Below are 111950 nucleotides of genomic sequence, written 5' to 3' on the forward strand. Positions count from 1 at the left end.
TTAAGATTAGCAATGGTTTATTCTAGTGGTTCCGAAAGAGGGTTTCCAGACCAGTAGCTTTTGCAGCTTCTGGGAACTTGTTGGCTCCCTATCAGGTTTAATGAATTGTTAACTCTGGAGGTGAGGCGCCATCATCTGTGTTCCAACCAACTGTCTAAATGATTCTGATGCATGCTGAAGTTGGAGAATTACTCCATATAGAACAGTGCAAGTGGAAGGAAAGAAGTGGTTGAATAAGAATATCTTTTGTAGGGCACCTAGGAGGCTCAGTGGTTGAGCATCTGCCTTATGTTCAGGTTGTGATCCCAGGGTCCTGGGATCAAGTCCTGTATCGGGCTCCTCACAGGGAGCCTGCTTCTCGCTCTTCCTGTGTCTCTGTGCCTCTCATGAATAAATAAGTTTTTTTTAACTTATTTAACAATTTAATTAACTTTTTAATTTAACAATCTTAAAAAGAAAAAACAAATCTCTTTTGTATCTTGCAAGGGGAAGATTGACCATGTTTGCATATTTATTTCTACAGAGAGAGGATGCTTCTCTTCCCAAGTGCTCTTAAGGACAATTGCTGGGGTCTCCATTCTACTGCTAAGTGTCTGTTTTATCACCAGATGTCTTGGTAAGTTCTAAAGGGCAAGTTTAATCTCCCTGGTGAATATTAGGAGTAAAATCTTTCTTGTTGCCTGGGGGTTCTTTTCTCCCCTAAAGGATATTTCTGTTCCACTTTCTTCCCTATTTCTCTGGAGATTATTGCTCAACTAGAATCCCAAATAGCACAGAATGGTTACCCCATCTCAGCAACCTCTGACACATTTCTCATGATAGACATTTTTTTTCATCTCTTTGGTGGCCGTGAGTCTTCTCCTTTGTATTCCCTCCTATCATTAGGGTAAACTTCTCTATGGGATCCTAGCCAGAGACATGACAAAATCACTTTCTGAAAGAAAGGGAGGAAGGGTAGGCATAAGACAAGAGTGAAAATGTATTTGTTTTCTCTGGGTTTTGGGACCACAGATTGAGTACGTTTGTCTTCATAAATCAGGAAAACCATAAAATGTGAATTCCCTCAGGATGCCTCAGTGGCTCAGTGGTTGAGCATCTGCCTTCAGCTCAGAGTGTGATCCTGGAGTCCCGGGATCAAGTCCCACATCAGGCTCCTGCATGGAGCCTGCTTCTCCCTCTGCTTGTGTCTCTGCCTCTCTCTCTGTGTCTCTCATGAATGAATAAATAGAATCTTTTTTTTTTTCTGTGAATTCCTTCTTCTTTCTTGGAGTAAGTAAATCTCAGTGCCTCTCCATGTAGAAGGACAAAGAGTGGAAAAAAAGAAGGGAAAAAAAGAAAGAAGGAAAGGAAAAGAAAAAAAATCATGATTATTGATACTTTTGTTTTAAATACAAAAATGATCAAATTTATTTTTTTTCAAGAGGAATGAACATTAACTCTGCCCCTTTCCTTACAGTGACATATCATAACTTTCAACTCTGTGACGAGAATAAGTTCCAGCTACATGAGGCTTTCATGGACTTCTCCTGCTCCAATGACGGATTGGGTATAATAGTCCTCAAATTTGAACATCAACATTTATATATCAACACTTTTTTTTTTTGGCTTCTAGATTGATTTGAGGATGAGTAAAGTAGTTGGAGGATGTCCTGTTTTTCAAAAACAAAATGTAAAATCTTGCCTGTACTATATGAGAATGCCGAGGAATTGGTGGTAAGAAGTTCAAGGAGATTTGGGGGATATGATAGAAAACTTTTAGAATAAATTTGAGGTATGTCTGAACAGAAAATCTAGAAGTGGAAGATATTATCTTCAGAAATGCACTTTCTTTTCACTCCTCACTTGCTTCCAATGAGGTGAAGGAGAAAAAAATATATATAGAATAGGGAATTTGGAAATCTCAAAAATATACTCCCAACGTTCCTATATATATAGTCTTGTTCCAAGGCTTAGAAGAATGCTACATGGCGCTCCTCTGGGCTAGGACACTCATGGAAACTTCTCTCCTAGGTTCAGTCAAGAATTGCTGTCCGTCAGACTGGGTACATTTTCAATCTAGCTGCTACCTCTTTTCTACTAATACTATGTCCTGGACATCGAGTTTTAAAAACTGCTCCAACATGGGAGCTCATCTGGTTGTTATCAACACACAGGAGGAGCAGGTAGTTGGAGTGCATTGACTCCTCTGGTGTCAGTGTAACCTTCTTCATAGGATCTATTCCTTTCTTCGTACATGTATATAGTGTTTAGCCCGCAATTACTATTTGTTAAATGAATGTATTAAAATGTGTGCTGTTCCTACTATTTCTGTAAGTAGATACCTACTCTATTTTCATTATTAGAAGAGCTTTTTTTTAAAAAAAAAAAAGGCATTTCTGTGTTTAGCTTCTTTCTCAGTAAGATGGGGAAAAAAGGGCTGGCAGTTCATTTTATTTTTTATTTTTCTAAAAGATTTATTTATTTATTTATTTATTTATTTATTTATTTATTTATTTATTTATTTATGATAGACACAGTAAGAGAGAAAGAGAGGCAGAGACACAGGCAGAGGGAGAAGCAGGCTCCATGCAGGGAGCCCGATGCGGGACTCGATCCCCGGACTCCAGGATCGTGCCCTGGGCCAAAGGCAGGCGCCAAACCGCCGAGCCTCCCGGGATCCCCTGGCAGTTCATTTTAGAATGGCTATTACGTTGATGAACATATCATATGATTATGTCAGATATGTCAAGGATATGTCTACTATCTTTAAGCTGCGATTAATAATGTTTATGATGGGGATCCCTGGGTGGCGCAGCGGTTTGGCGCCTGCCTTTGACCCAGGGCGCGATCCTGGAGACCCGGGATCGAATCCCACATCAGGCTCCCGGTGCATGGAGCCTGCTTCTCCCTCTGCCTGTGTCTCTGCCTCTCTCTCTGTGTGACTATCATAAATAAATAAATAAAAAAAAATAAAAAAAATAATGTTTATGATGTATATATACAGTAAATTTTGCTACAAATAACAGTAGATAAACTTTGAATGAGATATTGAGAACCTCCTTCTCTGTTAAAGATGTATGTTATGTATATTTTTACCACCATAAAAAAAATTAGGAGAGAATTCTCCATGATCTTACTATTTGTTTCAGAGCCACTTATCTATCATCTGTAGTCTGGGTCCTGCTTTATCACTTTTAATAACAATTACCTTCAACATTTGTTCAAAATTGAAACAATTGATCTTTTTTTTTTTTTTTTTTAATGTGTTGCTTCCATAGGAATTCCTTTTCTTTGCGAAACCTAAGAGGAAAGAGTTTTATATTGGACTGACAGACCAGGTGAAAGAGGGTCAATGGCAATGGGTAGATGGCACACCTTTCACAGAATCTCTGAGGTAATTTCCTTCTCGCAGAAGAATTTTAACGCTGTCTTAAATCTCGAAGTTAGACCATTGTTTAGGGGAGTTCTCAGAACCTCCTTCTGTTCCATGAGATATTTTCAGGTCAACTCTTGGTGATATTACATGCAAGAAGATAGATGAAGAAAGCGTAAGGATCTAGTGCTCCCACTTTCTGAGACTATTTGAATAAAGGGAAAATAATAGATGAAAATAAGGAGAGGGTTAGAATTAAAGACTAATTCACTGGAAATGCAGCAGAGAGAAAGAGTGTAGTTCAGAGTCTTATGCCCCAAACTAGTAAATGAGACAAAAATAGTGATTTGAGAAAGCAGATTTATGGAGTGAAAGCATGGAAGCCCCTTGCAATAATGTCTCTTTTCTCTTTAATAATGACCTTACATCATTAGAGCACAACACTTTGGAGTTTTCAGTTTTTATCTCATTCATTATTTCATTTTTTAAAAATATTTATTTACTTATTTATTCATGATAGACATAGAGACAGAGAGAGAGAGAGAGAGAGGCAGAGACACAGGAGGAGGGAGAAGCAGGCGCCATGCCGGGAGCCTGACGTGGGATTTGATCCCAGGACTCCAGGATCGCGCCCTGGGCCAAAGGCAGGCGCTAAACCACTGAGCCACCCAGGGATCCCCTCATTATTTCATTTTTACCTAAATTACACCATTCTGAGATACACTGACATTATCAATCTTCACTTAGCATTTGAGGAAATGAAAGGTCAAGATGGTTAAGGTCAGTCCTAAGAGAATAGTCCAGTTGGATGGAGACTTTAGAAAGTTGCTTCACAACAGCCCTGGAGCACCACTGAAGTATGTACCAAAGTTAACACCAACTTGATGTGTAATAAAGGGAACCAAATGTTAAGATGTGATATTGAGTGCGAAGGAAACAACCATCAGAATATCAGTAACTTCTCATTATGAGCCTACATTCATGAGGGAGCATGACAAAATAGAAAGTCAGGAAGATCCAGTTCAGCTTCGCTACTCATAAACTCTATTGACTTAGACAAATGGTTCAGCTTTTCCGGGACTCCTTTTACTCATCATTAAAATGGAGATTATAATGCCTAAATAACAAAACTGTTGTGAAGTTACACAGAACAAATGTAATTTGTCTAGCACATTAGGTCACTTGGATTCTTGTAGCTGGGATTTTAAATCTCCTGCATTACTCTCTTTTAGCTTCTGGGATGTAGGGGAGCCCAATAATATAGTTACAGTGGAGGACTGTGCCACCATTCGAGACTCTTCAAATCCAAGGAAAAACTGGAATGATGTTCCCTGTTTCTTCAACATGTTTCGGATTTGTGAAATGCCAGAAATAAATGTTTCAAGCAACAAAAAAAATTCTCTAAGAACAGAAAGCACAACTTAAATGCATAAATACAGAGGAAAAAGAGCATGAATATAACTCCAGCATGAGAGAAGTATGTGCTGCATGTGCTGCACTTAATGAGGACTTCATAGGGACTTCATAAGGACTGTGTTGCTTTTGATATAAAATAAGTAGTTTTAAATGTTATAATTTGTGATACTGATTGACATGCATTTTTCTTCATATTAGTCTCAGGACTTCTCAAAACTAACCAAGCAAATCTCTAACAAATACTGGGAAAAGAAAAGAATGCTCCTTTTGGCAGGATTTGCTTCATTCATTTTTACTCCTGCCCAAGCATGTACCCTCAACTATGTTTTCCTGTACAGTGAGTAAGGCTCCTTCAAGTCATGAAACTTACTCCTGCTTACATGTGGACTTCTAGCTAAAGACCTTTACTGCGCCTCGCTAGGAGCAGGCCATGCTAAGCTTCAGCTCCAAACAGACTATTACTCAGTCTGTTCAACCCAGCACCTCCCTTTTCTCTTTATTCTCTTCCACTGAATACTGAATCTCACCTGAATTTGTGGCTATTCCTCAGCTAGGGCCAGGGTCCAACAGTCAAATTGTTCTAAGAGAACATTCAGCTTGACAATTTCCTACCTCAAGCCTATTCACTTCTTGCATATTTTTTTTTCAATACTGATAAGGTTACTCAAGAATATTTCAGGAACATAGCACCTTTAATAACCATGTTTCATGTTTCTTGCACACAGCTTGACAAAGAGACCCTCAAAATTCATACATCATTAATTCATGCACATTAATATAAAATATATTTTTCCTTACAAATGTTTATTTATTAAGGTATTAAGTGACCTTATGTGGTTTTGAAACCAAAATGCCTTTAAACCAAAAGTCATTCAACCTAAAAGTAATCCAGTATATGTATCTTCTACTTTCTAATTCCCTTTTTTCAAATTATAAACATCAATGAGGACACACTGAAAGACCTATGGAAATACTTTTGTTCACCATTGTTTCTCTGTAGGGTATAATTTGATATTTTAAATTTTATTTCAATACTGAAAGATATATGCAAGTATCAGTACACATTATTTCACCATATATTTATAATTTATTATACAATTAACTTTGTCTTCAAGTTCAGTGAGAAAAGAAACAATCAGAGTTTCGTGCTTAAAGTTATTTATCTGGAAAATTCTGAGGGGTAGATCATCAGGTTGAAACTACTTTAAAATATAATATTTTACAATAGGGCCTACAAAAATACTTAGATACCAGAAAAGCCAGAAGTTACAAAATATAAAAGAGTAAGTAATTATCTGTATTCCAAGACAATATTCCCAAAGTAAACTATTGTTAAAATATAAATATTACCATTTGGGCCTCTGAATATTTTAAAGAAAAATCATTCTAATACATTTGGTAAAAATGATACATACTTATTATCAAAAATTTTTACAGATATGTTATACATATGTAAATATTATTCACAGCTGAATCTTGTACTGTATCATGATTATATTATATACTTCCTTAAAAACATTTTGCTTAGGGTGGGATCTGGAATGGAATCTTTTCTCTATGGAATCTTTTCTCTTAATGTATTCAAGAGGGTAATGTGACCTTGGCATCCTTTATTAAAAAACTGATTTTTGGTGCTGAAAAAAAAACATTTTGCTTTTTGTATAGCTAATATTGGCAGTATTTGTTATTTATCCAGTTTTCTATGTACTGATTAATAATGCATCCCTTAACTATGCAGAATTGTACATCACCTCCTAATGTATTCAAATACAGTTTATCAGTCCCATATTTTCATAAGGAAAAGAAATCCTCTTGGAACTGTCTTCTTTTTCTGATCTGAACTAGGATTGTTCTCATGGTTTGTTTCACAGCCATTATTTTATTGATTTTTATTATATAATGGAAATATTTTTGCCACTTAAAGATTATTTCAGATTAGGATATACCAATATAATGAAATACTATTTGCTTATATGGAACAGGGTATAAAATATTTTCCAAACGGTATTTTTAAGTAAAAAATGCCAGATGTTTACCAAAAAAAAAAAATCCAATTAAAAATGGGCAGAAGACATGAATAGACATTTCCCCAAAGAAAGAAGACATCCAGGTGGCCAACAGACACATGAAAATATGCTCAAAATTGCTCATCATCAGGGGAATAAAAATCAAAAAAACAATGAGATACCACTTCACACCTGTCAGGAGGCTAAACTCAAAAACAAAAGAAACAAGTGTTGGCAAGGATGTGGAGAAAAAGGAACCCTTTTGCACTGTTGGTGGGAGCACAAACCGGTGCAGCCACTGTGGAAAACAGTATGGTGGTTCCTCAAAAAATTAAAAATAGAACTACTCTATGATCTAGTAATCACACTCCTGGGTATTTACTCAAAGAATACAAAAACACTAATTCAAAGGTATATATGCATGCCTATGTTTATTGCAGCATTATCTACATAGCCTAACTACAGAAGTACCCAAGTTCTAATGGTACAGATACATTCTGCCCAGGTCTAATTATCCAGTGATAAATGGATAGTGAAGATGTGTCATATATACAACAGAATATAATTCATCCATAAAAAGGAAATCTTGCCATTTGCACAAGTGGATGGAGCTAGACAGTATTATGCTAAGCAAAATGAGTCAGACAGAGAAAGATAAATACCATATGACCTCACTCATATGTGGGATTTAAGAAACAAAACAAATGAACAAAGGAAAAGAAAGAGAGAGAGAAACAAACCAAGAAACAGACTCTTAACTATAGAGAACAAACTGATGGTTACCAGAGGGGAGGTGGTAGGGAAAAGGGGAAAGAAGGGATGGGGATCAAAGAGTATACTTACCATGATGAAAAAAACAAACAAAAACCTCTCAGATTTATGGGAGAAAAAAAATGGCAAGATGTTTAAGATGATGTAGATAATGTTTCCATCAGTGTAAAAATAGTAGGTTATATACATACATACATTTATCTAACACATATTTAAACATATATGGAAATACATATAAGAAACTGATAATCAGGGGTGTCTGGGTGGCTCTGTGGTTGAACGTCTGCCTTTAGCTCAGGTTGTGATCCCAACGTCCTGGGATAGAGTCCTGCATCAGGCTCCCCGCAGGGGGATCCTGCTTCTCCCTCTGCCTATGTCTTTGCCTCTCTGTGTGTGTCTCTCATGAATAAATAAATAAAATCTTTAAAAAAAAAAAAAAAGAAAAGAAACTGATAATCATAGTTTCTCTGAAGAGGCATTTAAGAGACTGGAATTCAGGGTGGAAGATTTAACTTATACTTTTATTTATATTTTTTCCTGTTTGCCTTTTTAACACATCTTTCTTTTTCAAAGACAAAACCAGTATTTAAATTTTGTAAGTGTTTCAAACTTCTAGGACTACCACAACGTCCTAATAAATTTTGCATTTATTTTTATGAAATTACTATCAGCTGTCTTAAAGAAATTATGAAGAATAAGAGAAGTGCTGTGAGACTTGGAAACATTGACAGGGGCTGAGGGTAGAAACAGGGAGGCCAGTCAGAAGTCCACTGTAATAACCCAGGTAAGACAGATGGTCTGTGCTGGTCACCATGAAGGTAATGAAAAATAATCAGACTGCAAGACATAGATTAGGGGGAGCCTGAGTGGCTCATTTCGCTGAGCATTAGACTCTTGATTTCAGTTCAGGTCATGACTTCGGGATTGTGAGATTGAGCCTCACAATCCCATGTCAGGACTTGTGCTTGGTGGGAAATCTGCTTAAGTTTCTCTCTCTCTCCTTCTGCTCCTCCTCTCTTTCTCTCTCTCAAATAAGTAAATATTAAAAAAAAATTTAGTGAGTTTGTCGTATTTGGAGCAAAAAAAAAAAAGGCATACCACTACCAGTTGGAATACCTCATGTTTGAATCTTAAAAGCTAAGAATCTGAGTAGAGGAAAACAAAGACTAAGAGATTGCATCATTGGAGCCACTCTGTTCAATATGTAATTGATGCACACCTGTTGAAAAGTAAATGCTCTGATATAGTACCAAGAAAGCAAAGTTAATGAAAACAAATTCTCATAGTAATGATGAGTCCTGCCACCATACCACACAAAAACACATTATCTTGAATGAATAGAACAAAAATAAATAAGGCTACCCCAACTGAAAATGTTCTACTCTCCCAGCATGTTTTCTCTGTTCTAATGGTACAGGTACATTCTGTCTGAATCTAATTGGTTCTTCTTTTCTGTCCCCATCACAAGGAATCTTTTGGAAGCTTTTAGTTGAATGCTGTTCCAGGTAACTTACAAATCCTTCTTGTCTCAAAGTTACAAGGAAAATCATTCAAGGCCCATTTGTCTTGAGCATTAACAAGGACAACACAATTTTCTTTCTGATTGTTGGGTTCATCCTCATGCCGAAATCTGAAATGAAAAAAAAAACAACAACAACAACATATATATGTGTGTGTGTGTGTGTGTGTGTGTGTGTGTGTGTGAGGGTCAGGGGACATGCAGAGAAAATCCCTCTGGTGAAAACTTTAGAGCGCACTGTCTGATAGAAGTATTGTAGTATATTAGTATAACGGTTAACACATGGTGTTCTATTCTGAGTAAGCATTTCTACATCAGTATACTCCAGAATACTGAAGTATTCTTCAGTATGTTTATCGAATGAAACATGAATCATTTGGGTAGCCCAAATGATTTCTGCTTACTATTTTCTCACCTTTACCCCCAGCTCTTCACCCAGTCAATATACTCACAAAATATCTGGTTTAAATGGTGTTTTGTCCACCGACGACCACAGGCCTTTATGGTTCTCATCTATAAGTCCCAGGAAATATGAAAACTGTCTATCCAAAAATTGAATAATAAAGTTCTGCATAAAAATAGAAATTTTTATAAGTATATTTGCATTTGTTATTTAATAACTGTTATGTTAAGAAAAGAGGGAAAAGATCTAGATTACCAGCTAAGCACAAAAGCACTGTCTTCAGTCAGATCTGCTTTCAAACCCTGCCTCTCCCATATATTGTGTAATGTTAGTAAGTGCTCTAATCTCACCAAACCCAAGACTTCTCATCTTCAAAAGGGACCACTCTACTACTTCACAGAGTTTCTGTGAAGAGTTAGTGAGATCAGACTTGCAAATCCCTTAGCACAGTGCTTAATAGGATCCAAATTTTTAAACTTTCATTTTTAAAATTGCCTTCTTTAATTGCTTGTGTATTAAATTAAGTTCCATTTTATTCAAAGAGTCAGTGAGCCTATAGGTTGCAAAGCCATTGGAACAGAATCCTCCAGGAAACCCCCCAAACTTAGGAAAGGGTAGACTATGAGCTCTTGTTCATATATGGATGTATATTAGATGAGGAAATACATTTGTTTTTAAAGAACTGAATTAAACTTAAGAATTTTTTAAAATTTAGAATTACAACCATACGACTGAATTATTTTTCCTATGCTTTCTCCTGAGAAGCTATTTCAGTCCTGATTAAACCATTCATTTATTCACTTACTTACCAAACATTTTATCAAGACCTATCCAGTGTGCTTAGCACTGTGCAGGACTTTGGAGATGCAAAGATTAGAAAAGCAGGGCCCCACCCTCTACCAAGTGAATGGGGCAGAGAACAGATAAGCTCAGTGCTATTATCACACAATGCACAAAGTACACGGAAGCATCTCCAAATTAGAACAGGGAGGATGGAGAAGGGAAGGTGGTCAGGATATTTTTCTGGAGGAAATGACACAAAAATCAAATCTGGAAAGACCAGACGTTGGCCAGATGAAGAAAAAGGAGAGAGGAAGATAAAAGAGATGAAGCAAAGGCATAGACATAGAGCAGAGAAATTCCTTTTTCTCTGCAAAGAGATTCAAATGAACAGAGAGACAGATGGGAGCCTCCTAACATACCAGCTCAGCTTCTGTGCTGATGGTAGCCAAGTGAGCCCCCATACTCGTGCAGTTCCTTTCACTCTCAGCCCAGGTCTTGTTGTCATTAAGAGGAAGATAGCAGTTGGACTGGAAGGCTCTCCAGCCAAAAGGACAGCAACTGCCCCTGCTCCCTGGTGAGAAATTAAAACAAAAATCACTTACAAAGGAGCATTTCATCTGTAACAGATTGCATAGCTATGCTGTTAACTATACAGTTAATATTTTGGGGATTCACAAAATCATTCGTTCCCCCTCTTTCAAAAATCCTGAAAATTACATTTCTAAATGTTTTTTGAACAAAAGTTTCTGAATCATATAGTGACTATAAGAAAATTACAAGATATTCTCTTAGAAGACATCATCATTTTTCAATGTCCCTACATCTATTTACTTCATATATGAAGTGTTTCTAAAACAAAGTCTTTTGCAGGAAATTTTATCTAAAGGGGGTAAAGAACCTATAGAACTCTCAAGGGTTTCCTCATCCTCCCAAATGAGGTTTTACAAATTCCCGCATAATGAAAGAGATAAAGTCACTTCAGCAAAGCTCTCTATTCTAGCAGGAAACAGTCATTAAGATACACCTGAATCAAAAGAAAATGGAATTAAATTAGTATTAGTATTATGTTTTGGATTTCTGGAAATGGACCTTAGACGTGTAGTTATATTCTCCAGTTATACAACTGATTACAGTCATGAGAAATCTATTCCTATTTATTGACATTCCCTCTTGCACCAGATACTCATCTTATAATTTAATCTCTCTTGGTTTACTACTGATAACTTTATTTATTTTTTTTAAGATTTTATTTATTTATTCATGAGAGACAGAGACAGAGAGAGTGAGAGAGAGAGAGAGAGAGAGAGAGAGAGAGGCAGAGACACAGGCAGAGGGAGAAGCAGGCTCCATGCAGGGAGCCCGATGTGGGACTCGATCCCAGGTCTCTAGGATCAGGCCCTGGGCTGAAGGCGGTGCTAAACAGCTGAGCCACCAGTGCTGCTCAGTACTGATAACTTTAAATCCAGATCATGAACCTGAATGGAAATGGAAGAAAGAAATAAATTCTCCTGTGCCCTTTGCTATCTGTACCTTTCAATTTTGATATCTCTCTGGTACATATCAGCTTCGTGTGGTACTCTGGTAACTTGAACACTCCCATGCCTTTACTGCAGCGTAGAAAGTTGTGATGAGTCACTGTCAAAAGGGAAAAGAGTTAGCTTTTTTGGTTTTGTTTTGTTGTTGTTGTTGCTTTAGTTTTCTTTTCCTCTATAATCATTTAATTAGGGAAATGGGAGTTGGTCACTCTGATCTTTCTCTTCTCCTGAGTTAAGGTAACTATCCCCTATTCTTACTTCCCAGGTCCTTTGTTCCAGCTCCAGGTGAATAGGTTGAAAAGAATTGTTGAAATTTAATATTTTTAGTATCATATTATCCATGTTGTGCTTTATGGTAGTAGTTCTGCAAACCTTCATGTGTATATGCTTTTAAGCATATTTTTCTATCAGAATATGTGTTAGAGTGGAGATTTTTAGTGAACACCAGGATAGTTCTGCCAAGTTTTACGAGCTATATACATTTATTGGTCTTTTAAGTATTTTTACTTTGAGGGGTGCCTGGTTGGCTCACTTGGTTGAGCATCTGACTTGATTTTGGCTCAGATCATGGTCTCAGGGTTGTGTGATCCAGCCCCACATTGGGCTCTGTGCTGGGCATGGAGCCTGTTTAAGTTTCTCTCTCTCTCTCTCCCCCCCTCCACCCTCTACCTCTCCCCACTCATACACACTCTCTCCCTTAAAAATTATAAATAAATAAATATTTTTACTTTGAAATATAACTGAGTGCAAAGAAGTGAAAAACACAAATGTACAGTTTATCAAATTATTGAAAAGTGACCACTTCAGGTAACAACAACCCAGCTTAAGAAACACAGTATTGCCAACATCCCCAGATGGCCTTCACATTCCAAATACAACCCACTTCCTCTCTCTTAAAGATAACTATGCCATGGCTTTTAAAGTAATCATTTGTGCTTTGCTTCACAATTTTACCACTTAATAACATATCCCTAAACCATACAGATCACATTTGACTACTTTTGAACTTTAAATAAATAAAATCATAAAATATGTACTCTTTTGGTTCTGCTTTTGCTCAGTGTAATTTCTGAAATTTATCTATATTGTTACACACAACTATAATCCATTCATTTTTATTGCTATAAAGTGATCTGCTGTCTTAATGAATTAAAATATATTTATATATTCTTCTGGTAGACATTTGCATTGCTCCCAGTGTTTGACTATTATGAATTATGCCACTTTTGAACATTTTGACCATGCATCCTAGAGCACAGAAGTATGCATCTCTGTAGGATACATGCCTAGGAGTGGAATTGCTGGTTGTAGGATATATATATTGCCAACTATGATAGCGACAAAGTTTTCTTTCTTTTTTTTTAATTGGAGTTCAATTTGCCAACATATAGCATATCACCCAGTGTGGCAAAGTTTTCCAAGCTGGTTGTACTGCTCTATGCTCCCATCGGCGGCAACTCATCAGAGGTCCAGTTGCTCCACACCATCATCAATATTTCACAGTGCCAGACTTTTTAATTGTTGCCATCCTAGTATTGTGCAGTGGTATCTCATTGTGAGTTGAATTTTCATTTCCCTGAAACCTAATGAGGTTGACATTTTTGTATGTGTTTATTAAACATTTCCAATTTCTTTTCTATAGTACCTGTTCAAAATTTTGCCTACTTTCCTGCTGTATTGTCAGGAGTTTTTCCTATTGATTTAAAAGTATTGTTTATATATACTGTACACTAATTTTTAATCATTACATGCATTACAAACACCTCCTGTGGCTGTTTTCCTTCTTGATATTTCTGTTGCACAGTATTCTTACTTTATTTTCTCCATTGGATAGCACGAGTAAGAAATCATTCTCTGCCTTGAGGATAAATATATTCTCCATTTATCTTCTAAAAAGCTCTACTGATTTGCTTTTCACATTTTGGCCAATAATCCACTTCGGGTTGGTTTTGTACATAACACAAGACAGGAGACCAATTTCACTTTTTGAATAAGGACACTCAATGGTCCTCTAGCACATGAACTGAACAAAATTGTCCTTTCGCGATAACTGCAGTATCCCCTTCTGTTTTATATAAAGAGTTCATACATGCAGGATCTGTAACTAAGCTCTCTATTCCTCTCCTCTGGTCTATTTATCTGTACTTGCACCTATACAATATCACCATAATTATAATAACTTTATACAAGGTCTTGCTATTAGAAAGAACAAATCTTTCTCAATTGTTCTTCTTTTCAAAACCAGACTACAGTCCATCTGAAAGCTGGGTTGTTGCTGGTTACTGTTTACTGATAAGATGCAGCCCTTTATAATCTCAGTCAAAAATGGAGCATGATTTACTACAGTCACCAACCTTTGTATGTATAGAAAAGAGTTTGACTCCCATTTTTCATTCTCTGACACAAGACAGCACCATCAAAGGTTAAAAATGTAGCTCTGGATTTTAAAGTCAAGACCCTAAAAAGCAGTATGGATTGAAATATTGGGAGAAAATCAAAATAACAAAAGGCTTAGAGAAACTTTTTGAAAGTTGTTTAGGGAAATAATTCACAGAGTTTCATTTCTGTTAATAACTTACCCAAACAATTTGCAATAAAACAAGCACTGAGAAGTGAGATGAAAAAAACAGCAGTGGCCCAAGGGATCAGCTGCAGATGCTGGCCTCCTACTAGGATAAAAGGAAAGATAAATAAATATATTGTCTTCTCAGCCACAAGAACTCGGGAAAATATTCTACTGAAGAGCAAGCTAAATATGAAATCATAATACTTTAGATCTAGAGGAGAGCTTAAAGATTTCCTCCTGAATAAATCAATTTTAGAGCTTACTGATAAAAACATACATACATACATAAAAATATAAACAATTTTTTAGAATGGAAAGTCTTTATAAGACAGAAAACCTGAAAATCATAAAAAATTGATAATTTGGGTCCATAAAATTAAAACATCTATATAACACAAAAAATGTTGAAACACAAGGGACATATGAAAGAAAAATTTGTCACAATATTAATGTCTAGACTGTATAGAGAATTTCAAAAATCAGTTTGAAAACTGAGCAAAAATCTGCTGAAAATTTAATTTGCTAAAATTATAAACACTCATTAAAAAGTATGCTCAAAGGAATGTAAACTACAATATTATGGTATAATTTTTCACATATGAGATTTTTAAAAGAAAATAGAAAATACACAGCGTCAGCAAGACTGAGGAGAGATAAACTCTTCTGGTGAGGAAATACATGCTTATGCTAAACTATAAATTAGAAAGCCGTTAGATCAAGTTAGCAGCACTTACCAACTTTTTTTTAAAGATTTTATTTATTCATGAGAGACACAGAGAGAGAGGCAGAGACACAGGCAGAGGGAGAAGCAGGCTCCATGCAGGGAGCCCAATGTGGGACTCCATCCCAGGTCTCCAGGATGACACCTGGGCCAAAGGCAGGCGCTCAACCACTGAGCCACCCAGACATCCCGAGCACTTATCAATTTTTAAATGAATTACATTTGCCACAACAATTTCAATTATAGAGCTCTATCATTTAGAAATAAATGAACTGAAAAAAATTAAAATAAATAAAATAAAAAAGAAATAAATGAACTGGATGTCTGGGTGGCTCAGTTAGTTAAGTATCTGCCTGAATCTCAGGTCATGATCTCAGGGTCCTGGGATGGAGCCCCACATCAAAAGTCAAAAGGTGGGCTCCCTGCTGAGCAGGAAGTCTGCTTTTCACTCTCCCTCTGCCTCCCTCTCTCCCACTCGCTCATGTGAGCTCTCTATGTCTCTTAAATAAATAAATAATAATAATAAATAAATAATAAATAAATAAATAAAATCTTTTTTTTTTTAAATCTTTTTTAAAAAAAGAAATAACTGAACTTATTTATATGGAAGGATATTCAATGTAGCACTTTTGGAAGTAGAAAAATGCACCAGAAACCAATACTTGCATGTGCATTATTAATAGTAAATATTCTGAATTATGATGAATTTCTATGATGGAATTCTTCACAGTGATTAAAATAATCCTATATATTTGTGTGTATTGACAGAAAAAGTCTTCATGACATTTTATATTGTTACATAAAAATTGTATGTCAGGGCAGCCTGCATGGCTCAGTGGTTTAGCGCCGCCCTCAGTCCAGGGCATGATCCTGGAGTCCCAGGATCGAGTCCCACGTCAGACTCCCTGCATGGAGCCTGCTTCTCCCTCTGCCTGTAAAATCTTTAAAAAAAAGTGTATTTCAGGACCAGTGTACAATGTGGCTCCATTGAAGGCTGCCATGGTGGAGTGATGAGGTGAAGCAAAAATATTAATTTAAAAATTATGTATTTCACATTTTTCCTATTTCCCAAAAATATGGCTTAATATTCTTGTAATACAAATATATTGTGTCCTTTAAGTACAGCTTAAAATGGGATAAAGTCAGAGCCTCAGGTAAACTGAGCCTTATTCAGTGTATTTTGTATATCTTCCTTCTTCCTCTTGCCTTTAAAAGAATCTTCCTAAATTACTCTCTTTCTCCCCATCTTTTTTTTTCTGTATAATTTATCTTCTTTCTTGGCTGAATTTATGTTTCACAAAGAAGTTTCTCTTACCCAACATATTTGAATCTATGAGCTTCCTCTTCACCAAAGTCTTTGACATTTCCTTTAACTCTTCCTCCTCATCATCTTCAATCTTCACAACTATTAACTACTAACAATTCGTATTTTTAAATCTTAGTTGTAATGATATTTGTCTCCTTAAAACTGAGAGGAGAGGGATCCCTGGGTGGCGCAGCGGTTTAGCGCCTGCCTTTGGCCCAGGGCGCGATCCTGGAGACCCAGGATCGAATCCCACGTCGTGCTCCCGGTGCATGGAGCCTGCTTCTCCCTCTGCCTATGTCTCTGCCTCTCTCTCTCTTTCTCTGTGTGACTATCATAAAAATAAATAAATAAATAAATAAATAAATAAAAATAAATAAAATAAAACTGAGAGGAGAGAATGTACTCACGTTTATTTTGAGGTTCTGCTTGCCCCATCATGGGTTAACTCTCTTGATGTCCTGCGGTTGGGAGAACTAGAGCTTCTCTTACTTCTTCCCCAAGTGCGTATTTCTGTGGGTAAAGGAGTAAACCCTCAGAAATACTTGAGACTGAACACTAATGTTACTTATTCTGGTAAGATCAGAAAGTTCCCTAAATAAAAGACAAGTCAAAAGAAGAAGTCTTTTCAAAGACAGGTTTCCCTTGATCACTCTGGGAGACAGCAAAGGCAAAAGGAAATTGGGAAAGCAACACCCAAAAACAGCCAGTAGAAATTTCCACTAAGTATGTTGAGATCACTAGATGAGTGTGTAATGTGACATTTCTCAATGTGTTTTCACTCATTCAAACAAAAAGTTTAGCAATACCCTAAGAGAATAATCATTATGCCTAATGAAAATTTAATAAGCATTCCTTCATCTCTCTTTTTTCATTTATGGATGTTATATTTTCAAAGGTAATTACAGGCTGGAGGTAAATTCTGCCTTAAAAAGTACTCTGAAAAAAAGTTCTCTGAGCTGAGTAAGTTGTGTGCAAGATACCAAAAGACAATGTGAGCATCGAGCTGAAGCTTTTATTTTTTTTTTTTTGAGCTGAAGCTTTTAATGTACACAGTGTACATATATTGTATGGAAAGACACAGGAACTTTTGTTTTGGAATTGAGAAGAGGATGGTGGAGCTATTGATTAAATCCCCAAATCCTCCTACAGGAGAGAAAAATAAGCCTGTTAAGGCAAAGGCAAATGAAATGCAACATTCTGTGATAAAGACAGCCTAATCAGGGTCCCTGACTTCTTCTACAGTACTGTCCTAGACTGAATGTTTGTGTTCCCATCCATGCTGGCATCATGATCTCAAATGTTCCAGCCTCTAGAACTGTGAGAAATAAATGCCTGTTTTTTTTTTTTAATTTTTATTTATTTATGATAGTCACAGAGAGAGAGAGAGAGGCAGAGACACAGGCGGAGGGAGAAGCAGGCTCCATGCACCGGGAGCCCGATGTGGGATTCGATCCCGGGTCTCCAGGATTGCACCCTGGGCCAAAGGCAGGCGCCAAACCGCTGCGTCACCCAGGGATACCCCTAAATGCCTGTTTTTTAAGCCACCAATCTATGGTATTTTGTTAGAGCAGCCTGAGATCACAAAAACAAGTATCTAGCATCTTAGAGAGTCTTCCTAAATTTCATCTTCAGAATATGGCCCTTTTCCTGCATTCTTCCTTAAGCTACAATATTACTTTAAGTATACCTACATATATATATTTAGTGAACCTGAATAACGTACTACTTTGCTATGTTAAGCTGGAAATAGGAGGAAGTAAAACTACATCTTTGAGGGGATCCCTGGGTGGCGCAGCAGTTTGGCGCCTGCCTTTGGCCTAGGGCGCGATCCTGGAGACCCGGGGATCGAATCCCACATCGGGCTCCCGGTGCATGGAGCCTGCTTCTCCCTCTGCCTATGTCTCTGCCTCTCTCTCTCTCTGTGACTATCACAAATAAATAAAATTAAAAAAAAAAAAAAACTACATCTTTGACAACACATATATTTTTCAACACCGTCACAACCCAAAGCATTTCCACAGCAACAACAGTATTTACCCACACACTCTCATAAACAACCCTAGAAACTAGATCTTTGTCTAAAGTAATATGTGTTGGGACACCTGGGTGGCTCAGTGGTTGAGCATCTGCCTTCGGCTCAGGTCATGATCCTGGGGTCCTGGAATCGAGTCCTGCATCAGGCTCCCCACAGGGAGCCTGCTTCTCCCTCTGCCTATGTCTCTGTCTGTCTGTCTGTCTGTCTCTCTCTCTCTGTGTGTGTTGCGTCTCTTATGAATAAATAAATAAAATCTTAAAAAAAATAAAGTAATATGTGTTTGTGGCACCTGAGTGGCTCAGTGGTTGAGCATATGCCTCTGGCTCAGGGCATGATCCCAGGGTCCTGGAATTGAGTCCTGCATCAGGCTCCCTACAGGGAGCCTGTTTCTCCCCTCTGCCTATGTATGCCCCTCTCTCATGAATAAATAAATAAAAATCTCTTTAAAAAAATAAAGTAATATGTGTTCTTTATTAAAAGAATCTAGGGTCCTAGAGGATATATAAATCCCACCTAGAACAAGAAAAAATAAACTACAGCTGGCATATTTTGTGTCCCCAGAAAACAAACACTATTTCAAACACATGAGAGACACTCTGCTCTAGAAAGTTTCCTGAGCCAAATGAAACGCTGTGTCCAGATATAGTTAAGATCACAAAAAGACAGGGGTGCCCACGTGGATCAGTTGGTAAAGCAAGTGTCCGACTCTTAATTTCAGCTCAGGTCATGACCTCAGGTTGTGGGATAGAGCCCTGCATTGGGCTCTGCACCCAGCAGGGAGCCTGCTTGAGATTCTCTCTCCCTCTGCCTCCGAGCTCTCTCTCTAAAATAAATGAATATATATATTTTAAATAGCTATAGCATCAACAACTTCTAAATGGATGGAGACACAATAAAAATGAAAATGGTGACATCAAAAATGTAAAAAGAGGGAGAGTAAAAGATGGAGTTTTGGCATGGAAGCAAAGTTAAATTGCTATCAACATAAAATAGACTGTTATATCTACAAGATATTTTATGTAAACCTCATTGGAATCACAAAGTAAAAATCTAAAATATAAACTAAGATAAAGAGAAAGGAATCAAAGCATACCACTACAGAAAATCATTTATTGCAAAGGAAAGCATAAAGAAAGGAAGGAAAAAAAATGGAACCATGAAACACAGAAAACAATAAGATGGCATTAACAAGTCCTTGCCTATCAATAATTACTCTCATTGTTAATGAATTGAGTTCTCTAATCAAAGGCACAGAGTGGCTGGATGGTTAAAAAAACAAGACCTAACTATATGCTGAGTACAAGAGATTCACCTCAGCTCCAAACATATACAGAGATTCAAAATAAAGAGATAGCAAAAGATACTCTATGCAAGCAAAAACAAAAAAGTATCCATCCTAATATAAGACAATATAAACTTTAAGCCCAAAATGGTAACAAGAGACAAAGATAGTTACTATATAATGGCAAAAGATCAATACATCAAGAAGATAAAACAAATATACATACATGCATACAACATCAGAGCATCTATAATATTTCAAGAAAGTATAAAGAGACCCAAAGAGAGAAATAGGAAACAACACAATAATAGTAGGGTTCTCAATTGCTCACTTTCAACAAGATCACTGAGACAGAAAATCAATAAAAAAACAATTTACTTGAAAATAACTTTAGACCAAATGAACCCAAGAGACAAATCTAGAACATTCCATCCAATAGCAGTAGAATATACAAGTAGAATATACATTCTTCTCAAGTGCAAATGGAATACTTTCTTCCAAACATTTAAAGAATTAATGGAAATCCTCAAACTTTTCCAAAAAATTGAAAAGAAGGAAACACTCCCAAATTCATTTTATGAGGATAGCATTACTCTGATACAATAGCCAGATAAAGATACTACAAGAAAAGAGAACTATAGACCATTATCCCGGATAAATATAGATACAAAAAAACTCAACAAAATATAGCAAACCAAATTCAACCGCACATTAAAAAAAATCATCATTATTAAATAGGAATAATACCTGGGATATAAGGATGGTTCAACAAATGTAAATCAATAAATGTAATGCACCATATTAATAGGATAAAAGATAAAAATCATATGATCATCTCAATAGACGCAGAAAAAGCATTTGACAAACTACAACATTCTTTTATGATAAAAATGCTCAAAAATTAAGTATAGAAGGAATATACTTCAACACAATAAAGGTCATATATGACAAAACCACAGCTAACATCATAATCAATGGTGAACAGGTGAAAGTTTTTTCTCTAAGTTCAGAAATAAGACAAAGGTACCCACTCTTCCCACTCTTATTCAACACAACATTAGAAATCTTAGCCAGAGCAATCAGGGAAAACAAATCAAAGGTATCCAAAGAAAAGGAACAAGTAAAATTGCTTTCATTTATATTTGATCCCATATATAAAACAATCCTAAGAATCCCAACGAAAAACTTCTAGAATTAATTAACATATTCGATAAAGTTGTAAGATACACAATTATCTTACAGAAAATAATTGTGTTTCTATAGACCACCAACAAAACATCTGAAAAAGAAATAAAGAAAACAATTCCATTCACAATAGCATCAAAAACACTAAAATAATTAGGAATAAATCTAACCAAGGAAGTAAAATAACTGCACAGAAAACTACAAGACTTGGATGAAAAAAATTAAGGAAGACACAAACAAATGGAAAGATACCCTATTTTCATGGATCAGGAGAATTAATATTGTTAAAATGTCTACACACATTTTATACATATAAATCATCTATAGATTCAATGCAATCCTTATCAAAATCCCAATGACATTTTTCACAAAAATAAAAAAATTATACTAAAATTTGTATGGCACAACAAAAGACTCTAAATAGCCAAAGCAACCTTGAGAAAAAAAGAACAAAACTGGAAAATAACACTTCCTGATTTCAAATTATACTACAAAGCTAAGTAATGAAAACTGTGGCACTGGCATTAAAATAGACACATAGATCGATGGAGTCAGACTGGAAGCCCAGAAACTCCTGCACCTATGGTCAACAAATATTTGACAAGGAAGCCAAGAATAGTCAATGGAGATAGAACCATCCCTTCAAAATAGTGTTAGGAAAAGTGGATAGCCACAAGTATAAGAATGTGGTTCTTACACTTATCTTACACCACTTATAAAAATGAACTGAAAATGGAGTAAAGACTTTAAGAATATCTGAAACTATAAGACTCCCAGAAAAAAAAACATAGGGATAAAATTCGTTGACATTGGTGTCAGCAATGATTTCCTGGATATGAGAGCAAAAAACACAAGCAGCAAAAGCAAAGGATGAATAAGTAGGATGACCTCCAATTTAAAAGCTTTCTGCTTTTTTAAAAAGCCTTTTTTTCAGATATTCAAAAACATTTATTAATAAAATGAAAAGGTAACTTACAAAATGGAGGAAAACATTTACAAAACACATATCTAATACAGCATTAACATCTAAAAAATATAAAGAACTTGGGACGCCTGGGTGGCTCAGCAGTTTTGCACCTGCCTTCGGCCAAGGGCATGATCCTGAAGTCTCAGGATGGAGTCCGCATCAGGCTCCCTGCATGGAGCCTGCCTCTCTCTTTCTCTCTCTCTGTGTCTCTAATGAATAAATAAAATAAAATAGATAGATAGATAGATAGATAGATAGATAGATACATAGATAGATAGAACTAATACAATTCAATAGCAAAAACCCCTAACAGTCCAATTTAAAAACAGGCAGAGGAACTGAATCATCTCCAAAGAAGACATACCGATTGCCGGAAGGCACATGAAAAGGTGCTCGACATCACTAATCATCAGGGAAATGCAAATCAAAAGCACAGTGGAAAAAAAAAAGCACAATGACATACCACCTCACACCTGTTAAAATTAAGGTTATATAAAGAAGACAAGAGATAACGACTGTTGACAAGGATCCGGAGAAAAGGGAACCCTAGAGCACTGCTGGTAAGAATGTAAATTGGTACAGCTACTATGGAAAAGTGTGGAAGTTCCTCAAAAAATTATAAATAAACCTACCAATGATCCAGTAATACCACTTATGTTTTCATATCTAAAGAAACTGAAATTAGAATATTGTAGGGATATCTATAGCATTACTCAGAACACCCAAGATATGGAAACAACCTAAGTGTCCATCAACAGATGAATGGATAAGGAAGATACGGTATAAATATGCAATGGAATATTATTCAAACATGAGAAGGAAGGAAATCCTGCCATTTGCAACCATTTGGATGGACATTGAGGACATTATGCTAAGTGAGTTAAGTCAGGTAGAAAAAGATAAGTACTATATGATATTACTTATGTATGGAATCAAAAACTGACAAACTGAGGAACAGAGAGTAGAATGGTAGTCACCAAGGGTTGGTGAGTGGGGGAAATGGGGAGATACTGGTCAAAGGTACAAACTTCCAGTTATGAGATTAACAGTCTAATGTACAACATGTTAAGTATAGCTAAAAATATTATATATACTTGAATGTTACTTAAAAAATAGATTTTAAACATTTGCCACACAAAAGAAATGGCAAATATGTGACAGGATGCAGGTGGTAGCTAATACTACAGTGGTAATCATCTTGCTATTTGTAAATGCATCAAATTGTATACCTTAAAATTACACAATGTTCTATGTCAACTATATCTCAATAACACTGAAGGGAAAATTTTGCATCCTTACAACAGAATATATTTGGCAATAAAAAGGAATAAAATACTGCTACATGCTACAATATGGATGAATCTTAACAACATTATGCTAAGTGAAAGCCAACCACAAAAGACCACATATTGTGTGATTCCATTTATATGAAGTGTCCGGATTGGGAAAATTCATAAATACAAAAAGTAGATTAGTGATTGCCTAGGGCAGGGCACGGTGGTATAGATTTTGGAGTAATGACTAAGCAGTGTGAAGTGTCTTCTTGGGTAATGATATGTTCTAACATTGATTGTGATGAAAGTTGCATAAATCTGTGAATATGCAAAAAAGCCACTGATCTATATACTTTAAATGACTGAGTTATATGGAATGTAAATTATATCTCAATAAAGCTCTAAAGAAAAAAGATTTACTCTACATCTGAATGTCTACCAACTCATGAACAAATAAATAAAATGTGCTGTATTTATAAATGAAATATTACTTAGCAATAAAAAAGTATAAAATATTGACATATAAACAACCTCAGAAACACCATGCTAAGATAAAAAGTCAGACACAAAAAAAAAAAAAAAAAAAAAAAAAAAAAAAAAAAAAGTCAGACACAAAAAATACATATTGTTAATTTTTAAAAATGAAATATCTACAAAAGGTAAATCCATAGATTATATAGTGAGGAAATTAGTGGTTGCCAGGGACCAGGAGTGGGAATGAGGAGTAACTGTAAATAGGCACAAGAAATCTTTTTGGTGGGCAGCCTGGGTGGCTCAGCAGTTTAGCGCTGCCTTCAGCCCAGGGCGTGAGCCTGGAGACCCGGGATTGAGTCCCACATCGGGCTCCCTGCATGAAGCCTGCTTCTCCCTCTGCCTGTGTCTCTGCCTCTCTCTCTGTGTGTGTCTCTCATGAATAAATAAATAAAATCTTTAAAAAAAAACCTTATGGAGTGATGAAAAAGTTCTATATCTGTATTGTGGAAATGGTTTTACAACTCTACAAATTTTCTAAAAACCACTGAATTATAAACTTAAAACATCTTATGGTATATAAAGTATACCACAATAAAGCTGTCTTATAATAATAATAATAACAATAACAACTTTAAATGGAATAGACTAAATTATCCAACCAAAAGACATAGGAGTGGCTAAATGGATAAAACAAAATTACATGCGGCCTCTAAGAGACTCCAGCTCTAAGGACACCCCCAGTCTGAAAGTAAAGAGATGAAAAGAGATACTCCATGCAAATGGAAATGAAAAGAGAGTAGGTTGTAGCTATTCTTAGACAAAATAGTTTCTAAGACAAAGACTATAATAAGAAATAGCAAAAGTCAAAATAAAATGAATAAAGGAGTCAATTCAACAAGATGATATAACATTTGTAAATATATATGCAACCAACACAGGCTCACCTAAATATATAAAGCAAATATTAACAGACCTGAAGGGAGAAATAGGCAGCAGTACAGTAATACTTGGAGACCTCAGTGCCCCACTTTCAACAATGGATTGAGGGATCCCTGGGTGGCGCAGCGGTTTGGCGCCTGCCTTTGGCCCAGGGCGCGATCCTGGAGATCCGGGATCGAATCCCACGTCGGGCTCCCGGTGCATGGAGCCTGTCTGCCTCTCTCTCTCTCTGTGACTATCATAAATAAATTTTAAAAAAAATTAAAAAAAAAACAATGGATTGATTACCCAGGCAGAAAATCAATAAGGAAACATTGAACTTAAATGACACATGGACCTAACACACATGTACAGAACATTCCATCCAAGAGCAGCATAATATACATTTTTCCCAAGTGTACAGGGAACATTCTCTAGGAGAAATCACGTTAGGCTGGCTACAAAACAAGTCTTAATAAGACTGAAATCATATTAAGCATCTTTTCTGGCTACAATGGCATAAATCTAGAAATAAATTGCAAGAAAAAACCTGAAATTCACAAATATATAAGGTTAAACAACATGTTATACATACGTATTATTCTTTGAGCTACTCTATGTATTTTGATTGGGGAATGTAGTTCTTTTCTTTTAAAGAAATTGTTATTATTTGATTGTGGCATACTTCACATACCATAAAATAATGCTTTAACCAATGGATCAAGAGGAAATTAAAAAAAGAACTCAAACTAAAAATTAAAATGTCTTGAAACAAGTGAAAATGGAAATATAACAAAAAAAACTCTTGGGATGTGCAAAAGCAGTTTTAATAGGGAAGTTCACAGCAATAAATATCTACATGATAAAAGATATTATTTCTTGGAAGTAAAAACAAGAACAAGAAAAGGACAAACATCCTTTTAAAAATTGATATGAAGGGGCACCTAGGTGGCTCAGTCAGTTGAATGTCCAGCTCTTGGTTTTGGCTCAGGTCATGATCTAAGGATTGTGAGATTGTCTCACATCAGGCTCTGCACTAAGCAGGAAGTTTGTTTGGGATTTTCTCTCTCCCTCTCCTTCTTTCTCTTCCACTGCTCACACTCAAATAAATAAATAAATAAATAAAATCTTTTTTTTTTTTTAATGATATGAAAATCAAATCAAGCGACTAAGTTCATTAGGATGTTGGTCAGACAACCCTTCCAAATAAGCAAACCAATGTGTGGCAACCAGGCCCAGAAATGGAGATGAGTCTATGGAATGCAAGCCAGAGAAGTTTGTTAGAGTGAGGGATCCAGGATAATCTGTTATTCAGAATGTCACCGTGCATTATTGCAAAGCCTGTTAGTTGAGAAAATTCTGAGCTGCACATTCTTTTGGGTTGTACAATCTCTTCCATACTATGGGTTTCAGTTTTTGCCATTTTCACTATAATGGCTTTAGTCAGACTGTCCCACATTATCTCACAGATGAATTATTACTCTAAAGTGAAAGAAACATTTCAACTCCAAATCTTGTGTCAAAACTTAGCAAAGAAATAGTTGTTTGCACTCAAAGTGTCTGGACTCAGTCTGATGATGAAACCTGAAAAAGAGAAATAGGAAATACATAACAGGGAAATTCCTAATGAAGAAACCAGGGCCAGGAAGGTAATGGAAATAAAAACGAATCAGTTGATTAGTTGCAAATATTTGGAAAGTATCTACTATGTGCTAAGCTCTTTGTAGTTTGTGGGAATACAACAGGGAACATTGTCTTTCACCAGTTCCACAGTGTACCTATTATGTACCAGGGACTTTTCTAGGCATTGGGGAAAAGGCCATGGGCAAAATAGGTCCAAATTGTCCATCCTCCTAATGCTGACACTGTATTATGGTAAAACAGATTTTCAACAAATGCTTATATATTTAATGAATACTGCCCAGAAAGAATTACCGGGTAATAATGAAGAAAAATGGGAGCACATGGAATCCCTGGGTGGTGCAGAGGTTTGGCGCATGCCTTTGGCCCAGGGCCGGATCCTGGAGACCCGGGATCAAATCCCACGTCGGGCTCCCGGTTCTTGGAGCCTGCTTCTCCCTCTGCCTATGTCTCTGCCTCTCTCTCTCTGTGTGTGTGTGTGTGTGTGTGACTATCATAAAAAAAAAAAATAGGAGCACATAACTCAGAATGGGGCTGAAATAGGGATGTAGAGGAAGGAAAGAAGGCACCCTGGAGGAAGGGATGATGTAGAAGTTTGAATAGGACTTGTCTGTCCCACCACATCCCACAAGTGCTGGGAGATTTAAAGACAATATGAGATTGCATAGTTAGTAAATAACCCACTAATTAGATGAAACAGGATCTCATTCAAATGTGACAGAGACTCAGTATTTTTCAAGATATTTCTCTCATTCTTTGTCCTAAAATAATACAAGAAGTGAATACATAAAAATGACAAACTAATGCTCACAGACTCAAAGTATTTTTAAAAGATTGAGCATCGAGAAAGGACCCTAAACTCTTCCAGAGAGAAAAAAAATGCAGATTTACTCAAAAGAAATACATAAAGTTGATCTTTGACTTCTTACCATTATAACTGGGTATTAGGAATAATGTAATTACACCTTCATAGGTCACTGGGCCTACGTTTTCTCACCTCAGGGAAGGTATTTGGCACAGGGACAAAAAGAAAAAAATCCTGATGATATCTCTTTTTCCCCTTTGTTTTTCAGAAGATGGTGATACTTAGAGTGATTCATCTAAAAGGCAAATAAAGAGATAGAAGAGGAGATTTCCAAAGACTTAGATGTGAACACAAGTTGTCACATTCCAGTAACCCTAAGGACTTGTACTCTGCATCTTGACAGAGATACCCAAAGTGGATAGACCTCAGAGAAGAAAAACTGTTTAGTTCACTGAGAGAAAAAACTGTTTAGTTCACTGAGAGAAACTGAACTGTTGTCACAGAAAATCTGATGCCATCCACTACCCAGATCCCAGACAGATTCAAACAATGGGACAAGCTGTGGTGACCCCATTGCACTGCCAATTAAGAGTCCCTCTCTCTTTTACTGGACAACACATAAGCTTCCTGGATCCTTCTGCAATAGCAGTGAGGGAAAAGGAGCTCCAAGATGACTGAGACTGAGTTTCCTACCAGGCTGGCATACCAGAATCTCAGAATCAGATTTATTTGTACTTAAAACTGTGAAATTATTCATACATTTAAGTTTGTAGACAAAGAGTTATGACCACAACAACAAAGAAAAAGGCACAATGTACAAGAAACAGTAGGTCTAACCAGGAGAGCCAGGAAGGGAAGTCCTTGAATGGCCACTGTGAATAGCAATGGGTCCACTATGGAGCAGTAGGAGGAGGGCTCTGGAAACACCAGATTAAAGCTGAATGCCATGTAAGAGGCACACTAATTGGAAGGGTTGAAAAATAAGAGCATAAGAGAAACAGGATATCTAATAAAAGGCAATTAACAATACTAGGGGGGGAAAGCTGTATGAGAAAGTAGAGTCCAATTAGGAAGCAAATTAAAATGTAGCTCGAGTTAAAATAACTTATAGAATCTAAGCAAGTAGAATCCATTTGACCTGGGTGAAAGGCTCAATCTCCTCTAAATAAATCAGAATTAAGACATAGGACCCATACATTATCTTAGCATTCGTCATGATTTACAAAATGTAAATGAAGGCATCTTAATACTCTGTTTTGATGAAGATAGCCATTATAAACAAGGGAGTAAAACAAATTTGGCTTTTTTTACAGTCTTCAGTTATGACAGTTCAAAAACCACAGGCTTTTCATGTTAATGAAGAAGATGAACTATATCCACAGTTTCCAAAGCAGGAAATACCTCAGGGATTTCTCAAACAATAAAGTATTTTGGGCACCTGGGTGGCTCAGTTGTTGAGCCACTGACTTTGGCCTGATTCCTGGGTCCTGGGATCCAGTCCTGCATCAGGCTCCCCACACAGTCTACTTCTCCCTCTGCCAGTGTCTCTGCCTCTGTGTGTGTGTGTCTCATGAATAAACAAAATCTTAAAAAAAAAATTTAAAAAGAGCCTACTGTCGGAGCATGCACGGTCCCAGCTGCCCCCAACATACTTCAGCACGATCCACATTGTGGCAGTGCCTGGAATACCGATGCATGCCAGAAGGAGACTCATGTGGCTGTATCTCAAATGTTGGGAACTGATTGTTGCACAGAAGTGTAAGAGAGCGGAGAAAGCCACGCTAGAGAAGCTTCTCTAGAGAGCAAGAGTGAAGTCCATCTGCAGCGATGCTGTGGCATGGACCTTTGCCTCTTTCCTTCTGCGACGTGCACAGGCAGCCACCTTTCAGCACAGCGTTCTGCTCCGACCACCCTCTGAGCAGGACAGGGTTTTCTTCCTTGACCCTCTTCAGGTACTAAGGATGCAATTTCCAGGGAGGATTTTTTTTTTTAAGCTGTATATTTTATTAGGCAGAACAATATAACCTCATAGCTGTAAGGAAAGATTGTTTTTAAGAAAGTCCACTACAGTATTGATCCTCGCTGTAAGTAGTTTTCTATTTTTATCACTCCCTAAATAAATTCCGGTTTTTTCCTCAAATTACTTTTCTCTCTCCTAGAATTATATTTAGAAGTTGACAGGTAATGGATAAAACTGCCTAGAGATAATAACAGAAAATAACAATATTATTGAGGTTTCGTGCTGGTGTGAGGGTCTCTCTCACCACAGGGGAAGGATGTGTTTTTTGTATCCAGTTGATACCTTGGTATGTGTTTGGGATTTGACTTGTGTCTGTACCTAGTAAGCACATATTATTTATTAGCAATGATATATTAAAAAAAAAAAAGTTTGCCATTTTTTTTTTTTAAATTTTTATTTATTTATGATAGTCACAGAGAGACAGAGAGAGAGGCAGAGACATAGGCAGAGGGAGAAGCAGGCTCCATGCACCGGGAGCCCGATGTGGGATTCGATCCCGGGTCTCCAGGATCACGCCCTGGGCCAAAGGCAGGCGCCAAACCGCTCCGCCACCCAGGGATCCCAAGTTTGCCATTTTAAAAGCAAAAGAAAAAACCATAAAATATTTGTATCCATAAAATATTTATTTTAAAAAACTTCCATAAAATATTTATCCATAAAATATTTATTTTAAAAAACTTCTTCCAGCTGATCAATGACCATCATTAACATAAAATATTTATTTTAAAAAACTTCTTCCAGCTTATCAATGACCATCGTTAACACTCTGACTGTGGTCTTGAAATGCTATTTTCCACTAAGAGAAAGCCGAGTTTCTCATAAGAACGGATGATTGCATGTCTGGGGGAAGGAATGTAGAGATGAACCTGGAACCATTTCAAATAGCAAGGAAGTTACCAAACAGTTCTCCAATCATGTTAAAAATATTCAGAAGTCAACCTAATGAGTCTTTCTCTGGTCAAAAGTTATTATTTGAGCTTTAATATGAAGAATTCCAATGGATTGACACCCATCAAATATCTTTAAATCCATGAGTTTAAAATGTTAACATATGAACTAATTAAACTATCTTATAAGAGTTACAGAGAACAAATTCATGAATGTTGATAGTAAGTAAATTGAAAGAATCAAGTATACATCCTATGTTTCTTAGATGAAATGTTACAGGTACAATAGTTGAAAGGGAAAAATCTCTTACTAAAAGCATTCCAACTGATAAAGGACAAAGAAATTATACAATTACAATATCAGCATTTTGTAACCCAGTGAATTAATGGATCTAGTCATCAAAAGCCACCAGTGGCCACTAGTGACTACTAGCATCACAAAAAGAGAAAAAATGTGATAGAGTTATGTAGCTGCTGGGTAATGAAATTCTTACTTATGAAAAGAAAATAAGTCACAAAATTATTCATTTTGAATAGAATTATGGCTTTTGAAAGGGTTGATAGTATAATAAAAGCTAAAGATAGAATGACATATTAAGACAAATTACCATAATTTAAGAATACCAAAGTTAGAAGGAGTATTTTTAAAAATCCCAGAGAAAAAGAACAAATCTCCTACAAAGGAAGAAAAGTCTGATTTACCTCATGTTTCTCAATAGTAACATTGGATGCAAGAAGACAATGGAATAATATTTTTAATTTATTTTTAAAAAAGTATTTGGGGATGGGACGCCTAGATGGCTCAACAGTTAAGGGTCTGCCTTCAGCTCAGGGTGTGATCTCAGGGTCCCAGGATGGAGCCCAGTGTCATGTTCCTTGCTCAGTGGGGAGCCTGCTTCTCTCCCTCCCTCAGCCTGCCCCTCTCCCTGCTGTACTCTTTCTGTCAAATAAATAAATAAAATCTTTTTTAAAAAAAGTATTTGGGATGCCTGGGTGGCTCAGTGGTTGAGTGTCTGCCTTTGGCTTAAGGCGTGATCCCGGAGTCCTGGGATCGAGTCCCACATCGGGCTCCCTGCATTGAGCCTGCTTCTCTCTCTCTCTCTCTCTCTCTCTGTCTCTCATGAATAAGTAAATAAATCTTAAAAAAAAATAAATTAAATTAAAAAAATTAAAAAATTAAAAAAAATAAAATCTTTTGAAAGAAAAAAGAAAGAGAGATGAGTTTCTAACAGTTTTACTTTGTTGGTAATGATTTATCAAAATTTATAATAAAGATATATTTTGAATATTCTATCCTCATGATAATTTTGATGATAAGTCAATCCAGAAGAAATTTTATAACATGTAAAGTCCAATGTTCCTTAGGAAATAAAAGTATCAAATATATACTTATATTACATATTTTAGAAAATTTGGGAAGTATGATATAAATATTAGTTGAAGGGGAAAAGAATAAAACATACAACGGTTAAGGAATACATGTTCATTTTTTTATGAATGATGGTAGTAGGGGTAACACTTCTGTAATAGTAATTAATCACTAGTAGATAGGTTTTAAAAAGAGATGTAAGAGTTCTTTAAATGTCAATATTTATAATATTTTAGAACTTAAAGCCTTTCTTTTTTAAAAAAGATTTTATTTATTTATTAGAGAGAGAGAGAGAGAGCAAGAGTGAGAGAGCACAAGCAGGGGGAGCAGCAGAGGGAGAGGGAAAATTTAATCAATACCCATCTCATTCATTTCAGAGCATTCCAAAAGCAAAAGCTAAAGCTCCACCTGCTGCTTGCAAGAAGGCATTCTTTAAAACTCTAGTTGCAAGTATTTCTCCAGAGGATAGGAGGAAGACTATCCTGATAGAATTTCATTCTGGCTCTTCAGAAGGGCCAGCTCCATAATCATTTGACAAAAGAACCCCAATGTGACAAGAGAACCAGACATCAGGGAGAGTAAAGAAAATTATCCCTCACCTCATACACAATATTCTTGCCAAATAGCAAAAAAGAGAAAATTGCCACATCTCACAGAAATAAAACTTCTGTCTTCTTTTAACCTCTCATAGGTTTCTCCATAGAGCAGAGGATCAGATTATTTAGTTCTTAAAGTAGCAAGAGTCTGAAATCTATTTGGATTTTTTTTCTTGGCAGGAGTAAGGCCATAAAGACTACTACCAACATGCACTTTGCCTCTCTTTGACTTTTTTCAGTAGACATAGGGTGAGGCAGACAATGATTCTGAAATGTCCTAATTCTTCACAAATGAAGTTACCAGGACTATATTTTAGAGTGAGGGCAGTTTCATCCTGAGCCATGTCCCAAGATCCAAACTGACCAGTAATAAAGCTAATACTTGGAATGGAGAAGGCTATTATTGAGAACCTTATATATCAAAAAGAAGATTTTATCCATTTAATAAGGGTGAGGATAATGTGAAGCAAGAACTGTTATGAGGGGCACCTGGGTGGCTCAGTGGTTGAGTGTCTGCCTTTGGCTCAGGTCGTGATCCAGGGGTCCTGGGATCGAGTCCCACATCAGGCTCCCCACGGGGAGCCTGTTTTTCCCTCTGATTATGTATGTCTCTGCCTCTCTCTGTGTCTCTTATGAATAAATAAATAAAATCTTAAAAAAAAAAAAGAATTGTTATGAAGTGTGCCTGGGTGGCTCAGTTGGCTAAGCATCTGCCTTCCGCTCAGGTCATGATCCCAGGGTCCTGGGACCAACTCTACCCATGTTGGGCTCCCTGCTCAGGGTGGGGAGCCTGCTTCTCCTTCTCCCTCTGCCCCTCTCCACCAGTCATGCCCTCTCTCTCTCTCTCTGTCTCAAATAAATAAATAAAATCTTAAAGCAAAAAGAAATTAGGAACTATTATGAATAACTTCTAGTGTTGGCTTGAGCAAATTACATAGTGTATGTTGGTAGCATTATTGAGATTAAGAAGTGTGGAGGAAAAATTGTTTTGAGGGTGAATGCAGAGCCTGATATGAACATGTAAGTGTGGAGATATCTTAAAGCAGAGGCTTTATTTAAAAAAAAAAAGAGAGAGAGAGAGAGAGAGAATAAACCAATGTTGAGATCAACCCTGACCTCTCTCTGAGAAAAGGGAAAGTCTAGTTAGACATCGCAACACCTTACCTGCTATGCTTGTCCCTTCACTGAAGCAGGTTAAATGTGAATGATATGTTTGTAGTTCAAACAGCCTCTTGCCAGTTTTGCCATATGTAAAATGATAAGTCACTGTGAAGGAAGAAGAAGGATTAGTATTCATCATTTTCTTTTTGTTACCGTACAGCCTCATGCTTTATATATCTGTGCCAAGCTGACTTGCTTCCAACCACTACCATCCTGTCTCTAGGCAAGCTCTATAAAGACCATACTGAAATACTACCTGTTTGTATTTATCTATCTTGTTTGTTTATATGCCCACACACTTATTTTTGGTTCTTTCCCCACTGAAATTTAAGTTCCATATTCCAGGGCAGAGATTTTTATGTTTTCCACATCAATCAACTTCAAACACCTAAACAGTGATAGTCACAAAGTAACCAATAGCTATTTGTTAACTCACTGGCTGTTTCTCTTTAATCTTAATACTCCTGAATCCAGTTTACAGATTATTTTGAGTTTTTTTATAATAAATTAATTTTTTATTGGTGTTCAATTTACCAACATACAGAATAACACCCAGTGCTCATCCCGTCAAGTGCCCCCCTCAGTGCCCGTCACCCATTCACCCCCAACCCCTGCCCTCCTTCCCTTCCACCACCCCTGGTTCGTTTCCCAGAGTTAGGAGTCTTAATGTCTCCCTTTCTGATATTTCCCACACATTTCTTTTCCCTTCCCTTCTATTCCCTTTCACTATTGTTTATATCCCCCAAATGAACAAGAACATATAATGTTTGTCCTTCTCCTGACTTACTTCACTCAGCATAATACCCTCCAGTTCCATCCACGTTGAAGCAAATGGTGGGTATTTGTCGTTTCTAATGGCTGAGTAATATTCCATTGTATACAGAAACCACGTCTTCTTTATCCATTTATCTATCGATGGACACCGAGGCTCCTTCCACAGTTTGGCTATTGTGGACATTGCTGCTATAAACATCGGGGTGCAGGTGTCCCGGCGTTTCATTGCATCTGTATCTTTGGGGTAAATCCCCAACAGTGCAATTGCTGGGTCGTAGGGCAGGTCTATTTTTAACTCTTTGAGGAACCTCCACAGTTTTCCAGAGTGGCTGCACCAGTTCACATTCCCACCAACAGTGTAAGAGGGTTCCCTTTTCTCCGCATCCTCTCCAACATTTGTGGTTTCCTGCCTTGTTAATTTTCCCTATTCTCACTGGTGTGAGGTGGTATCTCATTGTGGTTTTGATTTGTATTTCCCTGATGGCAAGTGATGCAGAGCATTTTTCTCATGTGCATGTTGGCCATGTCCATGTCTTCCTCTGTGAGATTTCTCTTCATGTCTTTTGCCCATTTCATGATTGGATTGTTTGTTTCTTTGGTGTTGAGTTTAATAAGTTCTTTATAGGGATCCCTGGGTGGCGCAGCGGTTTGGCGCCTGCCTTTGGCCCAGGGCGCGATCCTGGAGACCCGGGATCGAGTCCCACGTCGGGCTCCCGGTGAATGGAGCCTGCTTCTCCCTCTGCCTGTGTCTCTGCCTCTCTCTCTCTCTGTGACTATCATAAATAAATTAAAAAAAAAAATAAGTTCTTTATAGATCTTGGAAACTAGCCCTTTATCTGATACGTCATTGGAAAATATCTTCTCCCATTCTGTAGGTTGTCTTTTAGTTTTGTTGACTGTATCCTTTGCTGTGCAAAAGCTTATCTTGATGAAGTCCCAATAGTTCATTTTTGCTTTTGTTTCTTTTGCCTTCGTGGATGTATCTTGCAAGAAGTTACTGTGGCCGAGTTCAAAAAGGGTGTTGCCTGTGTTCTCCTCTAGGATTTTGATGGAATCTTGTCTCACATTTAGATCTTTCATCCATTTTGAGTTTATCTTTGTGTATGGTGAAAGAGAATGGTCCAGTTTCATTCTTCTGCATGTGGATGTCCAATTTTCCCAGCACCATTTATTGAAGAGATTGTCTTTCTTCAAATGGATGGTCTTTCCTAATTTATCGAATATTAGTTGACCATACATTTCAGGGTCCACTTCTGGGTTCTCTATTCTGTTCCATTGATCTATGTGTCTGTTTTTGTGCCAATACCACACTATCTTGCTGACCACAGCTTTGTAGTACAACCTGAAATCTGGCATTGTAATGCCCCCAGATATGGTTTCCTTTTTAAAAATTCCCCTGGCTATTCAGGGTCTTTTCTGATTCCACACAAATCTTAAAATAATTTGTTCTAACTCTCTGAAGAAAGTCCATGGTATTTTGATATGGATTGCATTAAATGTGTAAATTGCCCTGGGTAACATTGACATTTTCACAATATTAATTCTTCCAATCCATGAGCACGGAATATTTTCCATCTCTTTGTGTCTTCCTCAATTTCTTTCAGAAGTGTTCCATAGTTTTTAGGGTATAGATCCTTTACCTCTTTGGTTAGGTTTATTCCTAGGTATGTTATGCTTTTGGGTGCAATTGTAAATGGGATTGACTCCTTAATTTCTCTTTCTTCAGTCTCATTGTTAGTGTAAAGAAATGCCACTGACTTCTGGGCATTGATTTTGTATCCTGCCATGCTACCAAATTGCTGTATGAGTTCTAGCAAATCTTGGGGTGGAGGCTTTTGGGTTTTCTATGTAGAGTATCATGTCATCGGCGAAGAGGGAGAGTTTGACTTCTTCTTTGCCAATTTGAATGCCTTTAATGTCTTTTTGTTGTCTGATTGCTGAGGCTAGGACTTCCAGTACTATGTTGAATAGCAGTGGTGAGAGTAGACATCCCTGTCATGTTCCTGATCTTAGAGGAAAGTCTCCCAGTGTTTCCCCATTGAGAATGATATTTGCTGTGGGCTTTTTGTAGATGGCTTTTAAGATGCTGGGGAATGTTCCTTCTATCCCTACACTCTGAAGAGTTTTGATCAGGAATGGATGCTGTATTTTGTCAAATCCTTTCTCTGCATCTAATGAGAGGATCATATGGTTCTTGGTTTTTCTCTTGCTGATATGATGAATCACATTGATTGTTTTATGAGTGTTGAACCAGCCTTGTGTCCCGGGGATAAATCCTTCTTGGTCATGGTGAATAATCTTCTTAATGTACTGTTGGATCCTATTGGCTAGTATCTTGTTGAGAATTTTTGCATCCGTGTTCATGAGGGATATTGGTCTGTAATTCTCCTTTTTGGTGGGGTCTTTGTCTGGTTTTGGAATTAAGGTGATGCTGGCCTCATAGAACAAATTTGGAAGTACTCCATCTCTTTCTATCTTTCCAAACAGCTTTAGTAGAATAGGTATGGTTTCTTCTTTAAACGTTTGATAGAATTCCCCTGGGAAGCCACCTGGCCCTGGACTTTTGTGTCTTGGGAGGTTTTTGATGACTGCTTCAATTTCCTCCCTGGTTATTGGCCTGTTCAGGTTTTCTATTTCTTCCTGTTCCAGTTTTGGTAGTTTGTGGCTTTCCAGAAATGCGTCCATTTCTTCTAGATTGCCTAATTTATTGGCGTATAGCTGTTCATAATATGTTTTTAAAATCGTTTGTATTTCCTTGGTGTTGGTAGTGATCTCTCCTTTCTCATTCATGATTTTATTAATTTGAGTCTTCTCTCTCTTCTTTTTAATAAGGCCGGCTAATGGTTTACCTATCTTATTAATTCTTTCAAAGAACCAACTCCTGGTTTTGTTGATCTCTTCCACAGTTCTTCTGGTCTCGATTTCATTGAGTTCTGCTCGAATCTTTATTAACTCTCTTCTGCTAGGTGTAGGATCTATTTGCTGTTTTTTCTCTAGCTCCTTTAGGTGTAAGGTTAGCTTTTGTATTTGAGTTCTTTCCAGTTTTTGAATGGATGCTTGTATTGCGATGTAGTTCCCCCTCAGGACTGCTTTTGCTGCATCCCAAAGATTTTGAATGGTTGTATCTTCATTCTCATTAGTTTCCATGAATCTTTTTAATTCTTCCTTAATTTCCTGGTTGACCCTTTCATCTTTTAGCAGGATGGTCCTTAATCTCCACGTGTTTGAGGCAGTTTACAGATTATTTTGATATTTTCTAAAATGTCTATTAGTTGTTACAGACAAATATATGAGGTAAATAACCAAGAGGAGCCTTTAAATATTTAGGCATTTTAAATGTCTCAGATAAATATTAACTTTTATGCTCAAGGATGTGTTCTTTAAGCAAGACCTATTCTCTCCCAGGTCCTGCCATGATTCTTCACTTACTCTTTATTGTCCCTCTACTACTAAAGCTCAATACTGTCAAACCTTTATGTCTTGGGGTCCTGAATATCTGCTTCCTTTAATGAAATAACTGTTCCTAAATCTCCTTCTCTTTTCCACTTGGTCATGAAAAGTAAAGCAGATTTTAACTTAGGTAATAATTGTGTTTTAATAAAGACTGTGGGGGGAAAAAAGACTGATTTGATTTACATCTCAGAAGGAACTTCAAACATAGCCCATTTGACATAGGAAGTCACTTTCACTCCCTTCCAGACTATTCAATACTATTTTTTAAAAGATTTTTTTATTCATTCATTGGAGAGAGAGACAGAACACAAGCAGAGGAAGAGGCAGAAGGAAAGGAAGAAGTAGACTCCCCATTGATCTGGGAGCTCAATGTGGGGCTCGGTCCCAGGACCTGGAGATCATGACCTGAGCCAGTCATATGCTCAACCATTTGAGCCACCCAAGTGCCCCCAATACTACTTTTAATTACCTTATCAGCAAGTAGAGAACCACACTGTAGCTTAAAAGGAAAAAGATCTTTGTAACTTATCCCAAAATGAACTTAAAATATTTGGAAGTAAATTGAACAATATCTTCAATATTTTTTAATTTAAATTCAATTTGCCAACATATTATCTTCAATATTTCATTTGAAAACCTTTGCTTCTCATGCTGGGAAAGACTCCCACATGAAAAATCAAAGAGCATAATCTATATTATGATTATAAAATTAATTATAGTTGCACTCTCAAAATAGGGTTTTTGTGCCTAGAGAACATGCGATCACTAGGGAAGCCAGTAGTGGAAGACAGTGTATTAGAGGGTGTCTACAACTAACACACATTCATATGTGAGGTCACATGTGGGGAAAGTTGCCAATACAACCAGTAGATCTGGATAAGGGAAGAAAACTTCGTATGCCCTAAAAGAAATCTATTTGTGGATTTTAATTAAGTGTTCACAAGTAAACTTTCACACTGAATTTTAGGGAAAGCTTAATCCATGTATTGAACAGTGTCTTAGGAAGTAAGTAAAAGTCTGATTGACTAGATATAGCTTCAGTGATAAGGGTTAATATAGAAATTACATAAAGATCCACAAACATTGTTCAGGAATATGATAGCAAAATGGAAGATTCTGGAATCTATCTGCAAAAGTGATGAAATATTCTTATTACATCAAGACCAATATTGGGAATAGTTTAGTAATCTTTTATTATCTCCCTGATTAGGAAAGAGGGAGCTTGAAAGGAGTATAACATCAGAGACAGCCTTCATTAACATAGTCTCTAGAATGTAGATCTTTCTCTTTATTAATATCACAAATATCTCCACATTCTCAAGTGAGGAGTCTTGAATACAAAAAAATTCCTGCTATGGATAGATGCATATTGAATTCAACAAGCTTTTAAAGTGATGGGATAGTTACAGCTAATGATAAAATTGATATTGAGAACCCCAGAAAATGTTCTCTGGGGCTGGTTAGAGATGCAACAACTCATAAAGGGAGAGTTAGAAGTGGTTATAAAATATCTCCATCTGTTTCCAGTTTGCCTCAGATTATAGAAACACAAACCCAAGGACTAACTCACTTCATGCTCCAAAGAAAACAATTCTTATAAACCTTATATATATATATATAGGAAAATCAATTTAAAGACCTATTTGCTTCCTTGCCCATCTCAAATGTATGCTCCCCAAGTCACTTTTTACTCTTGACCATTGGCAACCCTGTGCTCCATTCTTTCGTCCTTATACATTTCTAGATTATAGTAGCAAGCCTTTGAATAAAGAGCTGAGTAGGAGGAAAGGCAAAAAAGTGTAATACACCAAAATAAAATGTAAAGCAAAAATTGATAGGGAGAGAGTGAGATTATACCAAAAGCAGACTTGTGGGTAGGTTCAGTTCAGATGTATAGACAAACACAGGACATTTCAGTCTAATAAGGGAGTAATGCAGTATCTAGCAATGGAAAAGATAATAACTTACATGGATTGAAAATAAAATCACATACTATTATAGTCAAAGTGCATATTGTTCTTTTGGCTTGAACTTCTTTAAAGGGGATATCAGGAGTCAATCAGCAATTTAAACCAAATCCCTTTTCAAGAAAGCAGCACTAGATTGCCCTTTTGAAAATTATTGTCCATGGTTGAACTAAGTAGACCCAGTTTGAGTCTCTTGTTTACAAATTGAGATAAAGACAATAAATCAACAGTTGGTGGCAAGCACTATTTTCTAAGAGATTTCTAGACTCAGATATTTTTCCACACAAATGTGTATATTTCTTATATACAGATGCACATGTACAAGATACATAGCATCTCATTACTTTCAATTTATGAGATCATTATTGTTGTTTCTTATTACTACGGGCTGATAAGAAATTTTCTATAAGTCATTCCTGGGATGATCCTTTGGGATTATATCAAGATTCTGTGGATTACCTAATTCCAAGAAATCGGGGGAAGAATGGCTGATCACTGTTCATGGATCCAGATTGGTTATGTGCCTCACGTCAAGGGCCATGATAGCTCCCCAATGCTTTGAAACCAACTTTCTCCAGCTAGTTTTTGTTGTTGTTCTTGTTGTTACAAAGGTTGGTCTACAATAAAATAGTTCTCCATTACTAGAAGTGGAACAGTTTATTTGTGTAACCTTAAATGATTTTGTTTTTCTTTACCCCTTATCAGAGGACTATAGTAGTGAACTTAATGTGTTGGGAAACTGAAATCAACCCAGATGAATAATGAAACTTTTCTGGGCCACTAATCCATTTGAAATTCTAATGAAAATTTCAGATCCATTTAAAGAATTTTTTCACAAATGCACTAACAAAAATTGTGTATTTTTATTGAAAACTAATTTCGCTTGGCCAACAGACACATCAAAAGATGTTCAGCATTACTAATCATCAGGAAAATGCAAGTCAAAACCCCAATTAGATACCACCTTACACCTGCCAGAAATGGCTAGAATCAGAGACAAGAAATAACAAGTGTTTGCGAGAACATGAACAAAAGGGAACTCTTGTGCACTGTTAGTGGAAATATAAATTGTTACAGCCACTGTGGAAAAAAGTATGGCAGTTTCTCAAAAAATTAAAGATAGAAATATCACATGATCCAGTAATTCCACTACTAGGTATTTAGCCAAAGAAATAAAAACACTAACTTAAAGGGACATAAGCATCCCTGTGTTTATTGCAGCATTATTTACAACAGCCAAGTTATGGAATCAGCTCAAGTGTCCCTCAATAAGTAAATGGATAAGGAAAATGTGGTGGGTGGGTGTGTACACACACACACAGAGGAATAAAAAGCCATAAAAAATGAGATCCTGCCATTTGAGACAATGTGGATGGACCTAGAAGGTATTATGCTAAGTGAAACAAATCAGACTAAGAAAGGCACATACCATATGAGTCCACTCATATATAGAATCTAAAACAAACAAAATCACTGAACTGTGCTCTAAAAATGTTAGCTTCTTCCTTTAGACTATTGAATCTCAATAAAGTTTGGTCACTAAAAATAATATACTGTTTTATATCAGTCAAGATCTAATCAGGCTTAAATAATTAGAAAATTTATTAGTTTAGTTATTAAAAAGCCAGAGTAGAATATGCTTCAGGAATAGTTGATTCAGTGGCTCAACAATACCCTTAAGAAACCAGATTCTTTCCATTGTCTTACTTTGCCATCCATGGTGTTCCTATCATCCTAAAGCTAATTCCCCTCATAGTAATAGAATGACTATCAGTAGCAGGCAGGACTACATATTTCTCTGTTCCTATTCTTTGGGAAACGAAGATTAGCTTCCTGAATCATCGGGGAACATGGAGAGGTGATTCGTTGACAAACTTGCAATTTGTGCCTTTTTCTAAACCAACCCCTAGGGTAACTGTTTTGATTGCCTTGGACTAATCAGTATCCACTCAGAGCTGAAAGGTCACAAGGTATCTGGGCTATATGAAAGTGACTCTCTAAACATCAAAGTTCTGTTTCTAAGGAAGAAGGTATAAATAGACCAACAATATACACCACAGTCCTAAATACAGGTTCTTTTATTATATAGTTCCATAATAAATATAACTGGTGCAGTTAATAATTTTAACTGGTGCAGAGCATTTCATTGTGTAGAGAGAATGTGATTAATTTAATCAAATACTTATACTGAACATTTGGCTTAATACAGTTGGATTGTTACATTATTTCTTCATCCTTGAGTCACCGAATTCATCTTTGACAAAGTAGGTACCATGGATGATTTCCACTTAGACCAACAGACCAATAGACCCTGAAGAGTTGTCATGTAGCAGCAGATTCCCACCTTCAGAGAAATCATCCAGGCTGATTGTTTTAACTCCAATGGGCAGAAGTATTTTTCCCAGTACTGAAGAGTCCACGGTTTCTGCCTCTTTTCCATTTACAAAGTGGCAGGTTGACTAAAACGGCTGTAAGTGTTGGTAGATTTGTTTATATGTTTATTTGGTTTTAATAGCAACCATAAAGATGAAGATAGGGCCTAAAATTCTAAGTATATTTCACTCATAGTTGCTTAAATATATCTTCATAAACCAATATGTAAACACACTTTCTTCAAATACTTTTGCCTGTAGCCAGTATTTTCCTTTTACCTCAAAGAGAACAATTACCTGAACTTTAATCAAGCATTTTAAAATCCACCTTCTAGAACGGTGATCTGAAAACAATTTTTGGTCATACTTAATATTTAATAATACTTCATTTTTGTCTGGTCATATTTAATACTTTAAGAACCATATATCCATGATGTAATATAATACACCTACTACATAAGAATTAAATTGTATAAAAAATAAACACTTCAATTTTGCATTTTATTTAATAATAAAATTAATCTCCTCTCACTTTAAAACTGTCAATCTTTTTAGAGACAGCAATGTAATTGAATTTGCTTCATTATTTTGCAGAATCTGATTCAAAAATAATATAATTCAATGGTGTTTCTGGTATACATTGCTAAATAATAAACCCACCCCAAAACTTACTGGCTTAAAGCAACAATCTTATTTTTCACAATTCTGTCTACTGATTTGAAATCAACTGGATGGCTCTTCATTTTAATATCACTCCTTAAACACAAATCTTACATAAACTCTGTTACCTACAATCTTGATTTAGTGGTGCTTTACAGAAAATTAAAGAAAATAGGATCTGGATCACTTTCATAAAATGTAAGGTGGGTGAGAGAAAAGTTCCAGCAGTGACTTAATATCACCAATTCTCCCTTGCACTTCAGCTCAAGCACACCCTCTATCCGGGAATCAAAAGCACTTAATAAAGTGGTTCTCTTTGCCCTTCATTCTAACCCCATATTATTGAAATAATAGTGAGAAAAGCTCTTTGTAAGCAGTTTCCCTAGAATTCTTCCAGAATTGTAAGTTGCTCTCCAAGAAGTAAACTGGTAAATTCTACATACTATGGATAAGAACAGATCTGGATAAAAAGAACTTTTTTAGATACAGTCAGGAAATGACTGGCAAATGTAATTACTCAGTTGCATCAAGATAATCAGGGAATGATCTCAAGAATTCACACTGGGAAAGCCATGCCTAAAATCAGCTTTATTCTGATCAATTATAATTAGCGTATGAAAGTAATGAATAACAGACTTTTTTGTAAATTTGATATACTTGTATATTGTAGCAGAAACAAAATGATCAGTAAGAACTTCAGTGAAAAGGGGAACACAAACAAACCGTGAGCTATTTTTTTTTTTTTTTTTTTTTTATGATAGTCACAGAGAGAGAGAGAGGCAGAGACACAGGCAGAGGGAGAAGCAGGCTCCATGCACCGGGAGCCTGACGCGGGATTCGATCCCGGGTCTCCAGGATCACGCCCTGGGCCAAAGGCAGGCGCCAAACCGCTGCGCCACCCAGGGATCCCCCCGTGAGCTATTTTGAGTGGCAATCTATACATAGAAACCTTATAAAACTTAAGCAAAGAAAAAAAACTATTAGAATACCTAACGACTATAAATCCATGTCAACTCACTAGTAATAACTTCTAATTCTAAATCTCTAATTTTCAATTTCTGATTTCCCTTTGACTGTACCCTGATGTTAAATAAAGTCCAAGACTGATCAGAGAATGTTAAGATCTCCAAATATTCTACTGGGACAAAGCTGGAACTTAACTTCCATTGATGTGTATTATATCCAAAGTGTCACATAATACGCTTCAGTTAAAAGTAATAAATATATCTGAGAGAAATGGAAAGCAATAGTTGGAATTATTTTGCTTTTGACCAACTTCATGAAAAAAAAAATCCAGACAGATGGAGGAACCTCATCATATATCAATCTCTAACTCCTTAGCACTCAGACAAAAATTAGAAAAGAATTTTCATGCTCCATGTGTCTGCAAAAGGGTCTCTACACACGAAGGAACAAATGAATGGATGTGCACACTGATTCTATCATAAATGGAATAGGTGACAGCCTACTGAAAAATGCTATGGAGATTCCTTACACAAGACTAACACGACTAAAAAGAGCAAATTAGCTATCTCTGTAATGGTGGGTACCAATTCAACCACAGTTTCATATAGAATGTTCCCATTCATAAGTAGATCTTCTTCATCTTGCAAAGCAACTTGTGGTGTCCATTACAAGGAACATCATTCCAGCCCCATTGTCTTGAAAAATAGTGAAAATGTAGCATGACACAATGCTCATCAAGATTACTGGGTTCACCTGAGTGCCAAAATCTGAAAGGGAAAAAATGGATGAGGTTGTTTCTTCAAACAGTGTTTTGAAAAGGGTTAGAGGCACAGCAAGGGAGGGGGCTGGGACTGAACTGTGTGAAAGTCAAGATCAGATATGCCCAAATCATTCCTTCTCCAATTCTCATGCAGTTTCTTCCTACCAGAAGCTCTGGCATTTCTCTCAAAAATGTATATCACCCAGTATTGTGTCATCTTATTGCATTAAGCATTCTCCTAGCAGATAGCCCTTCTATTTGTCCATCATTATGTCCTATTTCCAGGGGACTGCCAGTCCATAAGCTCCCTTAAATGATGAAAAAAAAAAAATTTCATCCCAGTCTCAAGTATCTTTGTAGTTTGTTTCCATAATACATATAGTATATACATATATATGTGTATATACATATGTATATATATTGCTTTTGGAGTCCAAAGAACTATTAAAATCTCTAAATCTGCTAAAATTCCTGTTATCTTGGACATATAATTTAATTTCCCTGATTTCTATATCTAAAAAATAGAGACTCTAGTCATATTCCTATGTGTCACACAGTGATATGAAGATCAAAGGTGGTATTGTACTAAAATGCACTAAAGTATTAAAAGAGTTTAAAAAAAACCTACATAAATATGAGATATTAACTATCAGAATTTAGCTTATTTGCTTTTTGAGAAATAGTAAGTCAATAATTAACCGTGATCTTAATTGACGTAAATTTTTGTTACGTTTAGAGATATAATGTAGTGACTGAAAGTACGGATTTCAGCATCAAATAGAGCTGGATTTGAGGATCATTTGGTGCCAATGCTGGATAACATTTGCTGAGTTATCTAAACACTCTAAGCTCAATTTCCTCACATCTACAGTAGGAAAAATAATAATGTGTGCTTCACAGAGTTCCTGTGATGATTAAATGAAATAATAAATAAAATTATTTAACCCAAGAGTTAAAAGAAGAGTAAGCTATTTTATTTTCACATCTGATAGTTGGAACACTCTAAAATCCTTGCATGATCCAGTGCTCAGGATTCCTTTACCTAATTCTGTACTCACGTGACACTTTCATTGTATGGTGTTTGATCAACCCATTGCTAATCTCTTTTTACCTTTGGGTCTGATAGCCCTATGTAATAAGCATAATATATATATCCAGGTTCTGGGAGATAAATCCAAAGGAAGAAAAGAAAGGAGTTATATAGCCTTTAGAGCATTCAGGTAGAACTGAGTTCTTTACAACCTTATGGAGAAGAGAAGAAAAGGAAAGGATCCACGAAGAGCCATACTGGGGCCCTTCCCAGGAGCCTCAGTCCTCTCTGGGTAAACCAGAGCAGGATCAAAGACATCACTTGTAAGCACGATGCTTGGCTCAGTCTGCTCAGGCTGCTATAACAACATACTACAAACTGGATAGCTTATAAACAAGTTTCTTTCTTATAGTTCTGAAGGTTAGAAATTTCAGATCAGGGTGCTAGCATGGTAAGGTGAAGGCTCTCCTCCTGGTTTGTAGCTTTTTTCTCACTATGTCTTCACATGGTAGAAGGGGCAAGGTAGCTATGTGGGATCTCTTTTATATGAACACAAATCCCATTCACGAGGGTTTCACCCTCAGTACCTAAGCACCTCTCAATGACCCTGCCTCCAGATACCACCATGTTTGGGGGTCAGGATTTCACCATATGAAGCTTGGGGGAGACATAAACATTCAGAATGTAGTAACGTTCAACACAAATGGAAGCAATTTTCTAGCCATGATCATAGTGAATTTTCATCTCAGATTCACTTCCCTCTTTCACTAAGAGGTGGTATTCTTCAAAGTCATGCATTAGATTTTTGCAGATTAAATCATTTTCCTTTCATAACTTCTTTAACTTTATTCTTGATTGCCGATTGTGACCCTTCATTATTAACTCCGCTCTGATATAATAATACCACTTCTCAGTGAAATAGTTAATAATTTATAAAACATTTAATATAATAAATATATTTCAAACTAAAATATTTTCATTCTTCTATTCAAACCCCATATATTATATTTCAAATGCCCCAATTTATTTTGGGAGAGATTAGTTTTGTTTTTTTTTTTGGTTTGTTTGTTTGTTTTTTTTTTACTTATTTATGATAGGCACACAGTGAGAGAGAGAGAGAAGCAGAGACATAGGCAGAGGGAGAAGCAGGCTCCATGCACCGGGAGCCCGACGTGGGATTCGATCCCGGGTCTCCAGGATCACGCCCCGGGCCAAAGGCAGGCGCCAAACCGCTGCGCCACCCAGGGATCCAGGGAGAGATTAGTTTTATGAAACCAGGAAGAAGGTGTAGCACATGAAGGCTTAAGTAGCCTTTCCTATCAGCTTTACTAAAAGCCTTCTGCCACACCACCAATATTCCAAAACAGTGGAAACCTCCTTAGACAAGAGATGTATACAATAACCAGCAGACCGTTGACTCCATCATCTATTAGAAAGTACCTGTTCATCCTTGGTGTTAATCACCAGCAGGTCAGCCTTCATTTCTGAGCTGTTCCTCTCACTCTCAGGCCAATTTCTTGGTGTAGTAGAAATAAAAGTAGCAGTTGGAACTAAATGACTTCCAATCCTTTGGGCAGCAGATCCAATCTTTCTCTGTATTGACAGAAGGCCAGAGATGTCCAATATAAAAGAAAAAATTTAAGTATGTGTATTATTAAAATTAAGGACCAAGGAAGACCTCATGGAAACTGGAACTTGCATCTTCACCAAGAAGTGACAAGTAGCCCACCCATCAGGTGTCAAGGAGACCAAATCTACCTACATCAGGCAGTAACTTCTCCCTTGCCAGAGTGGTGTCAGGAAAAGCCAGCTAAAACATAGGATTTAGGTAAGACGCAGACTCAGAATATTACACAAAAATGTCTAGGTTTCAATGGAAAATGATCCATCACACCATGAATTACAAATTCTCAAAATTAGTTTTTTAAAAAAGAAAATAAATACATGCCAGTATCAAGATAAGAGAAATATTAGGATTATCTCACAAAGATTTTAAAGAAATCATGACAAAGATGCTTCAACAAGAAAGTACAAACAAGTTTGAACCAAATGAAAGAAAAGAATGCCTCAGAAAAGAAATAGAAAATCTCAGCCACAGATTAAAGATATAAATGAGAACCAAATGGAATTTTATAATTGAAAAACATAATAACCAAAATCAAAAGCTCAGTGGATGGGCTCAACAGCAGAATAGAGAGGACAGAAAAATCAGTGAATTGAAAGAATAACAGAAATTACTCAAATAAACAATAGAAACAATATAGACTAAAAAAATAAATAAACAGACTTCCAGTTTCCAGTCTGGCATGCAAGAAGCTTGGAAGTTGCCACTCCATCCTAATAACAAGTAAAAAGCTGAACAAACTGCAAATCAACAACTCTTCCCAGGCTAAGACGCTGCTCTCAAAATTATGCAGACAGGCAAATACAGAGAGGATCACGACTTACTGCAGCAGAAACCCAGGAGCCAACACATCTGTGAGAATCAATCCCAGGGTAGGGAAATCTGAACTTTAATTGCTGAATTGCAGGAAGCTCAGTGTGAGAAATCTAAGAGATAGAAACTCAAGGTAACCCAGTCGACAGCGGGGAAGGAGGGAAAAACTTGTGAGTCTTACCTTCTGGAGCACTATGAGGTTCTCAGCTACCACGTTTATCTGAGAAAATTCCCCTGGTGCTTCTGACAAGGGGAGGAACACAGGTATGATTTTGAAACATACCAAAATACTCTGTTCTTTTTAACAAGGTCTACCTTTAGGGAAAATTATGCAACCAGAGGCTAACCTGCTGTGGTTTTATCAGAGTGGGAAGTACCAAACTCCAACCCACTCTGAGCATGAGGGTATCTCAACAGAAGCCACCAAAACTGAAAAAAAGGAAAAGAATGGGGGGAGGGGGGATGAAAAGAATATCCAAGAAATGTGGAGCAGCTATAAAACATATATGCATGATGGGAACAGCGGAAGAAGAATTAAAAGAGAAAAGAACAGAAGAAATATTGAAACAATAACATCTGATAATTTCCACCAAATTAATGACAGATACCAAACCACAGATTCAAAAAGCTCAGAAAACACCAAGCAGAATAAATGCCAAAGAAAACTATTTCTAGACATGTCATGTTCAAACTACAGAATATCAAAGATAAAGAAAAATCCTTTAAAATGCCAGAGTGGGGAAAAACACCTCCTAGGGGGAAGCAAAGATAAGAATTACATTAGACTTCTCCAAAACCATGTAAACAAGAAGAGAATGGAATGAAATATTTAAAGTGTTGAGAGAAAAAAAAAAAACTATCACCCTAATTCTGTACTCTGAAAAATTAACCATGAAAGGTGAAGATGAAATAGGGACTTTTCTGGACAAGCAAAAATTGAGGGAATTTGATGCCAGTAGAAGCTGACTTACAAGCCAATGTTAAAAGAAGAACTTCTTAGAGAGAAGGAAAATATAGATCAGAAATATGGATCTATATAAAGAAAATAAGAGCATCAAAAAAGGAATAAGTGAAGGTAAAATAAAAACATTTTTATATTCTGAATTGATCTATATTCTTAATTGATCTTCTGTTTGTTCAAAATAATAACGGCAACCACGTATTAGATTATGTGTGTTAATGTGTAAGTAAAATAAATGAGAGTAATAAGAGACAGGAGGGAGGAATTAGGATTATTTTGTATTTTAAGATACTTTCACTGTACACAAAGCTGTACAGAGTTATTTAAAAGTGGACTTGGATTAGTTACGTAAGTATATTGCAAACTTTAGGGTAGCCAATAAAAAAGAAATATAACTGATATGTTAAGAATGCAATGAAAATGGAATCATATAAAATTCTCAAAAGCACAAAAGAGGATAAGAGTGAAAGACAGAAAAGGAACAAAGAACAATGGCAGGATATAGAAAACAATAACAAATATAGTAGATACTGATAAAATCATATCAATAACCACCTCGGATTCAGTGATCTAAATGAGCCAATTAAAACAGAAAGATTGTCAGAGTGGATCAAAATACCAGACTCAATTATATACAGTCTACAAGAAATCCACATTAAAACTTTAAGAGGAGGGGCGCCTGGGTGGCTCAGTGGTTGAGTATCTGCCTTTAGCTCAGGATGTGATCCTGGAGTTCAGGGATCGAGTCCCACATCGGGCTCCCTGCAAGGAGCCTGCTTCTCCCTCTGCCTATGTCTCTGCCTTCTCTCTGTGTCTCTCATGAATAAATAAATGAAATCTTTAAAAAAAAAAAAAAACTTCAAGAGGAATATACAAAGACATAAATATATTAAAAGTAAATGGATAGTGAAGGTATACTAAACAAAAGAAAGCTGGAGTAGCTATATTAATTGCAGACAGTGCTGAGCTCAGAGCAAGGAAAGTTACCAGAGATAAATATAGTCATTACATAATCATAAAAGGGACAATTCTTCAAGAATCCATAACAGTCTTTAATGTGAATGCACCTAACAACACAGCATCAAAAAGTGAAGTAAAAACTAACAGAACTTCAAGGAGAAACAGACATGTCCATTACTATAGTTAGAGACTTATAGCTTATATAATTATAGAGACTTAAGCACTCCTCTATTAGAAGTAGTTAGAACATAGTTGAACTCAACAATATTATCAACAAACCATTTATGACTGACATCTATTGACTACTCCAACTGAAACAGCAGAATACACATTCTTCAAGTTCGCATAGAACATTCACCAAGACAGACCACATACTGGCCATAAAACATACCTTAACAAATTGAAAAGAATAGAAAACATGCAATGTCTTCTCTCAGACCAAAATTAAAGTGGAAATCAGTCGCAGAAAAATGAAAGGAAGATGGCAGAGTAGGAGGATCTTGAGCTCACCTTGTCCCACAGACACACCAAGGTGATAACTAACTCTATAAAACCAACTCCAAAAATGACCTGAAGACTGACAGAACAGATCTTCTACAACTAGTCATAGAGAGATGGTGACACCAAAAGGAGTAGGAGGAGCAGAGACATGGTTGAGAACCAAACCCCTGGCATAACCAGCCACAAATGGTAGGGACATCACAAGCATGGAGAAGTGAGAAGATAGGACCCCACACCAGGCACCCCCAGCACTAGAGACTGGCACTAGGAAGACAAGTCCCCAGAATGTCTGGCTTTAAAAACCAGCAGGACTTAACTCTGGGAGCTTAAAAAATAAGTGAGCTTAACTCCAGGAGAGCCAGAGGGCAATAGAAAACCAAGTCTCCATCCTTAAAGAACTAGCATACTAAGTAATTCAGTCAGACACAGCACAGAAGCAGCAGTATGAAAAGCACCTAGATTATATGTGAAGGAGATTCACTGACTAATCTTAGAATGTGTGCCAAAGAGGTAAAGATTTGCAGGAGATTTCTCTGGGAACAAAAGTGCTGGTGGTGCCATTTTACTTCCCCTTTCCCAGTCTAGAGAGCCAAAAGCTTGTGGAAACCAGGGCTAACACTCTTCATCTACCTGTTAGAACCACATGCCCTGCCCCAGTGTTCCCCTGTGGACCCACCCCATCAAACCCACCTGCCTCAGCAGGTGTCTCTACAAAGCAGGCCCTGCCCCATCACAACTGGCGGGCAGCGCTGGACAGTCACCAAAGTGATTCCTGCTTTGGGGTCGAAGGAAGATAACTCCACATGCCAGTGCACTCACAGACCCTGCAGCCAGACTTCTTAGCTAACTGCACAAGGAACAAGCCCTGCCCTTTGGTGTGCATGCAGCTGTGGCAGAGACTTGACTGCAGACAGCTAGGCTGATGACTGTTCTTGACATCAAATGAGCCTATCACAGATGCAACAGCATGAGGCACAAACACTGTACAGTATGCCAATAGCAGGCAAAGTGAAACAAGGAAGCCACATGGGTAAAAGGCAATCATAGTTCAGCCACAAAAGGAGGGCACACGCAGCCCAGACAAAGGACATTCCTGGTATACCTGCTCCTGGTAACCAGGAGGCATTATGCTACAGGGAACAACAGGATCTCTTCTACACAAGGCCTGCTTTTAAGACCAGGAGACACAGATGGCCTACCTAACACATAGACACAAACACAGAGAGTCAGACAAAATAAGGAGACAGAGGAATATGTCCTCAATGAAAGAGCAAGACAAAATCACTGTAAAAGAGCTAAATGAAATGGAGATAAACAATATTCCTGATAAGAATTCAAAGTAATGGTAATAAAGATACTCACTGGACTTGAGAAGAGTGGATGAGCTCAGTGAGAACCTCAACAATAAGACAGAAAACATAAAAAAGAAGCCATCAGAAATGAAGAATTCAATAGTTGAAAAGAAAAATACACTAGAAGGGATCAACATATTAAATTATGCAGGAGAAGAAATCAACAATCTGGATGATAGGGTAATGGAAAGCAACCAAGCTGAACAGAAAAAATAAATAATAATAATAAATGAGAATAGGTTAAGAGAACTCATCATCAAGCATAATAACGTTTACATTATATGGTCCCAGAAGCAGGCGAGAGAGAAAAGGGGGCAGAAAACTTACTTGAAGAAATAATGCTGAAAATGTCCCTAATACGCAGAAGGACATGGATATCCCAGTCAGGAAGCATGCAGATCCCCTACAAGATTAATGTAAGATCCACATAATAATTAAAATATCAAAATGTAATACTAGAGAATATTAAAAGAGAAAAGGAAGCTAACATACAAAGGAAATCCTGTAAGGCTATCAGCTGGCTTTTCAGCAGAAACTTTCCTGGCCAGAAGAAAAGAGCATGATATATTCAAAGTGCTAAAAAGAAAAACACCTATGACCAAGAATACCCAAGAATACTCCATCATTCAGAATTGAAAGAGAGAGAGTTTCCCAGACAAATTAAGTTAAAGGAATTCATCACCACTAAACCAGCCTTAGATGAAATGTTACAGGGACTTCTTTAAGTGGAAAGGAAAGGCCATTAACTACAAGGAAGAAAATTATGAAAGAAAAAAATGTCACTGGTAAAGGCAAACATATGGCAAAGATTTAATTAATAACCTATAAAGCCAGTATAGAGGTTAAAACAAAAAGAAGTAAAATCAATTATGAAAATCAGTCAAGGGATACACAAAATTAAAAGATGCAAGACATATCATATATATTAAAATGTGAAGGAGGAGTAAAAATTTAGTACTTTCAGAATGTGTTTGAACTTAAGCAACCATCAACTTAACATAGGCCCCCTGCTCAGTAAGCAGTCTGTTCCTCCCTCTCCCTCTGCCTCTCCCCTAGCTTGTGCTCTCTCTCCTCTCTTGCTCACACTCTCTTTCAAATAAGTGAAATCTTTAAAAAAATAAAGAAGAGAGAGAGAGAAAAAAAAAACAGTCTATATGAGAAAAAGAGACTTGAAAACAAGTAGCAGGAGATAAAGAAGGGCATACTTCCACCATTATGTAACGATAAAGGGACCAATCCAACAAGAGGACATAGCAGTTGTAAATATTTATGCATCCAACATAGGAGCACCTAAATACATAAAGCAAATAACAACAGACATAAAGAAATTGACAGTAATACAATAATAGTATGGGTCTTCAACACCCCACTCACATCAATGGATAGGTCATCCAGATAGAAAATCAACAAGGAAACAGTGGTCTTAACTAACTTTAGACCAAATGAATCTAATAGATATATATAGAACATTCCATCCAAAAACTACAGAATACACATTCTTTTCAAGTACATATGAAGCATTCTCCAGAATAGATCACATGGCCACAGAACAAGACTCAATAAATTTCAGAAAATAAATAAATAAATACATTTCAGAAAACTGAAATCATATCAAGCACCTTTTCCAATCATAACAATATAATACTAAAGATCAATTATGAGAAAAAACTGGAAAAAATAAACATGCAAAAGCTAAACAACATGCTACTAAACAATGAATGGGCCAATGAAGAAATTAAAGAAGAAATCTAAAAATGCAAGAAGACAAATGAAAATGAAACACAACCTCCAAAATCTTTAGGATGCAGTAAAAGCAGTTCTAAGAGGGAAGTATATAATGATACAGGACTATCTCAAGAAACAAGAAAAATCTCAAGTAAACAACTAAACTTACTCCTAAAGGAACTAGAAAAAGAAGAACAAATAAAGCCCAAAAGCTAATAGGAGGAAGGAAACAGAAACTAAAAAAATAGAAAAGCTCAATAAAACCAAGAGCTGGTTCTTTGAAAAGATAAACAAAACTGATAAACCTTTAGCCAGACTTATCAAGAAAAAGAGAGAGGACTCAACAAAAGAAATAAGAGGAGAAATAACTGACACCACAGAAATAAAAAGAATTATATGAGAATATTATGAAAAACTGCAAAACCTAGAAGAAACAGATTCCTAGAAACATATAATCTTCCAAAACTGAACCAGGAAGAAATAGAAAATTTGAATAGACCAATTATTAATAACAAAATTGAATTGGTAACCAAAAAACTCCTAAGAAAAAAAATCCAGGACCAGATGGCTCTACAGGTGAACTCCACCAAACATTTAAAGAAAAATTAATATCTATTCTTCCAAACTACTCCAAAAAATAGAAAAGGAAGGAAAACTTCCAAATTTACCCTATAAGGCCAGCATTACCCTGATACCAAAACCAGACAAAGACACTTAAAAAAAAAATCACCTTAGGCCAGTATCTTTGATGAACAGAGATGCAAAATTCCTCAATAGGAATATTAGCAAACTGATTTCAACAATGAATTAAAAGGATCATTCACCACAATCAAGTGGGATTTATTCTAGGAAATCAAGGGTGATACATGATGTTAATTAGAAGAAGGATAAAAGCCATATATCATCTCAACAGATGCAGAAAAAGTATTTGACAAAATATAACATCTGTTCATGACAAAACTCTCAACAAAGTGGGTTTACAGGACATGTATCTCAACATAATAAAGACCAAATATGACAAACCCTCAGGTAACAACATTAATCAATGATGAAAAATAAAAACCTTTTCCTAGAAGATCAGGAACAAGATGCGGATGTCCAGTCTCACCACATTTATTCAACATTGTACTGGAAATCCTAGCTGCAGCAATCAGACTGGAAAAAGAAATGAAAGGCCTCCAGGTTAGTAAGGAAGAAATAAAACTGTCACTATCGGGATCCCTGGGTGGCGCAGCGGTTTGGCGCCTGCCTTTGGCTCAGGGCGTGATCCTGGAGACCCGGGATCGAATCCCACGTCGGGCTCCCGGTGCATGGAGCCTGCTTCTCCCCTGCCTGTGTCTCTGCCTCTCTCTCTCTCTCTGTGTGACTATCATTAAAAAATAATAATAATAAAAAAAATAAAATAAAATAAAACTGTCACTATCTGCAGCTGACATACTACATATGAAAAATCCTAAAGACCACCAAAAAACTATCAGAATCAATAAATAAATTCATTAAAGTTGTAGGATACAAAACCAATATATTGTATTATATATATGTTGTATTTCTATACAATAATAATAAAATATCAGAAAGAAAAATTAAGAAAACAATTCCAATAACACTGGAACCAGAAAGAATAAATTATCTAAGAATAAGTTTAATTAAATCAGTAAAAGACCTATACTTAACTAGAAGACACTGATGAAAAAAAATGAAGATGACACAAATGTAGATATACTACGCTCATGACTCAGGAGAATTAATATTGTTAAAATGTCCATACTACCCAAAGCAATCTGCAGATTCAATGTAATCCCTATCAAAATAACAACAGCTTTTCCACAAAACTAGAACAAATAATCCTAAAATTTTATGGAACCACAAAAGACCTGGAATACCCAAAACAATCTTAAGAAAGAAGAACAAAGCTGAGGGTGCCTGTGTGCCTCAGTTGGTAAGCGTCTGCCTTCAGCTCCCCACATCAGCTCCCTGCTGAACATGGAGCCTGTTTCTCCCTCTCCCTTTGTTGGTCCCACTTGTACTCTCTCATTCTTGCTCTCTCATAAATAAATTAAATAAATGAATGAATGAATGAATGAATAAATAAATAAATAAATAAATAAATAAATAAATAAATAGATTTTTTAAAAAGAACAACAACAAGGCTGGAGGTATCACAATTTCAGATTTCCAGATACACTATAAAACTATTATAATAAGAACAGTATGGTATTGGCACAAAAATACCCACATAGGCCAAGAGAACAGAAGAGAAAGCCCAGAAATAAACTCATAGTCATGGGTTTATGTTATTATATTAATTATTAATTGTTATTAATTATTATTAACTATTATATTAATAGTTATATTAATCTATGACAAAGGAGGCAAGAATATACAACGGAAAAAAGACAATCTTTTTAATAAATGGTGTTGGGAATACTGGACAGTTACATGCAAAAAAACAAAATTAGGGACACCTGGGTGGCTCAGCGGTTTAGCACCTGCCTTTGGCCCAGGGCGTGATCCTGGAGTCCCAGGATCAAGTCCCATATCAGGCTCCCTATGTGGAGCCTGCTTCTTCCTCTGCCTATATCTCTGCCTATGTCTCTGCCTCTCTCTCTCTCTCTCTCTCTCTCTCTCCCTCCCTCCCTCTGTCTCTCATGAATAAATAAAAATCTTAAAAAAAAAAAAGAACAAAACTGGAGTGTTTTCTTATACCATGCACAAAAATAAATGCATAAAGACTTAGTTGTGAGAACTAAAACCGTAAAACTCCCAAAAGAAAAACTAGGGATGGTAATCCCTTGGCAACATATTTTATGGATATATCTCCTTGGGCAATGGAAACAAAAGCAAAAATGAATGGTTGGAACTATACCGAAATAAAAAGCTTTTCACAGCAAAGGAAACTATCAACAAAACAAAAAGGCAACCTAGTGAATGGGAAAGGATATTTGCAAATGATATCAATCCAATAAGAGGCTAACATCCAAAATATATAAAGAACTTATACAACTCAGTACCCAAAAACACAAATAACCCTACTAAAAATGGGCAGAAGACCTGAACAGACATTTTTCCAAAGACACACAATGACCAACAGACACATGAAAAAATGTTCAATATCATTAATCTACAGGTAAATGCAAATCAAAACCACAGTCCAGTACTACCTCACACCAGCAAGATAGGCTTATATCAAGAAGACAAGAAATAACAAGTGTTGACCAGGAAGTGGAAAAAAGGGAACCCTTATGCACTATTGGTAGGAATGTCAATTGGTATAGCCCCTATGGAAACAGTATGGAGGTACCTCAAAAAATTAAAATTAAAAATATCATATGATCCAGGAATTCCTTACTATTTACACTCCCCCCCCAAAAAAATCAAAAGTTGTAACAAATTTATACCCCCAATACACTAAATTGAAAAGATAAATGCACCTCAATATTTATTGCAGCATTATTTACAGTGCCCAAGATATAAAAGCAACCTTAGTGCTCCACTGATAGATGAATGGATAAAAAAGATGTGGTATTTACATACAATAGAATATTATTCAATCATGAGAAAGACGGAAATCCTACTGTTTGTAACAACATGGATGGACATACAGAGTATTATGCTAAGTGAAATAAGTCATACAGAGAGAAAGACAAATACCATAATATTTCACTTTGTGGAATTTAAAAAACAAAACAAATGAACAAACAAAACAAAAAAGCAAAAAATAAACAGACTCTTAAATACAGAGAACAAGCTGATGGCAACAAGCTGATGGTTACCAGATGGGAGGTTGGTGGAAGAATGGATGAAATAGAAGAAGAGAATTTAAAAGTACAAACTTCCATATTATATATATATATATATTTTTTTTTTTTTTTTTTTTTTTTGAGGGTGGAAAGGGCAGATGGAGGGGGAGATAGAGATTCTTAGCAGGCTCCATGCCCAGCACTGGGCCCAACATGGGACTCAATCTCACAAACCTGAAATCACGACCTGAGCCAAAATCAAGAGTCAGACACTTAACCAACTGAGCCACCCAGGTGCCCCCAAACTTCCACTTATAAAATAAATAAGTCATAGCGATGAAAAGTACAGCATAGGGAATACGGCCAATAATATTAATAACACTGTATGGTGATAGATGGTGACTATATTTATACTTACTGAGGTGAGCATTAATTAACATATAGAATTGTCCAATCAATATATTATACACCTGAAACTAATATAACATTGTATGTTAATTATACTTCAATAAAAAAATTAAATGATAAAATAATCTAGAGTAAAAAGACTACCAACTATAATCCCAATGATAAGACATCTGAGAAAGGCAAAACCATATAAGCAGTTAAAATTACAGTGGAGGGGAGCCCCAGTGGCTCAGAGGTTTAGCGCCGCCTTCAGCCCGGGGCGTGATCCTGGAGACCCAGGATCGAGCCCCACGTCGGGCTCCCTGCATGAAGCCTGCTTCTCCCTCTGCCTATGTCTCTGCCTCTTTCTCTCTCTCTCTGTGTCTCTCATGAATAAATAAAATCTTTTTAAAAATAAAATAAAATAAAATGAAATTTCAGTGGTTACCAAGAGTCTAGAAGGGAGAGTAGAGCACAGATTTTTATGTAAAACTACGTAACATTATGCATTTGTCAAAACCACATAAATTTACATATTTATTCCATGGAAATTTTTAAAGTTCATTTAGGAGGTCAGGGGATCCACTAAAGAATGAAAACTATGATGAGACAATCTAACTGTTATTACAAGTGTTGGAAACAACCACACTGGGTGGAGGTAGGATGATGATCTCGGTAACTTTGGAAATGGAATCTGTAAGAGTAAAAACAAAAAAAACTGCACATAGGCACTGTATTCTAGCTGGTAAAGTTGTTTCCCAAGGTGGTTTGAGTTTACAATTCTGATACTGCTATATGTGTACGTTGGAATTGAATAATTATGTAAATGTATTGAACAGATGATGGGAACCAGATTTCTCTGTTGAAGTGATCATTAAAGATATCAAGGGGAGTAGGCTAGAAGCAATGTAATCAATGAAAGTTTCAGACATCAGTAAAAGCTGATGTGTATCTTATTATATACACAACTGTATGTACAAATATTTATCAATATATTCACATATACAGGTTAGTACACAGATATACATTTCCTTGTTCTGTGAACTGAGATGACCTAAAAGAAATAACACCTCAGCAGCAATGAGTATACCTAGTATTCAAATCTTGGTTTCTAATACCATTCTTCAATAACAGAAGCCATGGCTCCACATAGATTGATTCTAAGACTGAAACAGGAAACATACAGTATAAGCCCAGAGAAAATTACAGTCCCAGAAAGTAAACAAGTGCTCAAAAACAAAACATAACAACACATTCATGGGGGCAAGTCCAAGGGCCACAGGAACCAACTGAAAGAATTCCCAATGGCAAAGGTAGAACAATGTGAGCAGCAAAATAAATATAGCACTGGATTACAACCCAAAGTAAGATAAATATCCATGAGTACACACTAATATAGATAGATGATTGAGTTAATAAATAAGAAGAAACAAATATCATATACACAAGAATTTCCAATAAATTACATAGAAACTTGTTTTGAACTGAACTGTGTTCCCCCAAAAATTAATGTGTTGAGGTTATAATCCTCAATGTTACTATAGTGGTAGCCTTTAAGGAAGTAATAAAGGTTAAATGAGGTTATAAAAAAAGTAGGGCCTTATTCCAATAGGACTTGTGTTCTTATAAGAGGAAGAGACCAGAAAGCTGTCTCTCCCTCCCATTCACAAAGAGGACTGTCTATGTGAGGACACAACAAGATGGTGGCTGTTTACAAGCTAAGAAGAAGGGTCTCACCAGAAACCAACTCTTGGGAAGCCCGGGTGGCCCAGCAGTTTGGCACCGCCTTCCGTCTAGGGCGTGATCCTTGAAGACCTGGAATCGAGTCCCATGTCAGGCTCCCTACATGGAGCCTCCTTCTCCCTCTGCCTCTGCCTCTCTCTCTCTGTGTGTGTGTGTGTCTCTCATGAGTAAATAAATAAAATCTTTAAAAACAAAACAAAACAAAAAAAAGAAACCAACTCTTATGGCACCTGGGACTTCTGGCTTCCATTATTGTGAGAAAATAAACTTATTGTTTAGGTTGCCCAGTTTGTGATATTTTGTTATGGCAGCCAAGCAGGCTAATATGGATTCTGGTACCAAAGTGGGGTGTAACAAATACCTAAAAATGTGAAAGTGGTTTCAGAACTGGGTGATAGGTAGATGCTAGAAGAGTTCTAAGGTGCCTGCTAGTAAAAGCCTAGATTGCCTTGAAAAGGCTGGTGCTAGAAATATGGATGTTAAAGGTAATTCTGCTAAGGACTCAGAAAGAAAAGAGAGCTGTAGAAAAAGCTCCTATCATCTCAAAGAATATACATATCCTATAATGAACAGAATTTGGTAGAAATATGAACATTAAAGATGCTTCTGGGGGCGCCTAGGTGGCTAAGTGAGTTGAGCGTCTGCCTTCGGCTCGGGTAGTGATCCTGGGGTCCTGGGATGGAGTCCCACATTGGGCTCCCTGCTCAGCGGGGAGCCTGCTTCTCCTTCTGCCCCTCCCCCTAATCCTGCTCTCTCTCTCTCTCTCTCATAAATAAATAAAATCTTTAAAAAAATAAAGATGCTTCTGGTAAGGTCTCAAATGAGAAACATGTTACTGAAAACTGGAAGAAAGACAATTCTTACTATAAAACAGAAAACAATTTGCTGAACTGTGTTCTAATTTTGTGAAAAATAGAATTTGTGACAGTGGATATTTAGCAGAGGAGATATCTAAGCAAAGTATTAATGCTGTGTACTGCTTATAGTAAAATGAAAGAGGAAAGAGATAAATTGAAGTGTTAAACAGAAAGGAACCAGAATTTGAAGATCTGGAAAATTCTCAGCCTATGCATATGGCAGCCCAGGTGGCTCAGCGGTTTAGCGCCTCCTTCAGCCCAGGGCATGATCCCGGACACCTGGGATGGAGTCCCACGTGGGGCCCCCTGTATGGAGCCTGATTCTCCCTCTGCCCCCACCCCTCTCTCTCTCACATGAATAAATAAAAATCTTAAAAAAAAAAAAAAAACTGAGAAAGTGTGTTCTGAAGAGAACATCAAGGATGTGGTTGGATAATCATTCCATAAAGAGATTATCCATGGATTTAAACAGCCAGCTCCACAACCAAGACTACTTCTTTATACAGATAAAGATATGCATATAAGAAGTTTAGGTCTTATGTATTTCTACACTTTAAAATGACCAAGACTCAACTGCTTAGTATGATCTACCTGTGAATCTTATTGGAAATATTAACTTGGTATCCTTATACAGTATAGTCAACTACTGGATTATAAGCACATTAATTTTTACCTTCCATGGTCAAATTTTCTTTCATACATTCCAATGCTGTGTAAGTGAGTTCTTTTGTAGTCTTTTTTTCCTTAACAAGGTGAGAATATTTTTGGAAAAAAAACTGAAAAAAAAAAAAGGCCATTCATTTACTTTGCCTTCTACTTTTTTGCATTCTATTTTATAGCAACAAAATCTACAAATGCCCAATTGCTTGAGTAAAAGGATCTTGACTACAGAAAAGATTTCTCATCACCCCACATTCAATGTAATCCTAATTCTACTGACTTTGAAACCATAATTTCTCCAGGAATAGCTAAAAGATCAATAGTTGAAAGAGAACATGACAGTTCCATTTGAATGACTGCAAAGGGATTTATCCATATTTTCCTTCAATACTGCAAAGCCTAAGCCTTAGGGGTGAGAGAATGGAGGGAAAACAAACGCTTCTGAGGGTGTATGCAGCATAGGTCTTTGCAGGGCAATGAGGGATGAGCTAATTCTGAGGAGTTCTGGGTTACCTACAGAGTAAGATTTTTTTTTTTATAATTTTTTTAATCCAACACTGATCAAGAGCAATGGGCATTATTTTCCTCATCTTCTTTCCTTTATCTACTCCCAACTGGCTCTTATTCTTCAGCACACCAATATACTCAAGTACCTCACAATTTAAAAATACTTACCTCTCCCTTTAGAAAGTGAATTTTCTCTTTCTTCATCTCTCATTTGCTCTTTGATCCACCACATGCTGGCTTTACTACTTCTTATGCCTTTTAAATTTTTGATAGGTGGGAACCCTGGGTGGCGCAGCGGTTTAGCGCCTGTCTTTGGCCCAGGGCGTGATCCTGGAGTCCCGGGATCGGGTCCCACGACGGGCTCCCTGCATGGAGCCTGCTTCTCCCTCTGCCTGTGTCTCTGCCTCTCTCTCTCTCTCTCCCTGTGTCTCTCATGAATAAATAAATAAAATATATTTTAATAAATAAAATAAAATAAAACAAAATAAAATTTTGATAAATTCTTAAAACCAAAGATATGAGGACATCTGCTTATTTGCCAAATTGGCTTTTAGAGCTTACAGTCTTGAGCAGGACAGACAAAATTAAGGTGAAATTTCAATGGGAAACTCTTCCTGGAACATTTCTTCCCATTTCCTTTTGTCCACTTGTTCACCTCAAAATATGTGTCTGTGCACTCAAAAAAACCTGGCCTTATAAACACTAATAGTCAAATATAGATTTGTCCTTACTTCCGCAACTGTTTAGGTTAGAAATGGTGCCTAATAGATGTCCCTCTACAACACAAACACATGTACACACATAAACTCTTCAATTTCTCTAAAGTGAATTCCATTATTTTTATAAACGAAATTCAAATAATAAAATTCCTAACAGATTCCCATTAATTGTGTCAGCCCTTCATCCTGAAAGAAAACTTCTTTTCCAGATTTCTGGATATACCCACTATTAAATGTCAGTATTTAATGGATGTCATCCCTTCATGTAAGGCAGACATTCCTCATAGATTCAAATGGATACGTACTGATAAAAGCAATAAAAAATGAGATTGCCAATAGGAGCAGAAGTATCAGCAATGAGACAGAAAGTAGCTTGGGAAAACTGGGGTTATTTTTGTGTGGGCTAGTCTTTTCTTTGGGAGCTGAAGGAGTAATCAAAAGAGTTTCATCAGTAATAAATTCTGACTTTTACTTCCTTTCTCCTCTTCCCCTTCTCTTTTCTTGGATGACATAGTATTACCAACAATATGAAATTTGAAATAATATGAAAATAGGAAAAAAATAATAAGGTTCATTGTAGAAACTTTGGAAAACATATAAAAGCACAAATTCCTATCATTGAGGATAACTATTGTTAATGTTTTGGAAAATATCCTTCCAATAATTTTTAAAGTGTATTTACATACATACATACATAGTCATACATACATTTTCCCCCACACGATTGACATACCATATATACTGGTTTTTGATCTACTATATTCTTATACACTATACCATGAACATTTTTTATACAGCCATATTTTCTTCTTTAACACTATTGTGGTTGCATAGGATTTCATCATATATGTAAATATTCTTCCAGAATGTTCCCAACTTTAACTACTTTAAATAATGCCATAGCACATAAACCTTTTTTTAAAAAAGATTTTATTTATTTATTCATGAGAGACACAGAGAGAGAGGCAGAGACACAAGTAGAGGGAGAAGTGGGCTTCCTGCAGGGATCCTCATGTGGGACTCAATCCCAGGACCCCAGGATCACGACCTAAGCCAAAGGCAGATGCTCAACCGCTGAGCCACCCAGTTGTCCCATAGCACATAAATCTTAATTATAGTCATTCCCTCATCACATTCTTTTTTTTTTTAATTTTTATTTATTTATGATAGTCATACACACACAGAGAGAGAGGTAGAGACATAGGCAGAGGGAGAAGCAGGCCCCATGCACCGGGAGCCCGACGTGGGATTCGATCCCGGGTCTCCAGGATCGTGCCCTGGGCCAAAGGCAGGCGCCAAACCGCTGCGCCACCCAGGGATCCCCCCTCATCACATTCTTAAAATAAGGTCAGACATTTTTAGTCACTATTTCATGGTTAAGTATTATTTTCTCAATGGCTAGTGTCAAAAAGACAAGAAATATCAAGTGTTGGTAAGGATATGGAGAAAGGGGACCCTCAGGCACTGTCAGTGGGAATGTAAACTACTGCCACTGTGAAAACCAGTATGAAGTTTCCTCAAAAAATTAAAAATAGAAATATCATATGATCTATTAACTTCACTACTGGATATTTACCCAAAGAAAGACACTAAATCAAAAATATATGCACCCCTATGTTCATTGCAGCATTATTTAAAGCAGTTAAGACAGGAAAGCAACCTAAATGGCCATCCATCCATGAATGGATAAAGTAAATGTGATATTTATTTTAGTAGAATATCATTCAGCCATTAAAAAAAGGAACTCTTATCATTTGTGACAACATGGATGAAACTTGAGGGCATTATACTTAGTGATATAAGTCAGAGAAAATAGCATATGATCTCATTTATCTGTGGAATCCAAAAAAGCAAAACAAAGCAAAACTCATACAGAGAACAAATTGGTGGTTCCCAGAGGTGGGGAAGGTGGTGGTAGGGAATGGGTGGAAGGGGTTAAAAGGTACAAATTTCCAGTTATAAAATAAAGAAGTCATGGTTGTAATGTACAGCATGTTGACTATAGTTAATACTATAGATTATTACAGTAGTATCAACTATTAAATATTATTACATCTCAGAAGTTGCTCAGAGATTAAATCTTAAAAGGTCTCATCACAAGAAAAAAAATTGTATAAAAATTTATGGTGATGAACATTAACTAGATTTATTGTGATGATTTCACAAATATATACAAAAATCAAATCATTACAGTGTACATCTGAAACTAACACAGCAGTCCTCCCTCCCTTACTCAGTTTTGCTTTACATGAGTTCAATTACCTGTGGTCAGCGGTGGTCTGGAGGCAGATGATCCTCCTTCTGATATATCCTCAGAAGGTGAAGAGCAGCCTAACGCTAATACCTATGTCATTCACTTCACATCATCTCATCACATAAGAATTTTATAATCTCACATCATCACAAGAAAAAGAAAGGTGAATGCAGTTCAATATTTTGAGAGAGAGAGATCATATTCACCTAACTTGTATTATAGTATATTGTTATAATTGTTCTGTTTTATTATTAGTTATTGCTGTTAATGTCTTACTGTGCCTAATTTATAAATTAAATTTTTATCATAGGTATATGTGTATAGGAAAAAAAAACACAGTATATAGGGTTTGGTACTATCCACTGTTCAGGCATTCACTGGGGATCTTGGACCATATTCCCCAGATAAGAGGGGACTACTATATACTGTTATTTGTCAATCATACCTCCTTAAAAAAAAAATTTGAAAGAATTGTTTTCTCAAAGTTATGGGGTATTGACAAGTGGGGTATGCAATGGATTTTCTGAATGCAGGGCAGTTTCTCCTGTAATGTAAGACACTCTCTGTAACTTTCTAGTCTTTCATCTGCAACAGTGTTTGGTTCCACTTTAGTTCAGTACTAACAAATACACCCACAACATTCTCTACTCAAACTTTTCCCCTCTAACTGAGCCCATTAATTCATCAATAGCCCCTACATCTGGACTGATGGTTTCAAGATCTATTGCCAATCTCTTGACTGCATCTCACTCAGCTTCAAAAGGCACAGGAGAACAACTTCTCAGCATAATTATCACTCTCCTTAACTCAGGACTGTATTGGACTTGTCACACTTCAATTCTGTTAAGAGTATTAACTCTAAACCCCTTAATGCTCATCTTGGCAACTCAATCTTGTGTCCCAATTGCGGCCAGAGAAGCAGCAACTAACATAACCTATACTTCATTTATAGTATTCTCTCTTCATCCTTCATCTCATTAACTTTGTCCACCAGAAAATGCTTCTTACCTGCAGGAGGCCATCATTTGATGCCTGAGGACTTGGGTTCATTTTTGAAACTTAGTTCAGTGTAAGTGGTCTCTGAAGTCATACTGAAAAATCTGCTCTTTTCAAAAAATTTTCACCTCTTCCTTAAAACACTTTAAAATGAAACTCGAACATGGTGGCAACTTGTCATACTTCCAAGAACAGGAGCCCCAGATAGGCAATAACCCTGAGAGGAATCTCATGAAAATTAAAAACCTCAGAGAGTGGCCCAACCCCCAGGACCAACACAGCGAGAATCATAGCATTTAAATATATGTCAGCAAATACAATAAAAGTAGGAACTTGGGAATTCAAATATAGATTTAAAAAAAAAAAAAAACAGGGGCATTCCAGATGGCTCAGCGGTTTAGCGCCGCCTTCGGCCCAGGGCGTGATCCTGGGGACCTGGGATCAAGTCCCACGTCAGGCTCCCTGCATGGAGCCTGCTTCTCCCTCTGCCTCTGTCTGTGCCTCTTTCTCTCTGTGTGTTTCTCATGAATAAATAAATAAAAATCTTAAATAAATAAATAAATAAACACACACAGGAAGTAAAGAAACAAACTAAGCAATTAGAAAAATCTTTTCTGAGACCTGTATTATCTGAACTCATTAGCAAAAATGAAATTCTACACGCAAATATAATTATTTCTACCAACCTGGGCATATACTCATTCATGCTGTATTCTCCTCATGTGTAGCTGATCTGACAACTTTTGGGGATCACATTCTAAGAGGATCATTGACAAAAAACTCACATGTTAGCCTCTCCACTTTCAAGAGTCAGTGTCTTCTAATGTAGTAGGGAAGTCAACGCTTAGATCATGTCTTCTGAAGCTGCTTCTTAGCACTCTCTGCTTTTCTCTGTTCTTAACTGACTCTCTCATGGATCTCCATTGATTTTGCTACAGTTATTTCCAGCAGCTCCTAAAAGCAGCTCTTTGTGCTGGATGTTAACAGAGTAGGCCAGCCTTTACCCTACCCATCTCTATCACTTTAATTCCCACAACACCACAACAAAAGAAAATACACGTCAATGTGACTATTTTTTAACATGTTAGGATAATTTAATGGAATCACAAATTAAGAGATAAACTCAGTGATACATACGGCTTTTTCTAAAGGGCAAGAGGAAAACACTCCAAAAATTGAATCCTTCATACAGAATCTTCTCAGACATGCTCTTAGTTCACACCCTAGGTTCAGCTCTCTCTAAATGATCCTCCTTTTAATTTCCCTCACCAAACTCCTCCATCAACTGCATAACACTTAACCTTATTTATTTCTATATCAAGGTACATTGAAAACCATGCATTCACACTAATAACCTTCAATTCCAACCCAACACCGGAGTTCGTTCTAGTTTTCTCCCTTCTACATTTCTAATGTCCTTCTGGTACGGTAAGAAACCTGCTTCCTTTGTCTTTAACTTTTTTTTTTTTAAGTAATCCCCTGAATTTAGTCAATTTTCTATCTTTTTTGTGATTCCCTTTCTGAGCTCTTCTCTCCCTGATTGGGCTCTGACTTCCCAATCCAGGCCACCATTAATTGTTAAAGCCTTTAACTTGCTTGGATGTTTGTACACAGAACCAGCCAACCACCATGGACATCATCTTCATCTTGCTCAGGTCCTACACCCCACACTAGGCTACCCTCCACAGGATACCCCTCTTTACTCTGCCTAGACTCTGATTGCTGATGCTGGCTCCCTAACCCCCATGGGGAATCCTCCTTATCCCACTTAGGTTCTAAAACCCTACACAAGACCCCCCCCCGCAGTTGAGTGGAAACTCTCCCCAACCTTCCTGAGCTCAGAGTCCCCACACTGGGCTACCCTCCCACATGGACAACTTCCTGATCTTGTTCAGCCTCTATCTACGTTTTGCATGTACACTTCCCTCACTCTGCTTGGGCCATGAAATCCTATGCCAGGTCCCCCACCTCCCAGCAAGGATCATCCTGCTTAAGCTCCCTGCACCTGCCTACCCCACTACATAGATGTCCTCTCCACATTTCAGACACTAGCACCCCAAACCAGGGTGCCTTTGATACCCTCTCTATACTAGGCTATTGTGATGTGTGAACACTCTTCTTAGTAAGCACAGAGTCTGGTTCCCCATGCTGGAAATACTTTCCTACCCCTGCAGAGATGTTCTCATTCTTTTGGACTCCAACACCACTGTCAAGCCACCCTCCTGAATATCACCCTTCTGAATTCTGACAACCTGTCCCCGACCACTGTGGCTCTCCCATCACACCCTACAATAAACCTTTACTTTCCTCTGCTCCACCTAAGATTTTACTTAGAACCGAACTGTTTAATAAGGAAAGGGAAAGGGATATGAAAAAAATGTAAGAAGGGGGAGAGCTAATTCTTGCAAATTTTCTAGCAAATGACTACTAGACCTAACAAATACTTGCACATTTGCATGTGTGCATGCATACATCCTCCTCCCAAGAATAATCATTGATTATCAGAGCCTTAATAGTTTAAGTTTATAAAGAAAAAACAAAATATGTTCCTAAACGTATCTCTTTCCCTGCAGTAAATTACATTATAACTAGATTGCACTATTATCACAAACAACCCAACCTGAGTGGCTTATAATGACAAACATTTATGTCTCACATAAATGATCTTGATTATAACTCTGCTTGGCTCTTAGTATATTCTCATTCTGGAACCTAGGTTCATAGAGCAGTTCCTTATAAGCTGAAACAAGTAGAAATATTCAAATCCTCTCTTCAGATAAGGCATTACATCCACCATGATCCCACTAGCCAATGGAAGTCACCTGGACTTAATATGAACAGGGCAGGGAAGTACCCTCTATCTACAGAGAGACAGGTCAAGGGTAGCAAAATTCCACAGACTGTGTGGCTAAAATAACTTATTTCTCAGTTCTGGAGGCTGGGAAGTCTAAGATCAATGTGCCAGCAGATTTGTTATCTGGTGAGAACCCCCCTTCCTAGCATAGATGGACATCTTCTCACTACATCCTCACATGGCAGAAGTGGTGTGGATGCTCCCTGGGGTCCCTTTAATAAGGACACCAGTCCCATTCATGAGAGTTCTACCCTCAAGACCTATTACCTCCAAAAGGCCTAACCTCGTAATACCATCATATCAGTAATTAGGATTTTAACATATGAATTTTGAGGAGACACTTTCAGTCTATAGCACTCTTTATTTAGCCAAGGGATCTCTAGAGCAGTGATCTTTAAAATGAGGCACAATACCCCAGATGGTCTCTTAAAAGGATCCTCTAGGGCACAGAAATAAAATACTAGAACACCTATTAATAGGTATTTAAAATGTTAAGTAAAATAAGCTTTATGACTATCATATGGGTTCAGTGTTGGTTACAAGTCATGTGTGGTACAGGATCTATCATGAGGAAAGAGTGGAGGTTCCACAACTCTTAAGTTGATGGTGCATCTCCACTTGTTCATTCACTCTCTGTATGTTGCATCATATTGTAATTTAAATACCTGTGTAATTAAGAATTTGGCTGCTTTTGTACCTGGTTCCTGGGAGGTAGCCTCTAAATCCTTAGAATCGCCTGAGTGATATGTCTTTGTTATTCATGGTGGGCCCTGATAGTTTATGCTAATGAAGTTACTCTCAGTGAGCCTGTCGTTTGTGCTAACATGATGATTCAAGGTAGGGACTGACTGAGCCAGAAAGATCAACCACAGAATTATCTCATGGGCTTTGAGCCATGAGATATCAGCCCAGACAAGGGAGAGATGAAGACTTGAGTTCAACCTTGGCAAATGACTCAATGAAGCATTCCTATTTAACAAACTCTGATAAAAACTTTGAGCACCAAGATTTAGGTGAGCTCATCTGGCTGGCAATACTATGGCATACATTAATGTGCCATCCATGGGAACAATTAAAGCTTCATGTTTGGGACCCTCTCAGATCTTGCCTTATGCATCCCTCCCTTTGGATAGCTCGGATTTTGTATTCTTTTGCTATAATAAAACTGTAAGGATGGCTAGCACTTCTCTGAATCCAATGAGTTGTTCTAGCAAATTATCAAATCTGAGGGAGTCATGGGAACCCCCAAATTCGTAGGAAGTTGGTAATAAGTAAGGGAAGCTGAAAACCCCCAGCTTGTGGCTGGTATCTGAAAGGAGAACCGTATTATGGAAGACTATGGCCTTAATCTGTGAAATCTGGTCTAACTCCAGGCAGCTGGTGTCATAAATCATTACAATTCCTCAAAATAGTTTCATGAAACAAGATATTAAAATATTTGTGATTTTTTTTAATAAGATGGGAAGTGACCATCTTATTCACTTTGGAAAATTACTTAAAAGAATTCGGAAACTTGCTTAAATATTGCTATGTTTAAAAAGCAGAAAAAGACAAGTGTTCCAATTTTGCTCACTTTTTCAGTGCTATGAAATAGCTTCCAAAGCTATGCTTTAGCAGATACTAAAGCATATGAGCACGTGTGTGTGTGCACACACACAATCAACCTGTGCTTTCAAAGTAAGGGTGATGTTTTGACTGTAAGTGAGAAGACAATTATTTTATAAAAGAAACTGTTGGGATCCCTGGGTGGCGCAGCGGTTTAGCGCCTGCCTTTGGCCCAGGGCGCGATCCTGGAGACCGGGGATCGAATCCCACGTCGGGCTCCCGGTGCATGGAGCCTGCTTCTCCCTCTGCCTATGTCTCTGCCTCTCTCTCTCTCTCTCTCTGTGTGACTATCATAAATAAATAAAAAAAATAAAAATAAAATAAAATAAAAAGGAAAAAAAAATAAAAGAAACTGTTATGGAAAGAACAATTGGAAAATTGATGATCAGATAACAATATTTCCATCACGTTGTGATTTTCCTTTTGCCAGAAATTATATAAGGACATGGCTTATCCATCCTCCTTTTTGAAATCTTCAAAATGGATGGTTTTAGTGGGTTTTGAACTCATACTAGTGAGTTCAAATGTAACAACACTTGTTAGTTTGTAAGTACCAGTAGATTAATATAATGAAAAAAGGTATCTACTAGGTGGTTTTAACAAAAAAGATTTATAGAGAGAATTGAAAAATGAGAACCATAACTTCCTAAGTACAGCTAATGATATTCTCCTCATTTGAGCCATATGTCATTACAAAGTATCTTTTACAACCGATAGCTATTAAAAGCAAGAACTGAAATAAATGAAACTTATAACTAGTCAGATACTTTGTTCTCCTAATAAGTAACTTTAAATTTAAAATTGTTTTAAAATGTTATTTACTAGTGAAAGGGAATAAAGGGGAAAGGAGAGAAAATGAGTCCGAAAATGAGGGTGACAGAACATGAGAGACTCCTAACTCTGGGAAATGAACAAGGGGTAGTGGAAAGGGAGGTGGGCGGTGGGTTGGGGTGACTGGGAGACGGGCACTGAGGGGGACACTTGACGGGACGAGCACTGGGTGTTATGCTATATTTTGGCATACTGAATTCCAATAAAAAAAATATACAAAAAATTTTTAAAAAACACTTACTTTGCCTTTACCACATCCTTTTTATTTTTGTTTAATATACATAATAGACTTGCGAGAATATTAGTTATCTGTATAATCAACCATCTTAAATCTTAGTGCCTTAACACTACAACCATTAATTTAACTCAAATTCCTGAGTTTGGCAAACTGGGCTGGGCTCAGCTGGATAGTTCTGGTTTGAGTCAAGTGTGGCTAATCTCAGCTCAACCTGTTCATATATCTATGGTCAGATACCAGATTTTTTTTTTAAGATTTCATTTATTCATGAGAGACACAGAGAGAGAGAGACTAAGACAAAGGCAGAGGGAGAAGCAGGCTCCCCACAGGGAGCCTGATGAGGGACTTGATCCCAGGACCCCAGGATCATGCCCTGAGCCGAAGGCAGATGTTCAACCACTGAAACACCCAGGCATCCCCAGATACCAGATTGATAAGGATTTATGTAAGATGGCCCCAACTGAGACAGCTCCACTGGTCCCTCATTCTCCAAGTAGACTAAACAGGGTTCCAAGAGCAGCAAGAGATCAGGTCCAATGCATACATATGTTTCAAATCCCTACTTGCATCACATTATGTAGTCTTTCATTGTCCAAAGCACTTCATGGTCAAGACCAGAGTCAGTGCAGATGCTCTAAGACAAATACTACAAGAAGATATGGACAAATTAGTTATTGCTATAATCATTCTCTCTCAAGTAGTGAATAAATCTGGATCACAAAATGAAGTAACTATTCTCATTGGGATTTCTTCTGGTTTGATGCTCACATAAGTGCTCTGGCTGAGGCAGTAATAGTGATAGGTCCTGAGACCTATCCCATCCTTGGTTCCAGGACAACAAAGAAACAGACTCAGAAATACTCCTTAATACAGGGTACTAAGGGGACTGAGATGGTCAAAAAAAGGTGTCAGATGGTTGATCTGTGAGAGACACCTCAGTTAAATATAAAGAAATACATCCAAAAGGGGTGGGATCCAATCAATGAATGGAGACTAGATGGCCATCTGAGGGACCATCATAACCAGGAGCCAGGGCAAAGACAGTATACACAAAGAGCACACAACTCATTTACCAACCACTTTTAAAAAATGGAAGCCCAAAAAGTACAGTAGGCAAACAAACAATACAGCCTCAACAGTTTTACATATGACCAGCAACTGATAGACCCTCAAACTAGTTAGATTGGATAATCAATTACTGGAAAACACTGGTGTTCACTGGAAAGAACTAAGAAAACCTGGACTGCCACCTTTTTCTTCTTCTGACCCTACCTTTAAAAACAAAGATAATTTAATACCAGTTTTTGGAAAAATAAAACTGCTGGTTTTCCATTGCAGGTTTATGATGCTTCTGTCAAAGCTACACAAATAATAATCAAGACTCCTAAGGCTTCTAAGCATAATTCATAGAACTCCACAGCCAAATAACAGCAATCCTTGGACTGGTACCAGTCTATGAAGAAGTTCTTAATACCAATCACTCTAAAGACCATCGTCCACCCTCACCTTTTCTGATAACATTACTGTTTATTTTCTTATTGTTATGATTCAACCTGGGTTTCCTCCTGTTAAAAGCAACCAGCCCTGCTATTAATCATCAGTAGTGAAAAAGGATTACAATAATGGTTAACACATTTGAGTTTACTATTTCCTTCCCTGTGATGAATATATTGCTTTCATCATCTCAATATTCAAAATAATCCTGAAAAATACGCATTGTTACTCCCCATTTGACCAATGAGAAAACTGAGAGTTTGAGAAGTTATTTAATTAGCCAAGACCACAGAGCCAATAAAATTAGACTTTCAATTTTAATCCAGGCCTGCCTAATTTCCAAATTTGTTTGTATTCTAAAAGGTTATCTTTCAAAGAGCCATCTACCCAAGCAGATACTGGATAACTATCGTTCAAAGATGTTATGGATGTTTTCTGCAAAACTGTCATTAAATCTTTTTTGAATCAAGGGTTCTGATTCCTCGGAACCTGTAAGAATTAAGGATTTTGATTAAAAAGAGATGAGAGTTTATGTGGTTGCTGGTGAGAAATGGAAAGAAATGTGTGTCTCCATGATGAGCACTGGGTGCTATACGCAACTGATGAATCACTGAACTCTACCTTTGAAACTAAAAAAAAAAAAAGAAAAAAGAAAGAAAAGAAAAAATTAAAATTAAAGAAAAATTTTTAAAGAAATGTGTCTCCAGTCCCCCTATTGCTGAATATTATTTTTACAAAAGTTCCATGCAACTAAATAGAGATTGTGGCAACCTGTCAACGGTTCAGAAACTCCTTTTGCCAAGAAGGCATCTCAGAATCAGCCCCTTAGAGTTTCCCCTACTGAATCATTCCAGGATGACCTTAAACTACCAAGTGCGAAGCATGCTCTTGGCAAAAAAGTAGCTAACTTGGCAGGAACTTCCATATTGTAGGTTGAATTTACCATTGCATACTTGTTTCTCACTAAATTTAAAAACTTTTTTATTTTAAGATTTATTCATTTATTTTAGAGAGAGAGCGAAAGCATGAGTGGGAAGGGCAGAGATAGAATCTCAAGCAGACTCCATGCGGGGTACGGAGCCTGACATGGAGCTCGATCTCATCACCCTGAGACCATCACCCAAGCTGAAATCAAGTGTTGGGCATTTAACTAATGCCCCTAAACTTAAAAGGCTTTTAAAGACCTGTCCAAACAATATTTTTTTAGACGTCATATTTCCCTAGCAAATGCTAACAAAATAAGAATCTGATTAACTTCACCAAGCTATGTCTAAGCTTCTGAGCATAGATTAACATAATAAGTCACCTTTATTTGTACTTTTCTTCAAGCTTTATGGAGTAAAATTGATATATATAACACTATATAAATTTAAAGGGGTAGTGGAAGGGGAGGTGGGCGGGGGGATGTGGTGACTGGGTGACAGGCACTGAGGGGAGCACTTGATGGGATGAGCATTGGGTGTTATACTATATGTTGGCAAATCAAACTCCAATAAAAAAAATACCAAAAAAATTGTATAAGTTTAAGGTATACAATGTGATAATTTGATACATGAATATACTGTAAAATTATTACAATAGAATTAGTAAATATCTCCATGACCTCATATAATTTCCATTTTTTTTGTAGTGAGAACATTTATAAGCTACTCTCCTAGCAAATTTCAATTATTAAATACAGTGTTTAACAATACTAGATTATACTCACAATGCTATATATTAGATCCCCAGAACTTGTTAATCTTAGAGCTGGAAGTCTGCATGCTTTGACCAACCTCTCCTCATTTCCCTTGGCTCTTAGTCTTGGCAACCACGACTCCACTCTATGAGTTCAATGCCTTTAGATTCCACATATAATTGAGATCCTATGGTATTTGTCATTTTTTTCCAACTTTATTGAGATATCAACACATAAAATACGTAAGCTTAAGATGTATATAGTGATGATTTGATACACATATATACTGCAAAATGATTACTACAGTACGGTTAGTTAACACATCCATCCCTTCATATGACTGATCTACACTCTAGACAACTTTTTTCTTTTTTTTAAAGATTTTATTTATTTATTCATGAGAGACACAGAAAGAGAAGCAGAGACATAGGCAGAACGAGAAGTAGGCTCCCTGCGAGGAGCTCAATGTGGGACTCAATCCCAGGACCCTAGGGTCGGTCACAACCTGAGCCAAAGGCAGACGCTCAACCACTGAGCCACCCATTTACCCCTCTCAACAACTTTCAAGTATATAATTAGTATTGTTATTTGACATAAAAGTAAAGGCAAAAAAAGCAAAAATAAACAAGTGGGGCAATATCAAACTAAAAAGCTTTAGCACAGCAAAGCACAAACTACCCATCAGTAATACCTCTCCCAAACTTTAGATTAAAAAGAAAAATCAGTAGGAAAGTATAAGGTGGATCTGGAATATCTTGTTCCACCAGATATAAAGGACTTGGATAGTTAATTTTCAACATCGCCAAAATGGTGACATAGGAGATCCCAGTCTTTGTCTCCCCTCAAAGATCAATAGACAGCTATCCATGAAAAAAAAAAAACAATTCTGGAGAGCTCTGGAATCTATTTCAGAAATTTTAGCAACACAGTGGAATAAAAAAACCATAGAATAAGCACACAAGAAGAGAAGAAAGCACTTTATTTTGCCTGTACTTTCCTACCACACCCCCCTCCCTCCACCCAAGGCAACACTGCTCAGCACCAAGAGGGTTCTTCCTGGCTACAAAGAATTTCCCTTACCAGAAAAGAAAAAAATGAGGTAAGTCATAACCTTCCCTAGCCTTTCAGAGCACTTCAAGTTCTCACCGCAGTTTTATCCCAACCAGATTGGCAGAGCTGAGATGCACAGAGACAGCTGGGAAAAAGGAGAAACAGCAGAGGAAACTAATAGCAGCTACACAAGAGTCACAGGTCACAAGTCACATGTCATAATTCAGTGACATTCTCTACAGACAAACGCAGATTTTGCCACTGCAGAAACTAATGACCACAGCAGATTCCCTACAGATTTCACCAACTTTTGCCTCACAGGTCTTCACAACTGCTGACATCAGCCACCTGAATCCCTCCCCACTCCCTCTAACACCTTTCTACACAGAGCCCCTGCCACCCTTGCCAGAGCCCTTGAACCACACCAGCAGCCAACCAAGGCCTCTGCAGCTGGCCAAATATAAGATGCTAGCATAACCCAAGATTACCCTAACAGCAGGTGCACACCTAAGTCTAGCTATTCCAGCTATGCACCTGCACAACACCAGCCTAATGCTCATCACTACCCACCACTACAGTGCACACAACCAGAGAAAAAGGCCATGCAAATAGAGAATATACCAAAAGCCAAGGTTCCTGCAACTGCCAGTGAGCCCAAAATTGGCTCCAGCCCTTGCTGCCTGCCCTGACCCCAACTACTACATGTGTCTGCAACTGGCCCCTACCACCTAACAGGCACTTGCAGATGGTCCCCGCAGCCATGTGTGTACATACCACAAGGTCTACCCTGGTCCCTAGCTACTGGACCTGGAGGCACCACTGAGGACTCCAAGAACCCTTACGGCTTCTGCAGACCCCTTTTGGCAGTGCTTGCCAAAAACACCTGTCAGTGCTATAGACCCCCATGGTCTGACCCAAAGACACATCACGCCCCACCCCATCTATGGTACAACTACACATCCCAGCAGTTAGCACCCTGCACCAACAGAACTGGGGTCATGGTATGCTCCAGCATGTGCCCACCCACAGGTAAAAAAGCCTTCCCTTATGGAAGTTAGGCCATAAGTCTAGGAGAGGGACTGTCTCCTCAAAGATTCAGCCAACCATATGAGGCTACAAAAATAATGAAGAAACACACAGAGAAATACAGTAAACCTCTAGTAACTAATCCCAAAGAAATGGGAGATCCAGGAAATACCTGACCAAGAACTCAAAATAATTGCTCTAAAGATGCTCAGAGAGCTGTAAGAGAATAGAGAGAAACAATTTAATGATATTAGAAAAACAATACAAGAAAAAATGAGTTTCAACAGAAACCAAACAAATTTTATAGCTAAAGAGTACAATGACTGAAGAATTCAACAGGAGGCTTCAATAGCAGACTTAACCAGGAAGAATAATCAGTAATCTAGAAGACAGATTAAAAAAAAAAAAAAAAAAAAGACAGAGTAATTGAAATTATCCAGTTAGAGAGCAAAAAGAAAAAAGAATGAAAAGAGAGGACAAAGTCTACAAGACTTACAAGAAACCATTAAGACAAACAATCTACACATCATCAGAGTCCCAGAGATAAAAAAAGGGGAAAAGGGACAGAAAACTATTTAAAGAAATAATGGCTAAAAATATACCAAATCTGAGGAGAGATTTGGACATTCAAATTCATGAAAAAGGATATCACCACAAAATCTCAACCCAAAATGATCTTCTCTGAAGAAAAAAGCTATGGGCAGCCTTGGTGGGCTAAAAAAACAAAAAACAAAAAACATAAGGGGTGCCTATATCTTTTTGAATTCGTGTTCTTATTTTCTTTAGGTAAATACCCAGTGGTGGAATTATTGAATCATATGGTATTTCTGTTTTTAACTTTTTTTTTTTTTTTAAGATTTTACTTATTTATTCATGGAGACACAGAGAGAGGCAGAAACATAGGCAGAGGGAGAAGCAGGCTCTCTGTGGGGAGCCTGACGTGGGACTTGATCCCAGGGCCCTGGGATCATGACCTAAGCCAAAGGCATTGCTCTATTTTCAATTTCTTGAGGAACCTCCATACTGTTGTGCACAGTAGCTACACCAATTTGCATCCCCACCAATGGTGCATGTAAGGGTGCCTTTATATCCTTGCCAACGCTTATTTCTTGTATTTTTTATTTTAACCATTCTGACAAGTGTGAGATGCTATCTCATTGTGGTTTTGATTTGTATTTCCTCGATGATTAATGATTTTGAGCATCTTCTCATGCGTCTTTTGGCCATCTCTATGTCTTTAGACAATGTTCAGGTCCTCTATCCATTTTTAGTAGGATTGTTTTTTGGGATGTTGTTATGTAAGTTCTTTATATATTTTATATATCAACCCCTTTCTGGATATATTATTTGCAGTTCAGTAGGTTGCCTTTTTGTTTTGTTGTTTCTTTGACTCTGCGAAAACTTTTCATTTTGATATAGTCCCAGTAGTTTTGTTTAATTTTAATTTATTTATTTTTAAAGATTTTATTTAGTTAGTTGGCAGAGAGAGAGCACAAGCAGGGGGAGCAGGAAAGGGAGAAGTGGGGAGCCTAAAATGGGGCCTGATCTCATGACCTGAGCCAAAGGCAGACACTTAATGGACTGAGCCACCCAGGTGCCCCTGGTGGTCCCAATAGTTTATATTAGCTTTTGTTTTCCTTGCCTGAGAAGATGTCTATGATTTTTTCTGGAATTTTCTGTTTTTAGGTTTCACATTTAGACCTTTAATCTATTTTGAATTTATTTTTGTAAGAAAGTGATTTAGTTTCATCCTTTTGTATATAGCTGTATGGTTTCTCAGCACCATTTGCTGAAGAGACGATCTTTTCCCCATTTTATGTTCTTGCCTCCTTTGTCATACATCAATTGACCATGTAAGTGTGGGTTTATTTCTGGGTTTTCTATTCTGTTTCATTGATCTGTGTTTCTTTTTTCATCCCAGTATTATACTGTTTTGATTACTACAGCTTTGTAGTATATATTGAAATCTGGAATTATATGATACTCTAGCTTTGTTCTTTTTTTTTCTTCTAGCTTTGTTCTTTATTTTATTTATTTTAAAGATTTTATTTATTTATGAGAGACACACACACACACAGAGAGGCAGAGACACAGGCAAAGGGAGAAGCAGGCTCCATTTAGGGAGCCCGACATGGGACTCAATCCTGGGTCTCCGGATCATACCCTGGACCGAAGAAGGCGGCGCTAAACCACTGAGCCACCTAGCTGCCCACGTCTTATGTTTACTGAGGCATTATTTACAATAGCCAAGAAATGGAAACAACCAAAGTGTCCACTGATAGATAAAAGGATAAAGAAGGGCAATGCTGGTGGCTCAGCAGTTTAGCACCACCTTCAGCCCAGGGTGTGATCCCGGAGACCTGGGATTGAGTCCCACGTTGTACTCCCTGCATGGAGCCTGCTTCTCCCTCTGCCTGTTTCTCTGCCTCTCTCTCTCTCTCTCTGTCCCTCATGAATAAATAAAATCTTAAAAAAAAAAAAAGGATAAAGAAGATATGGTATATGCATGTATGTATATACATGTATGTGTGTATGTATATATGTATTTATATGTGTGTATATATGTCATATGTGTATATGTGACATATATATCACATATATGTGTGTATACACACACACATGTGATGGAATATTACAAAGCCATAAAAAATGAGATCTTGCTATTTGCAACATGGATGGCCCTAGAGGGTATAGTGCGAAGTGAAATAAGTCAGGCAGAGAAAGACAAATACCATATGATTCATTCACATGTGGAATTTAAGAAAGAAAAAAAGAGACAAAAAAGCAGACTCTTAAATACAGAAAACAAACTGATGGTTGCCAGAGGAGAGAGAAGTGGATGAGTGAAGTAGATAAAGGGAATAAAAAATTACAAACTTCACAGCGCCTAGATGGCTCAGTCAGTTAAGTAACCAACTCCTGATTTCAGCTTAGGTCATGATCTCACAGCTGTGGGATCGAGCCCCTCATCAGCCTCCTCCGTGCTGAGTGTAGATGGAGCCTGCTTAAGATTCTCCCTCCCCCTCTCCATCTAACCCACCTCATACTCTCTAAAAAAAAATAAAAGGTACAACCTTCCAGTTACAAAACAAGTCAAAGAACATTCCATCCAGTAAAAGCAGAACATTCAAGTGCAAACATAACATTTTCCAGAGTAGATCATATGTTAGATTAAAAACCAAATCTTAGGAAATTTAAGAAGCCTGAAATCAAACCAAGATCTTCTCCAACCACAATAGTATGAAACTAGAAATCAATAAAAGGAAGAAAGCTAGAAAATTCAAATATATGAAGATTAATAGGTTCTTGAACAACCAATACATCAAAGAAATCAAACAGGAAATTTAAAAAAACTCTTGAAACAAACAAAAATAAAAACACAACATACCAGAGCCTATGTAAGACTACAAAATTCTAAAAGGTAACTTTATAGTGATACATATAGTGATACATGCCTACATTAAAAAAAAAAAAGAAAGATCTCAAATAAATAACCTCACTTTACACCTCCAGGAACTGGAAAAAGAAAAACAAAGCCCAAAGTTAATGCAAGGAACAAAATAACAAAGGTCAGAGCGAAAATAAATAAAACAGAGACCAGAAAAACAATAGAAAAAGATCAGCAAAACTAACAGCTTGTGTTCTGAAAAGATAAAATCAACAAGCCATTATTTAGCAAAACTAAGAAAAAAAGGAGGGAAGACTCAAGTAAAATCAAAAATGAAAGAGAAGATATTACAACCAGTAGTACAGAAATACAAAGGATTCTAAGAGACTACTGTGAACAACTATACGCCATTAAATTGCATAACCCAGAAAAATGGAAACTTTCCTAGAAACACAGCCTACGAAAACACAGCCTTCCTGTAACTGGAAGGTTGTACCTTTTATTTTTTTTTAGAGAGTACGAGGTGGGTTAGATGGAGAGGGGGAGGGAGAATCTTAAGCAGGCTCCATCTACACTCAAACAGTAAGGAATAGAAAATCTGAACCGACCAATAATAAGTATGGATTTTTAATCAAAAAACCAAAATCTGCCAACAAAGTCCAGAACCAGATGATTTTAGAGGAGAATTCTACCAGACGTTTAAAAAAAATTAACACCTATTCTTCTCAAACCCTTTCAAAAAATTCAAGAGGAGGAAATACTCCCAAACTCAGTTTAGGAGGCTAACATTACCTTGATTCCAAAGCCAGATAAAGACACTACAAAAAAAGAAAATTAACTCTATGCCAATATTCCTAATGAATATACGTACAAAAATTCTCAACAGAATATTACTAAACCAAATTCAACAGCACATTAAAAGGATCTTACACCATGACAAGATAGGATCCATCCCCGGGATGCAAAAATAGTTCAATGTATGCAAAACGTTAACTGTGATACATCATATTAATAAAATGAAAGACAGGGAAGCCTGGGTAGCTCAGCGGTTTAGCGCCGCCTTCAGCCCAGGACATGATCCTGGAGTCTCGGGATCGAGTCCCACATCAGGCTCCCTGCATGGAGCCCATTTCTCCCTCTGCCTGTGTCTCTGCTTCTCTGTCTCTGTGTCTCTCATGAATAAATAAATAAAATCCTTAAAAAATAATAATAAAATGAAAAAAAATTACATTATCTCAATAGATGTACTAAAAGAATTTGACAAAATACATCCTTTCATTATAAAAACTCTAAACAAATTGGTTACAGAAGAGGAATGCCTGGGTGGCTGAGCATCTGCCTTTGGCTCAGGGAGTAATCCTGGAGTCCCAGGATCAAGTCCCACATAGGGCTCCCTGCATGGAGCCTGCCTCTCTCTCTCATGCCTGTCTCTCATGAATAAATAAATAAAATCTTAAAAAAAAAAATCGGTTACAGAAGAAATGTATCTTGGCATGATAAAATTCATAGGTAACGTACTCACAATAGTGCAGAGTTGAAAGCTTCTCCTCTGCAATAAGAACTCTTAGAAAAGGAGGACCACTCAACATTCCTATTAATAAATACAGTCCTGGAAGTCCAAGCCAGAGTAATCAGACAAGAAAAAGAAATAAGAGTCATCCAAATCGAAAAGGAAAAAGTAAAATTGTCTCTGCAGATGGTAAGATCTTATATATAGAAAATTCTAAAGACTCCACCAAAAAAACTGTTAGAATAAACCAATTCAGTAAGGTGGCAGGTTACAAAATAAACATACAAAAATCAGTTGCATTTTTTACATACTAACAATGAAACAAGTGAAAAAGTAATAAAGAAAATCCCATTCACAATAGCATCAAAAATAACAAAATACTTTAAGAATAAAATAAATTCAACCAGGAAGGTGAAATTTCTATACACCAATCACTGTAACTTTGATGAAAGAAACTGAAAACAAAAAATGGAAAGATATCTTGTGTTCATTAACTTAAAGAATAAATATTGTTAAAATGTCCACATTACCCAAGCCATCTATAGATTCAATGCAATCTCTATAAAAATTCCAATAGCATCTTTCACAGAAATAGATAAAACAATTCTAAAATTTGTATGGAACCACAAAAGTACATTCCAAAGTAATAGCCAAAGCAATCATGAAGGAAAAAAGGACAAAGCCAGAGGCATCATAATTCTTGATTTTAAACTATTCTATAAAGCTATAGTATTTAAAATAGTAAAGGTATAAAAATAAACATATACACCAATGAAACAGACCAGAGAGCCCAGAAATAAACCCCTTCATTTATGGTATTTGACGAAGGCACCAAGAACACTCAGTGAGAAAAGGACAGTGACTTCAACAAATAATGTCTGGAAAACTAGATTACCAGTTTTATATGCAGAAAAATGAAACTGGACCCCTATCCTACACCACTCTCAAATATTAACTCAAAATAGGTTAAAGACTTAAATGTAAGACCGATACAATAAAACTCCTCTAAGAAAACAGAGAGGAAGCTCCTTGACATTGGTCTAGGAAACGATTTTTTTAGATAGAACCCCAAGAGCACAAGTAACAACAATAAAAATCATCAAATGGGAATATATCACACTAAAAAGCTTCTGCATGAAAGAGAAACATTTTTTAAAAAATGAAGATTGGGGTGCTTGGGTGGCTCAGTCAGTTAAGCATCTGCCTTCAGCTCAGGTCATAATCTCAGGGTCCTGGGATTGAGCCCAGCATTGGGCTCCCTGCTCAGCAAGGGGTGTCTGCTTCTCCCCCTCCCTCTGCCTCCCTGTCCTCCACCCCATCGCTCCTACTCTCTCTCTCAAATAAATTTTAAAAAATTGAAGACAATCTATGGAATGGGAAAAAATACTTGCAAACTATTTGAGGAGTTAATACCTAAAATATATAAAGAACCCCTACAACTCAGTAATGAGAAAAACAATTGAATTAAAAATGGGCAGAGGAACTACATGGACATTTTTCCAAAGATATAAAATGGCCAGCAGCCTTTTTTTTCTTTCATTTAAAAAAAGCAGGTTATGTTTATTTAAAGTCACAAGCAGTTGACTATCTCCATGTGACTCAAGACTCAAAGATACCATTTCTATTTTACTCCATTTCAAGCCCTAGGGTGGGGCCCAGACTGGTAGGGGTGATGCTTGGGGCCCATTCACATAAAAAGATGCTCAACATCAGTCATCATCAGGGAAATGCAACTCAAAACCGCAATAAAATATCAACTCACACCTTTTAGAATGGCTGTCATCAAGATGACAAGAAATAACAAGCGTTGGCAAGGATGTAGAGAAAAAGGAACTCTTGTACACTGTTGATGTAAAGACAAAGTAGTACAGCACTATTTTTTTTTTTTTAGTACAGCACTATTGAAAACAATATGGAAGTCCCTCAAAACACTAAAAATAAAACTATCATCTGATCCCGCAATTCTATTTCTAGATATACATCCAAAAGTAATGAAAATATCAAAGAAATATAAGCATGCCCATGTTTATTGCAGCATTACTCACAAAGGCCAAAATATGGAAAAAACTTGTCTATTTATGATAAAAAAAAAGACAAGATGTATGTATGTGTGTATGCAACAATGTAGATGGGCAATGCTAAATCAGATAAGTCAGAGAAAGACAAATATTATATGTTATTACTTACATATGAAACTGAAAAAAGCCAAACTCATAGAAACAAAGAGTAGATTGGTGGTTACCGGGGACTAGGGGGTGGGGATTGGGGAGATGTGGTTTAAGGATACAAACTTGAAACCAGTAGATAAGTCAGTCCTGATGATCTTAACGCAAAACATGGTGATGACAGACAATAATGTATTTATAAACTTCAAAGAGATGAGAGACTAGATCTTAATTGCTCTCACCACGAAAAAAAAAAAAAAGATAATTCTGTGATATAACAGTGTTAGCTAACAAGGGCACCTGTGTGGCTTGCTAGTTAAGCAACTGACACTTGGGTTTCAGCTCGGGTCATGACCTCAGTGTCCTGAGATCAAGCCCCAGGCTGGGCTCCATGCTCAGCCTGGAGTCTCCTTGAGATTCCTCCTCTCACTGCCAGCCATGAGCTTTCCTTCTAAAGTAAATAAATAAATAAAATCTTTAAAAAAAAAAAAAATGTTGGGACACCTGGTAGCTCACCGGTTGAGCACCTGCCTTCAGCCCAGGGCATGATCCTGGAGTCCCGGAAATATGTCCCACATCAAGCTCCCTGCATGGAGCCTGCCTCTCTCTGTGTGTCTCTGCCTCTCTCTGTGTCTCTCATGAATAAATAAATAAAATCTTTTTTAAAATAAAATTTAAAAATTTAAAAAGTGCTAGCAACACAACAGTGGTAATCATATTGCAATATATAAATGTATCAAATCAATATGTTGTATACCCAAACTAATGTAATAGGTCAATTATATTTCAATAAAAATTTAATTTTCTTTAAAAAAAAAAAAGTCACATCATTTTGCCCTTATACTTACCATTTTATTGTACATCCTAATACCCAGCATTATAATAGCCACCAAGCAGCAGTAGTAGTAGTACCATGTGCCAGACTTGTCCTGAGCACTTTGAAATTTTTTTATGGCAATAACCCTATAAATTAGGAACTATTATCCTCATATTGCACATGAGGAAACTAAGGCAAACGGAAGTTAAATAAGTTGTCCAAAGTTAAAAAGCCAGTAAGTGGCAGAGCAAAATTTTTTACCAAGGCAATCTGTTCCCTCCCAAATCCATGCTCATAACCACTACTACACTTTACTACCTATTAATCATCTATTTTGATGGGGAGGGGGTCATTACAATTAATAAGTATATTCCCCATCCAAATATTTAAGTATTAAAGTCTAAAGAAGGTCTTATTCTGTACTTCATTTTCTGCCTAAACAGCTCTTTTTCTACATTCTCAAAAATATTGCATCAAATGTATGTTTAAACTCCACAGATATGTCCCTTGAGTCTTCATTTATGTCTTTCTTCTTAAACACCTTCTCAGGCACCAGGTGTCTGAGCAGCATTTCCTACAGCTGTGCTGGAGTTGCTAGAGGGAGCCCGCCCTCTAGTGGTCCCATGCTGATATGCAGCCAGATTAAGCATTCACAGAAAGTGCTCCAATGTCCTCTTTCCTATTACAGGATCAGTGGCAGGGCCCACATAAGAAAAAATATTAAAAAGCAAGTAACCCATAATGGGTCTTAACCATTACTGTATTTAATTGAGAGGATAACACGATCCTCAGGCTGAGAGGGCAGAACATGAGGTCACTCTGGACAATTATTTTACTCCCAGCTCAGATACAGGCAATTCAAGTATACTAGAGCTTTATAAAAACATACTACCCCTGTATCTTGAGGTCTTTCAAAAGGGGACTGAAAATCACTACTGCAAAATCTGAAATAAATGCCAAACTATTAAATTGCTGTGAAAACAATCACAAGCCTCAGGTTCAAGGGACCTGGAAATAAAGATGACTCTCTTTGCTTTGCTTTTCTCAAGAGAATATGCTCCTGAGTAGACGTCCTACAGTCACAAACCATATGTATTCTCTTCGTGTAGTTAAGAGGCAAAAACAGAAATGGATTTTCAGAAGCTAGAAGATAACACATAACCAAAATGTAATGTAATCTAAGTTATAATAAAATGAGACAGCTGCCAAACCTACCCACAGCTGTGTTTTACGATATCATTTTTCTTTTCCCAGGTCATAGGGTTTATGTACCCAAGTAAAATTTTTCTTCATCACTGCTTTTCTGAACCCTAAAACTGACAAGACTCTGGAGCACATAAAGAAGATTTTCTGCAACTATGACAAGGCATATAAGGAATGCTTAACATCATGTAGCTAGGAACAATCCTGAGAATGAGTAAAAGAAGGAATATACCCAACTTATTTCTAGTCCTTCTTCACTGAAATCACTATTAATTCAACAAGTATTTAATGAGCACCGACTATACAAAAAGGTATTTGGAAAATACGGTGAGTAAAATGAAGACATGGTCCTTATATTCAAAGAATCTACAAACTAATAAGAAAGAGAATTTCAACAGCAACCCAAATAAAACAAAGAGATCATTTTTTCAGACCAGGAGGATAGGTAACATTTAATGAAGTAGTATTTGCACTAGCTTTATGAAATGGAAAGGATTTCAACAGGCAGGAAGATACCCTAGATAGAGGGAATTTTAGCAAGCATTCAGTGCTCACAGTGCTAATGGCATCTGAAGAATGACTAGTACCCTAGTCTCAGGAGCATACTGTGAGTGGAAGAGAAAACAGAGTTGAGGATGAAATGGTACTATGGGTTTTATTCTGTAAGCAAAGGAAAATCATTAAAGACAATGAGTCACAGAAGAAAAGGCACGAGCAGGGCTGGGTTTAGGAAGAGGATTTCTGGAGGCAACAGGTAAGCTGAATTGGAGCTAGAGAAAAAGAAAGGTAGAGGCAAGCCACCTGTCTAGAAGGTTATCAGAATGGAGGAAATGGAGTAATAAACGTTCACACTACAACTGTGAAGGGAGATACAAATGTTTAACTGAGGGGACTGAGCTAAAAAAAATAAAAAAAAAAAAAAAGATTGTCCACATTTTTCCCCAAATAAAATCTGAGGTTTATGATACACTTCTATCAATGACAGTGCCTCATAGCCTCAGTAATGATAAGAAAGGCCATGGTTAGGAAAGCCATCTAGGCTCTACTCTAGGAGAGCAAATGGAGGAGGTGCATCAGAATCTCTGGAGGGAGCAGCATGTTATTTAAAAAAAAAGAAAGAAAGAAAGAAAGAAGGCTAGCACATGTATCATTCTGATTCACCTTCTGTGAAAAATCACTGAATGAGAACTCCAAGATCTTTCTGGGTTCCAAAGTTTATGGTTCTGAATCAGTTCCACCTCTTACACTGATTCTCCTCATTTATGCTGATGATAGTTCTGGAATATGAGAGGTGGCCTAGATCATGAAGACAATCTGAAGCAAATGAAGTGAACTATACCAGCAAATAAATAATTCATATAAATGATCTGTATAAGGAGTGCTCTGTGGGTTTAGAACCATGAGCGTACAAGTCTAACCCGAACTTAAAAGCCCTATTTCTTAAGAAAAAGAGTAATAGATATAAAATGTCTGTTTATTACCTACTGGCCCATTTATATTGGATCAGTTATATTAAAAAGGCACTGAAATAGGCAAACCAAAAGATAAAAGAGACACTACCTTTTTCCACATTTTTAATTACCATTATTGCACCAATACAGCATATGCTTTATATACATATATTTTAAATTTCATTTTTAATTTCAGCAATTCAAATACATAATATATTATCATCTTGAGAATACAAAGAACACAACATGGAGGAAGATTGAGAAAATAGGTTCCCAGTAGTTAGTCACTAGTGATTCTATAGAACTTTCCATTTAGTGTTTTCTATTCGAATTTTAAAATGTCCTGCCATGGCTCTGTAAGAATAGAGCTGCCTGGAACAGGAGGCAATGAAAAAAAATGGACCCAAAGTTAAAAAGTCAAGAAAGAAATCCAGAAGAGAGAATGCATTTTGAAACTAAATATAAGACTCCCTTCAGTCCGAGTGTACACATCCAAAGAAGTGCTAAAGGAAGAAAAGATATCCTCCCAGTTCATTCTCAAAATTGCCCATTAATGAACAAAATAGAATAGTGCCCATTCATCTAAGAAAGGGAACTCTCTTCACAGCATCGTAAAAGGAATGGTGGGGTAGAGGGAAGGGAAAGTGGTGGGAGAGTAAGTTGCTTCTGAGATGCCCTAGGTGACAATGTATCAAAGCCATCACTCAGGCAAACCTCTCACAGCTAGCTTCATGGACTCTCCGACTTCCTTCATAAATGATGATGTATGAACAGCAGCTTTCTACTATTGAAGAGCTAGATGGACTGAAAAATAAATGTTTATGGAAAGGGGCCAGATACCCAGGCAGCAAGGCAACATGGGTACTGAAAGAGAGTTATGTGCTTTCAACCCCTCTGCTCTACATATCAGGTTAAAAACTCTAAACCCTTCAACTTCAGGTCAAATAATAGGGCAAATACAAAGTAATGCCACGCTTCAAATGCAGCAACTAGATGGAGCTGCAAGAAAGTAAACACTTCTCTACAACCTAACTTGGGAAACATGGTCCCCTGAATCTCCTTCATCCAAGAGACCCACTAGTCAAAGATGTTGCACCATTCAACAAACAAAAGAACAGTGAAAGTGCCACTGACAAAACCCTCTTAGCATAGGAAGAAACATGTAAACACATGACAGGGTGATGGAGCTGCACCCAGCACTGGATATTCACTGAGCAGGATAAGCCTGAAGGAGGATATATAACAGAGACCCAGGAAACGGGTCTCTCTTCATACCTATCCCAATCAAAACTCTGAATTTGTAAACACTGAGGTCACTCGGTCCATTTTTAGGGTCTTAGGTTAAAGGAAAAGGAAATTTCAAGGTTTCTGTCTCCCCTGAAATTGCTAAATAGGGCTTCACAAAGAGGCACACAGGGTCATGAGATGATTCAGAATTAAGTTAAAGAATTGAAATGATGGAGAAAAATTTTACAGATGGTAGAGTTCATTCCCCCCTCAAAGAGACATGGCCTTCTGGGCCCTGCATAGTCAGCCACAAGTATGCTAAGACCCACTATTCCCCTGCCTTACTAGTGAACAGGAGATAAGGACATACTTTCTTGGCTGTACAGCAAGTAACAACATAGGGGAGTGACATAAACCAATTTGAATGCAATGGAGAAACTATGAAAAAGATTGTCCAGTAATTTTGGTTCTGGGGAGAGAAGGGGTTCCTAACTTCCCTCACAGATTGGTGCCCTCAAGGTCATTTTTTTCTTCAAGTCTGTCCTTAATGTCCTGCCAATGCTATTCAGAACTGGACCCAGTTGGATGGCTGTGGTGCCTGGTTTGGAACAGAGCTGCAAGACAGGAGAACAGAGAGAAAGCCAAAGAAATTAGGATAGCTACTCCATTCTTCAATGTAATAGCTTCCGAGAAATTGCTGCCCAGAATTTCTAAAACTGTATCTCCAGAAAATCTACTTATTGAGGCTTGATATCCCACTTCCAACTCCATCCTACAGCTTTCTTACCCCACCATCCCCAGCACTCCTCTACTTCCTTACCCAGAATTCCTGCCAAACACTCTGCATGACCTGCAAATGCCCTGCTTTCCCAGAACAAGCTTTCATTTGACTGTAACATATCCTCTGTACCCTGAATGAGAGTACTGTGGTTTCACTAGGCTCATACCTGGATGCAGTGCTAAAGTCTCCCCACAAGTCATTGCTTGCAGAAACTGGAGCTGGTGCTGATGTCGGGACAGGAGCAGGAGAATCCAAATCTAAGAGGATATCTGAACACACAGTAAAGAGAAAAAAAAAAAAAAAGGAAAACATAATAAAAATCTTAGAAATAAAAATGTATTATCAAACAAAAAGCTATATGCAAATGTTCACAACTTTATTTGTAATAGACAAAAACTGGAAATGACCCAGATGTCTTTCCATGAGTGATGGTTAAATACGCTGTTGTATGTCCACACCATGAACCACTACTCAGCAATAAACAGAAACTATTAATATACACAACTTGGATGAGTCTCAAGGAAATTATGCTGAGTGGAAAAAGCCAATCCCCAACGGTTACATACTCTATGATTCCATTTATATAACATTCATGAAATGATAAAATTACAGAGATGGAGAAGAGATTAGTGATTGCCTAGAGTTAGTGAGGGGGTGTGGGGCAGGATGCAGGAGGTAGGTATGGTTATAAATGGATGACATGAGGGATCCTTGTACTGATGGAGCTGTTCTGTTTTCTGATCATGGTTTGTACTGATTGAGCTGTTCTGTTTCCTGACCATGGTGATGGATCTAGGAACCTACACACGATAAAAGTGCATAGAACTAAAAACACACACATGAGACACTAAAAACACACACAAATGAGAATACATAAATCTGGTGAAATCTAAATAAAATCAGTAAATGGTATCGACATCAATTTCCTGGTGATATTTGACTTTGGTTTTGCAAAATGTTACCACTTAGGGGAACGAGGTAGAGGGAACAAAGGATTTGTCTTATTTTTTACAACTTCATGTGAATCTACAATTATCTTAAAAATAAAAACATTAAAAAAATAATAAATCTTAGACATTATCCCTGGAGAAACTTATGAAAAGTAGGATATAACCATTTTTACCTCAAAATTCCAGAAAGAGAAAGTTTATTCTTAGCAATCAATGATATAAATGCTCTGCATCCCCACAATACATTAGGCTAAAACTCCAGATTCTACTATCTGCTTCTCTAATCTTTGGAAAATTTCTTTCCAAGTTCTAATGTTCTCATTCTCGAAACAGAAATAACTCTATTCTTGAAAAAGAATAGACCACCAACCACCAGATAGTACAGAAGAGTGAAAATATATTCATAAACCCAGGTGCTGTCTAATTTTCTCCCAACTGCCTTTGTGAAGAAACAGAAAAGATTAAAAAATAACATTTACTAAATGGCTACTATGTTTCATGGATCATGCTAGGTGCTGTCACATCATTTAACCTTTACAATCCTGGGGCAATTTTAAAGTCTCCATCTTGCAGATAAGGATATTCAGACCAAAAAATTTAAATAATGTTACTAAATCCATTCAGATATAAAACAGCAGAGTTACGACCAAAATATTAGTCCATCTGATTCTCAAGCCTACTAGCGTCTAACCAAGGTACAATGAAGAAATTAGTCTTTTTAATATCTATTCATTTTCTGACAAAGAACCTACCAAATACCATGACTCTCAGTTCATTAGAAAAGTTTTAATTCCTTACTAGACGCTGCAAGAATCACCTTGTCAGTACCAAATGCCATTTATTAGCAAAAACATCAACTCTCTCTTTGGCAAAGAGGTGCTACCCAATTAAAACCTAAGATACAATGATTCCTCAAAGTTAAAATTAATAGATTTACCTGCATCACTACCTCCATGGTTAGATTTTGGAATGGGTGGTGGAGTGACATGATTGCTGATAGCAACTGAGGAGGATGGTGGGGGAATAGTGACTTTGCCTCCAGGTGGGGGTGGGAGCAAGCTTAAACCCCCAGCCCCTGTGGTCTTGGGCTTAGAAACACCTCCCTTCTTGGTTGTAATGTTCTACAAAGAGAAAACAGAGAAGAGAAAGAAAAAGTCACAAGCTTATTATAGAAATAGAGAGAGTAGGGGAAAGAAACCATACTTACCCCAATACTCAACTTGATAGTCTGTCCTTCCTTGAAGCCCAGATCCAACTTGGGACGATTGTCCATTTCCTGAGATTCTTTGGAAATCTCAGATTCCTGCTTTACCCACCTTCAGTAAAAGAGTAAATTATCTTAATTTGGGATCACCTGAAAGCAGAGTCCAACACACAAATTTGAATGTAACTAACTTATGTGAAACAGGATTCCAGAAAGCAGACTGAGGGAACATTAAGAATGAGGAAGGAAAGGAAGAAAAGCCAAGAAAGAGGGCAACAGGGTTCAGTATCACTGAGGAACCACATAGAATACATATTTAACCTGTCCCTCCAAAGGAGGGCATTTAGTTGCCAATTCCCATACTCCATGTTTGAGGGCTGCCCCTGAGGGAGTGTTAATTCCTCAGTCCTTCCAGGCTGCATCCCTGTGCCAACTGAGTGGATTTCCACAATTTCAGAGTTCTGAGGCAGAAAAGCAGAATTATGCCTATGCATGCCCTTAAAGTAGGAAGTTGACAGTGTGCATGGTGCTATGCGCTACCACTGTGCCAAAACCAGGTGGGCTGAAGAAATTTTATCACAGACATAAAACATGTCAACTATACAACGTAACAAAACTGGCACACAACTCCCCAGAAACCTCCCATACAGCCCTGTTTCTGTATGCTCCTCTCAGCCACTTAAAACCAAGTGCCAATTCCCCCAAAGAAAGAAGTAAAAGCATCTCAAAACACTGTACAAGGAACCAAAAACAGATTCCAGGGTACAAGGAAAGAACACATAAGATAATGTAAGGAAAGAGTGAATGGGAAGATTCCAATGTATAATGAACTAGCTGACTAAATACAGAAACCAGGAGGTAAAAGAAATAGCGTCCATTCAACTGAGAAGGAGCACTTCCAAAACCTTTTAACCAGGTAACTAAAGGACAAGTTTCACTCACTTGAAGTGATCTTGCAAGGAAACGTTAAAGTCAAAGGCATCACCCCGATCTGTGAAGCCAATGCCAATGAAAGCACTACGCCCTGTGAGAAAGACAGAAATACTCACAATAAGAAGTATCCCTTAGGGAATATTGCACCCAGTGAAAATTAACAGTTACCTTAACTAGATCAAGTCCGTAAATGTGAAACATTCTTTCACAGCCCAGGAGACCACGAACTACATGCAGCCCAAGGGCCAAATGCTGCCATCGCTTGTCTTTATAAATAATGTTTTACTAAACACAGTTACCCCAATCTGTATTAAATACTATCTATGGCTGCTTTCATACTACATCAGTAGAATTGAGTAGCTACAATAGAGAATGAAAATCTAAAATATTTACTATCTGTGTCTTACGAGAAAAAGTTTGCCAACCTCTGATACAGACTACGGAAAAGAGAGAATGATTGCCCTACACATAGGTGACTTAAGGCAGTCCACCAAAACCCACTACAAACAATGAATGAATAGGCAATATGTATTAATTATTTGGTTAGCTAGATATTTTGATTTATTTATGTCTACGTATTATCACGTCTTGAACTTGCGTTCGTATCTATTACAAATAACATGTTAATCCTTGTTCTTTAGCAGCTATAGTTAACTGTGGAGAAAGGGGAGGAAAAAATTAGTAAACTTAAATACGATAAATGCAACTGGGACACACTTTCATTGAAGTGTATTACCCATCTACCTAATCTCATGTCATTCAAAATCCCAGATTCCTTACCAGTACCATCCTGGATCCGGATTACAAAGTAGCGGCTGGAATCTGTCACTGTCTCCACAGCAATACCAGGATATTGTTCTACTGGTGCCTGGGCAAAGAGTTCCCCTGATAGGTAAGTAAAAGACTTCTTTAAGCAAAGGAAGTAAAAATCTATAACTATTCTGTTCACAAGTATTTCCATTCCAATCCGAATTTAAATATACTTACAAAAGTGCATCAAACTAATACTCTTAATATGTTAGAGTCACCAGCACAGATTACCTGAAACTTTATCCTCAAGTTTGATATACGCGATCTTCCCTTTTGAAGTGATTCGGAGGCGACCAGTCCAATCAGGCTGATCTAATTTCCAGTCAGATGCCCTAGGATAGGAAAATAGGAAGCCTCCAATTCACGTCTTTAGTTACTAAAAATCTATACAGAATCATTTGCCATATTTATTTCGCCATCCTGGGTTGCTTACTCTTTCTACCTGTTAATCAATAAGAATAACTCACAATCCCCTCTACAGAGGGTCACTGCTACATATAGCCCAAAGCAGATAAATCCTTACTACTTAAGTATTGGCCAATAAACATCAATAAAAACATGTTAAGTACAAACACAAGCAATTTTTTTAAATTACCATAACGATAACCATTTCCATACCACAGATAATAATTTATATAAACAGTGTTTTACTGATCAGGTAACAACAAAGTCTACTAAAGGAATTATAGTGAGTAACAGAAGCCTTCCCAAATCCCTAAGTGTATTATCTTTCACTGAATTCAACCAATATCTACAGAGTGAGTATTAAGTCAGAGACACTGTTCTAGGTACTTGGGGTACAACAGTGAATGAACAAAATAAAAACTCGTATCCTCGTGAGGTTTACAATAGAAAACAAACAATAAAAAAACATTAAAAATAAGTAAGACAATCAGTATCTCAGAAGATGGTTAAGTGCTAAAGTAAAAAAAAATGCAGAGGCAGAAAAAGGATATTGGGAGGGTAGTACAAGAGCAAACAGGTTGCAGCATTCAAGAGGGTGGCTGGGGAGGACTTATTCATAAGGTGAAATGTGAGTAAAAATGTGAAGGAAGCAAAAGTTACTTATGCAGATATTGGAGGAGAGGGAGATTCCATGATTGGAACAATTAGTGCAAAGGTGCTATGGTGGGAGTGTGAATGGAATGTCTGCCCTCAAAAAAAAAGAAGCTGCTGCAGTAAGAATAAAATAAATTAAGAGATGAGGTGGAAGAGGTAACAGGGCCAAATTTTATGGGCCTTACAAGAACTCTGGCTTTGATTCTGAGTGAAGGAGAAACCAATACAGATTTTAAGCAGAGGTGAAAGATGATCTTCCTTTTTATCTGAAAGTAATTATTGTTTTAAAGATTTATTTATTTATTTTAGGAGGAGAGAGGGATCCCTGGGTGGCTCCGTGGTTGAGCGTCTGCCTTTGGCCCAGGGCATGATCCTGGAACCCCAGGATCGAGTCCCACTTCGGGCTCCCTGCATGGAGCCTGCTTCTCCCCCTGCTTGTCTCTCTAATGAATAAATGAAAATATTAAAAAAAAAAGGGGGGGGGGAGACAGAAACAGAGACAGAGAGACAGAGAGAGAGAGAATGCACTCGAGGGGAGGGGCAGAGGGACAGAATCTCAAGCAGAGACACCCTACCTCCTGCTGAGCATGAAACCAGACACAGAGCTCCATCCCACCCATCTCCACCCTGAGATCATGACCTGAGCCAAAATCAAGACTTGGATGCTTAAACTACTGAACCACCTAAGCACCCAATCTTTTTATTTAAAAGGATTACTTTGTTGTATATAGAAGCAATGTAGGGATGTAAGTGCTGAAGCACAGGGATTAAGAGACCACTGCAGTAATCTAGGAGTCATGATGGTGACTAGGAAGATAGAGCAGCAATAGAGGCTAGATTCTAGATATAAAGTAAAGAAGCAGGATTTTCTAATGGATTTAATGTGAGGTAGAAGAGAGAAGTCAAGAATGACTCTTAAGATTTTTAGCCTGAGCAAAGGAGCTGCCAAAAACTGAGACAGAAAGGCTATAGGTATAACAAGATCTTTCTGGGAAGAAAGATCAGGAGTTCAATTTTGAATATGCAGTTTGAGATGTCAAATATATTTTCAAGCAACAATACAGAGAAGGCATTTGAATAGGAGTCTGGAGTTTAGGAAAGACATGGGCTAGAGATATAGATGTGCATGGAAACACTATACAAAACACTAAATACTCATTAAGGAAAAAAAAAAAAAGGACACCTGGGTAGCTCAGGGGTTGGGTGTCTGCCTTTAGCTCAGGGCGTGATCCCAGATTGGGGATCAAGTTCCACATTGGGCTCCCTGCGGGGAGCCTGCTTCTCTCTCTGCTCATGTCTCTGCCTCTTTGTGTCTCTCATGAATAAATAAATAAAATCTTAAAGAAAAAAAACACACACTAAATGCTTATAATCTGTGTGATAAATGAATTTGAAAGAAATCTAAGACATTTAAATATGACGAATTTTACAAAGCACCGCATTTGTGATTTTGTTTTGTCAGCATGTGAGGAAAAAAAACAAAATAAGTTATTAATAACTCACCCTGGGGCACCTGGCTGGCTCAGCCAGTAGAGCAACTGACTCTTGATATCAAGGTTATGAGTTTGAGCCCCACACTGGATGCAGAGATTACTTAAAAATTAAATCTTAAAACAAAACAAAACTTATCCCTTAGAAACCTGAAGACTAACACTTGCAAGTTAGAAAGGTAACAGGATATCTAAACAAGAATAAGTTTAACAAGGGGATCCCTGGGTGGCTCAGCAGTTTAGCACCTGCCTTCCGCCCAGGGCATGATCCTGGAGTCCTGGGATGGAGTCCCACATCAGGCTCCCTGCATGGAGCCTGCCTCTCCCTCTGCCTATGTCTCTGTGTCTCTTATGAATGAATGAATGAATGAATGAATAAAATCTTTAAAAAAAGAGAGAAAAAATTTAACAATGTGGAAGGAGAAAAATGAAAATTAGCACAGGTTTTGAACAGGATTTATAAGATAAATCTTTGTCATGTCCTCCTCTCTTGATGGCATGTCTCAAAGACGCTAAGTACTTGAATCTGATCCAGACTACAACGCTTAAAGGTCCTGTATTTTAATTTTTTCTTTTAATGAGTCATTACTTCTATCATGCCACCATGAGATAAACATAATATGCTGAATATATTACAAACAAGCCTACTAGGTATGTTTCCTGGGACAGGTTCCCTATCTTATAAGTATCTTGCAAGACTAGTGGCCAATATTGAACAATCCTTACAACTACCATGTAGAATAGGCATGAAAAGCCTATCAGCTCTGTCTCTCTAAATGAAGAACAGTAACACAGTAATAATGCCTAACTTCAAAATCTAGTGTTCCTCTCACTATATTAAAACAGACTATTGAGTATACTATTGATTTAGATGAGGAGGAGGGCAGTAATGAATATAAAAACAGTTTTATAGCTTGGGAAACTATTTCTTAATCATGCATAACTTTCTCATCGATCTAAATTGTCATTGAAAGCTGAGAAGCAATAGCTTACACTAGGTGATCAAAGTCGTTCATTCCCTCTAATCTTATTAGTCACTCAAAAAAAGTATTCATCCTGCTTCCTAAAAATCCTAGTTTTTCCTTTAATGGCAGCCTAAAGGAAAAGTCATGCTCATAACGTAAAATGGGTTCTGTAAAAAAAGATGAGACAGACAAAAAGACATAAAAGTAACATTTATCAAGCACCTATTATGTGCCAAGCATTATGCCCATTTTTATGAAAATTGAGAGGATACTGCAAGGTAATTAGTAGTATATCCATTTTTACAAATAAGAAAACCAAGGGCAGCCCAGGTGGCTCAGCACCACCTTTAGCCCAGGGCCTGATCCTGGAGTCCCGGGATCGAGTCCTACATTGGGCTCCCGGCATGGAGCCAGCTTCTCCCTCGGCCTGTGTCTCTGCCTCTCTCTCTCTCTCATGAATAAATAAAATAAAATCTTTAAAAAAAAATAAGAAAACCACAGTTCAAGTTAAGTGTCTTGCCAAAAGCAAATAAACAGGAATCTCGCTGTAAACAGTGTTCTCTTCCTTCAGTGATAAAATGCCTCTTGGAGGATAAGAAATGTCAATAATAAACATGGAAAACATAGATAACAAGAAAAAGAGGAAAATTAAATTGTTTTGATGGCTCAGTGCAGTTAACTGATATAAGGATAAAAGGCTGTGGATAAACCAGGAAGTGAACACAGAGAATACAGATGGGTGAAAGAAAGAAGTTCTTTAAAAAAAAAAAAAAAAAAAACCTGAAAGTAAATAGTTCAATCAATGCTAACTTACGTGATTAAATGTAATCTACTATAATTTCTTCCATGTGCCAGATACTATACTAGACCCTGGTACCATAAAATTAGGAAAGACCTCAAGTTGTTCATAACTAGACTGGAGAAGCAGAAGATAGAGCAATTAATTACAATACAAAAAGAAGAGTACTAGGACAAAGATAAGCATAGGCACTATGGAACCACACACAGCATTCCAAAGCCAGAATGGAAGTGTCAAGAGGGGCTGATGTCTCAGCTGAATCACACAAATTACTACATGTAACTACCATCAAAAACCATGTTGATTCCTATTCATGGTCAACTTGGGAATCCGAATGAAAGACTGGACTACCTCTTTGCCAAAAGGTACAACCTACAGGGTCTAATGCACAGGTCAGTAAGCACAAAGATACTGATTCATGATGAATGAACCTCCAGTAAGGAGGCAAAATAATGGACACAGGAGGAAGACAAGAGCCAATATAATACTAAATGCCAAGAGGAAAATCATAATGGTGATGTGGGTCAGAGAACAATAAGAACAATATCTTATATCCTTTTATGCTGCTTTACTGTTTCCTAAATTCTTTCACATTTATTATATTATTTCATTTAACCCTTCAAAAACTTCTTTGAGGTACATAACTAGAGCAGGTTTTATTATGATTTTCCCCCCTATTTCACAGATGAGAAAACTAAGGATTGGAAAGGTGAAGAGATTTGCCCCAAATCACACAGCTGCAAAGTTTTCAGAGTCCATACTCATATTTTTTAACATGCAACCCAGTTAACATGTTAACTCTTTCCACTACATGACTTCACGACTTCCTACAGCATCCTCAGAACCTCATCGTCATGAGATGATTACATGGTGGTTAGTTAGCCCTAGAGAGAAAATGCTGTATTAATTCGAGGGAAAAAGCTATGGGAGAGGTCAGGAAGGGAGGGTGGGAAGGAAAATAGGAAATACTATGTTTTCATCAAGAAAAGGTACTAAAAAGAAACACAATGATGGACAACCACTGAAAACCCTATAATCATAACCCCTGCCCACTAGGAAAAGAACTGAAGGGAAAACCAAATGGTGGATATTTGGTAGCAAGACAACAGCACAGAAGATAAACTATATCACCTACAGAATGACCAACACAATAATTACCAACAAATGCGCACCGGGTACTGGAAACGTGTGTGAGTGGGAGGGCGGGAGGGAGTTACGACAAGGGTGACAAACTGAAGGACGCAGGAAAAAAACGAACGAAAGGTGATCGGCGATGGAGCAGGCACGGCTGGATGTGGACGAAGGGGAGCGGATGGGTAACTCAGAGGGGCCCAAGGGAGGAGCGGTGGGAGGATGCAGATGGTAATTCTTTTTTTAAAGCGGTAATGGCATTCCACAGTGAGGAAAGACCAGAAAGGCACAGTAATAACAACCCAGGTGGGGAGGCTAGCAAGGTGACAACCCAGAGACGGCAGTGACAAGGGACTCGCAGCGTGCTACCTGAGAAGAAAACTGTCATCCCCGACCCGGTATGCGTGTGCTGCAGTGCCTCGGGGTTAGTACCTGTAACCGCGGTTAGAGGCCCGGGGAGGAATCCGGTAGACGCTAACGTCGGGCTTCACACACAGAACAGACTCGTACTCCAACTCGGCCGCCATTTTGGGTCTGCACTCCGCGCCACCGGGGGCGGGGCATAGGAACGCGGGTGGCCGTGAGGTGGGGGAGGGAGTTGGGCTGTACGCAACTTCCGCTTACGCTACTTCCGCGCGAGTTTACCTTGGTTCCTGAAATTAACCTCCAGAGGTACGGGTTGGGGAAGCCATATTGAAAGCTGGAAACCGTGAAGCTACACTGTTCGCCATCTTGGGTAATGGCAAAACTGCCTTTTCAGCGCGTGATGCACGTTATGGAAATCTCCATTCCCGAAAGGTGATTAGGGAAAGGCGCCATCTTGCTGCGGGCTGGTGCTGCAGTGCTTAGGGAAGAGGTGGACCATCTTGAAATCTGGAGAATTTTTTCTGACAAGAACCACTTTTAACCATAGTTTCCAGGCAGAAGAGAGGCATTTGCGGGCAGCCCCGGTGGCGCAGCGGTTTAGCGCCGCCTGCAGCCCGGGGGTGTGATCCTGAAGACCTGGGATCGAGTCCCACGTCGGGCTCCTTGCATGGAGCCTGCTTCTCCCTCTGCCTGTGTCTCTGCCTCTCTCTGAATAAATAAATAAATATTGAAAAAGGAAAGAAAAGAGGTATTTGCTCATTGGTAATCCCTAACCAGGTAGCTACAGTTAAATATATGATCCAGTTGTAGGCATGGTGGATTTTAACCCTCCAGCGTCTGACTGTTAAAAATGCCCAGCCTGAGTAGTTACCTAGTTGCATCTTTTAATCTCCGTTTTTACAGAACAGCGCCTGTTGAAAAAGTTGGCCGCATTTTCGGTGTGCGTTTTGGATATCTCTTTGGAAAATGTGACCCTCTTAAACTCTTGAATGGGACCAACTCAATTCCTGACAAAATCGCTATTATTTAATGCCCGCTACTTGGCCCTAGTCCTATTATAAGTCCTATTGAGCTCTTTCCATGAATAAGTTCTTCGTACACTTCACATATGTAAACTTGCCACAACGCCATCACTTAGAACCAACTTAATTAGCAGGGATAGCGGAGGTCAAGACCAAGGTAAGAAGTCAAGTCTGTCAGGGTACAAGAGCAGTGGTCTTAGCCAATTTGTTATACTGATTAGTTGGAAACCTGCGTTTAATGATTGCGTACCTGGCAAAGTGATAATCTTAAAATTCAAAAAGACATGATATATATCCCCGGCAAGGATGTGGGAAACAGCTACTCTCATCCATCAGTACTGAAAATGTACATTGATACAGCATTTTGAAGAGAAAGAATTGATCAAAATATTGTATGTAACTTGCAATTTAGTAAGTCCACTAATAGGTATTTTTAGACACTTTTTTAAAAATATTTTATTTGGGCAGCCTGGGTGGCTCAGCGGTTTAGAACCTGCCTTTGGCCCAGGTGATGATCCTGGAGACCTGGGATCGAGTCCCACATCCGGCTCCCTACATGGAGACTGTGTCTCTGCCTTTCTCTCTGTTTCTCATGAATAAATAAATAAAATCTTTTTTTAAAAAAGAGATTTTATTTTGAGAGAGGGAGAGAGAGAGCCCACAAATGAGTGGGCTGCAGGGAGAGAAAGAATCTCAAGCAAACTCCACCCTCAGTACTAGAGCAGAACGCTAGCTAGAGCATACCACCTGAGATCATGACCTGAGCAGAAGAGTCAGACTTTTAACCAACCGAACCACCTGAGTGCCCCAGGGACATTCTTTGTTTTTTTAATTTTTATTTATTTATGATAGTCACACACACACAGAGAGAGAGAGAGAAAGGCAGAGACATAGGCAGAGGGAGAAGCAGGCTCCATGCACCGGGAGCCCGACGTGGGATTCGATCCCGGGTCTCCAGGATCGCGCCCTGGGGCAAAGGCAGGCGCTAAACCGCTGCGCCACCCAGGGATCCCCAGAGACATTCTTATATGCACAGTAAAGTAGGTACAATGTTTATTACAGCATTGTTTGTAATAGTAATGCAAAACAACATGAACACCTATCAACAGAAAATATACATATTAGAATATATATAACAAAAAAATATTTTTTAAAAGATTTTATTTATTTATTCACGAGAGACACAGAGAAAGAGGCAGAGACATAGGCAGAGGAAGAAACAGGCTCCCTGTGGGGAACCTGATGCAGGACTCCATCCCAGGACCCTGGGATCACGACCTGAGCCAAAGGCAGACACGCTCAACCACTGAGCCACCTAGGTGTCCCATAAAAAATATTCTAAAATATATCTTGATATTAAGGCCGTAGAAAAAGATCCAAGATTTAAAGAAACAAAAAGCAAATGAATTTCACTTAAAATTTCAGTATTATTAACATACAGTGTCATATTAGTTTCAGGTGATTCAACATTTCCATACATCACCTGGTGCTCATCACAGCCCCTGCCCCCCTTGATCACCATCACCTATTTCCCATACCCTCATCCCCCTCCCCCTCGTAACCATCAGTTTATTCTCTACAGTTCAGAATCTGTTTCTGGGTTTGCCTTTCTTTCTCTTTTTTCCCTTTGTTCATTTGTTTTGTTTCTTAAATTCCACATATGCGTGAAATCATTAATTCTGATTGATTCTCTTTGATTGACTTTCACTAGGTACTTCAGATGAATTTTCTCTAATGCTTCCACTTGCTTCTGTTGTCCCTAATCTATTGATATGCCTCAAATATCTCTCATTAAACCATAAGCTCCATAAAGGCAAGAACTTTGCTTTTTTAGGACCCAGCACAATGTCATCTACATAGTAGGCAATACTAATTATTAAATAATATAAGATTTCTATTTAAGTATAATCATTTAAGTATTTAAGTATAATCATTTAACTTACTAGCCACTTCCCAACATTTTCAACTTCACGAACTTATAGTTTTCAAGGTATTCAGAGTGTAGAAGGCTTAAAATGAAAAAGTAAAAGTCCACATCTCTAAATTATGAACAACTTTATGCCAATAAATTCAGTAACTTAAATGGTCATTAATGTGTATAAAGTACTTAAAATTATTCAAGAAGACATAGAAAATCTGAATAGCTCTATATCTATTAAAGAAATTGAGTTAATAACTGAAAACCTGCCCACAAAGAAAACTTCAGGCCCAGATGGCTTCATTGTTGATCAAACATTTTAGGAAGAAATAATATAAATGCTTTACAAGCTTTCTAAGAACTAGAAGAGAAAAAACAATTATTTTTTATGAGACAATCATTTACCTTGATACTGAAACCAGATAAAGCTATTACAAGAAAACTATAGGCCATATTTCCTCATAAGCAATAATTCTTACCGAAATACCAAGAAATCATATCCAACAACCTGCAAAAAAAGGAGAAAGCATCATGACCAATTGGGATTTACCCAAGAATTTAAGGTTACAGTATAGAGAAAAAGCACATAATCATCCCAATGGAAGCAGAAAAAAAAAAAAATAGGAAAAACTTCAATAGTCACTCATCATAAAAACTCTTAGCAAACTTCGAATAGAAAGAGAATTCCTCAGTCTGATAAAGGCCATCTATAAAAACCTACAACTAACATCATGCCTAATGATGAAATACTGAATGCTTTTCTGCTAAGATCAAGAACAAGTGAAGAACGAGAAAAGTTTATGACCTCACCATTTCTGTTAATTATCATCCCAGAGGTCCTAGCCATTAAAATAAGGCAAGAAAAGAAATACAAGTACACATATTGGAAGGGAAGAAATAAAACTGCCTCGATTCAGATGACATCATTATGTACATGGAAAATCCTAAGCGATCTACAAAAAAACATACAACTGAGTTTGTTTAAAAAGCAAGATACAGGGCAGCCCTGGTGGTGCAGCGGTTTAGCGCCACCTGCAGCCCGGGGTGTGATCCTGACGACCTGGGATCGAGTACCGCATCGGGTTCCCTGCATGGGGCCTGCTTCTCCCTCTGCCTGTGTCTCTGCCCCCCCACCTCTGTCTCTATGAATAAATAAATAAATAAAATCTTAAAAAATAAATAAATAAATTGCAAGATACAGATAAGATAAACTAAAACCAATTGTATTTCCATGTATTAGTAATAATCAGAAATTGAAATTTTAAAAAATTTACAATAGCATCAAAAATTATGACATACAATGGTATAAACTAAACATTGCTGACAGAAATTAAGGTAGATCTCAATTATTAGGGAAATATGCCATGTTTGTGTATTGAAAGATTAAATATTGTTAAAATGACAATTCTGCCAAATTGATCCATACATTCAATGCAATCCCAATCAAAATCTGAGCAGACATTTTTGTAGAAATCAACAACCTGATTGGAAATGCATGTGAAAATGCAAAGGTCCTAGAATATCAAAAACAACTTTGAAAATTAATATCTAAGGTGGGAAATCTATGCTATCTTATTTCAAGAATCAATGCACAAGAGTCAAGACAGTACCATATTGGCATAAAGATCACATAGATCAATGTAACAAAACAGAGAATCCAGAATAAGCCTACATCTATATGGTTAAATGATTTTTTACAAAGATGTTAAGATAATTCAATTAAGATAAACTTTTCAGCAGAGTGCTGAAACAACTGGGGAAAAAAGGAATGTCAACCCATATCTCACTCCATACACAAAAATTATCTCAAATAGATCATAAAACTGCACATAAATGCTAAAACTGTAAAATTTCTAGAAAATATGTGCAAATTTAGGGTTGGCAAAGATTTTTAAGATAAAACACAAAAAAAACACAAATCATAAAATATTTGATAAATTGGACTTAATCAAAATTTGAATTTTCTACTCTTCAAAAGATACCATTACCATTAAGAAAATGAAAAGGCAAGCCACAGACTAAAAAAAATTCACAATACATATATCTGACCAAGAACTTGTAATTCAGAATACATATATACCATAAGATTACTTTACCCACCTAATCCTAAGAGAATGGCTTAAAAGAAAATTTGACAAAAGCAAAGTTCTGGCAAGAATATGGAGCAACATGCATACATTGCTAGTGGGGAGTTAAAACGGCACAACCATTTTGGAAGTCCAAGTTTTGTATTTTCTTAAAAGTTAAACATACATTTATCACAGGACACATCATTTCAGTCCAAAATATTTATCCCAGATAAATTAAAACATAGGTACCCAAAAAGGCATATATGCAAATAGTCACAGCAACTTTGTTTATAATATAGAATATATTATGGAATATAGAATCTTTTCAAACTATCTATAAATTAAATTAATGAGATTTACTTCCAAAGAATCATCCAATCATTAGGAGGTAACAGAAGTTTAGGAACTTTGAATTAGGAGAGATTTTTAAATATTATTTAACAGTCTTTTCTATGCTTTTTTTTTACTATGCCAAGAAGACATTTTATATTAGAACCCAATGCACATGTATATACTTGAAACAAAGTTTTCCCAAAATGATAACCCTATTAAACATGATTGCAGTTTAAAACTTTTATTGTGTTCTGTTATATTTATGTTATTGTTTTCAATCCACAAAAGTGATTTCAATACCTAATAGCACATCCTGACCCACTGCTCACCATTTTACAGGTTAAAGAAAAAGTAATGAAGAAATACCAAAAATATTTCTAGTAATTATATCATATACTAAGATTATTATTTACATTGTACTCTCATTTGGAAAGAGTCATTGAAAGTTACAAACTGTCCCCTGGCTGTACAATAAAGTCTGATTTTCTCAGCTAGATGTTTCTTCATAATCTTGCCCCCACCTTTCTTTCAGGCTTACATAGAACCCCTCTGCTCACACCATCTTCCTCTCATTCTCAATATGTTCTCTAACTTAATCACATTGATACAGTTTTCCAAACACACTATCTTTGTTCATGCTGAACATATTTACATAGACTTAAATGCCTTTCCCATTCATTCTTTGGTAAAATGCCGTCGGATGTAATTTAAATATCAATTTATCTAAGAAGTTTTTCTCAACTTCCCTAAACCCTACTCTATGCTCCCACACCATTATTTATACTTAGGTTTTAGTTCTTATCATTTTGCATTCAACTGTATAGGTACAAAGGCAAGAAACATGTTTGTATTTACCCACTATCCATCGCAGTTTTCAGAATGCAGTAAGAACACCATTTTTTTGTTAAATGGATGATCATCTCTGTCCATATTTACTGGGATACTTTGTTCTTTCCCAATCAAGAAAATGTTAAATGTCTTGCCTGGAATTCACCACTGCCCACCAGTAGGGGGTAGCAGCTACACAATTCAAAAATTCTAGGCTGGAGGCTAGATTAACTGTCCTAGAAATCAAGCTAATTTTCTCCTGTGTGTGATTTCCCAAATATATATGATTTAACTGAGTTCAGTAAAAGCACTTTTATTAGAAATGACAGAGGCCTCGTCTATCTCAAATTTTGATTACTTTTAGATATATTTTAAACATAAAAATAAAAGTCAATGTTTCTTAACTATTTTCCACCAGTAACATGTTTTTCAGCTCTTTATTCTTTGAGCACATACATAAAGCTATTTATCACAAGGTTTTCAATTCTGATTTACCTTTGCTCAGGGTCCTGTTACCTATCATGAAATCGTATTTGTTAAAGTATAATTGTCCTAAATCCTTGGGTTGCTACAAACGCAGTGGTAAAAATTTTAATGAGATTTCCATCATAGTTTATAAATCTTCCTTACTTAAAATGGACCTAGTGACCTTGTGGTTGAAATCTTGCACTTTACATATGACAAACTTGAATCCCAGACTTATTAAATCATTTGTCCAGAGACACAGTTGGCAAGGAAGTCAGGATTGGAAACTCATGTCTCATGATTTACAAATGAACATTCTCTTCACCACACCACACTATTTTAATACAAGAAGCACCAAAGATACTAGTTCAAAAATAGTACACTTGTGTGGTTTTGTATGACATCTATTTTTTTCATTTAATATAAATCATAAAGATAGCTTCACAAATGCACAAAAATAAATGGGATTATTGCAGAATTTTTGTAATGAGGAAATGGAAATAATCTAAATGTCCATCAATCTGGAATTGATCCATTCCATAAATAAATAAAGTATATTACATCTATCAGTGAAGTACTATGCACCTATGTAACATTGATATTGGTCTATATTCTCAGATATGGAAAGGTAAATTAGTGAAAAACTAGAAGGTACAAAAAAAAGTGTACTACAAAGTCATTTGTATAAAAAATAAATATAAGGCCTGCCTGGCTGATTCAGTGAATAGAGCATGCAACTCTTGATCTTGAGATCATGAATTCAAGCCCCATGTTGGATCTAAAACTTCCTTTAAAAGATAATAAATAAATACATGAAATCTAGACTCAATAGGTATAAAATAATTATGAAACTATAGCCAAGATCATTAACAGGGGCTGTTATTTCTGGTAAATGGAAAGGGTAAAGAAAAGGAAACCGTTCATTTTATACTTTCCTTGTAATAATTAACCTGTAACAGTAAATCAAGAACTATGTACATAAAATTTCAATACATGAAAATAAAACTACATATCGCTTATGAAGTCATATTTATGTAATAAAATTATAAAAGCAAGTAGGGGAAAAAGTGATTATCTCAGGGGAGAGAGAGAGATAAAAAATTGGGGAAGGAGTATATATCTTTTTAAAATATCTGAAGTAAATATAGAATACTATTAAAACTTTGATAAAGCTGATGTTAATTCTGTTCTTTATATACTTATTCATCTGTTTTTTTATTCATCTGATTTAAATGTTATTATAATAAAATAAAGAATGGGAATCCAAGAAGTAAAAATTTTAAATTAAATAATGAAGAAATGGCCTGGTAAATTACCGAGTCATATAAGTGAGTTGCAGAATTACATGTATAATTTAAAATGAACATACACAATGCTCAAATATGCACACACACATACTTCACATACACTCACAGTTTTTCTCAAAGAAAAACTTTGAGAGAGATACATTTAATAGCAATCACCTCTTGGGAAATGGACTTGAGAAGAGGAGAGGTAGAAAAAGAATTTTTATTTTTACTTTAAACATGTCTGCATTTGATCTCTGCAATGAGCACCCTATTAGTTGTATAGTTCAGATATGAACATTTTTAAAAGTTAGAAACACTATAATGGTTTTATGATGATTTCATGATATTTCAGCTAAACAGTAAATAAAGTCAGTCATCAGCCTAAATCTACCTCTTCCTGCTCCTTGCTTCCCAGTATGGTGCTACAGCTACTGTGTCAGGTTAAACTGGCACAGTTGTGAATTTGACAATCTCTAAACCTGAGAGGTAATGAATTCTAACTTTGTCCACTTGATTTACCCAGTATCCCTAACACATGAGACATGCCTGGCACATGGTGTTTCAAATCAGTATCTACATTTAGAATGATAGTGACCTAGGGGCCTAAAGGGGGAAACAACTGAACAAGTACTAGAATTACAGAATTTAAGGTCAAAGCCACCTTAGCATTTGTGGAGAAAACTCTACCAGGTCCTACAACCCTAAAAACAAAGGATAAGTCTCCTTTGAAGACACTTGAAGTTCTAGATGAGAACTCTTGAGTTATGATTCTTTTTTCTGACTTAAGAAAAATATGTTTCTTCCTAGGTGTTCAAGCCTTAAACAGCTAAAAGAACATGAATAATGATTTGGTCTCAGGGAGGTTTGCCACAATAAGTCATCCTTGGAGAATCTCTGCTCCATCTCAAGGACATGAGGCATGTGGCAGCTGTGGGATGTAATTAGGAAAAGGATCAGACATGACAGCTAAATATGTCTGATCTTCCTCCCAACTCTGTCATCTTATACTGCACCACCAAATGTAAATCCAACAGAAGCAATTCCTATTTCCTTATATAGTTACTAGAGTCTGTAGATGGTTTTCTAAGGAAATACTTGATTTCCAGAATAATCTCCTTATTTAGTGAAGAGTTTTGGAAAACATTTCTCACAACACAGATAGACAAAAATATTTTAAACTGGTCCATATCTAATGTTGGTAAGAATGTGGGGCAATGGGGCAGCCCAGGTGGCTCAGCGGTTTAGCGCCGCCTTCGGCCCAAGTTGTGATCTTGGAGACCAGGGATCGAGTCCCACATCAGTCTCCCTACATGGAGCCTGCTTCTCCCTCTGCCTGTGTCTCTGCTTCTGTGTGTGTCTCTCATGAACAAGTAAATAAAATCTTAAAAAAAAAAAAAAAAGAGAATGTGGGGCAATGGAACAGGTGGGAGTTTGGCTGTTAATAGTAACAGCTTGTACCGGGATGCCTCCACTGAAGTAAGCAACTCCTGCATTTGTACACCAGGTACAAACATACAAAAAGGGGCCGGATGTTATTAAGAAAAATGCACAAGAATATTATCACACCATTTATGATATCAAGACATGGGAAATAAATGTCCATCATTAGAACAAATCAACTGGAGTATATTCACATAATAGATTAATGTAGACAGTGAACATGAATGACCTACTCGCTATGTGCATCAAAAGGGATAGATCACAAAAACATAATGTTGATTGGGGGAAAAGGTAAGTTAACAAAAGAAATAACAAGATTGTCCATTTGTACAATATTTAAAAGCAAACAAATCCAAAATTTTATGGTTCTGGGATATACGTCTAGAAAGCAAAGTCATGGGAGGCCCGGGTGGCTCAGCAGTTGAGCATCTGCCTTTGGCTCAAGGTGTGATTCCAGAGTTCTGGGATCGAGTCCCACATCGGGTTCCCTGCATGGAGCCTGCTTCTCCCTCTGCCATGTCTGCCTCTCTCTCTCTTTCTCTGTCTCTCATGAATAAATAAATAAAATCTTTAAATAAAAAAAAAAAGAAGGCAAAGCCATTTTCAAAATGAAGGGAAATAATAAACACTAAATTCTCAATTGTGGATATCAGGGGTAAGGAGAGGAGGAGGAAGATTAGGGTGGACACAGAGGTGTTTGAGTGATACTGGTAGTGTTCTACTTTTAAAACGATGGAAAAAATTGGATGATAAACTCACAGTAGTCATTTCATTATTATTTAAAATGTACATATTCATTACAGACTCTTCCAAATGTAATATATACCTCACAGTAACATTTTTTTAAAGATTTTATTTATTTACTAATGAGAGACACAGAGAAAGAGAGAGGGGCAGAGACACAGGCAGAGGGGAGGGAAAAGCAGGCTCTGCCGAGCCACCGAGGCTGCCCTCACAGTAACATTTAAAAGGTGAAATGGGAAAAAGCTGTTATTGATTTCAACAATAAACATTTTGTATAACAATGACAATGGTATTAACTGATATATAGCACCTTTAAAATTATAAAATGCAATTGCCTGGGTGGCTCAGTCTGTTAAGCATCTGACTCGATTTCGGCTCAGGTCATGATCTCAGGGTCATGGCATCGGGCCTTGGACTCCTTACTCAGCAGGGAGTCTGCTTGAGGATTCTCTCCCTCTGCCCCTCCTCCTGCTCTCATGCGCTCTTGCTCTCTCTCTCAAATAAATAAATTTTTTTTTTTAAATTACAAAATACTTTCACATACATTATCTCATTTATCTTTCACAATGGCCTTGGCTGGTCAGCTGGTTGGCAGCATTATCCCTGTTTTCATCAAAAATATGCTGAGATATTGAAAGATCTATTGATTTGCTCATTTAATATCTAAATATCAGGAAAAGAAAACCTTACATGTCTGATACCAACACAATAGCTGCCTAAAATTTATATTTAAATTTTTGCATGTAATATTAGTAATACTGTGTGTTAGGTTGAATTATAGTAATGAGTAACATTTATTGAGTCCTGAGTACTATTTACATGCTTATGTGCTTTATGTCATTAATCCTCACAACAGACAGGTACTATTATTATGCAGCCTGTCTTACAAGCAAAGAAACGGACATAGTGTGATTAAGTAAAGTTACTTAATCTGTGTCTACTGTCACAACTGGCAAACATAGATTTTTTTTTAAGATTTTATTTATTTATGAGAGACACAGAGAGAGAGAGAGGCAGAGACACAGGCAGAGGGAGAAGCAGGCTCCCATCAAGAGCCCAATGTGGGACTCAATCCTGGGACTCCAGGATCACTCCCTGGGCCAAAGGCAGGCGCCAAACCGCTGAGCCACCCACGGATCCCCAAACATACATTTAAATGTCTCTAAGACCAGGTCCTTAACCAGCATGCAACTCTCTCATTTTTTTTTTTTTTTTAAGAGAGGGAGCAAGAAGAGGGAGGGAGGGACAGAGAGAATCCAAACAGGCTCCATGCTTAGCGTGAGCCCAACACAGGGCTTAAGCTCACAACCCTGAGATCACAACCTGAGCCAAAATCAAGAGTTGGATGCTTAACCAACTTAGCTACCCAGGCACCTTGCCCCAGTAATTTTTTTCTTCTCCCTCCAACTTCTCCAACCAGTTAATGGGCAGAATATGCAAGACTTTTAGCAATTCCAGTAGATCCCCATTATTCGTGAATTCCGTGTTTGTGAATTTGCTTATTTGCTTAAATTTATTTTTAACCCCAAGATCAATATTCCCCAAACTTTCCATAGTCACTCTTGGACATGCACAGAGTAACCACAAACTTGACTCACTGGAAATGCACATACACAGCTGAGGTTGAACAAGGTAGTGTTGTGCTCTCATATTTTAAACAAGTGCCCTTTGCAGTCTATTTAATACCAAGATTTTTGCATTTTTGTGCTTTTTCTTGGTGATTTTTCTGTTTAAAATGGCCCTCAAGCATAGTGCAAAAGTGCTGTGTTATGTTCCTAAGTGCAAGAAGTCTATGATGTGCCTTACAAAGAAAATATGTGTGTCAGACAAATTTCATTCAGGAATGAGTTATAGTGCTGCTGGTGGAGAAGTCAGTGTCAATTATGTACATTAAACAAGGTTTCTTTAAACAGAAACACATATAAAACAAATTTATACAGCCGACCCTTGAGCAACACAGGTTTGAATTGCTCAGGTCCACTTATAGTGGGATTTTTAAAAAATAAATATAGTACAGTACTACAAATTTATTTTCTCATCATTGTGATTTTCTTAACATTTTCTTTTCTCTAACTTACTTTATTGTAAGAATACAGCATATAATACACATAACATACAAAATGTGTGTTAATCAACTATTTTTGGTAAGGCTTCTCGTCCATGGTAGACTATTCATAGTTAAGCGTAGGGGGAATCAAATCAAATTATATATGAATTTTCAAATACATGGGGGGTCAGCACTCCTAACTCTCATTTTGTTCAAGGGTCAACCATATAGTGATCAGTTGACCAAAACGCTATGACCAAATGGCAGGACCTGAATCTGTATTTCCCCTAGTAGCAGTGGTTCAGTATCTGCTAATTCAGTGTTCTTTATGACTTTATGGAGCATAAACTATCACGAATACTGAGAAAATAGAGTATCCTTGTAGGCGTGTGGTGCTAAAATGATAGCTCTGGAGGCCAGCTGTCTGGTTCTAATTCTGCCATTTACATAGTGGTATTAATGAGGATAACTCATTAGCCTGTTTACAATTCAGTGTCCTTTTTGACAATAAAATACTAATATTAGTACATATCTCATCACTGGGGAGTTGGGAGAGCTAAATAATATGCAACCAATGAAGTTCTTAGCACAATGTCTGGTAGATAAGCTCTCAGTGTGTAAGTTATTACTATTCTTGATACTAATTTAAATTTGAAATAAGAACTATCATGTTTGTGTAGGTAAAGATAAGCACTAACATTTATTTTCAGCATTTCAGAAGCTACACAACAAAGAACATAGTAACTAAAATGAGTTACCATTAACATCATTTTCCCCTCAATGGCTGGCAAATATGGCAAATATATAAGTAACATTTCATCTGAAATGGCCACATGTGATATTGTGATTTATAATGAGAAATCTATATCTTGATGTCTGCCCTCAGTTCTGTACATAGAGCTCCTAAAACCCTTGTAAATTTCTAAGTGATAAGAGCATTAGGAGAACGTGTGTATATTTGGCCTTTGAACCTGATTCCTGATACAGGGGTCCTGAAACTCTCATAATTTGCTGTGTGATAGGAGTGTCTTTGATCTTATGAGGCTGCTCTGGTAGGTGCCAGATGGCTCCTGGATGAGGGATCTGGAGAGATAAAGCCATGATTAGAAACTTGAAATTTTCAACCCATCCCCCATTCTCTTGAGAAGGTGGGAGAGTAATAATAATTTATTATACTTGTGTGAGGTAAACTCCATAAAAATCCCAAAAATATGAGATTTAAAGAGTTTCCAGTTTGGTGTACACGTCCACACAGGCAGGATGACCTACCCCCACCTCCTCAGGGGAAAAAGCTCCTGCACTTCTGTACTTGGTAGGGTTCTCACCAATGGATCTCTTCATCTAGCTGTACATAGATATACTTTATTTTATTCTTCAATAAACTAATAGACATAAATAAGGGTTGCCCTAAATTTAGTGAGCCACTCTAGTAAATAATGTAATCTAATGGAGAGGAGGTCATGGGAACATTCTATTTGTGGCCAAGAAGAACAGAAGTTGTGAGTAATCTGGGAACTACTACTTGCTATTGGCACCTGGAGTGAAGAGCAGTCTTGTAGGACTCAACCCTTAATCCGTGGGATACAACATCATCTTCAGGTAGGTCATGTCAGAAATGAGTGAAATTGACACCAGCTAGTCTCACAGAATTGTTTGATGTAAGAAGAAAAAAAACAACAACCTGCACATATAGTGACCAGAAGTTCAGAGGTGAAATGTCAGCTGTGTGGGGGAGATACACAGAAAAGGGAGAACTCGGGTTTTTTTCCCTACCCAGAGGGGAACGCTGGTGGTTCCCCAATGTAGTAGCCATGCCTTCTGTTGCCTGCATTTCAGTGAAAATGAAATGCGGAAGAAAAGAGGAAGAAGAAACGGAATGGAGAAGACATTTTTTTAAATAATGCCCAAGTAGGATAGCTAACCTACAAAATCCACGAAAATTTACTCAAAAAAATTATGTAGACTTAATTATGTAGACTTCCACTTATGAGCACTAT

The 111950-nt window shown here is 37.2% G+C and overlaps 3 protein-coding genes and 1 pseudogene across 9 annotated transcripts in view; 1 reads left to right on the forward strand and 3 right to left on the reverse strand.

The window, feature by feature from the left end:
* LOC121479730 (C-type lectin domain family 4 member E-like) overlaps positions 1–6414 on the forward strand; it is a 7127-nt gene extending 713 nt beyond the window's left edge. The window contains exons 2-6 of one of the 2 annotated variants that reach the window (XM_041735514.1): positions 524–616; positions 1457–1546; positions 2017–2162; positions 3258–3373; positions 4585–6414. In XM_041735514.1, coding sequence (XP_041591448.1) covers positions 524–616; positions 1457–1546; positions 2017–2162; positions 3258–3373; positions 4585–4777 — 638 coding nt within the window. In that variant the 3' untranslated portion in view covers positions 4778–6414. Of the gene's footprint in view, positions 1–523; positions 617–1456; positions 1547–2010; positions 2163–3257; positions 3374–4584 lie in introns of both variants that reach the window. The other variant, XM_041735513.1, reaches the window with a different exon arrangement.
* A 1101-nt stretch (positions 6415–7515) lies between these two features.
* LOC121480267 (C-type lectin domain family 4 member D-like) lies at positions 7516–60998 on the reverse strand. 6 transcript variants are annotated; one of them, XM_041736701.1, is made up of 10 exons: positions 60973–60998; positions 60311–60413; positions 32996–33097; positions 24569–24769; positions 16786–16888; positions 14365–14454; positions 11781–11885; positions 10670–10821; positions 9517–9632; positions 7516–9175 (listed from the first exon to the last, which is right to left on the reverse strand). In XM_041736701.1, the coding sequence occupies exons 5-10, from the start codon at positions 16814–16816 to the stop codon at positions 9031–9033; spliced, it is 639 nt and encodes a 212-aa protein (XP_041592635.1). In that variant the 5' UTR covers positions 16817–16888; positions 24569–24769; positions 32996–33097; positions 60311–60413; positions 60973–60998; the 3' UTR covers positions 7516–9030. The 6 variants fall into 6 exon arrangements, with proteins under 6 accessions (XP_041592635.1, XP_041592637.1, XP_041592633.1 ...); XM_041736703.1 differs by lacking the exon at positions 24569–24769; XM_041736699.1 differs by lacking the exons at positions 60311–60413; positions 60973–60998 and adding an exon at positions 46415–46545.
* LOC121480105 lies at positions 42788–65226 on the reverse strand (annotated as a pseudogene).
* Positions 65227–86191: 20965 nt separating this feature from the next.
* On the reverse strand, positions 86192–97990 carry NECAP1 (NECAP endocytosis associated 1). The gene is made up of 8 exons (XM_041736772.1): positions 97865–97990; positions 92220–92320; positions 91959–92063; positions 91188–91269; positions 90249–90357; positions 89979–90162; positions 88258–88360; positions 86192–87924 (listed from the first exon to the last, which is right to left on the reverse strand). The coding sequence occupies exons 1-8, from the start codon at positions 97957–97959 to the stop codon at positions 87876–87878; spliced, it is 828 nt and encodes a 275-aa protein (XP_041592706.1). The 5' UTR covers positions 97960–97990; the 3' UTR covers positions 86192–87875.
* Positions 97991–111950: the final 13960 nt, after the last annotated feature.

The sequence above is a fragment of the Vulpes lagopus genome, chromosome 21, assembly GCF_018345385.1.
Source record: "Vulpes lagopus strain Blue_001 chromosome 21, ASM1834538v1, whole genome shotgun sequence".
NCBI classification, from domain to species: Eukaryota; Metazoa; Chordata; class Mammalia; order Carnivora; family Canidae; genus Vulpes; species Vulpes lagopus.

What these genes read in the sequence shown, in the direction of transcription:
- LOC121480267 (XM_041736703.1), bottom strand. Translation starts at nt 16,816, where the DNA reads ATGATGGGGCAAGCAGAACCTCAAAATAAAC. An exon ending in AGCAGAACCTCAAAATAAAC is followed by an intron (nt 14,455 to 16,785) that starts GTGAGTACATTC and finishes CTTTTATCCTAG; the next exon opens with TAGGAGGCCAGCATCTGCAG. An exon ending in AGAGATATCAAAATTGAAAG is followed by an intron (nt 10,822 to 11,780) that starts GTACAGATAGCA and finishes ATTTCTCACCAG; the next exon opens with GGAGCAGGGGCAGTTGCTGT.
- NECAP1 (XM_041736772.1), bottom strand. Translation starts at nt 97,959, where the DNA reads ATGGCGGCCGAGTTGGAGTACGAGTCTGTTCTGTGTGTGAAGCCCGAC. An exon ending in GCCTCTAACCGCGGTTACAG is followed by an intron (nt 92,321 to 97,864) that starts GTACTAACCCCG and finishes TTCCTATCCTAG; the next exon opens with GGCATCTGACTGGAAATTAG. An exon ending in CCGGATCCAGGATGGTACTG is followed by an intron (nt 91,270 to 91,958) that starts GTAAGGAATCTG and finishes TCTTTCTCACAG; the next exon opens with GGCGTAGTGCTTTCATTGGC.